Source organism: Gossypium hirsutum, chromosome A12 (genome assembly GCF_007990345.1).
Source record: "Gossypium hirsutum isolate 1008001.06 chromosome A12, Gossypium_hirsutum_v2.1, whole genome shotgun sequence".
Classification (NCBI taxonomy): domain Eukaryota; kingdom Viridiplantae; phylum Streptophyta; class Magnoliopsida; order Malvales; family Malvaceae; genus Gossypium; species Gossypium hirsutum.
Genome location: NC_053435.1, coordinates 77,653,672 through 77,797,850, shown reverse-complemented (window position 1 = coordinate 77,797,850; position 144,179 = coordinate 77,653,672). Strand labels below are relative to the sequence as shown.

General features: G+C 32.6%; 6 protein-coding genes, 1 long non-coding RNA gene, 3 other non-coding genes and 1 pseudogene across 12 annotated transcripts; 6 read left to right on the top strand and 5 right to left on the bottom strand.

The window, feature by feature from the left end:
- The first annotated feature begins 28,135 nt into the window (after positions 1-28,135).
- LOC121211895 (small nucleolar RNA R71) lies at positions 28,136-28,242 on the top strand. Its single transcript, XR_005907112.1, has one exon. It is a non-coding gene; the product is annotated as a small nucleolar RNA R71 (small nucleolar RNA).
- Positions 28,243-36,473: 8,231 nt separating this feature from the next.
- On the top strand, positions 36,474-36,580 carry LOC121211674 (small nucleolar RNA R71). Its single transcript, XR_005906893.1, has one exon. It is a non-coding gene; the product is annotated as a small nucleolar RNA R71 (small nucleolar RNA).
- Positions 36,581-51,111: 14,531 nt separating this feature from the next.
- LOC107934049 (uncharacterized) lies at positions 51,112-51,907 on the top strand. The gene has a single exon (XM_016866389.2). The coding sequence runs from the start codon at positions 51,235-51,237 to the stop codon at positions 51,715-51,717; it is 483 nt and encodes a 160-aa protein (XP_016721878.1). The 5' UTR covers positions 51,112-51,234; the 3' UTR covers positions 51,718-51,907.
- Positions 51,908-53,662: 1,755 nt separating this feature from the next.
- Positions 53,663-55,871, bottom strand: LOC107934029 (cyclin-U4-1). Of its 3 annotated transcripts, XM_041082735.1 has the most exons (3): positions 55,394-55,861; positions 54,749-55,042; positions 53,663-54,055 (listed from the first exon to the last, which is right to left on the bottom strand). In XM_041082735.1, exons 1-2 carry the CDS (start codon positions 55,726-55,728, stop codon positions 54,766-54,768), a joined length of 612 nt encoding a protein of 203 aa, XP_040938669.1. In that variant the 5' UTR covers positions 55,729-55,861; the 3' UTR covers positions 53,663-54,055; positions 54,749-54,765. The 3 variants fall into 3 exon arrangements, with proteins under 3 accessions (XP_040938669.1, XP_016721855.1, XP_016721863.1); XM_016866366.2 differs by having other exon boundaries at positions 53,663-55,042; positions 55,394-55,871; XM_016866374.2 differs by lacking the exon at positions 54,749-55,042 and having other exon boundaries at positions 53,663-54,031; positions 55,394-55,865.
- A 4,802-nt stretch (positions 55,872-60,673) lies between these two features.
- On the bottom strand, positions 60,674-63,236 carry LOC107934021 (probable WRKY transcription factor 12). The gene is made up of 4 exons (XM_016866354.2): positions 62,650-63,236; positions 62,498-62,577; positions 61,902-62,063; positions 60,674-60,942 (listed from the first exon to the last, which is right to left on the bottom strand). The coding sequence occupies exons 1-4, from the start codon at positions 62,875-62,877 to the stop codon at positions 60,780-60,782; spliced, it is 633 nt and encodes a 210-aa protein (XP_016721843.1). The 5' UTR covers positions 62,878-63,236; the 3' UTR covers positions 60,674-60,779.
- A 5,985-nt stretch (positions 63,237-69,221) lies between these two features.
- On the bottom strand, positions 69,222-71,833 carry LOC107934011 (uncharacterized). Its single transcript, XM_041082734.1, has 5 exons — positions 71,293-71,833; positions 70,414-70,848; positions 70,206-70,298; positions 69,858-69,997; positions 69,222-69,770 (listed from the first exon to the last, which is right to left on the bottom strand). Exons 1-5 carry the CDS (start codon positions 71,689-71,691, stop codon positions 69,323-69,325), a joined length of 1,515 nt encoding a protein of 504 aa, XP_040938668.1. The 5' UTR covers positions 71,692-71,833; the 3' UTR covers positions 69,222-69,322.
- A 544-nt stretch (positions 71,834-72,377) lies between these two features.
- On the bottom strand, positions 72,378-73,882 carry LOC107934002 (nucleoside diphosphate kinase B). Its single transcript, XM_016866334.2, has 4 exons — positions 73,682-73,882; positions 73,303-73,351; positions 72,829-73,060; positions 72,378-72,720 (listed from the first exon to the last, which is right to left on the bottom strand). Exons 1-4 carry the CDS (start codon positions 73,730-73,732, stop codon positions 72,606-72,608), a joined length of 447 nt encoding a protein of 148 aa, XP_016721823.1. The 5' UTR covers positions 73,733-73,882; the 3' UTR covers positions 72,378-72,605.
- A 9,009-nt stretch (positions 73,883-82,891) lies between these two features.
- LOC107933997 (uncharacterized) lies at positions 82,892-86,040 on the bottom strand. The gene is made up of 6 exons (XR_005906145.1): positions 85,788-86,040; positions 84,761-85,630; positions 84,141-84,185; positions 83,955-84,040; positions 83,327-83,374; positions 82,892-83,255 (listed from the first exon to the last, which is right to left on the bottom strand). It is a non-coding gene; the product is annotated as an uncharacterized lncRNA (long non-coding RNA).
- A 15,854-nt stretch (positions 86,041-101,894) lies between these two features.
- On the top strand, positions 101,895-104,677 carry LOC107921881 (2-oxoglutarate-dependent dioxygenase 21, chloroplastic). Its single transcript, XM_041084165.1, has 3 exons — positions 101,895-102,074; positions 102,438-102,685; positions 103,045-104,677. Exons 1-3 carry the CDS (start codon positions 101,895-101,897, stop codon positions 103,613-103,615), a joined length of 999 nt encoding a protein of 332 aa, XP_040940099.1. The 3' UTR covers positions 103,616-104,677.
- A 4,027-nt stretch (positions 104,678-108,704) lies between these two features.
- On the top strand, positions 108,705-111,785 carry LOC107933973 (uncharacterized). Its single transcript, XR_005906144.1, has 7 exons — positions 108,705-108,909; positions 109,063-109,101; positions 109,203-109,340; positions 109,737-109,876; positions 109,997-110,103; positions 110,749-110,864; positions 111,046-111,785. It is a non-coding gene; the product is annotated as an uncharacterized protein (transcript).
- Positions 111,786-141,220: 29,435 nt separating this feature from the next.
- Positions 141,221-142,935, top strand: LOC107942932 (phospholipase A(1) DAD1, chloroplastic-like; annotated as a pseudogene).
- Positions 142,936-144,179: the final 1,244 nt, after the last annotated feature.

The following is a 144,179-nucleotide window of genomic DNA, read 5'->3' as shown; positions in this document are numbered from 1 at the left end:
TCCTCAATCTTCAATCTACTTCCTTGCTACCTCAGGAAGATAAGACCAATTACTTCAACCTGCCCTCTTGCTACTTCAGAGAGATAAGGCTAGTGGCAAAAATGCTCAATTGACAATACATGGAGATAAGATTCACCATCTTCGATCTGCTCCACTACTGCTTAGGGAGATAAGATCTTCAAACTTCAGTCTGCTTCCTTGCTACCTTATGAAGATAAGACTCAATCTTCAACCTGCTCTCTTGCTACATCAGAGAGATGGTGACTGAAATCTGCTCCATTGCCTATACATGGAGATAAGATTCGCCATCTTCGATCTGCTCCACTACTGCTTAGGGAGATAAGATCTTCAATCTTCAGTCTGCTTTCTTGCTATCTCAGAAAGATAAGACTCATTCTTCAACCTGCTCTCTTGCTACCTCAGAGAGATAAGGCTGGTGGCTTAAATCTGCTTCATTGCCGACACATGGAGATAAGATTCATCATCTTTAATCTACTCCACTGCAACTTCAGGGAGATAAGATCTGACTTCACCAATGTCACTGCACTGTCCTCTAGGGAACATGTCCTGTAGACTCCATTTTATATGCGCATGTTTATGCCAAACAATTAGGATGCTATGATTGTAATGAATCCAAGGCTCTTAACTAAATGTGGTATGAATAATATATGCAGAAATGAGAATGATTCCATTTTAAAAATTAAGGTAATATGCTGTCATTGACGTATTCGCTCAACCATCATCTTGACAAAGTATCCCAAAGAAACAATCATATTCTGCTTAGCAAGCCTGCCCCACTAAAATTCCAACGTCCCTTCCCCTATTCTTTTTGAGACAAAAGCATTGCAACTCATAGTTGAATTTGCCTCTGTTTGATCTACTACCTCACTCTTCGAGTGTTATAGTCAAATGTGCATTTTTTATATTTGCATGGATACAAAATATCATTTCCCCTTACTTGAGAATAATTTCTTTTTATATTGATCATTTTTCAAAATTGTATCACCAATGCCATATCTTGTCCTTTTGTTTCAAAAATCCAAAGAGGCGATTTATTTAAGTATGTCCTTGAGCTTTGGTGCATTTTAAACAATAATCCTATTTCAGATTCCTGCATTATCTAGAAACTCCTAGAGCAATATACGAAACTTCTATTGTGAAAACATTACTAGTTCATTCATCATTATTTTAATGCAACATGCTTGCAATCAAATCGTAATAATAGATAAGAATGGAATTGAATTTAAGCTTAAAGTGAATAAATCATCAAAGAAACAAAAATGACCATTGATTTGAGAATGTATATCCTGAAAAGAAAGACTAATTCAAAAATCGCCAATTTACTGGAAATAAAATGAAGACTAGGTACCCTTGATATCGCAAACTGAGCTTCTCCGTACGACCTTCTTAAAGACCAATTCAAACTTGACATGTGTTTAGAAGATCAGAAGTACTTTGTTAATGCCCTAAGATGCAACATACCCTTTCCTTGTTAATTCAAGTATAGCAAGATCATCAACTTCCCCATTTTAAATCAACATTTAAGCCACCCTTTTCAGGTTTTCAACTCAAATCCCATTTGGTCTCAAGGCGCCCTTTGCGGGTTTTCACCTTGGCCTCTCCTTTTTCTTTCTTTTTTCTTTTTTCATTTTTATTGAGTCTCAAAACACCCTTTGCGGGTTTTCACTTTGGCCCTTTTTATTAGGTCTCAAAGCGCCCTTTGCAGGTTTTCACTTTGGCCTCTTCCTCTTATTAAGTGCAATACTTTTTGACTGAATCCGAATTTACTGGATTAAACAAGTTTTTTTCGTCTATTTCAGCTAGGATTAATGCTCCTCCAGAGAAAGCTTTCTTCACCACATAAGGCCCCTCCCAATTTGGCATTCATTTTCCTTTGAAATCCTTTTGTATAGGAAGAATCTTTTTCAGAACCAAATCTCCCTCATGAAATTCTCGTGGGTGAACCTTTTTGTCATAAGCCCGCATCATTCTTTTTTGATACATCTGACCATGCTGGATAGCCCTTAGCCTCTTTTCCTCAATCAAATTCAACTGATCATATTGAGACTGTATCCATTCTATTTCATCTAACCTGAATTCTGACAAAACTCGAAGAGAAGGTATCTCTATCTCAATGGGTAGAATAGCTTTCATTCCATAAACTAATGAGAAGGGTGTTGCCCCAATAGAAGTTCTGACAGATGTTCGATAAGCAAAAAGAGCAAATGACAACTTCTCATGCCAATCTCTGTAAGTTTCAGTCATTTTCTCCACAATCTTCTTGATATTTTTATTGGCTGCTTCTATTGCCCCATTCATTTTTGGGCGATATGGTGATGAATTATGATGTCTAATCTTAAACTGACTGCAGACCTCTGCTATTGTATTATTGTTCAAATTTAATGCATTATCAGATATGATCCTCTCAGGCATCCCATATCGACATATAATTTCCTTTTTAAAAAATCTACTGACTGTCGATTTAGTTACATTGGCATATGAAGCAGCCTCCACCCACTTGGTAAAATAATCAATGACCATAAAAATGAAACGATACCTATTTGACACCTTCGGTGAGATTGGTCCTATGACATCCATGCCCCACATGGAAAATGGCCATGGGGAAGTCATAACATGTAAAGGCGAGGGAGGTACATGAATCTTATCACCATAAATTTGGCATTTGTGACATCTCTTAGCATAATTGAAATAGTCTCCTTCCATAGTCGACCAATAATATTCAAACCTCATAATTTGTCTGGCCATTGTGAACCCATTAGCGTGTGTTCCACAAACGCCTTCATGAACTTCTTCCAAGATTTTCTTGGCCTCTACAGCATCCACACATCTCAAAAGTACTTGATCCTTTCTTCTTTTATACAGGATCTCCCCATCTAAGACATAATCATAAGTGAGCCTTCTTAACGTTCTTTTGTTATTCTTCATGGCTTGATCTGGATATTCACAATTTCTTATGTATCGCAATATATCCTGATACCAAGAATGATCATCTCTCTCTTCTTCCTTTATATTATAAAAATAAGTCGAGGCCTCACAAATACTCATCCGAATGGGTTTCATATCTTCTTATCTGCTTACTTTGATTATGGAAGCCAAAGTAGCCAAAGCATCTGCCATCTGGTTTTCATCGCGCGAGAGATAATTGAAGGTAATATCATCAAACTCTTCAACTAACCCCATCATTAACCTTCTGTAATTGATTAATTTGGAATCTCTTGTCTCCCATTCACCTCGAAGTTGGTAAATTACTAGCGTAGAATCTCCATATACTTCCAGTAACATGATCTTGCGCTCTATAGCTGCTCGGAGCCCCATAATACATGCTTTATACTCTACCATATTATTCATGCAATCAAAATCCAATTTACATGTGAATGGATAATGATCTTCACCAGGGGATACCAAAACTGCTCCAATTCTATTACCCATAGCGTTTGAGGCTTCGTCAAAATTTAATTTCCAAGAGTGATCTTTTGTAATATCTTCTTCAGTAACTGCCACATACACTATCTCTTCATTGGGAAAATTAAAATTGAAGGGCTCATAATCTTTTAAAGTACGACTGGCCAAAAAATCTGCTATTGTACTCCTTTTCACGACTTTTTGACTCACGTAGATTATGTCAAATTCAGAAAGCAGAATCTGCCACCTAGTCATCCTCCCATTCAAGACATTTCACTCCATCATATACTTTAGAGGATCCATCTTTGAGATTAACCAAGTCGTATGGTACAACATGTATTGCCTTAACCTCCGAGCTGTCCAGACCAAAGCACAACACAATTTTTCAATTGGCGAATATCTCAATTCACATTCAGTGAATTTCTTACTGAGGTAATATATCGCCCTTTCTTTTCTTCCTGATTCATCATGTTGACCAAGCACACATCCCATAAAATTACCAAACACGGTTAAATACAGTATCAACGGCCTATCTGAGCTTGGAGGTGATAACACTGGAGGACTCGACAAATATTTTTTAACTTTAGCAAAAGCTCTCTGGCATTCATCATCTCATTCTCCCGGATTATGTTTTTTAAGAAGACGAAATATGGGGTCACATTTCTCTGTTAATTGAGAAATAAACCAAGCAAAAAATTTAATCTTCCCAGGAAGCCTCGAACTTCTTTTTGAGTGCGTGGTGGAGACAACTCTTGTATAGCTCAGACTTTGTCTGAATCAATCTCAATTCCTCTCTCACTGACTACAAAGCCCACTAGCTTTCCGGATCTAGCCTCAAAAGTACACTTGGTTGGATTAAGCTTTAACTGAAATTTTTTCAATCTCATGAACAACTTTCTCAACACTTGGATGTGTTCCTTTTTAGTTCGAGATTTGGCTATCATATCATCAACATAAACTTCAATCTCCTTGTGCATCATATCATGGAATAAGGTCACCATGGCCCTTTGATATGTCGCTCCAGTATTCTTTAGTCCGAACGGCATCACTTTATAACAGAATGTGCCCTATAAAGTTATGAAAGTAGTCTTTCCCATATCCTCTAGATGCATCTTGATCTCATTATACCCCGAGAAGCCATCCATGAAGGAAAATAACGAGTAACCAGTCGTATTGTCCATTAGCGTATCAATGTGAGACAAGGGGAAATTGTCCTTTGGGCTAGCCTTATTTAGATCTCTATAATCTGTACACATTCGTACCTTTCCGTCTTTCTTAGGAATAGGCACAACGTTGGCTACCCATTCTGAGTATTTGATCACCTGAAGGAATCCAGCATCGAATTGCTTTTTGACTTCCTCCTTTATCTTTAAGACAATATCTGGCCTTATTCTTCGAAGTTTCTGCTGTACTGGTTTGCAATCTTCTTTTGTGGGAAGGCAATGTACTATAATATCGGTGCTTAACCCGGGCATATCCTGGTATAACCATGTAAAAACACCTTTGAATTCCTGAAGCAACCCAACAAGGTCTCGCTTTGTTTCTTTAGTTATGCATGTTCCAATTTTTACAACTTCTCATCTTGTAGAGTCACCATGTCCACTACTTCTTTATGAGGTAAAATTTGATTTTCCTCTTCTTCTACTATCCTTAACAAGTCCGGAGATAAATCACAATCTTTGTCATCTTTAAAGTCCTAAGGTCCCTCTAAACACATGTCTTAATCAAATAGTGATTCTGAGTTAATAATAGCGTCACTCATGATATTAATATCCAGGGACCTATTATAGGTACAAAAAATATACAAAGAATAAATGAATTTGATAATTATTGTCTTGTATGGTATGTTTATGAATGAAATAAAAGAATAATTAAAGAAAGAATCAGGATAATCATTTAAATGGAAAGAATAACATAATTGCTTGTGAAAAGAATAAGAGAATGTTTGCTCAAAATGATAGCAAAAAATGTACTTCATTGAAATAATGATGTTTAAACATGAGCCTATTTCATAAAGAAATCTTTATTGCCTCTAGGCTTAAAACAATAAGTTTTTTTTGAACATTACTCTGAGTAAGCTCTAGAAACTACAGGAAGGTCTTCTGCAGTCCAATTGTCTAGAACATTCCGAGGCTCATATGGACGAATATCTGACGAAATCCCCTCTTTAATTGTCTCTTCAAATATGGCATTGATGTACACACTTCCACATACTTCTTCCCTGCTTTCTTTCTCTGTCCTCCATTGTTCAGGATAAATAATCCCTCCTAATAAAAAAGTCCTAGAAATGTGAGGGATTATAATGGGCTCCTACTTAATTTCTCCACCACTCACACGTGCTCTTCTTCTTTCCTACATTCTTTCCAATTCCCTTTTTCCTTTGTCTTGCATCTGGCTTGAACCCCAAACCAAAGCGATCATGCTTGTCCTTCAACATCGGAACCTCAATTCTTTCCTGGAGACATCTCCTAAGTCCCTTTCTTGGTAAAGCTCCACGTCCTACCATCAATTGTAAACCCATCATTGTAATTTTAGACATTTTCGGCTCCAGAATTCTACTCCCCTCAGTGATGAATGTTGCATTCACAAACTTCAAAGATCGAAAAGAACACTCAATAGCTTCATCGTCTGTCTTTAAATACGATGCATCACTGCTTACAATAATGTCCTCTTCAGCGTTTATTGTTACCAACCGTTCTTCTGATACTAGCTTTAACTTTTGATGTAATGATGAAGGCACTACCCCCGCTGAATGTATCCAAGGTCTCCCTAGCAAGTAGTTGTAAGAGGGCTTTGTGACAGCCCTAAATTGACCCTAGTCGGGAAGTGGTTTCGGGACCGCTAAACCGAGTCACCGAAGTATTTGAATGTGATAATTATTGTCTAGAGTATGTGAATATGAATGTGTGAAAGTTTTAAGCTTCGATTTAGTCGATTGCATGTGAATTTTGTTAATAGGACTTATGTGTGACACTTTTGAAATGTGATAGGTTAATCTATAAGGACCTATTAAAGCATGTAGTGAAAATAATGGTTTTGCATGTCAAATACTCCTTTTTTTATACATAGTGGCCGGCCATGATGGAGCATATATTAGAATATGTGGTAAATTTCCATGAAGTGGTCATTATTTTATGTAAAAGAAAGGAAATAATAAAAGAAAAAAAAGAATGAAAATGTGATGAAAACAAAAGAAGAAATCAGTTCTTCTTGGCCGAATGAAGAGATGAAGAAATAAGGGGAACTTGCCAAAAGAAATTCGGCATTCTTCTTTAGCTAGTAAGAGGTAAGTTTTGAATTGTTGATTTAGTTTTATGATAGGTTAAGTTAGTAATTGGATGCACTCTTAGTAATGTTAAGAAAGTTGGAGCTTTTATGGTGGTTTGGGCATCATGCCGTGAATCTAAGTGTTAACATTGGAGGTCATTTTCATGTTGTATGGGATAAAAGGGGGATGATAGTATGGAATGAAGATTTTTGAATAAGTAGGTTAGTAGCACTTGGTACATTCGGTTACATTGAGTCTAATTAGAATGTTAATTTCTTTCTCTATGATTATTTTCCTTGTATGTTAAAGGGGTCCTTTGATGGGGCCGAATGAATTATGAAAGTCATAATAAAAAAATGTATGAAGTTAAGGTGCGAATTTTAGTTCGGGTGATAGGGATAATTCGGTTGAAATGTTGAGTATGGGAGTTGTCATTTTAGGTTAAGATCAAAAGAATGGTTAATAGGCATTAAAAGGTTAAATGTATGAAATTTGATGTATAATAACTTATAGGTAATTACATAAGTAAGGTTAAATTTAATTTGGTATATTCGGCCATATAGGTGCATATGTTTGTGATAATATTTTTTGTTAACTCTCGATAATCGATTGAAGGAGTAATATTGGCTTATAAGGTTTAGTTGATTCATGATGTTGTATATTAGAATTAAAAATACTTGAGACTAGGTTACCTTAATAGTGATAATACATTCGGCCTTGAAGCATTAATCGAATATTGGTTAAGGTTTTGATATTTTGAACAAGGATAGTTGTGAAATGGAGTGAAAACCATTAAATTATACACATAAGTATCCAGCAAGAAAATTAAACTACTAAATGTGTTTATTCTAGATCAAGACATCAAAGGGGGAGAATCAAACAAAGGCAAAGCAAAGATAATCGAGTAGTCGATTGGGAATCATTTCATCCAATATAAGGTAAGTCTTTAAGCACTCCTGTGAGGTTGATTAGCTTGTATATAAATAATATTAGTGAATCATAAAAGGGATTCCTTTCGTTAGGAGTTCTCTTGGAATAATTTTCCTATTTATTAATATGACCATATGTGCTATTTAAATTAAGTAAATTTCCTTATCAAAATGAGTTAACATGTGGCACTATGTGTGCGGAATTAAGTAGCACTATGTGTGCCGATTTGGGTGTTGAAGTATAAGAGAAAATCCAATGCACTGAGTGTGCGGTGTGCTATGGCACTATGTGTGCGAGTGTGACGAGCACTATGTGTGCAAATTCGATTAATAATATAAAATGAGCGTGAAAGAACGAAGTGGTAGAACTAGTAACTAAAGTATCGAACTTGAGGCATGTACTGAGTAGATACAAATTTATCTAGTGCATCAAAATTCCATGCTTTGAGGGATCGGGTCTAAATCAATTGGGTTGTTTTGGTGTGTGATTTGATTGTAGGAATTGGCATGAGATTGAATCGAAATTCTAAGAAATGATAGCGTAGCTCGGTATAGTTGGAGTAACTGATTTTTTTGCATTATTTGCTTCTCTTATGATCTCTTATAATTATACGGTATGTAATGCTTATGACTTACTGAGTTATATACTCATTGGTGTGTTTATTTGTCACTTATTTAGGTTCCTTTGATCCATTTTTGTGTGCTCGGGATCACCGTCGAAGTCATCGCACCAGCTTGCAACTTTTTTGTATCTTCTTCTTAGTTGGTCTAAGAGAACATTTCGGCATGTATAGGCTATTATGTTTTGTTTGAACTTTGGTATGTATACTTTTAGCCATGCGAAAATGGCGTAAATGTTAAGTTGAATTGGGTCTTATGATACTTAGTTATAAGTAACGGTTAAAGTCTATTTAATTATTATGCCTTTTGTCATGGCTAATCATTTCCGGTGTTACACTCATGATATGGTTATTGAGTAGTAAGGAAATGCTTGGTAATGATTAGCCTTGGGTATGGCTAGTCATGATCATACTTGGTGATATGCATGCTAAATTACTCTAATAGAAAAAAATTTTACTCTAATAATAGAGGCAGACAGCAGTAGTGTTGTGAAATTGAAAAATCACTAAAAATACTAGAAATGGAATTAAATAATGGATAAATTATACAATCGAAGCTCGATGAGTCTATTTTTACATGGAAGAAGTAAAACAAGTATATGAGCTATAATGTATGAGATATTTAAAATCTTGTGAAACAGGACCAGAATGATTTCTGGATCCCCTGTCCCGAAATTAGAAATTCACCATAAATTCTACAAAGATAATTAGAAGTCATACTTTATATATACAGATTCCATATTGAGTCTACTTTTATTAGGGACAAACGGCATAGTCATTGAATCTCTGTACAGAGAGATATCTGGTTCGTAATACACAGAGGTCAGAGTAGTAGAAACCCTAAAATAGGGGAGAATTTAACTAATAAACTGCACTAATTGGCTGGACCAAAAAATTCTAGAAAACAATTTGTAGATGGAAACATGAGTCTAGTTTCAGGAAAATTTTACGGAACTGGTTTTCGAGTTTTGTAACTCGAGATATGATTTTTAAGGTGGCAGTGACGCAGTTGGCCAGCTTGTCTGGAAATGGTAAAATGAACTGTATAAATAAATGAGTTAAGTTCGTTCACACTTCGTGTCCGACTCCGGAAACGGTCTCGGGTACGGGGTGTTACAGGGCTTAATATCCATTACAAAGAAATCTACCTCATATGTAGTTGGGCCAATCAACAAAGGTATTTCTATCCTCCCCATGACTCTCCTCTCTGTGCCATCAAATACCCGCATTATATTCTGACATCCTTTCATGTGTGAGCTATCCACAGGTAACCTGTTTAGTGTGGACAAAGGCAGTACATTCAGTGCCGACCCATTATCTACCAGAACCCCTAGCAATGTGTACCCTTTACATCTGGTGGTTATATGCAAGGCTTTGGTAGACCCCATACCTCCTGGTGGTATCTCATCATTATTGAAAAAGATGAAGTTGTTTGTACTTATGTTATTAACCATCCAATCCAACTTGTTGACAGAAATATCATTGCTCACATACATCTCGTTTAGCACCTTCATCAATGCACTTCGATGTACCTCTGAGCTTAGGAGTAAAGCTAATATAGATATGTGGGTTGGTTGTTTATGCAACTGTTCCACCACATTGTACTCACTATGTTTCAGAAATATAATGAATTCTTTAGCTTCTTCTTCTTTCACTGGTTCATTAACAGGTACCCCATATTCGACCGTTTTTCCCTTCTTTTGTTCAACCGTCACATCTTTTCCTTTTACAAATTCTGTTCGGGCATTTGTCAAATCATATCGTCTTTTACTGTGCGTGTGAGAACCTACATTTTAATCCTCCTTTAACGGGCTGACTGAACTCTCCATTCCCGGGACTGTCGCATTACAATCACAATTCCAATGGACCCTTTTTTTATCCTTGTAAGAGAAAACCGCTGGCTTCTGAATTATGATTTTCAGTCTCATCTGAATTCCTGCTTCATTCTTAGGACGTGAAATAATAACCACAGGATAATTAACTTTCGTGACACTCGACGTGGATTTTGACATGCATATATACTCCTCTTCCTTAACCTCTTCATAAAATTCTACTTCCTTGTTGTCCATCAAGCCCTGGATAATAGCTCTGAACTCTTCACATTCCTGAATTTCATGTCCCTCTTCATAGTGGTACTCACAATAATTCTCTATTTCATCACCACTTTCTTCTGAATTCATCATAACTAACTCGTTTTTTACCATCTCCTTCCAGACCCACTTTAAAGGAGTTCTTACTTCCGTAATATCCATCTTGATTCTTTTTCTCATACTTCTATCTATTACGTTTACCCCACTATTAGTATGATTAGGTAACAGATTTTCTGCACTAGGCGCATTATCGAACTTCATAATGCCCATCTGAATAAATCTCTCAACCAGCTTCTTAAAAGTAGTACAATTTTCTATCGAATGTCCTACGATCCCTGCATGATACTCACATTGAGCATTAGCATCGTACCATTTAGGGAACGGAGGCTATAATGGATTTAGATAAAACGGTGCCACCACATGTGCATCGAACAAACTTTGATATAACTCTTTATACGTCATGGGGATTGGTGTAAATTAAAGCTTCTCATTGTTTTGCCTTGCTCCAGATTCCTGCCTTGATCAATCCTGACCAGCAGTTATCGCCTTTGGTTGACTTACAGTAACAGACTTTGAATACCCCATGTTTGCATTGTTCACCTCATTTTCCTTTTTCCGTGGCGCAGACCTTTTAGAACTTTCTCCTGCATCTATCCTTCCATTTATTATGGCATTCTCAATCATTTCTCCTGTCATGACCACATCTGCAAAACTCCTTGTGGCACTTCCTAACATGTGAGTTATGAACGGAGCTGTAATATCCTGATTTTGGGCCTAGTCGGAATGGTGGTTTTGAGACCACAAATCCAAGATAGAAATAATTATTTTATAATTATTTTGAGGTCTATGATATGATTGCTTGATTGTGTAAAAATTTCGTGAAGAAATTCTATGTATAAAGTGCTTAATTTGAAGTTAGGGACTAAATTGAATAAATTACAAAACTTGTGTTCTAGAAGCATTTTGCATAATTTTGAATTAGATTATTAATTAGAGGTCCTTAAAGAGTAATTTGACCAATTTCTAAAAAAATCTGGACAAAAATGGGCTTGGAAGGGTAAAAATTTAAAGAATAGTAAAAAGGGCATTTTGGTCATTTAGGGGTAAAATGAATTAAAAGACAAATTTTAAAACCCAAATGTGTCCATCTTCAACCCCATGGCCGATTATAGCAAGGAGAAACCATGGCTAGGGTTTTTCAAGCTTCCAAGCTTGATTGTAAGTCCGTTCTAGCCTCGTTTTTAATGTTTTTTACGTTTTTGGAGTTCCGGTAACTTGATTTAGCTTATACTAGCAATAATTGAACCTAGGGTTCATAATTGGAAAAATACCCATAGGTGAAATTTGTGTATTTTTGTGTTTTATGATAGAATGTGAGGTTTTAAATTATGTTAGACAACTTGTGCTACTCGGTTTTAAGTGAAAACGAGTAAAAGGGCTTAATTAGTAAAAATACCTAATAGTCATAAGTACATGTTAGAGTGAGAATTTGATGTTGCTATAGAAGGGAAAAACGATAAGCATGTCATAAAACATAAGAAAATAGGCTGAAGTTTAATTTACGAGCTTTGGAGAAAAAGTGTAAATATGCAAAAGTTTAAGGGCAAAATTGTAATTTTGCCAAAATATGATTTTGGGTCAATTTGAATAATGTGAGTCCTAATTAGACTATATTTTAAATGATAGAGCAAGGAAAATTGAAATTTGGGCTAAAATGGGGAAAATACCAAGTTGTGGACGAAATGGTAAAAGTAGCCATTTTCGCATACGAGGTAAGTTCATATGTAAATGTTGGTAACATATTTATTATTTTAAATGTTTTAATGTTATTTAAATGATATGATAATTATTATGAAATATTATACTTGTGATAATTGTTTGATAATATGTCAAATTATGTGATATACTTGGAAAATGTGAAATACTATCGAGTATCGGTATCGGCATTCCGTAGAAGATGGTTGAGACACATGATTGGGAAAAAGGTCCCGTTGAACCTTAGGAATGGATTAGGATACAAGTGACATGTCACTGGGATATTTGGGCATCCGAGCTCGTTGAGTTGAGTCCGAGTTTGTGAGATGTAACTAGGCATCCGAGCTCGTTGAGTTGAGTCCGAGTTCACTTATGGATACGAACACCTGAGCTCGTTGAGTTGAGTCCGAGTTCGCTTATGGGCGGGTTACATGGTAGCTTGGCTACATATGTGGCACTTATGTGCAAACTTTCCATGTATCCGAATTATATTCCGATGTGTTCAACGGGCAAAGTTCTACTCAAATGGAGGAATACTCGAGATGAAAGGGACATTTTGGTAAGTGTTGTGAAATGGATACTTTGAACAGGTATCTACTTAACCCTCGGGTTGAAAACTCAATATAACAACAATATAGTAAGATGATAAATGATAATATGATATGAATGTCTTGGTGATGATTATGCAAATGATGTTTTATGTTTGCTTATATGGTTATGTTACTTGCTATTTGCATGTGAACTTGCTAAGAATTTATGCTTACTCCCTCCTTTTCGTTCCTTGTAGTTTTGACAAGTCAGCTCAGAAATCGGGAACGGTCGGAGGCTCGCTCAGACTATCCGTATACCATCTTGGCATAATGGCTTGTATATTTTGGGTATTGCATGTATAGCATTATAATCATTTTGTATATATGGTCTTATGATATGGTTATTGAGTGGTATGGAAATTCTTGATAATGATTAGCCATTGGAATGGCTAATCATGATCATATTTGGAGTTATGTATGTCAAATTGCTAGCTAATCCATGGAAACCATGAAATAGATAAAATTTACCATAAAATAGATTCAGACAGCAGTAGTGATGTGAATTTGAAAAATCACTAAAAATATTAGAAATGGAATTAAATGATGAATAAGTTATTTAATCGAATCTTGATGAGTCTATTTTCATATGAAAGAAACAGAACAGGTATATGAGTTATATTTTGTGAGATATTTAAGTTTTGGTGGAATAGGGTCAGAGTGATCTCTGTATCCCCTATTCTGACTTTAAAAATTCACTATAAATTGTAAAAAAAACAATTACGGGTTTTATTTTAAATGTATGAAATCTTTATTGAGTCTAGTTTTATAAGAAATAAATGACATAGTCATTGAAACTCTGTACAGGGAGATATCTAATTCGTAATACACAGGGGTCAGAGTAGTCAAACCCTGAAATAGGGGAGCCTTTAACTAATAAACTGTACTAATTTGCCAGACCAAAAATTATAGAAAAAAATTAGTAGATAGATATATGAGTCTAGTTTCAAGAAAAATTTACAGAATTGGATTTTGAGTTTCAAAACTCAAGATATGAATTTTTAAGCGACTATAATGCAGATTGCCAGCTTGTCTGGAAGTTTTAAAAATAAATTATTTGAGCTGTTAAATTGATGAATTAAGTTTAGTAACACCTCAAGCTTGACTCTGGCGACAGCCTCGGGCGTGAGGGCGTTATAGGAGCTTTTAAGGTATTAATAAAGAGCATTGTAGTTTTCTTCCCCAAGAGTGGCGGCTGAACTTGGATGGCCATTTCCCTCCATCTCTATGCATATTGCTTGAAACTTTCATTTGGTTTCTTCTCTATATTCTGCAGAGTAATTCTATCAGGAGTCATATCTGTTACATGATTTTACTGCTTCATGAACGTCTGTGCTAGATCTCTCCAGGAACTAATTCTGTTTTGACTCAACTGATTGTACTATTTAGCAACTACTCCCACCAAACTGTCTTGGAAGCAATGAATCAACAATTGATCATTATTAACATACCCAGTCATTCTTCTACAAAACATGGTAATATGAGCTTCAGGATAGCTCGTTCCATTGTACTTCTCGAATTCTGGCATCTTGAACTTATATGGAAGTACTAAATCTGGGACCAAACTTATCTCTTTTGCATCAATTCCAGGATGTCTATCAATGCCTTCCATTGCCCTGACCTTTTCCTCAACCATTTACACCGTTCCTCTAATTGTTTTTGTGATTCTGCCCTTGCTTTTTCTTCTTTTGCAACTTTATCCAAATCAGGAACCATTAGATTATTCGAGTTGTTACCAGGATTAAAACTTGAACTAGCTTGGAAATTCATTGGTATTGACACTCTAGCTTGAAATTGCTGAGGCCTGATCGTAACAGACGATTTTTGCAAATTGATCTCAGTTGTATCTGAACATGTGTTGGAATGAAGCCAGGAGGATATTAAGGGTCTTCATTATTTTCCCCAACATTATCCATAGAACCTTTTCCCTTATCCATTCTTCCCATCAGGAATTGAGGCAACTGACTCATCATCTCTCTTTGGGACTTCATCATTTCATCTTTCATCTCTTGCTGAATCTTAGCTAGCTACTCTCACATCTGTGACTGCATTTGTTCTTGCATATCCCTTTGCATTTGCTCTAAATTTTCAAGTCTTTTGTCCCTTGACTTGGTTTTTTTCCTTGTACCGTAAGGATGCATATTTGGTGTGTTTTTGTTAGTTTCCAGATTACTGAAATAATTTTTAATTAATTAGAATCTTGTTATGGCCTTTAATGCATATGATGTAAGGTAATGCAAATGCATGAATGTAAAGGAGGCATCAATTCTAATCTAATTCCATTTAGAAAACTTTACTAGAAAACAAAATTCTTTACATAAAACTGAGTTACAAGTAAGACTTCGCCCTAATGCTCAGAGCTTTAATTTTCCTAAGCAACGAGGCTAGCTCCTACCCCGTATCTGATTCCAACTCATACTTCACACTTAATATTTCTGCTTGTACCGCCAGCTACCTCCTGAATTTGCGTTATAGCTTCTCCCATGATGTAATCCCTACTTCTAACTTGGTTTTGAGAGTGATGAAGCTGACCTTTCCATTGTTCCTCATTTGCCTCCAAGAACTCAATCCTCATTTCACAATTTTGTAATGTTGTCTCTAATTCTTCTATTCTCCCTTTCATCTCTTCGATCTTGCTTAAGCTTGCTCTCAACTCTATCACAGAATTGCGATTCCGGTATAGACCTAGAGATCTCTTAAGTTCCGCTACTCTAGCCCTTAATTCGTCTTATTCATTTTTACTCTCTGACAGACTTTTCTCCAAGGCCTCATTTTGCTTCAACCTCCTGAAATCTCTTTTCCCATTGATCAACCTTAGTCTTTTCTTCTCGAATTTCCTGACGCCATTGTTCCAAAGTTTTTCCTAATCCCGCAGTCCTCATTGATAAGCGTAGCTTCTTTTAATCTATTTTCAAACCTTCCAAATCCTCCTTAACTTCATTCTTCCTTTTCCGAAACTTTTCTGCCTCTGACTTTTGAACCTCCACATCTAATCTCAGATGTATCTTTTCTTCTTCCAACCGCTCGATCCTTTTCCCAAGCTCAGAACTCTTCTTCTCAAAGTATTGCTTTATAATTTCTAACTCTGACGGGGCAACTTATAACTGTTCCTCCATTGGTCTGGTGCCTTCTAAACTTGATCTAAGAATATTATCATTGACCCTTTTCCTAAACCATCCATTGTACTCAGGTGTTGTCATAGAACCAACAGCCAACCTCTTCATCCAACGAGTTTGCTTCCAAGCATCAGACATTTCCTGAACCTTCTTCTTATAATGGTCACCCTTATATGGGAATTTGCATTAAGCAAGTCCGTAAGTCGTGGGTATAAACTGCCTCGATTTATACTGCTTTAATGCAAGCAAAGGAGTATATCCAGTGGCTCCCCAAATTCCTGACAATGGTACCCAATCAAAGTTCCCACATCGATGCAGGATCTCATCAGGAACCATCCAAAAATTTCTCTACTCTATATCCTCCTCTTTGAGATTTTGAAGAATTTCCATCTATTTCTCCTCTAAAATATCGTCTCTCTTTTACATAGCTACCTCCTCCTTTAATGGGGAATAACTTTCAGAGAAGACCCGGTAAGAAACATTGTTCACTTTCCAAAAATGCCCATGAAACCACACCATCAACAGCTGTGCATATCTAATAAATCGACCTTCGCCTGTTCTCCGACACATGCTCAAGGATCTGAACATCTCAGCCAGTATTGTTGGTACAAGTGTGATTCCCTTCTCAAGACGATCGAATAAATAAGTGACTGCCTCATCCACATGCCTTAAAGCCTTAGGAAAAATCACCAATCCATAGATACTTAATGTGAAGATATCGACCCTTTTCCTTTCATCCGGATGTGTTAAAACCAAATCTCTCAAATTCTCCCAAGGAATACATTTACTGTCCTCCTTTTGTTGAATTCGAGCAGTGATCCAAGGCTCACTCATCCCCGAAATATTCATCAATCTCTTCGCAAAAGTTGGACCATTCAAAACTTTAGCATAAGCTTTTCTGACTTGAACTTTTGGACACCTCAGCAAGGTAGTGTATTCCTCCACGGTAGGCATCAAGTCTACTTCTCTAAAAGTGAAACAATTGTAGGTAGAATTCCAAAATTGAGCCATAACTCGGAACAAATGCTTGTCCACCTTAATATCGAGCAAGTAAGGTATATCACCATGGCTCTGATAGAACAATTGTTTGGTTCCCTCATCCCATCGAGCCAATATATCTCTCAACTCTTGCAACTTATTCTGTGTCACATTGATGCGAGTGAAGTTCTGCAACTCTGATGTATATCCTTCTGCCAGGCTATCCCCTTTCTATGATTGTAACTTCTCTGACCATGCATGGGCACCACATTATCCTCAACTTTATCAAGAAATTCATTCTCCATGTTAAATCTTCTAACTTAGTAATCGAATACGAATCAAAACCTCATTTAGTATGCAATGTTATGCAAAACACAATAAAAAAAACATAGTAAGTCAGTATTAGATATAAATAATAAAATACAAGCAAAAAAAAGATAATCAAACACATATATGGGCAATTATTAAGGCTTAACACAACTCTACCTAAGGATAGCTCTTAAGGTTCACTATATGTGGCTCAGTTCTAAAGAAAGAGTACCTGAACTAGCAGATTCCTCAATCCTCACCCATTATAGGCTCATATGAATCGAGTTCGGTTCAGGGGAATACATTTCCCTACAACCATACGAAGATGAAAATCTCACGAAATCATAGGTACGGATGTATCCTGAAAGCAATCCACTAGCCCATGTGAGGTGAAAACCTCACGAAAGTATAGTTTCTTACTCCCACTTAACAAGTATAACCACAGCAGTCATGCAATGCAATGCAATATTATTCTACAAGACCCAAACCACAATAATCATACAAACAAATGCAATCAAAAGAATCATGATTTTCAAAACAAATTTTCAATTCTTTGACAAAAGGATAACAAATAATCAATTTTATGGCTTGACTCTCTTGTTCAGTCCCTAGTGGAGTCGCCAAGCTGTCGAAACTATTTTTTTTTAAATAATGGAAATCAACTTTTAAAACGAAAATGTGGAGTCGCTACCAATCTTTTTGTTTAGGTGTGATTGGATCACCTAATAAAAAATTTTGTTCCATTTAAATCAGTTTTGGTCTACGTAAAATTAAAAAAATAGGTTCGAGAGCCGATTACGTATAAGGAAGGATTAACACCCCCACTACTCCCAAAAATTGGTACCAGATTGATTAGGTGCTGTCCTTATGTCTAAGATTTTTAAGGAAAAATATTTTGAAATATGGTTCCTTTTAAAACATTTAAGTGGTTCAAATTGGTCATCAAAACTCTCTCATTTCGAAGGTATACAGCACCACACCTAGCACGATAGGGCACGATCCTTTATACCTTTGAAAACACGATTGATTTTTGACTTCCAAAAGCTTATACATTGAAAATTACAAAATGGTGTCCAATTATTTAGTCCAACGAAGAATCGAAACTCAGCACGGTAGGGCACGATTCTTCGAATTTCTAAATATTGAGCATTGCCTTCTTTGAAAAAAAAAATTTAATGAACCATTATAAACTAGCTCAAAATGTCTTAGTTTTACTTGTAATATAATGAAATAAATTGATTTTAAAGGGTTTGAAATTATAATGCAACATTTTGTAAACCAAAAGAAAAAATAATAAACATGGGATAATATACGTGCATAAAATACAATAGTTGGTGAACGAAAATAACATAGCCTTACTTAACCAATTAACCAAACAAACAATTAACCCAAAATATAACCAAATTCACAAGCATGGGTGAACAACAATTAATTTAATAACACATAAAAAACGAGTAAATATGGTGTAGCAAATATACATGAAATAATATAAAGACAATTAACACATGAGATATCAAACAATATAAAACCAATATGATACAAAAATAATTTCTAAAATTGATAGATTAACGAGCTAATAACATATGCTAGAACTTGAAATAATTTATAAGAAAAATAAAGAATATATATAATTTTTTTAAAATTTAATGTTGCAAAAAGAAAACATTTAAATCAAATAATATGCCAAATGTTTTAAAAAAATATATATTTATAAAAAATTTGACAATATGCACACAATGATGGAGAATTTAAATAATACACAAAATATGAAATAGTAAAAAAATACATAATAAATTAATAAAATATGATCTTAGAAAACCAATTATGTACACAATAGATTTGAAAGACATATATATATAAACAAATTTAGAAACAGTTATATGTAAGAATAACATGGAATTAATAGTTCATATAAGATTAAATTAATATATAAATTATATATGTACAAATATATATAAAAGCATTAAAACAAAATATTATATATATAGTTAAAAATAATACGATATAAAAATAAACTTCAAAGTAATGATTTTATAAAATAAAGTAAAGTTATCAAAATGGTTTAACATACATATAAAAAAAACTAAATGGACTTTCAAAATCATAATGAATAGAAGACTCAATTAAAATAATATAGGTACAAGTATATAAAAAAAACTGAATCAAATACTATACAAAATGTTAAAATTATATGATATAAAAAAGAACTTCAACATAATTATACAAATAAGCACAAAAGAAAAAAAAGTTAAATTAAATCAACACATATATACAAATATTAAATGAATTTTAAAATAATAAGTCATACAAATAAAAAACTTAATTAAAATTGAATTAAAATAGAAGAGATAATTCACAAATAAAATTGGTCATTGAGGTTAAAATTAGGACTAGCGCGCCACGCATGCAAATGCACAGGGACTAAAACTGGAAATAATCCAAGCCCCAAAACGTTGTATTGAGGCGCGGATCAATTTGCAAATACGCACAAATAACAGAACCAAATTTAAAAACAAAATAAAGCAAACAGAGTGCAATTGAATGCCCGTGCGAAGAGGAAGGACCTAGCGCAAAATTATCCCTCCCCGCTAAAAACACGCAGATCCTGGGGGCAAAGAATTGGATCGCATCGGGCAAGCCTACACGGCGTCATTTTAAGACTACCGAATCAAGCCTTAAATGACGCCACTTCATTTTGCTAATTAAAAGAGAAAAACAAACCTAAAACAAATCTAAGCATCGCAGCAAAACAAATGGGGGGAAGAAAAGGGAAAACCCTAGATGTTTACCCCTTTTCGATCTGCCATTCAACCACCACCATTCCACCATTATAATCGGTGGATGATAGCAGGCGATGAAATCATTCCATTCCCCCATTCTAAACCTTGCCTCAAAAGGTCAGATTTTAGCCTCGAGAACCTATCTCAAGTTTCAATTTCAACAAAGAAGATACGGCCTCCAATGGCTCATTTGAAGGTAAGTTTTTTTTTTTACCTTTCTTATGCAGAAACCCACATGAAAAATAAAAAATATGGACCAAATTTAGGGAAAGCAAGTATGAGGCATTCGAAATCACCTTTTAATAATTTCTGGTTTCTTTTTACTCAATATGCCTAACCTTTTCAGAGTACAAATGATGGAATTTTATAGCCAGATTTACAAAATAAATAAAAAATAAAAATCAAATTTTCCTTTTATCATTTGGCTGTGTATTTTTTTGGTTGTTTCTCGTGTATTCTGTTGCAGGCGTGGCTGTACGGAGGAGAAGACCCTTGTGAGGTGGAAGCCAAGCGTGGGAAATTGCTCGTGGGAGCCCGACCCTTTGGTGCTGCTCTAGCACATTCCCGAAACTTCCTTTGAAATCGGACGACTAGGGGCGAAGTCCATTGTTGCGGCGCTAATCAGTAGACTAGGGTTTCCCCTTCTGAAACTAGCCTTTGGGTTATTTAGGCCACTAGGCCAGTTTTGCATTTGGGCCTTTGGGTTCATTGGGTTAGGATTATTAGGCCATTCAAGCTAGGTTTATTGGATTAGGGATTAATTTGGTATTTAATTTTAATATTTGGGTTTGGTTTGGTTTTGGCCCAAAAATTTTGTAAATAGACACTGGACTGTTAAATTTGTATCCTTTATTTGGTTTTTTAACTTATTGATCGCGTGGTTTCGTGATAGGATTTAAATATTTATAATTAATCGTTCTTGAAACTAACTATTATCGCGATGTAGGCAAGTTTACCTATCGAACAGTAGTAAAGTTTTAGCAAGACCGGATTGTCGAACCCAAAAGAACTAAAAGTGCTAGTAATGATTGTCTTTTTATTATCTAGCTTAGTAATAAAGAGGTTTTGTTTTTAACTAACTAATTATCTAAACTAAGAACTCATAGAAAAGAGAATTAGGGAATTGCTTTTGGGAAAATAGATTAAATTAAGACAATACCTAAGGAAAAATCCACCTAGACTGTACTTGTTATTTTGGCTCCGAATCAGATGATTTATTCATTTAACTTGTCCCGTAGAGATCCCTAAGCTATGTTATTATCCCTATTCAAGACTAATGATGTCTAATCCCTAGATTGAATAATTGAGACCTTTCTCTAATTAACACCCTAGGGTTGCATTAACTCGATCTATGGATCCCCTTATTAGGTTTCACCCTAATCCGACAAAATCTTGTCACCCTATGTCTAGGCGTGCAATCAACTCCGCTTAATTATGACAAATGTACTCTTAAACAGGGTCTATTCCTCCTCTGAATAAGAGCTTATCTTGAATCAGAATCCTGGGATATCAAAACAAGAATTAAGAACACATAATTAACAACAAGTTAAATATATATCATACAATTCAGAAAATAATAACAAGATTCGTCTTAGGTTTCATTCCCCTTAGGTATTTAGGGGATTTAGTTCATAAATAAATAAGAAAACATCTCAGAATAATACAGAATACAAAATATAAAGAAAACCCAAAACTCCTAAAGAGGAAATTAAGGAGAGATCTTCAGTCTTGATGATGAATTCGGCTCTTGAGATGGATCAATCAGCTTCCTTGGAGAAATTCCTTACTCCCTATTCTGTGTGTCTTCCTTTCTTCCTCCTATAGGGTGTATTTATAGGCTTTGGAATGCCTAAGAGCCCTCAAAATTAGCCTTTTTCCAAAATGGACTTAACTTGGGCTCGGCAGGGACACGTCCGTGTATGATTACTTCAGCCCGTACTCGAGCCTACCAAACTGACACGGCCTTGTGGTCTGCTCGTGTGAGGAGATCCAGGCCGTGTTGATTTCGTACTTTGGCCCATTTTTTCCGTTTTTTACCCGTTTCTCGTTCCTTTCGCTCTCCTATGCTCTCCTAAGTATAAAACATGAATGATCGCATGGTTTCGTGATAGGTTTTAAATATTTATAATTACTCGTTCTCGAACTAACTATTATCATGATGTAGGCAAGTGTACCTATTGAACAGTAGTATAGTTTTAGCAAGACCGGATGTCGAACCCAAAGGAACTAAAAGTACTAGTAATGACTGTCTTTTTATTATCTAGCCTAAGAATAAAGAGGTTTTTGTTTTAACTAACTAATTATCTAAACTAAGAACGCACAGAGAAAAGAATTGGGGAATTACTTTTGGGAAAAATCGATTAACTTAAGACAATACCTAAGGAAAAATCCACCTAGACTTTACTTGTTATTCTGGCTCCAAATCGAACGATTTATTCATTCAACTTGTTCCGTAGAGATCCCTAAGTTATGTTATTATCCCTATTCAAGACTAATAACATCTAATCCCTAGATTGAATAACCAAGACTTTTCTTAAATTAACACTCCAGGGTTGCATTAACTCGATCTATGGATCCTTTTATTAGGTTTCACCCTAATCTGGTAAAATCTTGTCACCGTATGTCTAGGCGCGCAATTAACTCCGCTTAATTGTGACAAATGTACTCTTAGACAAGGTCTATTCCTCCTCTGAATAAGAGCTTATCTTGAATCAGTATCCTGAGATATCAAAACTAGAATTAAGAACACATAATTAAGAACAAGTTAAATATTTATCATACGATTCAGAAAATAATAACAATATTCGTCTTAGGTTTCATTCCCCTTAGGTATTTAGGGGTCTTAGTTCATAACTAAATAAGAAAACATCTCAGAATAATAAAGAATACAAAACATAAAGAAAACCCAAAACTCCTGAAGGGGAATTAATGAGAGATCTTCAGTCTTGATGATGAATCCGGCTTCTAAGATGAATCAATCGGCTTCCTTGGAGTAATTCCTTACCCCCTATTCTCCGTCTCCCTTTTCCTCCTCCTCTAGGGTGTATTTATAGGCTTTGGAATGCCTAAAAGCCCTCAAATTGGCCTTTTCTGAATTAGACTCAATTTGGGCTCGGCAGGGACACGTCCGTGGCACACGCCCGTGTTCGATTACTTCAGGCCATGTTCGAGCCTACCAAATTGACACGGCCCTGTGGTCTGCCCGTGTGAGGAGGTCCAGGCCGTGTTAATTTCGTACTTTGGCCCATTTTCTTCATTTTTGGCCCGTTTCTCGTTCCTTTCCCTCTCCTATGCTCTCCTAAGTATAAAATATGAAATTAAAGCATTAGGAGCATCGAATTCACCAATTCTAATGAGAAATCATCCATAAAATGAATTAAACATGGGGTAAAAATATGTATAATTTACGGTTTATCAAATACTCCCACACTTAAGCATTTGGTTGTCCTCAAGCAAAATTCTTAACTCATAATCAAAATAAATTCTTTTCAACTTATAATTTCTATCGATAATATCTCACATTAATCCATAAGTAATCATACATTGAGAATTCAACTAAAAGAACATAAAAGTTCCAAACATTCCAAGTTGAGCATTTTATTCATGCAAACATAGGTGTCTCCCCTCATCTAAGTAATTACCTTTGATTCAGAATATCACAGAGTTTTACATCCTCACTAAAGATTCACTCAAATCACTCGAGGTGTTTAAGGATAATAAATGAAGCACTCAATAGTCAATAATGAAAAGTCATTAATATAAGCTTGCATGAAAATCAAATCTCCACCACTATAAATTAAGATGATACATCAATCAAAAGGTCTTTAGAGGGTTGTAATGAAGCTTGGTTAGGGGGCGTGGTCACAAGCTGAAAGAAAGGGTTAGAATCGAGATTGAATTGAAAAATTACCTAACTAGAAAAAGAGTTAATCTTCACTTGTGTACAATAGAGCTTCTTCTCAGAATATGAAATTACAGATATGTATACATAGTTTTTTTTTTAAGAACAAGTTAAATAATCAAACAAGACATAGCTAAGCAATTTCTTCAACTCAAATCTCGACAAAAATAGGAATCAAATTAATTTAGGGGATTTCAACAATAATGGGTTAAGGGTTAATATTGAGGTTAATACAAGGAATGGCTTGTTAGGCTCAAGGGGGTTTACTAGAGGTTAATCGTGGAGGTAGGCTTTTCATGGCATGAGTGGGTTAATCCTAAGTGCCTTAATCATTTTGACATATCAAATCAAATGGTGTGGTCTCGACATGCATAATCAAACAAGTTCTAGAATAACAGTTCAATACTGACGCACTCAAAGCAATAATAAAAGAGAGCATGAAAGAATTACTAGATGCTCAAAAGGCTCAAAAATCTTACAAAAATTATGGCTTTTTTATGTTTAGACTCATGAATTCCAATTCAAAGTAATACCTAGACTTGGGGAAACAACCTATAATTTTAAATTCTTAAAAATTAACTTATCATGCTTGATTCTCTAATGTCTTAAAGTTTAAATAATCATGCACAAATCCCTATATTTTAATTCAAGATATATCAATCAAAATATTAAATTAATTAAAATTTATCCTAAATATGATACGAAAGCTTTTCAAGAGAATAAGGTAATCATTTAGGGATTTTTCTGATAATGAAATAAATATTCCCCCCACACTTAAGACGTACATTGCCCTTAATATACAACGATAGATATTAAAGTATAAAAATAAGATAGGAAGAGAAGTGAAACTTCCTGCATGATGAATTCCTCGAACTAGAGTTTTGGAGAGTAATTAGTTCGAGAGTGGAGGAGGATACTCCGGCGGTCATATAGGTTCATTAGTCCATATGTCTTGCGCCAAAAGAATATTATATCTAGTGGTAGCTATGGTCGTGGTCAATCAGGACATGGCAGTCGTGGAGAACCTTTCCCGGTGGAGTTTTAGTTCCTATGTAACGATAAGCTTAAGAGCTCTATATAACTGTGATAAAATCAGGAACTTTTTAGGGGATATTAGGAAGAATAATTACTCAAAAAGAAATAATCGAAATTAATAATTAAAAATAAAATTTCTAAAATCTAATAAAAATAAAAAGTAGTTTCAATAAAAATTAAAAGCATAAAATAATAAATAAATATTTTTAAACATCTTCATCGCTGGAAGGTTCGCGAGGTGGGACTGGCGATGAGATGTGAAGGTGTTGACAAATCTGCTATAGAGTAACATCAATGTTGTCAAATCATTGAAAACACTACTGCTCGAATCGAGTGAGGCACTCAGAGATGTTAGCATATGAAGCCGCCGCATAAACTGGACGAGAGGGTGATGGTTGCTGAGTCGGTGGGTCCTCGTACTGTGGAGGGACATCATCAGGAATATCCTCGTAGGCCTCCTCCTCGGTAGATTGGGCAAGACAATACTGGGGAGGGTAGGTTCCTCGACACCTCTCGATCATCCTCATGCTAAGCATGCTCGAAATGCCTTGTGGAGACATCTGGCTGATCAGGGTGAGGGATGATTCTTGGGCCGCAGTGTTGAGGAGCCCGAAGTGTCGCGCCAGTCGAGTCACGTAGGGGCCAATGGAGATGACCCCCTTCCTATGCCGCTCTGTCTGGTGCTGAATCGCGAGGGCGACGAAATAGGCAAGGTCGATAACGTGCCCATACAACATGCGCCATAAGAAGTAGGCGTCGTGGGTGTTGACGACGCCAGTGCTCTCTCGCCTCCCTATAATCGTGTGAGCTAAAATAGCGTGTAAGTACCTTAGGGATGGTGGGAGAACTGATGCCTTGGAGCGGTTAGCATTGTAGGAGGCCGCGCCAAGGGCCAAAATGTACCAGCAATTCGAGGGGGAGAAATGTATGTGGTGACTGAGAGCATGCAGTTCATTCTCCTCCTTAAACTCCTCCGTATATAAGCTTAATGCAGCACTAAACTCTGGGACGCTTAGCTGGCGAATTAATTTTCCTAGGCGGCATTGAATCGTGCCGGGATCATCGTAGTTCGTCATTACGGTTTGAAGATGGAAAGTTGAGCATAGTTCCATCGTGAGCTCAAGGTATGTTGGCTCAAATCGAATCAGCCAACTGAACTTATTCTACAGCAACCCAGTCGATGCAAAGACCCACAATTAAAGGTCGGGCCAGAAGCATCTGGAATGGGGCCTTCGGGTGAACTGTAGGAGAGGGTGACGAATTTTCGCGGTTAGACCCACGAAAGAAGACGCTCCCTTCATATTCTTTAAAGCAGGTACGGTGGTTTTCTTTCCTCGTAAAGGCGACATTAAAAAGCCTATAATATAAAGAATAATAATAATAGGTAAACGAATTCGAAAAAGTAAAAGGCATGAATTTTGAACTAACTATTTCAGCCAAGACTAATAATATGAAGCAAACTCAACCATAATAACAATGAGAATGAGAATAGAAATGTAATGGGTATGAGGTTTTCCTAATCTTAATTTAACATGGAATATATGATAACTAACCTAGGAATGCAAATTTAATGATAGAAATTGGCATGGTAATAGCATAAGAATAAGCATAGTAATGTCATGGGTATGAGGTGTTCCTAATAACTTGATTTAACATGAAATGTATGATAACTAACCTAAGAATGCAAATTAAATGATAGAAAAATGAACAATAGCTCAAAAGATATGAAGATTATATTGTTAATAAGCATTAGAAATAAGTAAAATAGAAGTGAAAGGAATAAACAAACGCTAAGGGAAATAGATTGAGCGTCAAAAATGAAGTGGGAAGCGGTGCACTGGCGTGGCAGGGAGGCCGTGTTGAGTTGCAGCGGCTAGGGTTAGGGTTTTTGAATGGGGAAGAAAGTGAATAGAGTAGGGTATTTATAGATTTTGGGTCACACGGCCAAGGCACACGCCCGTGTTCCCCAATTTCAGCTCGTGTGATTCGCGAATTTCAAATTTAGGCGCATCTGACATTTAGTACACGCCCGTGTTCCTCGGGCGTGTGTGTGCACACAGCCATGTCACATGGTCGTGTCTGGCGTTATTCATTTCTTCCACGCCTGTGTGGGAAAGCCCCATGCCCATGGCAATCTAACAGGTTCGACCACGGGTGTTAGACACGGGCCCCTAAATCAGTAATGCATTATTAACATCTAAACTCCCAATTAAGCAAGCAATCGTAAAACTTCCTAGATCTTTTAGTTTGTTCGGTAGCATATTTTTCAGAATAGCTGAGAACACTGCGTTTAGCTCCACATGCGACGCCTCGTCCAACTTTCACTTATTTGCTAAAAGCTCTTTTAAGAATTTCATTGCGTTTGGCATCTGTGATAGAACTTCAATAAATGGTAAGTTAATATGTAATTTTTTTAAGAGTTTAAGGAATTTACCAAATTGTTCATCTGAGCGATCTTTCCTTGTTACGTTGGGGTATGGTACTTGAGGTTTATATTCAACATTTACTAATTTGTTTGTATTTTAATCTACCTCACATTGACCTTTGCTTACCACAGTTTCTTGTCGCGGTTCTGGTTCAGGCTCCACAAATCCTTCTTCATCTTGAACATTAATCACGTTGAGCTGTTCCCTTGGGTTGGGTTCAGTATTACTTGGCAAACTACCTTGTGGTCATTCAGAGAGTAGTTTGGAAAGCTGGCCTATCTGAGTTTCGAGCCCTTGGATCGACGCTTGTTGATTTTTAAGTGATGTCTCGGTGTTCTGAAAATGGGTTTCTAACACTGATATAAACTTGGAGAGTATCTCTTCAAGATTTGGCTTTTTTTCCTATTGGTAGGGTGGTTGCTGAAGACCTGGAGGATGTTGTGGTCTTTGATTTCCTTGGCCTCCCCACGAAAAATTGGGATGGTTCCTCCAACCTGCATTGTAAATGTTACTAAATGGATTGTTTTGAGGTCGAGGATTATTACCCATGTAGTTTAGTTGCTCGTTATCCACGTTATGGCCATAAGGTTGGTATTCCGAGTGGCTTGTTCCACCGCTACTTGCTTTGTACTGCATTACTGGATGAACCTGTGAAGAACTAAGAAAACCATCAATCTTTTTATTCAAGAGTTCTACCTGATTTGATAGCATAGTGACCGAATTGACATTATAAACACCGGTTGTTTTTGTTAGCTTTGTCCTCATGACTTGCCACTGATAGTTATTCAGTAACATCTCCTCAACAAACTCATAAGCATCTTCAGGTGTTTTATTGTTGATGGTTCCACCAGCAGTTGCATCAACCATTTGCCGAGTCGAAGGATTCTGACCATTGTGGAATGTTTGAACTAAAGCGGTAACCCATAGTGAGGGTACCTTCTCAGTAAGTCCTTGTATCTCTCCCATGCATCGTAGAGGGTTTCTAAATCCATCTGTACAAAAGAAAAGATATCATTACGTAATTTAACCGTTTTAGCTGGCAGAAAATATTTTAGTAAGAATTTTTCGGTCATTTGTTCTCAAGTAATTAACCCTCATAGTAACGAGTTCAACCACTGTTTAACTTTGTTCCTTATTGAAAAAAAGGAATAACCGAAGACGAATGGCATCTTCAGAAACGCCATTGATTTTAAATGTATCGCAAAATTCCAGAAAGTTTGTTGAGTGAGCGTTGGGATCTTCATCCTACAAACCATCAAACTGAACAAATTGTTGTATCATTTGAATAGTGTTAGGTTTTAATTCAAAAGTATTTGCAGGTACAGCAGGTCTAACTATGCTAGATTCAGTTCCTGTTAAAGAAGGTTTAGCATAATTATACATAGTGCGTGGAGTAGGATTTTGATTAGCCGCAATTGCAGGAGGTAGCTGATTGTCTTGGTTTTCTGCCATCCCTTCGATTAGAGGTTCAATATCGTCTTCTTGCTCGTTCTCTATGCATCGTAAGCTTCACCTTATTTCTCTTTGATTTCTGTGAACTGTACGATCGATTTCTTCGTCAAAAAGTAATGGTCCTGACGGGTTTCTTCTAGTCATAAACTATAAAAACCTACCAAGAAAAAGTAAGTTAATAAAGAATAATAATAATAAAAGTAAATTAAGTCACAAGAAAAATAAATGGCTAAAGTAATAAAAATTGAGCGTTCTTAATATTTCAGTTCCCCGGCAACGGCACCAAAAACTTGATCGCGTGGTTTCGTGATAGGTTTTAAATATTTATAATTACTCATTCTCGAACTAACTATTATCATGATGTAGGCAAGTGTACCTATTGAACAGTAGTATAGTTTGAGCAAGACCGGATTGTCGAACCCAAAGGAACTAAAAGTACTAGTAATGACCGTCTTTTTATTATCTAGCCTAAGAATAAAGAGGTTTTTGTTTTAACTAACTAATTATCTAAACTAAGAACGCACAGAGAAAAAATTTGGGGAATTGCTTTTGGGAAAAATAAATTGACTTAAGACAATACCTAAGGAAAAATCCACCTAGACTTTACTTGTTATTCTGGCTCCGAATCGAACGATTTATTCATTCAACTTGTTCCGTAGAGATCCCTAAGTTATGTTATTATCCCTATTCAAGACTAATAACATCTAATCCCTAGATTGAATAACCGAGACTTTTCTCTAATTAACACTCAAGGGTTGCATTAACTCGATCTATGGATCCTTTTATTAGGTTTCACCCTAATCCGGTAAAATATTGTCACCCTATGTCTAGGCGCGTAATTAACTCTGCTTAATTGTGACAAATGTACTCTTAGACAAGGTCTATTCCTCCTCTAAATAAGATCTTGTCTTGAATTAGTATCCTGAGATACCAAAACAAGAATTAAGAACACATAATTAAGAACAAGTTAAATATTTATCATACGATTCAGAAAATAGTAACAAGATTCGTCTTAGGTTTCATTCCCCTTAGGTATTTAGGGGTTTTAGTTATAACTAAATAAGAAACCATCTCAGAATAATAAAGAGTACAAAACATAAAGAAAACCCAAAACTCCTGAAGGGAAATTGAGGAGAGATCTTCAGTCTTGATGATGAATCCGGCTTCTAAGATGAATCAATCGGCTTCCTTGGAGTAATTCCTTACCCCCTATTCTCCGTCTCCCTTTTCCTCCTCCTCTAGGGTGTATTTATAGGCTTTGGAATGCCTAAAAGCCCTCAAAACTGGCCTTTTCCGAATGAGACTCAACTTGGGCTCGACAGGGACACACCCGTGGCACACGCCCGTGTTCGATTACTTCAGGCTATGTTCGAGCCTGCTAAATTGATACGGCCGTGTGGTCTGCCCGTGTGAGGAGGTCCAGGCCATGTTGATTTCGTACTTTGGCCCATTTTCTCTGTTTTTGGCCCGTTTCTTGTTCCTTTCGCTCTTCTATGCTCTCCTAAGTATAAAACATGAAATTAAAGCATTAGGAGCATCGAATTCACCAATTCTAATGAGAAATCATCCATTAAATGCACTAAACATGGGATAAAAATATGTATAATTTACTGTTTATCAATGAAATTAAAGCAGTAGGAGCATCGAATTCACCAATTCTAATGGGAAATCATCCATAAAATGTGTTAAACATGGTGTAAAAATATGTATAAATTACGGTTTATTAAATACCCCTACACTTAAGCATTTGGTTGTCCTTAAGCAAAATTTTCAACTCATACTCAAAATAAATTCTTCTCAACTTATAATTTCTATCGATAATATCTCAAAATAATCCATAGGTAATCATATATTGAGAATTCAACTAAAAGAACATAAAAGTTTCAAACATTCCAAGTTGAGTATTTAATCATGCAAACATAGGTGTCTCCCCTCATCTAAGTAATTACAATTAATTCAAACTCCAAGTTGAGTATTAATCATGCAAACATAGGTGTCTCCCCTCATCTAAGTAATTACAATTAATTCAAAATATCACAGAGTTTCACATCCTCACTACATATTCACTCAACTCACTCGAGGTGTTTAAGGATAATAAATGAAGCACTCAATAGTCAATAATGAAAAGTCATTACTATAGGCTTGCATGAAAATCAAATCTCCACCACTATAAATTAAGATGATACATCAATCAAAAGGTCTTTAGAGGGTTGTAATGAGGCTTGGTTAGGGGGTGTGGTCACAAGCTGAAAGAAAGGGTTAGAATCGAGATTGAATTGAAAAATTGCCTAACTAGAAAAAGGGTTAATCGTCACTTGCGTACAACAGGGCTTCTTCTCAGAATATGGAATTACTAATGTGTATACATTTTTTTTAAGAATAAGTTAAATAACATAGACTAACTATTAAGAAAAAGACATAGCTAAGCAATTTCTTCAACTCAAATCTCAACAAAAATAGGGATTAATTTAGGGGATTTCAACAATAATTGGTTAAGGGTTAATATTAAGGGTAATACAAGAAATGGCTTGTTAGGCTCAAGAGGGTTACTAGGGGTTAATTGTGGAGGTAGGCTTTTCATGGCATGAGTGGGTTAATCCTAAGTGTCTTAATCATTTTGACATATCAAATCAAATTGTGTGGCCTTGACATGCATAATTAAGCAAGTTCTAGAATAACAGTTCGATATTGACGCACTCAAAGCAATAATAAAAGTGAGTACAAAAGAATTAATAGATGCTTAAAAGGCTCAAAAATCTCACAAAAATTATGGTTTTTTTTATGTTTAAAACTAGTGAATTCCAATTCAAAGTAATACCTAAACTTTGGGGAAACAACCTAAGATTTTAAATTCTTCAAAATCAACTTATCATGCTTGATTCTTTAATGTCTTAAAGTTTAAACAATCAATGCATAAATCCCTAAGTTTCAATTCAAGATATATCAATCAAAATCATAAATCAATCAAAATTTATCCTAAATACGATATGAGAGCTTTCCAAGAGAATAAGGCAGTCATTTAGGGATTTTTCTGATAATGAAATAAATATCCCCCCACACTTAAGATGTACATTGCCCTCAATGTACAATGATAGATGTTAGAATATAAAAATAAGATAGGGAGAGAAGTGAAACTTCCTGTATGATGAATTCCTCGAACTGGAGTTTTAGAGAGTAATCGATGCGAGAGTAGAAGAGGATACTCCTGCGGTGGTAGAGGTTCATTAGTCCATAAGTCCTGCACCAAAAGAATATTATATCTAGTGGTAGCTATGATCGTTTTCGATCAGGACATGGCAGTCGTAGAGAACCTTTCCCAGTGGAGTTTTTAGTTCCTATGCGATGATGAGCTTAAGAGCTCTATATAACTGTGATAAGATCAGAAACTTTTTAGGGGATATTAGGAAGAATAATTACTCATAAAGAAATAACCGAAATTGATAATTAAAAATAAAATTCTAAAATCTAATAAAAATAAAAAGTATTTTTAATAAAAATTAAAAATATAAAATAATAAATAAATATTTTTAAACATCTTCATCGCTGGATGGTTCACGAGGTGGGACTGGCGATGAGATGTGGAGGTGCTGACAAATTTGCTATAGAGTAGCATCAATGTTGTCAAATCGTTGAAAACACTACTGCTCAAATCGAGTGAGGCACTTAGAGATGTCAGCATATAAAGCCGCCGCATGAACTGGACGAGAGGGTGGTAGTGGCTGGGATGGTGGGTCCTCGTGCTGCGGAGGGACATCATCAGGAATGTCCTCGTAGGCTTCCTCCTCGGTAGATTGGGTAAGATGATATTGAGGACGGTAGGTTCCTCGATGCCTCTCGATCATCTTCATGCTAAGCATGCTCGAGATGCCTTGTGGAGACATTTGGCCAATGAGGGTCAAGGATGATTCTTGGGCCGCGGTGTCGAGGAGCCTGAAATGTTGACCTAACCGAGTCACGTAGAGGCCAATGGAGTTGACCCCCTTCCTATGCCACTCCGTATGGTTTTGAATTACGAGGGCGATAAAATAGTTAAGGTCGATGTCGTGCCCGTGCGACATACACCATAAAAAGTAGGCGTCGTGAGTGTTGACGACGCCAGTGCTCTCTCGCCTTCCTATAATCGTGTGAGCTAAAATGGCGTGTAGGTACCTCAGGAAAGGTGGGATAACTGATGCCTTGGAGCGGCTAGGATTGTAGGAGGCCGCGTCAGGGGCCAAAGTGTGCTAGTACTTTGAGAGAGAGAAGTGTCTGTGTCGAGTGAGAGCATGTAGTTCATTCTCCTCATTGAACTCCTCCGTATATAAGCCCAGTGTAGCACCGAACTCTGGAATGCTTAGCTGGCGGATTAATCCGCTTAGGCGAAATTGGACCGTGTTGGGATCATTGTATTTCATCATTACGGTCTAAAGATGGAACGTTGAGCATAGTTCCATCGTGAGCTCGAGGTATGTTGGCTCGATGATCCCAAAAAAAGCTCCCAAGGGTCGGTGGTTAGGAGGGCCTGAATTGCATCGGCCAACTGAACTTGTTCTACGGTAGCCCAGTCGATGCAGTGGCTCATAATTAAAGGCCGGGCTTGAAATATTTGGAAAATTACTTCCTGAGGCCCACAGGGGAACTGTAGGAGAGGGTGACGAATTTTCACGGTTGGACCCGCAGAAGATGACACTCACATCTGTTCCTTCGAAGCAGGTACGGCGATTTTCTTTCATCGTGAAGATGACATGGTACCTACAATCAAAACCATTAATTCATCTTGAGGAATTATCAAAGTAAAATAAAGACAAATTATATATAACAATCATAATTTCAGCAACTACTAAGACTAACAAGTTAATCAAAGCAATCAATTGTATAGCGTGAAAATGGCAACGAATTTCATGGAATGCAACATGTGTGACGGATGAAAAATGTTAACACTGAAGGCATGAGTATGTCTATTGTTCTAATCATTAATATTTACTTCTAACTAATCAAATAAAGTAGAGAAATCATATAAAGAGTAAGAATTTGCACATGAAAAAGATGATAGCTTATTCTATGAATAAAATGTTAGTGATAGAATGATGAAAATAATCATGAAAAATGCATAGTTCTATGATAACTAACATGAAAAATGAGTGCAATTAAAGGGAAAAAAGTAAACAAACGCTAGACAAGGGAGAATGAGCAGCAAAAATGGAGTTGGATGCTGCGTACGGGCGTGGCGGGGATGTCGTGTGGACTTGCAGCGACTAGGGTTAGGGTTTCTGGGTGGGGAAGACAATGAATAGTACAGGGTTTTTCTATAGATTTTAGGGCACACGGCCAGGTAACACGCACGTGTTCCCTAATTTCAGCTAGTGTGATTCGCGAATTTTGAATTTGGGCGCGTCTGACATTTAGTGCACGCCCGTGTTCCTTGGACGAGTGGGTACACACGGCCGTGTTGAACGATCGTATCTAGCCTCGTTCGCTTCTCCCACGCCCGTGTATGCAAGGTCCACGCCCGTGTTAATTTAACAGGTTTGACCACGGGTACTAGACACAGGCGTGTCGCACGCCCGTACTATTTAAACAACTTAACCCACGGTTCTTCCACACGGGCATGTCGCACGCCCGTGTTGTTTTGGAAGGTTCGACCACGGCCATGTCGAACGGCCGTGGCATTTTATTGTAGCCCGTGTTGGGGAAATCTTTTGCCCTGTTTTCACACGGCCCTAAGCACGCTCGTGTGCTTAGCTGTGTCTTTATGGAAAAACCTGTATTCAAGATCTCTATTAGTAAATTAGGTGTTAAATACTAAAATTTAAAGAAATTAATATTGTTAGTACTCGGGTTGCCTCCCGAGAAGCGCTTATTTATAGTCTAAGCTCGACTTACCTCTCCATGGAATGGTCATGGTGGTTCGAGGAGTTTATACTCCTCATTCCTGCTATCAATCTCATCAAAATAAGGTTTTAAACGGGTGTTGTTTACCTTAAAAGTGTCGAACTTGGGGTGACTTACCTTGACTGTACCGAATGGAAAAATACTAAGTACCATAAAAGGGATTTCTTCATCCGGTCTGGCAGTGACAATGTGAGGTATGGAAAGGTATCGAGCTCATTCTGGCGTAGTTTTGGTTTATCGTGTGTTCTTGATTTATGTGTTCACCATTCATCTAGCTCCTCTGTTTGTAGTCTTCGTTCTTCATGAGTAGGTCCTCTACTATTGCTTGAGAATGACTCATGTGCTTCCTTCAGACTCATTTTCTGCAAAGTAGGTTGTATCATATTGTCAATTTTAGTAGAATGGGTTAAACGATCACCTTTAATTTCTGATGTGTTGCCAGAATTGCGAGCTTGAAGGATGATTGTTTCGTCTCCCACCAGGAGTGTCAGTTCACATGTGCCAACATCAATGATCGTTTTAGCAGTTGCTAAAAAGGGCCTTCCTAGAATTAAATGAGTGTTGCTATCCCCCTCTATGTATAGAATAATTAAGTCAACAGGAAATATAAATTTATCGATTTTAACTAGCACATCTTCAATAATACCCCTAGGGAATCTTATACTTTTATCTGCTAATTGAATGCTCATCCTAGTCTGTTTGGGTTTCCCTAGACCTAGTTACTTAAACATTTTGTAAGGCATGACGTTGATACTAGCCCCTAAATCAGCTAATGCATTATTAACATCTAAACTACCAATTAAGCAAGGAATCGTAAAACTCCCGGTATCTTTTAGTTTGTTGGGTAGTTTTTTCTGGAGAATAGTTAAGCAAACTATGTTTAGCTCCACATGTGACGCCTCGTCTAGCTTCCGCTTATTTGCTAAAAGTTCCTTTAAAAATTTCATTGTGTTTGGCATATGCGATAGAGCTTCAATAAACAGTAAGTTAATATGTAATTTTTTTAGGAGTTTAAGGAATTTGCCAAATTTTTCATCTGAGCGGTCTTTCCTTGTCAAGTTGGGGTATGGCACACGAGGTTTATATTCGACAATCACTGGTTTGTTTTTATTATAATCTACCTCACCTTTACCTTTGCTTACCACCGTTTCTTGCCTCGGTTCTAGCTCAGGCTCAACAAATCCTTCTTCATTTTGAACATTAATCGTGTTGAGCTGTTCCCTTGGACTAGGTTCAGTATTACTTGGCAAGCTACCTTGTGGTCGTTCGAAGATTAGTTTAGAAAGCTGGCCTATCTGAGTTTCTAGCCCTTGGATTGACGCTTGTTAATTTTTAAGTGTCGTTTCGGTGTTCTGAAAACGGGTTTTTGATACTGAAATAACCTTTGTAAGCATCTCTTCAAGGTTTGGCTTCTTTTCCTGTTGATAGGGTGGCTGTTGGTAGCCCAGAGGTGGTCGCTGATTTCCTTGGCCTCCCATGAGAAATTTGGGTGGTTCCTCCAACCTGCATTATAAGTGTTACTATATAGATTTTTTTGAGGTCGAGGATTATTACCCATATAATTTAATTACTCATTATCCATGTTGTGGCCATAAGGTTGGTATTCTAAATGGCTTGTTCCACCTCCACTTTCTTCGCATTGCATTACTGGGTGAACTTGTGAAGAACTAAGAAAACCATCAATTTCTTATTCAAGAGTTCTACCTGATTAAATAGCATGGTGACCGAATCGACGTTATAAACACCGGCTATTTTCGTTGGCTTTGTCCTCATGACTTTCCACTGATAGTTATTCAATTACATCTCCTCTATCATCTAATAAGCATCTTCAGTTGTTTTATTATTAATGGTTCCGCTAACAGCTACGTCAACCATTTGCAGAGTTGAAGGATTCAGGCTATTATGGAATGTTTGAACCTGAAGCCAAAGTGGTAACCCATGGTGAGGGCACCTTCTCAAAAGGTCCTTGTATCTCTCCCATGCATCGTAAAGTGTTTCTAAATCCATCTGCACAAAAGAAGAGATATCATTACGTAGTTTAGCCGTTTTAGTCGGCGAAAAATATTTTAGTAAAAATTTTCCGGTATTTGTTCCCAAGTAGTAATTGACCCTCGTGGTAACGAGTTCAACCACTGTTTAGCTTTATTCCTCAATGAGAAAGGGAATAACCGAAGACGAATGGCATCGTCAGAAACGCCATTAATTTAAATGTATCGCATAGTTCCAAAAAGTTTGCTAAGTGAGCGTTGGGATCTTCATCCTGCAAACCATCAAACTGAACAAACGGTCGTATCATTTGAATTGTGTTAGGTTTCAGTTCAAAAGTATTTGCAGCTACAGTAGGTCTAACTATGCTTGATTCAGTTCCTGTTAAAGAAGGTTTAGCATAATCATACATAGTACGTGGAGCACGATTTTGATTAGCCGCAATTGCAGGAGGTAGCTGATTGTCTTGGTTTTCAGCCATCTCTTCGGTCGGGGGTTGAGAATCATCTTCTTGCTCGTTCTTTATGTATCTTAGGCTTTGCCTTATTTCTCTTTGGTTTTTGTGAACTGTACGATCGATTTCTTCGTCAAAAAGTAGTGGTCCTGACAGGTTTCTTCTAGTCATAAACTATAAGAACCTACCAAGAGAAAGAAAACGTAAATTAATGAATAATAATAAAAAATTAAATTCAATTAATTTGCAAGAAGAATAAATGGCTAAAGTAATAAAAATTGAGCGTTCCTAATATCATAATTCCCCGGCAACGGTGCCAAAAACTTGATCGCGTGATTTCGTGATAGGTTTTAAATATTTATAATTAATCATTCTTGAAACTAACTATTATCGCAATGTAGGCAAGTGTACCTATCGAACAGTAGTATAGTTTTAGCAAGACCAAATTATCGAACCCAAAGGAACTAAAAGTATGAGTAATGACTATCTTTTTATTATCTAGCCTAGGAATAAAAAGGTTTTGTTTTTAACTAACTAATTATCTAAACTAAGAACTCACAGAGAATAGGATTGGGGAATTTCTTTTGGGAAAATCGATTGAATTAAGACAATACATAAAGAAAAATCCACCTAAACTGTACTTTTTATTCTGGCTCCGAATTGGATGATTTATTCATTTAACTTGTTCCGTAGAGATCCCTAAGTTATGTTATTATCCTTATTCAAGACTAATAACGTCTAATCCCTAGATTGAATAATTAAGACCTTTCTCTAATTAACACCCTAGGGTTGCATTAACTCGATCTATGGATCCCCTTTTTAGGTTTCACCCTAATCCGGCAAAATCTTGTCACCCTATGTCTAGAGCGTAATCAATTCCGCTTAATTATCACAGATGTACTCTTAGACAGGGTCTATTCCTCCTTTGAATAAGAGCTTGTCTTGAATCAGTATCTGGGGATATCAAAACAAGAATTAAGAGCACATAATTAAGAACAAGTTAAATATTTATCATACGATTCAGAAAATAATAACAAGATTCGTCTTAGGTTTCATTCCCCTTAGGTATTTAGGGGTTTTAGTTCATAACTAAATAAGAAAACATCTCAGAATAATAAAGAATACAAAACATAAAGAAAACCCAAAACTCCTGAAGGGGAATTGAGGAGAGATCTTCAGTCTTGATGATGAATCTGGCTTCTGAGATGAATCAATCGGCTTCCTTGGAGTAATTCCTTACCCCCTATTCTCTGTCTCCCTTTTCCTCCTCCTCTAAGTGTATTTATAGGCTTTGGAATGCCTAAAAGCCCTCAAAATTGGCCTTTTCTGAATTGGACTCAACTTGGCTCGGCAAGGACACGCCCGTGGCACACGCCAATGTTCGATTACTTCAGGCCGTGTTCGAGCCTACCAAATTGACACGGCCGTGTGTTCTGCCCGTGTGAGGAGGTCCAGGCCGTGTTGATTTCATACTTTGGCCCATTTTCTCCGTTTTTAGCCCGTTTCTCGTTCCTTTCGCTCTCCTATGCTCTCCTAAGTATAAAACATGAAATTAAAGCATTAGGAGCATCGAATTCACGAATTCTAATGGGAAATCATCCATAAAATGCATTAAACATTGGGTAAAAATATGTATAAATTACGATTTATCACTTATTTTTCTGGTTTATTGCGGGCCGAGCAAATTGGGTCTGCCACACTTATTTATTTTATTTTATTTTTTACTTATTATCCTAATATCATCATTTTATTCTTACTTACATGGTCATTTTATTTTATTTTGCTATCACCGTTCCATGTGTCATATTACAACAAACTATCCGTTTTTTCTAAATGCACATCGTTTTAAAGGATATGTTCATTTTACATAACGCCTAGGAAATAATTAAAACCAAGGCAATGTTCATTGTTTTTGGAATTCGGAAAGCTGTGCTCCTAATTTACGGAGTATGGCCTCTTCCTAAAACTGAAATAATCAAATATCCTTTTTAAAATAACAAAAAGTAAGATTTAGGTAGTGATCAAATGGCGGTTATTCTGGTTTTCGAGAATTTGAGGTATCGTGTCTTAACTCACGGGGTATGGTCTTTTTTCTCGATTAACTTGAAATAATGTCTTTTCTATTTAATTTAATTTAGTCAAGTAATATCTTAATAACATTATGCAAAGAGGGATCGTGTTCTAAATTCTCTTCAAATTTTCAATCCTCGACACTAAGACATCAAGTAATCAATTAGGTACTGATTTTGGGCATTATAAGGGTGTTAATCCTTTCACGTACGTAACCAACTCCCAAACCCATTTTTTGAATTTGTAAGACCAAATATTACCGTTTTAATAAAATCTATCAAGTCTTGAGGTGATCTAATCACAACTAATTAAAAAGGATTGGTCTCTATTTTTTTCATTTTTTTTAAATCAAAGTCAATTTAAAAAAAAAGTTCCGACAGCTTGGCGACTCCGCTGGGAACAAAATAAGAATGTCAAGCCGTGAGTTGATTTCTTTTGGTCTTTTGTTGAAAATTGATAATTCGGTTAAAATTGACAATCCCTTCTTGTATTTCATCCTTTATGTTATTTTTATGGTAAATAATGCCTTTGTTATAGCGGGTTACACAATGATTTAGTATGTAGGTTTTATTGGCTCGAGTTTCTATTGGTATGTTTTTACACATTGCATGGCATAATCGTTCCATTTTTCCATTCTTAAGTGAGAGTGAGAAGTTATTCCTTTGTGAGGTCTTCACCTCCATATAGAATAGAGGATCACTTTCGGGATACATCCGTATCTATGTCTTCGTGAGGTCTTCACCTTCGTATAGCCATAGGGAAATGTATTCCCCTAAACTAAACTCAGTCTGTATGAGCCTATAAAAGGTGAGGATTGAGGAATCTGTTGGTCCAGGTACCTTTACTTTAGAACCAAACCGCATATAATGAGCCCTAAAGAACCTACCCTAGGTAGAACCATGTCAAACCTTAGTGGTCACCCGAATAGATGTTCTATTTACTTCTTGCTTTGTATTCTAGCTTTGTATGAAATGTATTGATTTGTTTTGTTTTGTTTTGTTTTGTTTTGGTTGTGATTGCATTGCATTTTCATTATAGAAAAGGGTGTTGATTCGTGTTTAGTTGCTAAATAGAGAGCTTGTCATGGAAAAGAGATTTTTTGATAAAGTGGAGGACAATGTATCCGTACGAAAATGGTCCGATAAAACACAAAAAGAGAAAGGTGACAGCCTAAAGGAATGGTACATATCAGAATTATGGGATTTCATACACATTAGTGTAACTCAGAATAACCTTCAAGAGTTGAAAGAAATATGAGACTAATGGGGTGACGAAAGCAAACAGTTATTTTACTGTGAATATGGTGATTTGCCTTATTTACTCGATGTCAAAGTGGATAAGCACTTATTCTGAGTTCTTACCCAGTATTGAAATCCTGCCTATAGCTGCTTCACTTTTGGGAAGGTAGACTTGATGCCCACTGTAGAAAAGTATACAACTTTGCTCTGTTACCTGAGGATCCAATTTGACAAAACTTATTCTAGAGCCACCAACGTCCTGACTTTCTTAAAGAGGTTAATGAGCATAACTGGGATGAGCAAGCAATGGATCACAACCTAAATTAAACAAAAGGGAGATAGTAAATGCGTCACTTGGAAAAGTTTGCGGGATTAGATTTTGGCACATCCAAATATGAGAAAAAAGGTCGACGTCTTTACCTTGAGTATTTACGGGCTAGTCATCTTCTCCAAAGCACTAGGGCACACAGATGATACAATTTTAGATCTATTTGATCGGCTTGACAAAAAGGACATGCCTGTCTCAACAAGTTTGGCTGAAACTTTCAGATCTTTAAGTGCATGCCAGAAAGCGAGTGAAGGAATATTTATCAAGTGTGCACAACTCTTGCTAGCCTGGTTTCATAGCCATTTTTAGAAGATAGAAAATGTAACACCCCGTACCCGAGACCGTTGCCGGAGTCAGACACGAGGGGTTAACAGACTTAATTCCCTTATTTTTTTACAGTCCATTTTAAAAATTTCCAGACTAGCTGGCTAACTGCGTCATTGTCACCTTAAAAATCATATCTTGAGTTCCAAAACTCGAAAATCAGTTTCGTAAATTTTTCCTGAAACTAGACTCATATATTCATCTACAAGTTTTTTTCTAGAATTTTTGGTTGGGCCAATTAGTACAGTTTATTAGTTAAAGTCTCCCCTGTTACAGGGTTCGACTGCTCTGACCTTCATGCATTACGACTTATATATCTCCCTGTACATATAGGGCATGACTTCTAATTATCTCGGGTTAATTTATAGTGAATTTCCAAAGTCGGATCAGGGGATCTAGAAATCGTTCTGGCCCTGTTCCATGAAAACTTAAATATCTCTTAAAATACAACTCATATGACCGTTTCGTTTCTTCCATATGAAATTAGATTCATCAAGGTTCGATTACATAATTTATTCACTATTTAATTCCATTCTTACTATTTTTAGTGATTTTTCAAATCCACACCACTGCTGCTATCAGCATCTGTTTTTAAGGTAAACCTTACCTATTTCATGGTTTTCCATGAATCAACTAGAGTTTGTCATACATAGCATCAAAATAATCATAATTAACCATTCCCAATGGCTAATCGTTACCAAACATTTCCATACCTCTCAATGAACAACATACAAGACGATTATAATGCTATGCTCAAAGTGTATATAAGCCATTTTCGCATGGCTATCCAAATTTATATAAAACCAAAGGGTACATGACCAACAACAAAAAGGGTAGTCCTATACATGCCATTTCAGAGTTCAATCAAAAGTGTACCAAGGGGGCTTTGATAGTGTGGACGACTTCGACTTCGACAATCCCGAGTCCGATAGCTGACGAACCAAAATCTATAAAACAGAGAATCAAAGAAACGGAATAAGCATTTAATGCTTAGTAAGTTTTGAGCAATGAAATTAGGCACAACTGAAGTATAGCACTCATATAACTAAACGGATAATCTCATATACACATATTTTCAAAAATCAGTCCTATTTCACATTTCCAACCCTTATATTCATACATAAGGGATCAACTTAACCAAAGGCCGGAAGCTCATTAATCGACTGAGAGAATAATATTTAAACGGAATCACTACTCAAATGCATATACGAAACGTACCTCATCGTTGGGATTTTACGAGCGTATTAATTTGAAATTTACAACAAGATCGCTCATTCCCAAACCAAGTACCTTCGGAGTTTAGCCGGATATAGCTACTAGCTCAAATGCCTTCGGGACTTAGCCCGGTTATAGAACTCGCACAAATGCCTTCGGGACTTAGCCCGGTTATAGTAACTCGCACAAATGCCTTCGGGACTTAGCCCGAATATAGTAACTCGCACAAATGCCTTCGGGCTTAGCCCGGAATTAGTCACTAGCACAAATGCCTTCGGGACTTAGCCCGGTTATCAATCCGAATATCCATGCACATATCAATAAATCATGACACATCAATATTTCATTTTCATAACTAGAATTCAAACACAATTCACTTATCAAGCATTATCATTTTCGGCTCAATAGCTACATACAAAGGGCATGATTTTGATTTGCTTATAACATAATCTAATCGAATCATAATCTAAGTTTCATTACTCGAAAACTTACCTCGGATGTTGTCGAATGATTTCGACGGCTATTCGATCACTTTTTCCTTTCCCTTATCCAACTTTGGTCCTCTAAGCTCTTGAGCTAATTCAAACAAATTTAACTTATTAAAGTCTCATTGTGCTAGCTTATGGCCGAATATGACAATGAATTTGATAGGTCATATGGCCACCTTTAGCTCAAATACAAAATGGTCATACGCATTTTTAATCACATTAAGCAATTTAATACCATTAATCTAACATTTCCTCATGTGCAACTTTATGACCGAATACACATATCATTAACTCAATATCAATTAACTAAGCACTTAAACAAATTCTCTTTAACTATACACACATTCGGCAATGACAAAGACAATTTAGCAAACCTTAAATTCAACTTATAACAATATATATATTCAATACATTTAACATCACTTCAACATAATTTTTACATCATGGCCGAATGTTCCTTTGAACCATTTACCCTTACAAGGCATAAATTTCACCATCAAAACTAACAAGCTTATAATCCCATGACCGAAACCTCTAACAACACCAATTAAAAATACTTCATGGGTTTGAGGTAAAACCAAGAAAGAAACTCATAAATATCGAGATATAAGCACTAACATTGTTCATCTAGATTTAGCATGAAACAACATCCATCACCCTTATAATTACCATAGCCGAAAACCTTACTCATTCCAAAATCCAAATCTCAACTTGGGTCACAAAAATAACTTGATATCTCATCAACACAACATCAACACCAAGCAAGAATGATACATCCATGGCCGAGTGTCATCTCCATCACATAGCAAGATTTAGACCATGGGCTAGGTAGAACTCAAGCTAACAACTAAAACATGCATGCATCTCATGGAACATCATCAAACATACCTTAGTCTAGCAAACCACCATAGCCGATTTCCTCAAAGCTCTTTTTCCTTTTTTTCTTTCTTCTATTCGGCCAAGAACAACATGAGAGCTTTTTTTTTCTTTCTTATTTTTCATCATCATTTACCTTCCCATTATTATTTTATTGCCCATACTCCTTATTTTATTTTTCCTAACATAAAGCATTAACCCAACATGCTCATGACATGTTTTTTAGCCATAACATTTTGTCCACCCTCATGCTCATGGCCAGCCACTACTAATTAGGGGGGAAAATTGACATGCAAGTCCACCCTTTGATTACATGCACTAATAGATCCTTATAGATTAACCTATCACATTTCAAAAGTGTCACACATAAGTCCTATTGACTAAATTCACATGCAATTTACTAAATCGAAGCTTAAAACTTTCACACATTCATATTCACATATTTTGGACAATAAATATCATATTCAAATAATTTGGTGACTCGGTTTAGCGGTCCCGAAACCGCTTTTCGACTAGGGTCACTTTAGGGCTGTCACAGAAAATGTCTCTTATCGAGTATTCTCCAAGAACTACTCTCCATTAAAAGAATTCGTGGCTACCCCTAGGCGAGATAACATTTCTGAAGAAAAGTGGATGGCAATTCTCTAGAGTCTCCAAGACGAAGACGTTGAATGGAGGGCTCCTTAGATGATCACTGAAGAAATTTTATACCGATGTGGAGATTTTGACTGGGTCCCTCTACTCGGGATATGGAGAGCTGTTGGATATGCCCTTCTACTTGTATTGGGACAGTATAGGTCGATGCAGTTTATATCAACAATGCAAGGTTTAGCTCAATGCGAGTTTGTATACAAAGGTGATAATCACAAAAAGAAGGTTCGTGAAATATTGAACGCTTAGAACCAAACTCGCAAAATGAAGAAATTTTCCGCAAATCCCCTAATCACCCTGGAATATGATTGGTGTGAGGTAAAAGAGACAATAACTATGTCCTTTCATCAAGTCAAGAAAACACTCGACCGATAGAAGAACACTTGTAAATGATCTCGTCTGAATTAGAGATCGTAAAGCTAGACTTTGAAAAGAAGAGTTTGGAGCTAGGGAAGAGGATAGAAAAGTTAGAAGAGGAAAATATTCAACTAGATTTAGACGTCGATGTCCAAAAGTTAGAAGCCGAGAAAATGAGAAAAGGAAAAAATGAGGCTGAGGAAGACTTCGACAGTTTAAAAACAGATTATAAGAAACTGCGTCTATCAATGAGGACTGCTGGGTTGAGTAAAACATCGAAACAATGGTGGCTAAAAATCTAAGAAGAAAATATTAGAGCAAATCAGTGGGAAAAGAAATTCCAAGATGCTCGAGTCTGAGAAAATGCTCTAAAAAGGGATTTGTTAGAAAGCCAAAATAAAAAGGTTGGATTGAGAACCCGGGTAGTAGAATTAGAAAGGTCACTGCATCCATATCGTAATCGCAACTCTGTGATTGAGTTGAAAGCAAGCTGACTAAGATTGAAGAGTTGAAGGGAAAGATAGAAGAGCTCGAGGCCGCACTGTAAAATTGTGAACTTTGAATCGAGCTTCTTGAAACGAACAATGAACATTGGAAAGAACAAATCCAACACTCTCAAGGTCAGATCAGGGATAGAGATCACATCATGGGTGAAGTTGTAACTTAAGTACGAGAAGTAGCTGACCATTTGCAAACCCTAGCGATTCAAGCTGACATGCTGAGCTTGAGATATGAATCAGAATTAGATCGGGGCCAAAAATTGGCTTGGCTTCTTAGGAAAATCAAAGCTTTGAGTGTTAGGGAAAGGCTGTATATATGAATGTATCCGTTTTATGTAAATAAATATGCTTTCTAGCAAAGTTATTCTAATATAATTGAATCAAAATCAATACCTCTTTTTGCATTCATTCATTTATCAGTATTAGATTTCATCATATGCATTAAATTTCATAAAAAGGGCCCTAATTAATCAAAATTATAATAGTTACCCTGGAAACCAATAATAGTCTACCAATCGAATATCGTTATGGTACCCGCGGTAAAACTAAAACCAAATTATTGTAAAAAATACAATGGGACTAGTTGTTCTAAAGCCCATATCACAATGTTCTGTCGAAGAATGATGGGATACGTCAATAATGACCAATTGTTAATCCATTGCTTCTAGGATAGTTTGATTGGGTCAGCTTCCAAATGGTACAATCAACTAAGTCATGCCAAAATCAATTCATAGAAAGACTTGGAACAGGTTTTCATGAAACAATACAGTAATGTGACCGATATGACACCCGATAAAATTACACTACAAAATATGGAGAAGAAGCAAAGTGAAAACTTTAAACAATATGCTCAAAGATGGAGAAAGGTGACAACACAAGTTCAGCCACCTTTTCTGGAGAAGGAGACAACAACGCTTTTCATAAATACTTTGAAAGCTCCATTCATTAACCATATGTTGGGTAGTGCTACCAAGAGCTTCTCAGATATAGTAGTGTCCGAAGAAATGATTGAGAATACAGTAAGGAGTGAGAAAATAGACGCAGGGGAAAACGCTAAAAGGTCAACCCTAAGAAAGAAAGAAAATGAAGCAAACATTGTAAGTGTGTATAATAAAAGTTATTCAAAACCAGTCACTAAGACTATGACAACTAGCCATGAAGTCCTTTCGAGACAAGAATCTAACTTAAGGCCAAACGCGAAAAAACTCTAATTCTCACCTATCCCGTTGTTATATAGAGAGTTATATCAGAATTTTTTTGATGCACATATGATATTTCCATTTTACTTAAAACTTATGCAACCTCTATTTCCAAAATGGTATGATGCGAATGCTCAATGCTAGTGCCACGCAGGAATAACAAGACACTCAATTGAGAATTACACTGTATTTAAAAAGTTGACTGAGAAGTTCATCAAAATGGAGATTGTAATATTCGATGATCCATCGGGACCTAATGTGGCAGGAAATCCGTTACATAGTCATTTTGACCAAGGAGTAAACGCGATAATTGAGAGTGGAGGAAAGAGGACCAAAACTGATGTTGCGAAAGTGAAATCCCCACTTAAATGGGTTTGGCAAAAACTGATAGACGTGGGATTAATCATTCAAAATTTAGAAGAGATGCCCAAAGGAGTAAGGAGCTACTGTGAGTTCCACGCTAAAGAAGGTCATGAGATCTAGGAGTCACTGAATCCATAGCTCTAATGCAAAGTCTGATGGATAACAAAGAGTTGGAATTTTTTGAAGATATCAAAGGCTCAGAAGAAGAAGATGTTTGCGCTTAGAGGAAGGATTGATGGAGAAAGTCTACAAGGTTAACCACCTAATGGTGATTATTTCACGACCAAGAAGTAATGAAGTGAGAACACAAGCTGTGTCAAGAGTCCGTGGCTTTTCCCTACAAGGATAGCAAAAGGGTTTCATGGAATTATAATTGCAACGTGATGATCTCAGAAGAGAAAAACTCGGTTGGCACTTCAAAAGAGGACCAGGATATTGGATTCTTCACGTGAAGTGAGAGGTGCTATGACCCTCAAGTGTAAGAACCGAGCCCTTTAAAGGAAAAACCCTGGTAGTTGAGCATAAGAAAGAAAAGACGGTTAAACTTGAATCACTTGTTAATGAGCCAGTAACTGAGAACGAGGCTAAAAAATTCTTGAAATTCTTGAAGCATAACGAGTATAGTGTTGTAGAACAGCTACACAAACAACCAGCTTGCATATCAGTATTAGCCTTGCTCTTGAGCTTAGAGACGCATCGTAGCGCGTTGATGAATGTGTTAAATGAAACTTATATCACTGATAATATCTCTGTAAACAAGCTAGATAGTTTGGTTAACAATCTGGGTGCCGACAATTTCATCTTTTTTAATTATAAAGAAATACCTCTAGGGGGTATAGGATCCACGAAAGCTCTACACATTACTACCCGCTGCAAAAGATATACATTACCAGGAGTGTTAACCAACAATGGATCTGTACTGAACGTCTTGCCTCTATCCACTCTGAATAGGCTGCTAAAGGATAGCTCGCACATGAAAATATGCCCAAAATATAGTGAGAGCATTCGATGGTACAAAAAGGAAAGTGATGGAGAGGATTAAAATACCTCTCTTAATTGGTCCAAACACATATGAGGTAGACTTTTTGGTAATGGATATCAAACCCTCTTATAACTGCTTGCTGGGTAAGCCTTAGATTCATTCAGCTGGGGGAATGCTGTCGTCATTACACTAAAAACTAAAGTTGGTAACGAAGGTTCGACTGGTAACAATAAACGCTAAAGATGATATCATTGCATCCGTAACTAGTGACGTACCATACATAGGAGTAGATTAGGAGGCAATAGAATGTTCCTTTCGATCACTGGAATTTGTTAATGCAACTTTCATTGTCGAAGGAAACAAGATCCCAGTGTGAAAAATATCCAAAACCACAAAAATGGGTTTGTAGTTGATGGTCGGGAAAGGAGCATTGCTTGGAAGAAGACTCGGGAAATACCTTCAAGGAAGAGTCAATGCACCAATACTGATGGACAAACAAGACCGCTTTGGCTTAGAGTACAAGCCAGATGCGATACAGAAGAAAAAGTAATTGGAAAATAAGCAAGAAAAAAGAAGAAGAAGATAAAAAAGTCCTAATAGCCCAACCTATCTGCTAAACCTAATACCTAATAACCCAAAGCCCAATAGTCCAACTATCCTAAACTAACAGAAACTTTAATTCCACCCTAAGATATTTGGACACTGCTCTTTCGCCACTTTAGCAGACACGTTGCCCGAGGTCCCTTCCCTTCATTTCACCGAAATGGCAAGGTGCGACTCCTATCATCGTCGTTGACCTCTGCCACCATCACCTGCAAGACAACAGAGAGACAATAGTAAAAGGAACAGAGAAAAGACAAAACTAAATAATAATATCATGTATTTTATTTCGGCTATAAAGACCGAAAACGATTTGTAACAGAGGTGTTTTTTTTTTTGAAATAGAAGAACAAAAATAAAAACATAAAAGGTAGTCCATTTTATCTTCTATTTTTTTTAAAAATAGCGTAATAAATAAGAAATAAAAGTTTTGTTATCGATCGTCCCGTCCATTCATTGTTGTCGGAGAGCTCCTCTAACCCCAGATGCTTCCGAACCTGTTAGGGTTTTCTCCGAAGCTTCGACGAAAAGGGACGCGTGAGGTGTGAAAAGTCAAACATCTTTTTCTTTTTTCTCTTTTAGAAGGCTTAGCCTTCGGATCTAGCTTTGGAGATTCAAAGGTACTAAAAAAAAGGGCATTTTTTTTAACTTCTGCCACCAAAGGCGACGGTCGCCGTCGTTGATGATTGGTGGCCATGGCGAAGCGTCAACAGCCCTATGGCTGGATATGAAGGGCTTTAGAGAGAAACAGAAAGATGTGAGAATTTAAAAAAAAATAAAGTCTAAAATGTTCATTTTTATTTTTATTTTTACTTAAATAGGGTCATCAAGACGGTGTCTTTTCATCCAGGCCCTAAACGCCCTAGAACGATGTCGTTTTGAGGGCCGACTCGACGACCCAATCTGGATCCCCAGGGATCCGCGTGTTTTCGTGGGAAGGGTCTAATTGTCACCCTAGTCCTTCTGCCTTTGAGCTTTTTGCAATGTGGTCCTAATTTCGCTTTTTTTTCTTTTTTTAGATTATACCTTTTTATTTTAATTCTCTTCCAATTTAGTCCTTATACCATTGACCCCTCGGGGAATTACACGTGTACTGTTTTGGATTAATTGTCCTCGGAGTCCTTAAACTTTTCCATCGCATTTTAATTCAGCCTTTTTATCTTTTTTTTAATTTTAGACATTAGATTTTATTGGACCTTCAATTTAGTCCTTTATTTCACATTTCTTTAATTATTTTGCAATTTATAACTTTATTTCCGTTTAAATTTCAATTTAATCCCTCACTTAATTAATTTTGCCTCTTTATTTTCTATGTCATTTATTTTAACACCTAAAATTTATGTCACTTACGTTTCCTTTTATTTATACGTTTTATTTTTATTTTATCCCTATTATTATTGTTATCATTATTTTATTTATTTATTATTATTATGATAATAATTATGATATGATTATTGCTATTATTGTTATAAGATATTCGTATTACTATTATAGTTGCATTATTATCATTATTTATCAACATGGCATTTTTTTATATACTTATTTATTTTATTTTTTATTTTTTATCCTAATATCATCCTTTTATTCTTACTTACATGGTCATTTTATTTTATTTTGCTATCACCATTCCATGTGTCATATTACAACATACTATCCGTTTTTTTCTCAATGCACATCGTTTTAAGGGTTAGTTCATTTTACATAATGCCTAGGAAATAATTAAAACCAAGGCAATGTTCATTGTTTTTGGAATTCGGAGAGTAGTGCTCCTAACTTACGGAGTATGGCCTCTTCCTAAAACTGAATAATCAAATATCCTTTTTAAAACAAAGAAAAGCAAAGCGATCAAATGGCGATTATTCTAGTTTTCGAGAATTTGAGGTATCGTGTCTTAACTCACGGGGCATGGTCTTTCTTCTCAATTAACTTAAAATAAGGCCTTTTCCATTTAATTTAATTTAGTCAAGTAATATCTTAATAAAGAATCGTGTTCTAAATTCTCTTAAAATTTTCAATCATCGACACTAAGACATCAAGTAATCAATTAGGTATACCGATTTTGGGTGTTATAAGGGTGTTAATCTTTCCTCGTACTTAACCAACTCCCGAACCCATTTTCTAAATTTGTAATATCAAAGATTACTGTTTTAATAAAATCTAACGAGTCTTGAGGTGATCCAATCATACCTAAATAAAAAGGATTGGTGGCGATTCTATTTTTGTTGTTTTTAAAATAAAAGTCGATTTAAAAAAAAACATTTCGACATTATGTATAGTGACATGAAAAAAATTGTTGAAATAGTATTAAATAATTGGAAATGAACTATAAATGATATGGTGAGAAAGATTCATAAAATAATTTCTCTACTTTGTCGGAGGTGAAGAAGGGATGAGAGGTTTTAATTTAGATAACTCATGTATTAATATAAAGTTAGTATTAATTATGAGAGAAATTGTATAATTAATCTAAAAAGGCTTATAGAAATATCATTGTTGTAAATAAAGGAATATTTTAAAAGATAACTATCACATCCTATAATAGTCTTATAAGGTTTATTAAGAGCCGAATGAGAAGGTTCACTCATGCCCGTGAGACCTAGGTTGAATCTTGAGTACTTTATAGGACAAACTATCCTTAAAACTAATATCCAACACCCCCAAGGTTTTGTTCATTCCTAATAGATCCATACTTTTTGAAAAAAAAAAGTTTGAAATTTTGAAAAGAAATATTATTAAACTCTTGAAAATTTTAATTAAAATCTCAAAACAAGCTGTGGGGATTGGCTTTGTTTCAAGGACTGGATGGGGCAAGTACTTTGGGCGAGCACTGGCAAGCAGGAAATTGTGACGAAAGCAGCTTGATATTTCATTTATTGAAATAGTTCCTTAATCCAAAAAGTCAAGAGTGGAGGATGAAAGCTTATGCTGGGGGAGAACCTTCCCCTTTTTTCTCCCATATATAAAACCTTTCCTCCGTGTTGACTGACCCATTCAATCCCATCGTGGCCGCTATATATACACAACTATCTTCTCCCTTGTCGTTCCCATCACTTTACTACAAAAATGTTAAACCGGTACTTAAGCACAGGCAAGAGCTGGTACAAGCATTTCCAGTACGAGGACGGCAGAGACAAGCCTGGCGATGTCCGTAACATTATGTTAGTAGTTGCTACCCTCATAGCTTCCGTTACTTTCCAAGCTGGTGTCAACCCTCCTGGCGGTGTATGGCAAGATAACGACAACGGACACCATGCCGGCAGAGCCATTTATGCATCTCAGTCAGCAGCTTACTATGTTTTCTTGATTTACAATACCTTCGCTCTCTCTGCTTCCATACTTGTCATCATGTATCTCACTCATAGATTCCCTTTCCATTTTGAAATTATTATTGCCACCGTTTCCATGATCGTCACTTACGGTTCGGCGATTTTCGCCATTACTCCCGACGAATCGGTCAGGTTCCCGTACGTCATAGCGGCAGCTTCCGTGCCTTTTTTACGGCGGTGTTTGATTCAGCTCTTCAACATCGTCTTCAAAAAGGAGTAACTATTGTACATCAGATCGTATGTAAGAGGCATATGTTGTTACAGAACATAATCTTTAACATTGGGTTGCCTAAGTTTTGTTTAGTCAGTGGCTGTAACATTATTCCAGCTTAGCTATCTGTCTTTTTCTTTGGGTTTTGTTTAAAGTATTGGTAAAAGGGTGTTAAGTGAGAACTAACCTCCTTTTGGTATTATTAAACTTTCAACCTAATCCCCCACATGGATTAGTTTTAACTTTAATTTCTTTCATCAGACCATAACTAAACCAAAAGTAGTACCCAATTACCCTAGGTGGCTTCAATTAATTGCTAATGTCTCCTTTTGACAAATAGTTATATCAAAATTAGGTTTGATATATGGACCAATAGTATGTCAAGGAATAGTAAAATTACCTCAAATAATCTTATGTCAAGGAACTTTGCATCAACTATGACTTGATTGAGTTTGGACTTGCAACACACTACAACCTTTAAGAATGTAAAGATGAACCCCAAGCAATCCAAAGGAATCTTGCTTTCATCCACCCTAACCACGAAATTTGCGTCATACAAACTTTATTCCAAAGAAATAGGTTTTTAGCTCCAAGCCCTCCTTCAGCCTTGGAATGACATATCCAGTCCAAACTCACTTTTGCTTCCTTTGCTGAACCTTCCAAAGAAAATGTTTTACTTTCTTAATAACCTTGGTAGGAAGAAACATAACCCTACACCGAGAATTTTGAATACTAAGGATAACCAACTGCAAAAGTTGAAGTCTGGCAGCAAACAAAAGACTGTTAAAGTTGTGATTTTCTCTACTAGCCCTTATGGACCAAAAAATATTATAAAAGAAGTCAAAGAACATTACTAATGGCAGCAATAGACTCAGTTGTTCCCTTTGTAAAAACCAACAAATCATCAGCAAAACACAGATGTGTTAGTTAAAGCTTTCGACATCTAGATAATACTGAAAAACTTTGTGCTCCCAGGGTAGTACATTCATTATAATAAGGAAAAGGTAAAGAAATAAAGAGACCTTGCCTAATACCCTTTTCCCTAGAAAAATCTTCTATCAAACCACCGTTAATAGTTACTAAATCCACTGACAGTACACATCGAAAAACCCCAACACCTTTAAAACTTGAAAAATAAAGTCCCAATTAACAGTTAAAAGCCTTCCTAATATCCACCTTAATAGCTTCTCTCGAAGATAAATGTTTCCTCTCTTAACCATTAATGCAAGAAGTACATTATCAACTAAATTCTACTCTCCATAAATGCACTTTAGTTTACATTTATGATAAAAGGCAGACAGACTTTCATTCCATTGGTAATTATCTTTATAATGCACTATAAAGAGTTGAATAGTAAGAAATAAGTCTAAAATCAGTACCTTGAGAAGCACAGTAGAATTGAAAGATCCCAGCAGATTTCTAATATCAAAAAATATATATTGCACTAAAACTTGGCATTATAGCCATCACTCCCTGGAGCTTTATTCCATTCATTGAGAGTAATGCTAGAAACCTGATTTCATGCATGGTAAGCTTATGACACAAAAGTGAAGGAGACCCATTTTTAATATTAGATATGGGCAAATGCTGTGGTCTTGCTCTAAACCAGTTGGGCTAAGTTATGCGGTTGCTGAGGTAAGGCCCCAATATTATTAGGGTGAACGACTATGGGCTAGTTAGGCTAACTAACATGAAAATGGGTATGTTTTGGTTCCATGATCCACATTTCAGCCAACCTTACCCCAAACCAATTGAGAAAAATCTTGCAACTTTTACATGTTGATCCATCTATAAATTTCTTTTGGAACTTTAACAAATAGCATTCAGTTTCAAAGTTATATAAATACATCATCATATCATTAAATTATTATTATTTATACAATATTAAAGAATAGGGAATAATAATAACACGATTTAAATTTGTGTCAAACAAGTATAAGTATACGATCATTGCTCCATTCAAACGAAGATATTATTAAAATATTTTAAACTTATCTTTTGACAGTCACATGAAACTTTTGTCATATCTAACAATGACAGACAAATATTTGGCAGCCTAATAGCTCAACCTGTAGTGTACGGCCAATACAAAACATTATTAGCAGCTGCCACACTTCTTTTGTATATATATAATATATATATTTGAATCTATCTTGTAAGCTAATATTTGCAGGACCATCATAGTTGTTGCAGCTGGTTGCACATGTTCCTTGTCTCATGTCCCTTCCAAAATGAATAAATGACAAGTGCCAAATACACCACATTGTCATCCTCTACCCAGTATTTGTAGCCACACCAATACAGCACTGTCCCTACCCCAATGCTGTCCAGTCATGCACAATGCCACCTTCCAATAAAGGTTTTTTACGAGAATCTTAGCTTGGTTGAAGATATTAAAAGCAACATCTCAATATTAAAAGTTAAATTATATTTTATTTTTTATATTAAAAAGTTGAGTAAATTAATGATACACGTAACATATCATGTGTACTTAATTTATGCTGACATATAAGAACAAATTTTTAATAATATAAATAGATAAATTTTTAACAAAATAATTAATTTATTTTTTCATCTAATATACAGAGATTAATATAACATAAAAAAACAAGTACTTCCATATTAGTTTTATCCCAAAAGTAGCAGTTAACATGAATGAAAAAGGAAACTTCCATATGAGAATCCAAGTCCAAGATGTTAGAGTTGATAAAGTAGTATAATGAGATTATTATAAGATGTAATTTACAGCTATATAGGAATTTCCTCAGCACTAAAAAGAAAAAAAAAATGATGAAGCAAAAGAAATTGGAGAAATTGATTGATAATGACACTTTTTGATATATATCCCAGACAGACTGTAAAGAAGAAACTCCCATCTGTACATTACATAAACAATTTGAGATCCACAAACCCAAAAAAGGAAACCACAATACAAACAAAATGAAAAAAGAAGAGAAAGAAAGAGAGGCCAACATGTGGGTTTTTAGTGCGCAGGTGATGCATAAATTGCTTATAACAAAGTCACTATCTCTACATCTACCTCTACAAAGGCTGTCCTTAAACAGCTAATTGTTGTTGATTTTGATGAGAGGATTCTTCTTCATTGAAACATAAGTGGACTTTTAATGACCTATCAAGACTTAATGATGATTCTGCAATACTTGGTGGTGGTTGCAACATGATCTCTCTTTGTAGGTAAGTGAAGTAAGTGTAAAAAGTATTGGGGGCTACATTTAAATGAAAACCCAACCCAAATAAAAAATCCATTTCAAGGTAATTCATTTCTATTGTGCTGATTCCTCCCACTTTTGCATAGTAAGCATTGTTATAATATCTGAAATATCAATTTTTTTTCCAAATCAGTAAACACAGTAAATAAATAAGTTGAAAGAATAATTAAACAATGACATGTGACATACCATATTTTACTTTATGCTAAAGTGGATAAAATATTTTAGAAGAAAAATTAATTTACTTTTTCATCTAATATACAAACACTAATTTTCTCGTTTTTTGAATAAATAAAATAAAACTCTTAATATTGTTATACCTTTAACATATCACAATGAAAACCAGGATTCACCTGCCTGCACTTAGTTTGAATTTCTGGGAATTTTAATGGATTTACAGTTCCAATAAAAGCAAACCAAAAAACTTAAGGAAAACTCAAAATCGAAGAACTTACATATCATCCATGAACTTGGCAGCAACCATGACACTTGTAATAAGCAGGCGATGAACATTGAATGAATTGATGGGCAAAGTGGGTTTTTTTTTAGCAAACCGATCAAGGTAAATGTATGCAACGATAAAACAGGAAGGGCTACAATTTGCATACTTATAAATCCTGTCCAAATAACTTTGAATTGAGATAGTTGGTCGAGTTAGACCATGAAAGACTGAAACTTTCTGAGGCTGGAACCGGCAGTTTACATCGTTGGACTCAGCTACTTTTTGGAGAAGACAAGACAAGTATGTTATGAGATTTGGCATCAGACTTGGGTTCTCTAACTCTGCCATAGCTGAAAATTTTGGACCAAAAGGATTGAATGTTAGAAAACAGGAGAGTGGTCGTTAAAGGGTAGGTATTTTAAATGAAAAGGGTAGCCTTAGGAATTTTATAATTAAGACATGGATGTCCCCATCCTCCATTTGGTGGAGGGTTTCTAAGGTCCTTGGTGTTTTGGGGTTATAATGATTGTAATAATCAAAATTTCAAAAACTCAACTTGTACAAGAGGGAACAAAAATTAAAAGTTATACCGTTAAAATAGTCACTTCTATTTGACTCAGGTTACATTTTAGTCACGTTATTGTGTTATAATATTTTAAGTAATGTTAACGATGTAACGGTAAATTGATGTGACACTTTAAATAATCATTTCAAATGAAAATTTTAGCTTGTCGAATTGTCATTTAGAAAATTTTTGAATAGTTCAATAACCATTTTGTAATTTTTTAAAATTGAATGACTAAAATGTAAATTTAATCATAATTTAGTGATCTTAGGTGTAATTTACATTTTTTTTCAGTAATTAATTTGTAGCTATACCCCATCATGTGAGTACATGTGGGAAATAAATTGTTTTTGATTGTCCTTTTTAAAAAAAATTAAGATCCTTTGCATATCTTGTAGAAAACTACATAAATTGATAGCTAACATGCATTTTTATTTTGTTTGGTCCATAAAGCTACATATGCTACTTTTCTTTTCTTTTTTTTAGGTTAAAGATTCCAATGTTTTGGGCTGTATTTAAGTTATGTTTGGCAACTAGACTTAAATTAGGGATCTTGCATTTATTTTTGTCTTTAAAATTCAACCACATATAATAACATTTAACATGAACAAGACCCATTGCCATGTAATCAGTCAAAATCATGTTTCCATGGATTTTGCATTGAGTACACTTAGTTTTTCGCTACACTTAGTTTTTCGCTGAATATAAAATTATTGAGTATTTTCGTGAGTCTTCTCTTTAAGGAGTTTAATTTCTCTATTTATATGATAAGGTTCTTGGATGTGGCGTCGTAGGTAAATCTCTATGTACATAAACACATACCCTATTTTAAGATTAACATATGTTCTTTAAGTATGAATTCGCTTGCATGATGATGCATGCCCACCATGTGTGAGCTCATATAAACGAACTATGCAAGCTATCACTACTCAAATAAAAAGGATCGGATCGATTCTAGTCAGTGATGACAAAAGAAAATGATATGATATCCAATTTGCCCCCAAAATCTTCTGAAATAGCAGTACAAATACGTACATTTCTAACTTCATCCTAGGTACAAGCATGCCCCACTAATATTATTACATTCATTTTAACAGTCAATAAGACAGTGCCAAGCTGGAAGCATGTTATGGTTAGAAGAAAATCATGTCTGGTTAAGTAAACTCCCACTTTCTAGAGCTTTTAATTCATACAATTGGACTAACAGTAATAAAAAAAAAGGGTGTCTTGTGGTCTTGTCTTTTTAAAAAAAACCCATGTGCTTTCCATGTGAGACCTTTTTTCCCCTTTATTCTCCATATACATATTTGCGACCCACACATATAATTGGTACCACAAAACAACATAAATCTAATCTTCATATTCTTGGTTAAATTATATTATTAATGTATGTAGTTTGCAAAAGTTATAAATTTAGCTGAATTTTATTTGTTATATTTTTAAAATTTTAAAATTTCAATCCTCACCAAATTGTTACTGTTAATTTATTAAGTTATGTTATTTTTAAAATCTGACGTGCTAAATACATTATCATATGTGTAATAACATGTCAACTTGTTATTTTCATATAACACTCACTAAAAGTCTAGTTAATAGATTAATAACTATTATTTGTGTCAAGACTAAAATTTTAAAATTTTAAAAATATAGAGATATAGAATTATCCAATTGGATAATATATACCAAATCTACAAATTGTATGCGTAGTACAGAATATGGTGCTCATGGATCAGGTCCGGCCTAAACATGATATTAACATACTTTATACTTGTTCAAGCTCGACCCAACTTGAAATATGGGCTTAAAATTTTACCCAAACCCATTTATATTTGCAAAACACTAATCCAAACCCATTTTAGGCCCACCCATATAATTTTTAGTTTTTTTAAATATGTATATTATATTATTTTAATATTTAATAATTTTATAGATTTTTTATTTATTGAAAATTTTTATATAGTCATCTTAATATTATTTTAATGTTTGTATTATATATTTAGTATATGTTTATTTTTCTAATGTGTTTTAAATTACATAATTTAAAATATTATAAACTTAAAAACGGGTCGAACCAGACTCGGGCTTTGAATGTTCAAGCCTGAGCCTGAGCCTGACCCATATTTTAAACTGATCTAATTTTTTTTACCAAAACCCATTTTTTGAGCCTAATACTTTTTTCCAAATCCTCCCAAATTTTAGACGAATAACCCGCATCATGAACAAGTCTAGTACAGAAGTAGTATTTGAGTTTAAACAAACAGATTTAACTTCTAGTGTTTAGATCAAAATTATAAATTTGAAAATTTGAAAAGGTGAAGGGAGTAAAATTGATTGGACTAATGGCATAATATAATATTTATTATAATAAAAATAGAAAGAGAAATAAGGTGAGACCCCATGTTATCGGATCGTCCTTAATGCATGGCACGACAATGGGTGTGCTGTAATGTGACCTTTTCTTTCTTTCTTTCGTTCACACTGAAAGATTTTAATAAATATGGGCATAGATGAGAAGCCGAAGTGTATATTATCCATAAAAAATGGATATGGGTGTTGCACATGCTATAGGCCTATAGGGTCTGGCCTGGGGGTTTAAGGAATCTCTTAAAAAAGGAATATTATTATCACCGACGGCTTGTATTTGTGTTTCTGTTGTTTCTTCTATGGCAAATTTGGTTACGTCTCATTAATTAAGCAAAGAAAAAGATGAATAATTTTATTTAAGATTAAAAAATATATTTAAAAACCCTAAAAACTTTTTTTTAAGCAGTTTGTTTTTTCTCTTTTGTTTTACTTAGCGGCGGTGTTAGCTTTTGGGTTGGTTATCGCCCGCCTTTTTCCTCACCCATCAACCCTTTTTTTTCTTCTTCTTCTCATTCACTACACACGTTTTTTCTTTTTTCAGTTTGCATATCTATTTTTTGAGTATCTTTGTTATCTTCATAAGTTGCGATGGACAGATGACGGTGCCTGTTGTCCACTAAAACTCTACCGACCAGCAGTAATTTTTCTTGGAAAGTGGGTGACTTTTCATCAACTTTTTAATTTGTTTCTGGTTTGAGCATATTTCAGAATAATAAATGATTTCACATGTCAATTTGGACCCGTGTCGTCTTAAGTTTTATACCTTTTTTTGTTTGTTTTTCTATTCTTTAAAAGTTTTTAGTTTTAGAAGTTTGTCTGTTCTTGTAACACATTTTTTAGTCTTGCTTATGTATGTAATTTTAGTTTTACAAGTGATTTTAGCGATGATTTTGTTAACATCCTCTCTAGTTTGGTGAATGCTCGATTCTTTCGTCGATTTTTGCTCGCCGCTTTGGACCATCCGGAGCTAATTTTATTATCATATTAAGTGCTTGCAATCACTCCAGATATATTGTGCTTGAGTTGTGACAAAGTCAATTGTCAATGTATTATAATGTTTTATTGAAATTGAGGTTAAAGCTTTTGTTGTGTTGATAGAGTTTGTCCTTCACCATCTACGACTAATATTTGCTATTTTTTCCTCTTTAAATTGTATGATACCATTCATTGAATGAATTAATAAATTTACTTTTCAAAAAAAATACTTATTTCATTAATGATGTGATTAATTAAGGGTACTGACTTGTCGGCTTGAAAAGGAAGGATGGAGCAAAGCAATGAGAGAATAGTCATTGTAAAAGAGAAAGCACAACTAGTTATTGACCGTTAATAATAAGTAAACCATACTTAAAAATAAAAATTTTTAATTAAAATGTAGCCTCATAATTATTGATTTTTGTTAACATTAATTTCATCATAAGTTCTTATCATATCTGTTAATTTTGATATAATATCTAGAACTACCTATAGCCCTCTTCCTAACCCTTAAATTAGAGGATAATACGCTTCAGTGTACTCAAACTCATGTTCTCTTATACTGATAATATTACCTATACTAATTGAAATAAAACTCATCCGACAATTATAAAATTCTAATTTACTTGTGATGTGCTCCAATGATTTCCCATCAACTGTTTAGTGTACCTTGCCAAGCATATCCATTTACAAAGTCCTGAGATTCAAATGTTTCACCTTTGAATTTGGGCCTAATAGCCCATTTAAAAAAATCCATAGTGCAAGAAAATTAAAACAACCTATCTACCCTAACCCAAAAAAAAATTATTTAATAGCTTTACAAGCATAAATTCAGTAAAAGTATTGTAAAAACTTTTATATTAAGAATTGAATTGTTTTTTAAATCAAAAAATGGTAAGTTAGATTATATATGTTAAATCTAAGAGCAAATCAATTCTTCTGCTATAACTTTCATCTATTTTTACTTTTAAAAAACTGATCCATCTATATCAAAATAAAATACATGTAATATGTCACGTGTAACATACATGATTATTCCATCAGCTATATCAATTTTTAGCATTAAAAAAAGATGAAAAGTCTAACATATATAAACTAATTTATCATTATTTGAATAAAAATGTTTACCTCCTAATACAAAAACATTTTCTACCTTAATTTCCATTAACATACATTCAATTCTCTTCATTTGTTTACGCATATAGATGGGTGGATAAGTACGAAAGCAATATTTACAACTACGAAGTGCATTATACCATATATCGAGAATATATATATATATACACACGTCAAGGAGAGATATACTAAAATATTATAGACCAAAGGATCTACTCTTGTCTTCGAGTGGATTAATAATAAAAGACACAATGTCCATGTAAGCTACGGATGTCCTTAAATGATCACTATTTGGATAAAGCTGTAGGAAGATAATATTACAACATTTACATATGTTCATTATATTTACTATTTGGGTTTTTTTGAAAACATTCCAAATTTAGAAAGATGTAAAACATTCATGCTCAGATGAATTAGAATCATCACTGGGAGTGTGGTTATGTCTACCTTCGTAAGTTGTTATCACCATTCGACAATCCTCCGACAGTCGCTCCACTCTCTTCTTCACTCTACAATTATTGTGCGTACAACGATAATAACTTCTGCCCACCAACTCAAACAAGAAACCTAATGTAAGAGATTCATAATATGGAATAGATTCTAATGAAAGATTATATATATAAGAAAAGATTATATGGAAGTGAGATTCTATATAATCCTTATCCCTTCCTAATTCAAGAATAAAAAATCAAGAGGAAAAATTTTATTTGTTATTCTCCTATTGGAAAGAGATAAGGATGACATGGAATTATAGTTTCATACAATTCATTCTCCACGAAAGAGTAGGTAGTTATCACCGTTCAATAGTGATTGCATGAATCAATTATGGGGTTATATTCTTATTTTGATGACACATTTTTTGGGGTTAAAGTATGAAAGTATCAAATTAATTTTTTTATTATTAAATGGATCAATTTAGTTTCTGTATTATTAAAAAGAATAAAATAAATCTCTAAATTATAATAAAGTCTAAATTAGCCCATTTATTATAATTTTTTTAATACAATAAATGTTAATTCTATTCTTATTTAATTCTTTTTAATAATACTGGAGGTAGGTATAATAGATTTACATTCACCCATTTTCTAGCATCTTCAAATCTACTTGAAGATGCATCTAAACAGTACTGTTTAATTCTAGCCCTAGAATATCTATGATTCATTTAATTGAAGTAATAACATAAAATCATCTCACTATTCTATTTCCACACTAAAAACTTGTGTAAATTTACAAGTTGTAAGATGTTTATAGGAGAACGATGCATAAACTCTCTAAACCTGCAATATAATGGTTATTAAAGAAACCCTCCATTCATGCATTTTGGTGTATAACCAAGGTTACTTAAACTAGATTAATAAATAGGGAGGTGCAGTAAACGAGGGTTACTAACCAAGGTTACTTAAACTAGATTAATAAATAGGGAGGTGCAGTGAACGAGGGTTACCCCATGCTGCCATGCACAGTGACAAGGAAATTAAGAAGAAGAAAAAAAAGAAAGTACCTAGGATGAAGGCTATTTTTCACAACCTTCTGCCCATATTTTCTCCACTTATAACCATCGTCTAGCACATCAACATCGCTTCTGGTTTGGAAGCAAAACCTTGGTTCTCTAAGCTTTCTCCTTACCTTCAATTTGCTCTTTTCCGAGGCTGAGCTCCTCCACCTGCCAAGGTTCCAAACCTACTTAACATTTTTCTGTGAAAAAATCCCAGTAATGTAACTACAAAAGTAAGATCTATATGGACTGACATGCATGCGGACTCGGGTATCAATGCATATCAAGACTTTTCTCAGACCAAACACTAACTTCTCCATGCCCACTAATATATATATATATGCCTCTGCTGTACGAAAAGTACTCCATTAGCAAGCTGGAGTCACCCTCTTCCATGTAAGGGCTTATTTATCTCCCATAGATTCTGGAAAAATATCTACTTTTCTCAGACCAATTAATATGCAAACATGTGTATAAGGGCAGATCAGATTTCCTTGGATTCTTAGGTCTTGAAAAGAACCTATAGACAAGCGTGCATATCTATCTATGTTTTGGTGGGAATTTCTATCAGTAAGTACTTAAAGAGATAAAAGAATACAGACCATGAGTTGTTTCCATCATTAGCTTTACTAGGACAGTTGTTCTCATCGTTTGCAGCTTTGGGATCTTCAGTATTTACTACCTGAAAAAAACATACAAAGATAAGCAAAACCCCCAGTTGCTTCATCATTTGCATCGTTAAAACCTAACTTACCTGGTTGTTGTTATGCGTGGTGAAGCCCATGGCAGTGGAATTGGTGGTGGTGGTGGTAGTATTAAGAGGCTGAGATATTTGATGATGATGAGAAGAGTGTGCAAGAGCCAATAAACTCAAAACCTGGTTTTCTTCAAACTGTACAAACCCCATTTCGTTGATAGGTTGTGGAGTTGAGAAAGAAACTTGTAGCTCATAATTATGGACTCCTCCCCGTTCTCCTTCCATTTCTCTTTTGAAACCCCCAAACAAAATACCGGAAGCTCTCCTTCAAATCCTTCTTCTCCTTTTTCACTTTACACACACATATATATATGAATAGTTGCAGCTTGGTAGGTCCTAATAGTGTTCATGGATATGTGCTCCACACATTCCACCAGACGGGGGCGCAGTATATATATTGAGGTCAACCAGTAAACGGTGTAAGATGGAATACTTTGTCCTGCAAATTATTCCCTTCTCATCTTGTTGAGCGTGCACAAGACTTCCACTGCAATTGCTCTTTCTCTCTCTCTCTCTCTTGCATGCACAGTATGATCAAATTGTTCTAAAGGAAAAAAAATCAAATAGTAGACTAGGAGACTCTTTAAGTCTTATTTACCGGTAAATATATATATAGTTTTTTTTAAATGATGTAATTTTGTTATTGATAAAAGTATCATGTAGGCTTAAGTATTAAGAGTCCGATTATATTTTGCATCATTTATTAAAAAAATAAGTAAATTAGTCACTGTAAATTAAATCAACTAGTAAATTGATTATTTCTGTAAAAATTTCATCCATTTGTATTGTTAAAAATTAGTATGACATAGCTGACAAAATAATCAAACAATGACATATTGCGTGTCATGTGTATTTCATGTTGGCATACATAAACTAGTTTTTAACGGTAGAAATGGCTTGAATTTTTAATAGAAAGATTAGTTTGCTCTTTTATCAAACACCCAGTGACTAATTTATCCATTTTTAATAGAATGAGCAAAATATAATTTAACTTTCTGTACTTTTATGAGTTTTATTTATCAAGTAGCTGCAGAATAATTATGAAATTCTTTAACTTGAGCAAAGTGTAGGAGAGATGCAGGCTGAAGGGAACATATATCATTTCTACTATTGACTATAATTTAGGCTTTTATTTGTACATTTTTGTCTCAAAATTAAAATGTCGTAAATCTTATAATAAATATTTTTAAAAATAAAATCATTCAATTGATCCCCAAATCCTCATTCACAATATATATCTTTAATCTTTATCATGGAATATTTCTAAGAAATAAATAAACTGGTTATCATATTTTAACTATATATGTAAATTCAACAAAATTATCTTTGAAAAGTTTATAGTTTATGAAAATTAATCTTTTCATGAATGTTTCTAGTTTAATATTATTTATAATTTTTTTGTAACACGTAAATCATGTCATCAATAATGACTAATTAATTAGTTTTTTTATATACAATCTTTTTTTAACAATCTCATTATAGGTTCTGATTATATCTGCTCCTTTTAACATAATGCCTAGAATTACCCATAGCCCCTCTCCAACCCATAAATAGGAGGATATTACGCTTCAGTGCACTCAAATTCACGTCTTCCTGTATGGATAATAATGTCCATATGAATCGAGCTAAGACTCAATTAGCTATACAAATTTGATTATTAGCCTCCATACTTAAATCAGGAAAAATATGCATTTAAGCATACTTAAACACACATCTTCCTTATTATTGTAATAATAATTGTATCAATTGCGATAAAATTCGATTCACCTAATTAATTAATTTAGTGTCCACCAATACCTGAAGTTAACAATATTAAAACAAATTAAATTAGTGATATATGGTTAATGTGCCTTGATTATGTTTTCCTAATCACTCAAAGTATGATTTATTCATTTTTTCAAGCAAAGGTCATTTGCTGTTAGATATATAATAGATATTGTTTAGGTTGCCATAGTAATAGGGGAAAAAAGCAATACAACAAGCTTTTTTTTTCAAAGAAAGTTGAGTAGAAAAATCTACACTAGCATTATTTTTTTCGTATGTGTCAAATGGAGATATAACCAACACAAATATATTTAATCATTCATTTTCTGAAAAGAAGTAATATTATAGGGAGAAGTGAGTCATGAAACCGTCAATAAGAGTTGATTGAGTGCGTAGTATGACACATTGCACGCTATTGGACAGTCCATGAATGATCCTCCGCAAAAAACGATCTAAAAGTAACTCTTCTTGTGGAACAGTCTCTCCGTGAACCCTATCTGAGTCAACCTATAAGTAGTGAACTACGCACCTCTCACTGGGACCATTCTAAAGACGAGAATGTCATAACAAGACCATATAATACAATCCTTAAAGACAACTAACCTGCAACACATTATGATCACTTGACCAATTCGTACAACCATACAAGATATTATACTATCAACTATATGACACTACACGATAAACTAGTAACCCCTTATATTAACTTGAGTGCATGAGCGACCAACGATCTGCTTTTTGCCCTGGCAACCCCTACATAGCAATCCTAGAAGACTCTTGTTCTCCTTCTCCTAATACATACACTCCTCTCCACCATTTTTTCCTCCTAATTAATAACCCATATCACCAACAATCATAGATCTCAAAAAAAATATTATTCATGGATAGTAAAATAAATATAAAAAAGACTTAGAATTTCAAAAAAGAAATTTAAAAAAAAAAAGTCATGGAGGCAATGAGTGGTGGGGTACGTCAAAACTTCCATCCATGTCAAAAGAAATGTCCCAAATTGCAGTTGAAAGATGGAAAACGATGGAGCCTTTCAAATCAGCTTCCAATATTACCAAAATACGAAAACAAAAACAAAAAAAACATGTCCACTCGGACACCACACCACACCCCTCCTTCACCCTGCCCAAACATAAAAAACTATCATCACCCTTTTCCACTCACTTTCACCACTTGTTACTTCACCCACAGTCCCTTAATTTCCTTTCACTTTCTACCCTTGAAAACACCCTCTCAACTCCCTCCACAACACCAACAATCAACTACTCCATAAACAGTAGCTTCATTTAGATCTTGTCCTAAAAGTTTCAACTGCCATTTACCACTAACCCCAGTCCATTTTTCTTCATTATTGTAAAAGCGTCTGATCATTTTCTTACATCAACATGGAATGTCTACTTAAATTTCACCCAAATTTATTCCCTTTTTCTCACAATATTATGAAAATAGGCATATTCCCCCAAAAGCTAAGCTGAGATTTAATATTCTTTTCAGACTTCATTTCAGGGTTTTGGCTAAAAAAGCAAAAAAGAAGAGAAAAATTAGGATACTGTGAAGTGAAATACAAGTATAAGGAATCATGGAGAATATTATATGCGGCTATTGCAGTTGGTCGGTTCAAACCATATCTTTTATGTTCCCTGTTCTTTCTCCTAGGAAGATATGGCTATTGGAACATTGTTAAAAAGAGGATCTGCCTCTGAATTATCTTCATTTTATCCTTCCATCACCTTTCCAATTAATTTACTCATTAAATCGTGGTCCAGATCATACTTAAAATATATAAATTAAATTGTAAATATATCTATATTTATACCACATAGACAAATGTGATTTTACGTGTTAAAAATTTGACAATGGCAATAAATTTAAGAAGCGCTTTTTCCATAGTACACATATGTTTATAATTTAATCCATATATTTTAAATACACTAGTATTTAGATTAAAATATGGAGTCAGCCCCTTTACTTTGAAAAAAAATTGATATTTAGTTCTTATACTTAAAAAGTTTAAAAAAAAATCTTAATCTAATCATTAAAATTATAAATATTTTCTATCAAAATTTATTAATTTAACATGTTGATCAAACTACTAACTTTGATAGAAAATCCAAATAGAAACTTAGATCAGAATTAACCCTAGTACATTTTAAAGGGTTTAGTTTAGAAAATGGTGTTAAAAGGTGAAAATGGAGTAACTAAAAAGGAGGCATATACCCTGTTGCTTAGTCATATCATGCTTCAGCCAGTTAGCTACTGTGAACCAATTGTACTACCATTTAGTGACTGCAAACCCTTGTTGGAGGATAATGTTGTACATTGGTTATTTTAACTTCTTTTTCCATCCAATTTAAATAGATAAAGCTATTAAAAGTGCAAAGTGGCTTAAGATCAATAGTTTATGACAAATTAAAAAGGGAATAATCTGTTAAAACATTTTTGCTTAAGCAAAACTATGACTGTTGATGACGTTTTCCCACTGATTATTGCATTTTAAATTATGCTTAGAATATTAAAGAGTAAATTGATTTTTTTATTAAAATTTTTATTTATTTTTACTGGTAAAAATGGATGGCGAGGACGAAGTCAAAAGTTTATCTTTAGGGGATCAAAATTAATTTATAGAATTTTAAATGGGTTAAACTGAAAATTTTTCATTGTTGAGGTGAACTTGTATTTTTTTTATATAGCCAACTTATAATTTAAAAACTTCAAGGAACTAAAATAATAATTTATTATTTTTTGGGAGGGGGCAAGCGGCTTTCCTAGAATGAAATTTTTAAATATTCATAGCTCCTCTCCAAGGAGAATAATAAACTTTAGCATACCCGAATCCACAACCTTTTATACTGACAATAATATCAATATCAATCAAGTTAAGACTTAATCTTACCAAAAACAGTCAGACAAACAGAAGAGCAGTTTCTTACAGTGTTAAAACAACAAAAGACAAGGAAAGAAAAGTGAGTGGAAGAAAGGCAAAGGCACAAAAAGCTTACAACACACTGTGAAACCCCAACCAGAAAACAGACCATGCGAAGCCATAAACTTCAGCCAAAGCCTGAAACTATATAATTTCTTGTTTTGCAAACAACAACTTGCAGATAGTCTCTCTCTGAATTAATCAAACAGTTGGAAATTGTTCCAAGTTTTCATTTCTAAGATAACAACACATGTCCAACATTACACTCTTTGATAGTTACATCAAAATTAGATAAGACTAATTGAAAAGGACTTGAGCAAGACACAATGAATTAGAGATAAAAAGGATATCTCTATGCCATTGTCGACTTCCAAAGTAAACATTTTGTCTCTACTTACAAACTTTCATTAAAAAGACGCCAAAATCTAAATTAAATATTTTTCTGTGTACAAATTACTATTGTGTTAATGGTTAAATATTTTTTGGGGTTTGAACTTAACGATTATTTTCATATTGGGATCTGAACATTATTTGTCCAAGTTAATCCTTTAACTTGACAATTGTTCACGCACTAAGGTCCAATTTTTTTTTGTCCAAGTTAGTTCCTGAACTTAGCAATTGTTCCTACGTTAGGGTTTGAATTTTTTTTAGTTCAAATTAGTCCTTGAACTTGATAATTGTTCCCATATTGGGGCATGAACTTAGTTAGTTTTTGATATTTCATTGAAAATCTTAAAGTTCAAGCTCTAATATAAGAACAACGGTCAAGTTCGTGGACTAAATTGGACAAAAAAAATTCAAGCTCAATATTGGAGTTGTTGCCTAATTCAGATCTCCAAATAACGATTTAACTCAATTCATAATTTTAAAGGTTGTTTAAGTACAATTTTATCATTTTTGGAGACAAATGCCATTGATCATCCTTGTTATATATAATCACAATTAAAACCTTGAGTATCCTCTATATTTTAAGTTAAAGCAAATTTTTCAACAAAGGAGAAAAGATTGGAAAAAAGAAAAAGGCAAAGGAACCGACATGTAAATGATTTCAACATTGAAGATTCAAAAGTGTAATGAAAGGATTAGAAATTGAAGCAATAAGAGAGGAAGTAGCTAAAGGCAATATGTATGCTGAATTCCATGCAATAATCATAGCATTTCAATCAAATATTCTAAAGTCTTCCAATCATGATGGGTTGATATTTGGTGGATCCCTTTTATGTCTCCTTTTCCTTCTTCAATTTGGTTTGTTTTTATAAAATGGGTTTTGAATTTTGAACCCCCTTTGTTACTTATACAGGTAAAACTTAACAATCTTCACCTACTTTATTTTCTGTTTAAGTGTTTGTTTAAGGTTTATCGATTGAGTCTTAGTTTAATTATTATGAATATTGATGTTAATATAAGAGTATGTGGATTCGAGTGCGCTGAAACGCGTTATCCTCCTATTTATGGGTTAGCGAGGAGTTATGGATAGTTTAGGCATTGTGTCAAAAAAAATTGATATAATTAGAACCTATAATAAGATTGTTTAAAAAAATATTTATTTAAGGTTTTTATTAACATTTCATGGCCCATTTTAACATTTCAATCTATTATCTAGCGGTGGCCCATTAGGTAAAAAGTAAAATATATGGGGCTTATTGGGTCATGCAAGTTTCTAGCCCATTAGATATATTTTTGTTCAAAACATGGATCAAAATTTTAACATTTTTCGAGTCATTTTGAGTTTGCCTATCAATCAATTCGAATCATTTCAGGTTCAGGTCATTTTAAGTTACGTATTCAACTAGAATAATTTTTTAGTTTGGATAATTTTAATTGACAGGCCTGGTGCAACATTAAACATCTTAAGGAATGTGATCCATCAAGATGACAAAGCTTCTAGCATTATCTCATTTTTTTCAAACATGTAGCTTGCAATACATATAACCATCTGCTGTTGAGAAGTTAGCATTACAAAAAGTAATAAATTTACAAAGAAACTGGATGAGACCACCGTCTCTTGACCTCTGATTTCCATCTAACTTCCTTCAACTTCCCATCAATGCCGTAATCTCGCTCCATAACAAGGTTGATTCCCTCATCTGAGTACCATCCGACTCCGATAGTAAGAGTGCCATCGTTACTTACATCCACATAACTTGTAACACCGCCAGGTAGCCAAAGAACCGTAACATCCTGCATGTCTAGCACCTCTTCTTCTCTAAAGTACACTGAACTCTCCGGCAAGCTCCTCTTCTTTATGGTTTCGGTGCAAAGGTACACGTACGGGGTACCATTGCTTTCCGCAGCTACTGTCTCATCACCATATATAGGAGTGGCACTAACTTCAAACACCTTCCATGGCCCTACAAGCTCTGATGGTTGGGTTCTTTTCCGTTGAGAAAATGGCTTCAAATCAAACTCCGGATCACTCACACTACATATAATATCATGAAATAAGTTTCATTGCAAATATCATGCAAAAGAATTATCGAACATGTAAATACGGATTGAAACAGAATACCTTTCAAGTTGAATTTTTGCGGGACTCACCCACTCTTCTTCATAGGTAGCAACTCTCATTATCAGTACATCGGAACCCCCATTACCAAACTCTATCGTATGAACGATACGGAGTCTTTTGTGACAACCTTTGACCAAACACTGCACAACAGAACAGGCTTGAATGAACGTAGACACAATTCAGTTTACAGACAAATAAATATTAGATGTCTTTCAGTTAATCAATTTACAGAACAAGCTTGAATAACGTATGCCGGTTGTTGCCATTAAAATTTCATGACAGCAAAAATATTATGATGTCAATTTGCCGTAAATGCTTAAAGAAAACAACACGCCATGCAAAACTTACTTGTTCAAATTTAAAAGTTGGAGAAAGGTAATAATTAGAGTCATCAACTTCACCAACAGGAATATCGAGCGGCCCCCTGGAATACGATCCATCCTGCGAGTTATCGATTAGAACAACAAGTAAAAGATGCCAGTAATCAACAAAAACAATGTAAACAAGTCAAATACATCATTTTCTTAACATGAAGGTTGCTCATTTCGTTCCATACCTCAAAGAAAACGAGACCGGGTTCAATCCCCATGACATCTTCTTCCATAACATCACTAGTTGTCAAGTCAAAAGACCCAAATCTAGGCAAAACATGATTCATTGTACCGTCATTGCCTTTCGGAGGTAAAGTTGGTTTCTCAACCCCGGACACTTCCTTGTTTCCAACTCTGACACCGACATGTTCTGGAACTTCACCGTGTGGATTCAAAGTCACCCAATTTATCTTCCTATGGATTTCAGATGTCTTTCCAGTAGGAGGTAGAACCGCCTCAACACGAGTAAGCATGTAGCAGTCATATAGGTACTCATTCCTGCTCCCGACTTCAATCGGCTCCATTTCAGCAGTTATAGGTGAAAATACAGCTCCAACCCCTTTCCATATCCCACTCACACTACTAGCAAATGTGTTCCATGCTGGTTTTATTACAGGTTCCTAAAACAAGACATAAGAATCAAAGAAACAAACAACTAAATCAAATAAATTCATTTTTACTGAACATTTAGAAACCATTTCCCCCATTCTAAGAGCTATCAAATCTCAAGTTCTTTAGAAAACATGAATCTAGTATGTTTGTGTATATATATTCCTATGGAACCCAAGAAAACTACCAAAAAATAAAAAACTCTTCTTTTTTTTATTATATCAAGAAAATTGTAAACTTGAAAATTTACAAAGCAACTAAAAGAAAAGTGAAGAACTTCCATAAATGAACCTCAAAACAAGCTGAAATTTTGAAACAAAATCCAGTAGCATAACACCAAATACTGTAATTGTACCCTTTTCCAGTTAGTTTATGGCTCAAATTAATATCCAAAAAAAATTCATAACAAATAATCCCAAATAGACATAAATATAAAGAGCAATTAATAAAAATACCTGAGTTTGTAGAACAGTTTCAACTTCCATTAACATAGAACCAGAGACTAAAACTCGACCAATCTTGTTCTTTCTGCCTTTAACCACTTTCTTACCTTTCTTCCTCCTCCTCTGTTTTGTATTTCCTTTGTCATTCTCTTTCTCAGCTTTGGCCATGTCGTTGTCAATGCTCCAAACATTCTCTTTCTTTCCCTCTACTGTCACCTTCCCCTTCGGGGTTGTCTTGTTATGACTGTCGCTGGGTCGATTCTGGCTTTGGGATATTACAAATCTTTCAGGAAACTTCGAAGCAAGAGACAGGGAGGAGGAGGAGGAGAAGAACAGGTTTTGAGAATATGGTCGGTGAAAGTGGAAACCTAAATAAGAATTCTTGCAGAGGTGGAGACATGGTGATTGCATATTCTGGGGATGGATAAATTTGTTCGGACTGATTACACAGGCTAGGAATAGCAGCAGTTAGAGTGGTAGTTTAAGGGCCTGTTGCATTAGCCCAATTCTCATATTCATCCATGTCTAGGACATTCTTTCAAAACACAAATTTTACATAATAATAAATTTAACCCTCAATATTTATATTTTTTATCAATTTAGTCTTTACTTTTAATAAAAATGTCAACTTATCAATTTAGTCTTTACTTTTAATAAAAATGTCAACTACAACTAAAACAATTTTTAAACGACAATCAACTATTTATTTTACGAATCATATCAATAAAACATTTAGAAAACCATAAAATAAACTTGAATTACTATTCGAACTACCATGATTAAAAATTTAACTTTCATTTTAACTCTTTAAAAGCTAAATTTATCATTTTGCATTCTTCAAGTCTTGTTTTGCCATTCATGATACTTGTGTTCCAAATGCCATACCATGCCCAATAAAATTGTGAGGCCACCAGGAAGCTTCCTTTCTATCTCAAAGTTATATTAACTCTTGTTTTTTGTGTAGCCTTTTCAATCTATATAGCTTTATAGTTTATACAGAAGTGAGCCAGAAGATAAAACCCTTTTACATATACATATATGTGTATGTATAATGATAGCAATTGAATGGCATTGTAAAAGCAAAGCAAACATATATATGTCAAACACACAAAATAGCTTTGATTATTCAAACACTGTTCACCTCCACTGTGGCGTTGTAATAGGAGCTTTCAACACAACTCCAACTTAACCTATACACCCAAAATGCTACAAAGCTTTCACCACTTCAAACTATAATAGTAACATAAATATCAAAGGGCTGGCAACAACAACAACAAACAACCGGGACAGAGCCATGACGGTCAACAGCTTCTACCAAATGATTTCTACTCGTAGATCCAAGGGTGAAGGCTGCTCTGCCAGTTAACAGGGCATTCAGGGAACCAAAGGGCGATTTCCTTCCTTGCACTCTCGACGGAATCACTCCCATGGATCACATTCCTGCAGAAACGAATCCATTTCATCACATGGAAAAGTGTTAGCTCCACTGTCAATAACATGCAAGTATCCTAACAATTGAAAGTAAAGAAAGGGAGACACCAAATACACCTCCCAATGTCAATTGCAAAGTCACCACGGATTGTTCCCGGAGCGGATTCAGCTGGGTTTGTGGCTCCGATAATCTTGCGACCTGTGGTAACAACATTCTTACCTTCCCAAATCATAGCAACGACCGGACCGGAGATAATGTACTCTACGAGCCCATTAAAGAAGGGCTTTGCAGACAGGTCAGCATAGTGCTTCTCGGCAAAAGATCGATCCACACTGATGAGCTTCAACCCTAAATTAGGCACATCCAATGTCAGATAAGCTGCATACCACTCAAAACTGTAGACCTCAAAGTACCTAGAGTCAATTCCAAAAATCCAAAGAAACAAACACTTGATAATATAAAACACAGGCAAAAGCAGAGGAATTTAGGAAAAAATATCATGGAGGTACGAGACAGATTGCTCTTTTATCTAAGATACAGGAACTAATTTGCTATTTGTTAAGGAAAGGGGGCAAAATGATAGATCTTACCTTTCAAATAGAAGCCTTTCTTCTCAAATCTGCCAATGATTTCACCAACCTGAAAAGAAATACATGAACCTCAATAAACACCCAAAAAAGATATCATTTTTAACCCACAATCGAACATGCAAAAGAACCAAAATAAGACTAAGATAATACTTTGTAAGTGAAGCTAAGTTGAAAACCAAAAACAGCATGTTGCTTTTGTTTACTAGATCTACTAAATCTTAGCTAAAGCAACTGAAAACCGAAAATCAGTTAATTGTCCTTAAAAGTGAAACACGACCCAAAGGTTGTTTTTTTAATTTTTCTTTTTTGTAGCAGTGAAGTTAGAATCAAAGAATCAAAAGGGGGGGAGGGAAAAGAAAGAGTGAAGTAGAAGCAATACCAGGCCTCTTTGGACCCCATCAGGCTTGATCATGATGAATGTTTGCTCCATCTTCTCTTCTTTTCTAGTCTGTCTGCTCTGCTCTGTCTCGGCGCTTGTCGAAATAAGAGAACAAATGTCCTTATATACTATATAAAATACAGCACTGCCCCAACCCAAACCCTAGTTTCAAAAGGATGTACGTACGGTTCGTCAAGCCTTGAAATAGTTTATATATATATATATCAAATTTATATTTAAATAATTTTAATTTAGTGTAATTATAATTATAATAATTGAATTATGATTTATATATGAAATTTTTATTTTAATTTAATTTTATGAATTTTAAAAAATTAATACATATAATATTAAATAAATATAATTTTTGTGTATACAATATGTCAAAGTAAAATAGTAATAATTTGATAATATTATCGTTGTGTTATAAAAATTGAATAAAATAAAAGTTTACAGAGATTTAATATTATACATCGGATCATAATTTATATATATATACACACATATATTGCTTTTACTTTATTAAATGGTTTGTGGGTGAAAATTAAAAATTGGCTCCAATAAGCATGTTTTTTCAAGAAAAAAAAACTAAGTGTTTTTATTTTAATTTAAAATAATAAAAAATTCATAAATATTTTTATAGTCATTTATAATCAATCATTTCTATAATTTTTTTATTATTCGTCCAAATTTTACATATTATAAAGAGATTGTTATAACCAATAACAACATACTATTATAGGAAAAAAATCGTTGTAAACTTATCATAGAATTTATATAGTAAACTTCCATCAAATAAAGAAAGTAAGAACCAAAGAAAAAAAGTAAGAACCAAAGAAAAAACGTTAAAAGACGTATAAAATGTGCATGCATTATTGTTTTTATACATTTTTTATTTTACATTCTTTTACATGGTTAATTATCAAGTTCTTAAATATAATAAGTTTAATGAATTAATGAGTTATCAAATTAATTTAAATAATTTATCACGAGTTACTAAATTTAACTAATCAACTTATAAGTTTATGATGTTCCAAATTGATAGTAAAATATTTAATTAGGGAACTTAACGGATTGATATATTTAATTCTATTCATTTAATAATTTTTTTCACATTAAATTTTACCATTTTATTGAAATAATATTTTAATTAAAATAAATTTTATTTAATTATATCATTTAATAAATGATAAATAATAGGTATGCTTATATAAAATAGTTATAATTTTACTTAAAAAATTAAATCATATGTTATTATAGAGAACTAATTTAATAAATAAAATATTTCATAATTATAAATATTATTATTACAAGTGAAAATCTGTTATAATTATTAAAATAAAACATAAAAAAAACAAAAAAAAATCTTTTTTATAATGGGTGTTATAATATAGAAGACTGATTAGATTTATATTCTTTGATTTTTTCATCAAGTATATATATTCATCAAGCATATATATATATATATATATATTACATGATACTCCTCTTTGAATGTATCGCTTGAAATGATTTATATTGCAAAAATGCCTTTGAATAAAAACAATGTAATTGAATTAACAAGATATGCTGCTACATAAATAGATTTCTTTTTTATAAGCTAACAGACCCTATTCTATTTTGTAGGAGGTATAAGGTTAAGTAGGACGGCATATTTTTACCTCTTAATTTATAATTTACCATCTTCTTATCATTTTTTTTAATACAATACTTAAAATTATCAGTAATCCCACTCGAATCTATAAATAAAAAGATAATGCATTTTAATGTACTCAAAATTACATCTTACATTAACAATAATACTCTTATCAATTAAACTACTTTAAAACATTTTCATGAAAATCTAAGTCATAGAAACACTTTCGGTTGACCTAACTATAGAATCTAAAGATACAATGACAAGCCAATTACCAGTTGTAAAAAGGGACATCAAATTAGGATGTTGAAAACTTTTATGGATGATGTTAACGGCAGGTAGGTAATTAGGTACTGATATAATCAAACTTGGAGGGATTTCATTCCTGTTCCAATATTTATATAGTCCAAGGAATATGTGGGGCAATAAAAAGAAAATATTTTAAAACTATCTATATTAAGAGTCAAATTGTATTTTATTCTCTTTACTTAAAAAAATAGATAATTAGTTCCTATACTAATTTTTTTGAATAAAATTTCATTCATTTTTACTCTTAAAAATTGGTGTGACTAATAGATTAACCAAATAATTATATGTAGCATGCTACTTGTACTTCATTCTAACATATAGGGACCAATTTTTAATAGTAGAAGTGGATGGTTTTTATTAGAAAAATTAATTTATTTTTTGATCTAACGAACAGTGATTAATTTACTTTTTTTTAATAAAGGGAGTAAAATGTAATTGACTTTTAGAACAAGAGCCTTGTACTTTTACCTATTTTGAACAATAAAAGCTTTCTTAACAGGCATGGATTTCACAAGGTACCAACTCACTGTAAACACTCATACAACCACATTTAACTTAAGACATTTACCAGAGACACCCTTGTATTGCAGAGGATTATTCATCATTCTTCATATAGGGTTGATCTCGAAGTGGAGTGAGATGAGAGAGAAAACGAAGCATTTCAAGTCCTGCAGTAAATGAAATGGCAAAAAATACCAGAGGACAGATCAATATTGATTAGCAGAAAGCAGTAGAAGCAATAAACTCGTAGCTTGTTAAATTCTAGCACAATGGAAGGTACTAAATGAATAAGAACCAAGATTTGTGTATCAATGTGAGTGCAAGCACAACGAATCCGACTTGCTACTAAAGACTACATTTTTAAAGCTCTTCCACCTCTAGGAAGAAAGTCAGGTCAGATTTCAAGCATCTAATGTCACAACCTGACCCAGACATGTCGAGTTGTATCATGCATGATACCTAATCCAGATTTGTTCTCTTTAGGTACCCAAAGATTTTTGTCACCCAAAGAGCACTTTCATATCCACTTGTTAAGGGTAATTTTCATGTGTGTGATATTTTGGGTTTGAATATAGGGAGGCATATTTAAGGGTCACAAAACCTTTGAAGGACTTGTGGGTACCGAAAGATGACAATTCCGGATAAGGAAAAACAGCACAACGGGTTGGGTGGTGACATCTAATGTTCTTTTAAACTGAGGGTATGTTTGGTTCACTGTAATAGAATAGGATTGTAATTGAATAGAGATGTAATCAGTAATTCAATTGTTTTGTTGAATGGAATGGAACAGAGTTGTAATAAAATTCTTTTGTTTGATTGAATGGAATAGATGTTGTAATAGTATAAGAAAAAAGACTTAAATGACAAAGTATCATTAACAGAATTTTTGTAGGTAGATGATTGTTGTTATTGAATTTAAATAAGATTATTGTTAAATATATTTTAATAAAAAAAAAAAAAAAAAATTTAATCATATTTTAACATAATTATTATTAAATATAATTTAATAATAATTTTAATAAATATTAGTATTAGGAATATTTCAATGCCTAATATATTTGCTTCAATCTAGCCTCTCGCCTCTTCAATTACAAAGAGGTAACAATCGCCAATATAAAAATGAGTTTAACATATGGTATTATAATCCTCTAATAACATTTTATTTTAATAGTCAATTTTAATGGAAGGCAGATTTTTTATATTTTATCTTATCCTTTAAAATAATATGATAACAACAATTAATTATAAGGTATACTCTTTAATACATTAATTATTTATGGCAATCTTTTGGTGAAATAAAAACCTTCAAAATTTACATAAAAATTAACATTAGTTCTTTTCATATGTGAAATAAAAAATCAAAACTCATAGTCCTTTGTTATTCAAAAACCATAGTCCTTGATTTGATGTTATTAAAAAATTCATAACTCTTTATGTTATTCAAAAACATGAAGAAAACTCGACATAAATATAAAAGGAGATGAGATCCATAATCCTTTTGTCTCAAAAGCCATTCCTCATTTTATGTTATTCAAAAACTCATAATTTTTTATGTTATTCTCGCATAAGAAATAGAAAATTCTCTCCATAGCATTGACTTCTCTTAGAAAGTCAAACTCATATCTGATCTTGACAACACAAAGGATAAATAATTAACGACATACAGAAAAAATAAGAAATCCAACTTCAAGTGGAACATTACTCTCAATTTACATCATCTGAAATATACGTAAAAGAAGGATAGATGTGTTTTGTAAGAAACATCAATGTGAATACAAATGCCTATTTTTCCATTTCCTTGGTAACAAAAAACAGATCAAATTTGATATCATTCTTTTGAATGTAGAGATCCAATTTCGTCTGGCCCAACAAAAAATAAACAAATAAAAGGTCCATTAATATCAAAGTCCATTTTCAAATATAATAGCCCAAATGCAAAAAAACCCTAAAAGCCCAATAGCCCAAAACTTAAACAAAAAGAAAATCTTAATCCCCTAAGACTTCACCAATCGTCGCTGCTCCTTTCCACATCAGCAGGCACGTCACCCAAGGCCTGCCCCTGCCATCGTTCCACTGAAATGGCAAAGACTCGGCTCCCAATTGTCATTGACCACCACCACCACTTGCAAGAGGAAAAAAAACATAGAAGCAAAAAATAGAAAAGCAAAAAAATAAACGATAAAATATTGTAATCAATTTGGCTATAAAAGCCATAACAAACACATGTATTTTTTCCAACAAGCAATCGAATAGAAAAAAAAAAGAGGAAATCGAAAATACAAAAAAAAGGAACAAAGTTCAAAAGAAAAAGCTTTTTTATTTGTTTTTATTTCGAAGCAAAAATAAAAAAGAAACAAGCAAATATTTTTTTACCTTTTAAATGCCGTCGCAAGTCCCTTTCCCCCGACTCGAGAAACCTTAGAACCCTTAGGGTTCCGTCGAGGGCCTCATTAGAAAGGGAAAAAACCGAAAGGTTTCTTTTCCTTCAACCAAACATCGGTTAATTTTTTGGGAATTTAAACCCCAAATATACATTTCACTCGAAAAGAGGATCAAAAGAGGCCATTTTGGAGAACCCAAGCCATGGGAGGCTATGATCTCCGTCGCCAATGACCAGTGGCCACGGCGGAGACCCACTGTCCCATGGCTGGACATATGGGTGGCTTGAGAGAAAAAATAAAAGGAAAGAAAAATATTTTTAAGCAGGTTTGAAATGAATTTTTTTTAATAAATTTTACTTTATATAGGCTCCCAAAATGACGTCGTTTTGGACTTAGCTTTAGAAGTCCCAAAACGACGTCGTTTTGATCTTGACCAGACAACCCGATCCAGACCCTTTGGGATCTACGTGTTTTCGTGGGAAGGATCTAATTTTCGCCCTAGTCTTTCCGCCTTTGAGCCTTTTGCAATGTGGTCCTAATTTCGCTTTTTTTTTTAGAAATTATACCATTTAATTTAGATTCATTTTCAGTTTGGTCCTCAGATTGCTGACCCTCTGGGGAGTGACGCATGTATTGGGTTAGATTAATTGCCCTCTTAGTCCCTAAACTTTTATATTCCATTTTAATTTAATCCTTTATATTCTATTTCCTTATAATTTAAGCGCTAAATTTTGTTATAGTTTCAATTTAGTGCTTTATTTTTCTTTTTTCTTATTTATTTCGCAATTCATGCTTTAAGTTCTACTTAAATTTCAATTTAATCCCTCATTTATTTAATTTTGCCTCTTTATTTATTATTTCTTTTATTTTAACTCTTTATTTATTATTTCTTTTATTTTAACACTCGAAATTTATGTTATTTATATTTTCCTTTTGTTATGATGCATTTTTGTTTGTTATTATTATTTATTATTTATATTAGTATTATAGAAATATGTAACACTCCTAACCCGTATCCGTCACTGGAATAGGGTTACGAGGCATTACCTGACTTATACGCTAGCATTTATACAAAACCGAGTTATAAATTTTCTTTCCAAATCAAAACTTTTGAAATTTCACCATAAAGTCCCTAATATGGGCCTACGGGGCCCATTACATGCTTTAGAAATAATTTGGATCTAAACCAGTAACTTTGGAAAACTTTGAAAATTTTTTCTTGAAGTTAGGGGCACATGCCCCTGTGGCCAGCCCGTGGGCAATTCTGACTTGCAATTTCTTAAGCATCACATGCCCCTAATATGGACCTACGGGGCCCATTACATGCTTTAGAAATAATTTGGAACTAAACCAGTAACTTTGGAAAACTTCGAAAATTTTTTCTTGAAGTTAGGGGCACATGCCCCTGTGGCCAGCCCGTAGGCAATTCTGACTTGCAATTTCTTAAGCATCAAAGGGGTACATGCCCATGTAGCTAGGCCATCTGGTAAACTGATTTTTCACCATTTTTAAGCCATTTTCACATGATTTTGACACACGACCATGCTTAAAACCCGTGACCTTCACACGACCAAGACACACGGTCGTGTCTTTTGCCTGTGTACTATCCTGACTTTATATTTAAGGATACAGGGGGCACACGGTCTATCAACATGCCCATATGCAAGCCGTGTGTCTCATACGGTCTGATCACACGCCCGTATGACATGCCGTGTGGACTCAAAATGAACCTTATAGTTCAAATTTACCAACCCTGCACACCTTGAATAACAAGTAATTTAAAATACAATCTTTCGACCAGTCCAAAACATGATTAAACATATCTAATACACACTAAAACCAATAGTATAACGATTTAACTCATGTATTTTCAATAACTATTTAACATAGAATTTCCAAACATTATACTTAAATACCATCCAAATCAATTCAAAATAAACTATATAAGTGACTATTTTATAAACATAAATTTTGCTTATATAGATTAACCTTTATCATCCTTACACTAGTAATATTCATACTAAAAATAACATTAAGATAACCTAGGTACATGCCATTCCTCAAGATAAGATACATCACCAAGTATTTGAGTTCGAGAGTTGGCTTGGATGCTGAGACGTTATTTACTTTGTACATAACCTATGCACGAAAACAAACCGTACGCTGAGTATACACTCAGTGGTATTTCTATAAGCCAATACTTAATTTATGCATTTATACTTAAACCATAGAATCCAATAAATAAACACATCATGAACATTCAATTAATTGTCTTCATTTCATAATAACATTTATCATCAGAATCACAACCAGTAAGATATTCAATTCAGTTAGTATCATTCAGTCTTCAGTGTAGTAATTTACCCCTATTAACATAACTCGGACCTGGACGGATACACGGATTCAACCCACACACCAGGATAGTATACAGTGTTTCATCGGCCGAAGCCGGAATACAGCATAACAGTAATAGTAACAGTAACAATAGCAGTAACGGTACACAGAGTACCTTATCGGAACGAATTCGGAACAGTAACAGTAGTTGACACTTATAGTGCCTTATCGACACAAAGTCAGAAATATCCTTGAACACTTCCAATCCTATGGCATGCCAACTATATCCGACTTAACCCGATACTGTTAATAGGATTTTCGTATAACAGTTATTACATTTCAAATTTAACGATACTCACCTTTAACTTACTTACCATACATAGTAAAGTAATACATACAACATTTAATTTAAAAGCTTAGTTAATAGAAATACAAACTGTGGTTCTCGAGTTTATTCGTTATTTTCGCTCACTTCCTCTTTTCCCTTCTTTGATGATGTTTCCGGTGCTACGTTAGCTATAGAAAAATTAACATTTAAAATCATCAATACATATCATTTAATAACACACTATTATATTTTCCATGTAACTTTTACAAAAATTTCAATTTAGTCCTTAAGCCATAGCTAATTCTTTTTCTTCAAAAACCAATCTCATATTTTCATTCTAACCCATCTTTAACAAGTTTTAACATTTAACTTCCTTCATAAAACACTAATTCTACAATTCAATCAATTTAGTCCCTACTATAACAAAACTTTTATCTTTTTTTTACAATTCAATCCTTCTCCCACTTCTAACTTGAATTTCTATCATTTTATCTCATAATTCATCTATTTGTTCAATTTAGTTAACATCTAAAAATTCACTAACTTTCTAAATTTCAACATAATTCAAGTAGGGCTTTATTCTAAGATTCCAAAAACATTAAAATTACAAGAAAATGGACTAAATTGACTTATCAAATAAGCTTCAAACTTTAAAACACTAATTTTTCCTTTTCTTTTTCTTTCCTTTCTTTTTCGTTTTCATTCCCTCTTCCCTTTTTCTATTTTGTTTCTTTTATTTACTTTTAATTATTATATTATATTATTATTATATTTTAGTAATTATTATTATTATTATTTACAGTAAAATATATTTATACTACACATGTATGTATTATGCTTTATACACATGTAATTAATTTTTACCACACATTTGTCACTTAAGCTTTATTTACTAATTTAGTCCTTCGACTTTTCTTTAATCTATAATTAAACTTTTACACTATATTCAATCTAGTCCTTTCACTAAATTAGCTTTAATTCAAGCTAATTCACTTAGCCAAAGTCTAATTAACTACACTACTAGCTTCGTAAATATTTCTAATAAATATTTATAAATTCATTTTACAGAAATGATGACCCCAAAATTTAATTTTCTAATACCAATAAATTTTAGGTCGTTACAAAATAACCATGATATGATTATTGCTATTATCACTATGAGTTGATGTTCTTATTACTATTATAATTGTATTAATATTATTTACTAACATAACATTTTTATTTTGTCTTTTTATTTATTTATTTATTTCTCATTCTAATATCATCATTTCATTTTTTTACCCACTATTATTTTACTTTATTTTGCTAATCTCCATGCCATGTATCATGTTAAAATATATTTATCCATTTTTATATTATGCCCAAATGAATTAAGTGTATATCACTTTAAATGTTACATTCGTTTTACCTAACACATGGGAAGTATTTAAAACCAAGGCAATGTTCATTATTTTTGGGATTCGATGAATTGTGCTCCTAACTTATGTAGTATGACTTCTTCCTAAAACCAAAGTAATCGAATATCCTTTTTAAAATTAAAAAAAATAAGATTTAGATAATGATCGAATGGTGATTATTCTGGTTTTCGAGGGTTTAAAGCATCGCGTCCTAACTTACGAGGCATGATTTTTTCTTCTCGATTAACTCAAAATAAGGCATTTTCCGTAAAATTTAATTTAGTTAAGCGATGTTTTAATCAAATAACAACATGCAAAGAGGAATAGTATTTTAAATTCTTTTCGAATTTCCAATTTTTGATATTAAAACATTAAGTAATCAACTAGGTACTAATTTTGGGCTTTATAAGAGTGCTAATCCTTCGTTATACGTAATCGACTCCCAAGCCCATTTTCTTAGACTTTGTAGGCAAAAAATTATCATTTTGGTAAATATAACCTTTTATTAAAATGATTAAATTTCGAGGTGACCCGATCACACCAAATAAAAAGGATCAATGGCGACTCCATTCTCGATTTAAAATAAAAGTCGATTTCTAAAAAGGTTTCGACGCTAAATGTATAGTGCAAATGCTTGCAAGTTACGGATGTCGGTCATCATAAGATCCTGGATTCTCAGATGTTACACCTGCCATAAACTTGAATGGTCAAAATCACATAGACATATGACGCTTTAAAATCATTTTCAAGGGGACTTACCTTAACAACAACATCTATCTTATCACCTCTTAATCTTGCTTGATGAACCTAATTCAGATACGAACATATGTTAAGGTATATCCATTCGATTCTTATAAGCATTATCCTATTTCTAGAGCCCGAGAACCTCGCAAAACTGTTAAACTTTATGGTAGCATTAAAACAACAAATGTGCCATATCCTGCTATATGTTGGCAAGCATGAAGCTTATTTAATGAAAACGTTTAGCCTTCAAAGATTTTATATGTTTAAATACATAAACCTATACCCTTCCTAGCATGCTCATATAAAAATTTAAGCTAGGTAAAGAAATGAAAAAGTAATACATGTGCGATTGATGCAAAACTGAGAGGATTTACATCAAAATTCTAAAAAAATTCACCGATGCTTTGACAAAACTCCTCTAAAACAAGCTGAACAACATCAAATGTCTTAACATATATAGAAAACAACATGAAACAAAGAAGCACCTTTCTATCAAATTATGACACCCTCCCCTTATAAAATTCTTTAATGAAGTAATTGAATAACTCATACTATACAAAAGAACCTATCCAAAGCCAATTTAATGCGTTCGGGTCATGACCAATGTTAGATTATAAAACAGAGAGAAAGATAATCCACAAACCTTAAAAATTGAAATCATCAACGAGCTCAAAGCATTCCAGCAAAGGATCCTCAGGAAGAAACCTACAATACGGCTGGTAGGTTACCCTACACACACAAGTTGCAAAATCAATACAAATATCTACTGAACACAAAAAAAAAAAAAAATCAACCATACAAATAAACAATCAACAAAAATAAAATTCACCTCTAATACAAAAAGATAACCTTATATCCAGCCTTGATAAAATACCTGCAAATAATCATTTTTTACATAAGCAATATGCATGTTTAAATGTTAAAATGTTTGGAAATCAACTAGTAGAACTTCCAGATTGCTTACCTGCAAAATAAAAGCAAAATGACATATAATTCCAAAATAAGCAACAGGCCAATTGCGAAATTTTTACAAATTAAGAAACATATAAGGAAAATTCAATGGGAAACAAGAAATAAATCCTGAAACAAGTCAAATTTTTTCCAGAAATCTTGAGTTTTTTTAAATCTAGAAAAAATAACATTGTCGGATTAATTAAAACTTGGGGGAAACAAAAAGAAAAAAACCTGATAAAATAAAAAGTTTTTTATTTCTACAAATTTTTTGGTTCATCTAAAAACACGTTGGCAGAGTAATAGTTAGGGGAAAACAAGGTTAAAAAAAAAAACAAATTTATATTTTAAATCTTCAAATTTCTTTGTTAATTTGAGAAAAAAATCATACCCAAATTAAGCCAAATTTGGGGAAACAAAAAATCCTCAAAAAAAAAAAGTAAATCTTTTGAAGAGATATGAAGATAAAGAACAAATAATATGAAAAATTTAATATACCTTTAATCGGGATAAACAATCTGAAGCTAGTGAGCTTATGCAAATCATTGATTTCAACCCATGTTTCAATTTGGGGAAATAATTGGGGAAAGTAAGAGAGGACATTTTGGTCCAGCCATGGTTTCATTTTCATTCCATTTTGAATGGAATTGCAATTCTTAACCCATATGGCAGAATGACTATTACAGGCCTTCCCATAATACAGTTGATTTTCATTACGGGCCGATTCGCCAACACCTCTAACCAAAAAAGGTAATAAATTGGGCTTACTGAATAGACAAGTAAAACTTATGGGATTACATCCAAACAAACATGATGTGAGGTCTTAGGGTTGTAAGAATAATAGATTCATGACTTTTTCATTGAACCAACAAGGACCCTAACTAATTTTGTAGTTAATTTTCAGATGCATGAGGAAAATGGAGCAAAAATAAACTTCCGTCTTGCTTTAATGCTTTCAGCATTGCAATTTAAATGCAAACACGAGATCAAAGTATCAAAGCAGAAAACAACATTAACAAAAATCAGTTAGAAAGGAGCATGCATCACCAAAAACGAAATCATCTTTGTTTCACATTGCAAGGCAGTGAACATGAGAGGGAATAAACAAGCAAGTAGAAGTAGGAAACTAAAGCTATCTTCTCACGATTAATGACACAATGTAAAATAGCAGATTGACAATGTATGTTAACCTACTTGAGCCAGATAACAAAATATGCGAAGACCTTCGGGATCCTTACTGCTCTGAACATTAACGAGTGACCCCATCTTTGAAGTAGTGAAAGAGATATGCTCATTCCCCATCACAACCTCAAGCTCAAGCTCCCGCCGTCCAGCATGGTCAGGCTCTGCCAAGTTGTTATCATCTTCCTTCATTATCCACCAAAACCAACAGATTTTAATTAAATCAGAAACCATAAACTGAATTTTTTTGAAAAACTTAAATCCCAATTGATCATTACAAACAAAAATTACTATTAATCACACAAGTAACCAATCATCAACTAAAAAAATTAAATCTTTTAACCTTTCACAGAGGAAGTAAATGCCGTTAAGTTATCAAGAAGCAGCAAACCTAGCTGAAAAAAAAAATAAGCAATTCGAAAAGCTTAAAGTAATATAGAAAGGAAAAATGATTACAAAAACTGCAGACATAATAGACCCTAAGCCCTAAATTAAACAGAATATTAAGCAAACAATAGAAACAATCTAACAGTCCAATGCAAAATAGGACTACTTTCATTTTGTGCATCTGTAAAACCTAGGCAAAATTTAAGTCCAGAAAGAAAACTAAAAAAAAAAAAAAGCAAAGGCAACACAAAGGAAAAGAAAATGGTTAAAAAAAGAAAGAAAGAGAACTTTGTTGGAAAATATGGACATCACATATACAATATATAATATATAACAAGGGTAATTACATGTTATAAATATGTGTAGATACTCTAATAATTAAGTTCTAATCAAATTTTAATTAATGATGGCCTAATTAGGAATTAGGGCTAATATGGTAAAGTTATAAATATTAGAGTTATGGTCCCCTAAATTACATACAAGATATTTTTTCTAATATCCCATCCTTAGAAAAAAGAGAGCAAATATTCTCTGAATTTCTTATGTGCTAATTTGGAAGATCAAATCCCCAAGATCTAGAAAAACTTCAATGAATTCATGGATTCAGCTACGCTTCCGTATCTAGTTTTATTCTTGATTTATTCTTGATGATTTGACATGACAAATCTTGATTTACAATACTAATTTTATATTAGATATTATTTACGGTTCTAATAAGTGGTATTAAAGCCTCGTCATGTTGAATCATTGAGAATGAATTTATTTTCTATTATTTTTGATTGATTCATTTTTTAGATTTTATAGATATGATATTTCAATTATATATAATGTTGAATCTTTGAAATTCTAGATAATTTTTTTAGGTTTTGATTAATTACGATTCAATCTTTTTAGAGTTATTTTTAATTTGATTTTCATTCAATGTTGAATTTTTGGATTAATATGAAATTATCATGGCTTTTCACTTTCGGTCAGAAAACTTAAACTATATAGGTGTTGGTTTTAAAGGGAAAATTTGTTAAAAAAAAGTTTTGAATCTCGAAGGAATCAAGGTAAGTTTTAATGGAATTGAAGTCTAACAATTGAATTTAAAATATGAATTTATTATTAATGTTTCAGCAGTATTACTTTGGGTTTCTTTTTTTAATGTGATACATGTGTATATATATATATAAAGGTTTTGCTTGTGTTATATATTCTTTGTAATAAAACAAACGAGAATCAAATTTCGTTTTGAAGTGCATTGAATGCAGGTTGTTGTTGTTTTTCTTTAGTCAATTATTATATATTTTAAAGAAATTGCATGCATGTATATTTTGAGTATTCATACAGCTTCAGATATTATTTGCTGATTCTCTAAATTCAATTATGCTTTAATCTTCTTTCATTGTTAATCGATAATGAGGAATTAAGTGAACTTATTATTCTAGAATTTCCAAAACTAAGAATCTGTGCATTCTTGATTTCATGAAAGTTGGTTTGACTGTTATTCTTCAATTGCAATAATATGTGTTCAACTATTAGAATCAATTTTTAATTTTGATTATCTATGGTAATATCTTTGAAATGTATGTTTCAAATATTAGGAATAATAGATTTGGGTTTTTTTTTATTGTTATATGGTGGCTATGAATTTTCATAAGTAGTTGCGCATATGAAAGCTTTTATACAATATGAGATTCTTTTTATATTTGGTAGTTATGGATTTTTTTAAGTATTTGTGCGTATAAAGAAGTTTTATGATAATGTCTTTAGTCATGAATATAAATTTGAGTTTACATGAAATATGTAAGGCAAACTAGCATTATTTTCTATTTTATAATTGTGTGTATATATATTATATGCCTATCAATGATTTTGAGGATTAATGCATGATTGTAGTTTGTGTGAATATGTGTTTATAACCATTATTCAATAGGATATCTTGTATAGTTTAATTGATGAAATTAAGTTTTGATGGATATAGTTGAAGTTGTTAATTTTTTATTTTATTTTATTGCTATAGTTATATATTCAATTTTATGGGTGCTTTGGTGCAAATTCATGTCAACTATATACATATTTAAATAATTTAGTTTTAAGTTTGGTTCTATAATATTAGGTTTTGGCATCTTATGGTTCCAAATATTTAGTTAAATTATGTTGATATGGTCTACAATATGAACTATGAGATATGCCAACTATTATGATTTTGTTTTTAAGATTTATTGTGTAACGCCCGCACGCCCGAAATCGTCGCCAGAGTCGAGTTTGAGGTGTTACTAAACTTAATTCATTGATTAAACAGCTCAAACAATTTATTTTAAAAATTTTCAAACAAGCTGACTAACTGCATCATAGTCGCTTAAAAATTTATATCTCGAGTTCCGAAACTCGAAATTAAGATCCATAAGTTTTTCCTGAAACTAGACTCATATATCTATCTACTAATTTTTTTCTAGAATTTTTGGTCAGGCCAATTAGTACAGTTTATTAGTTAAAGTCTCCCCTGTTTCAGGGTTCAACTGCTCTGACCCCTGTGTATTACAAATCAGATATCTCCCTTTACAGAGTTTCAATGATTATGCTGTTTGTTTCTCTTAAAACTAGACTAAATAAGGAATCTGTACATATAAAGTATGACTTATAATTATTTTTTTACAATTTATGGTAAATTTTTAAATTCAGAATAGGGGATTCAGAGACCACTCTGACCCTATTCCACAAAAACTTAAATATCTCATAAAATATAACTCATATACCTATTTCGTTCCATCCATATGAAAATAGACTTATTAAGCTTCGATTTCATAACTTATTTATCATTTAATTCCATTTCTACTATTTTTAATGAATTTTCAAATTCACGTCACTACTACTGTCTGATTCTATTTTGTGGGCAATTTTATCTTTTCAAGGATTTTCATGATTTAGTTAAGACATAAAGCATACATGTTATCATATATAAACTTGATTAGCCATTCCAATAGCTAATCATTTACATACCCTTTTCTTAGCAAACCATAACCATATCATATGATCATTTATACAAAGTGAGTATATTGCTATACATGCCACTCTCAAAATATACAAGCCATTTTACCAATTTGGGTCTTCGGATAGTGTGAACGAGCCTTCGACCAATCCCGATTCTCAAGCCAGCTTGTCGGAACTACAATGAATGAAAAGGAGGGAGTAAGCATAAATGCTTAGTAAGTTCACATGCAAATAATAAGTAACATGATTATGCAATCCAACATAAACATCATTAAAACACTCATAACATAAGAATACTTACTATCTTACCACAATTTTGTCTCACCAAGTTCTCAACCAAGGATTAAACTCATACCTGTCCATTTTCACTTCTTCAACACATTCATCATCGAATCACTTTCGTTTTAAATATTCTCCATATTCTCTTAGGATTCTCCCGTTGAACACATCGGAATATAATTTCGGATACGCGGATAGTGTGCATGTAAGTGCTGTACTCATAACTGAACAAGCTCAATGGCTTTTGAAATCTATGTAGTCAAGCTACCATGTAACCCGCCCATAAACGAACTCGGACTCAACTCAACGAGCTCGGGCGTTCGCATCCATAAGTGAACTTGGACTCAACTCAACGAGCTCGGATGCCTAGTTACATCTCACGAACTCGGACTCAACTCAACGAGTTCAAAACTCAACCATCCTAGTGACATGTCACTTGTACCCTAATCTATTCCCAAGGTTCAAACGGGATTCTTCTCAATTACACATTTTAATCGTCTTCTTCGAAATATAGAAACCGATAATTGCTAGCATCTCATACATATCAAGTTGTTCACACAATTTGCATATTACCAAATACTAATTCACAAAGCATAATATTTCATGATAATAAGTATAATATCATAAAAATATCATTAAATCACTTAAAATAAAAATTATGTTACCTTATTTACACATGAACTTACCTCGATACAAAATATTAGCAATCGAGCCTATTCCTCGTAAACTTTGTTTTTCCCTCGATCACGACTTGAATCTTGTTTCTCTTGATATATAATACCAAATTAATTTATTTAATACATACATTCATCAAAAAAGCCCCTAGTACGAACTTTGGCAAAATTACCATTTTACCCCTAAACTTTCATATATTTGCACTTTTGCCCCAAGGCTCGTAAATTAAACCTCATCCTATTTTCTTATGTTTTATGACATGTTGATCATTTTTCCCTTCTATGGAAACATCAAATTCACACTCTAACATGTACTTATGAATTATTAGGTATTTTTATCGATTAAGCCCTTTTACTCGTTTTCACTTAAAACCGAGTAGCACAAGTTGTCTAACATAATTTAAAACCTCTTATTCTATCATAAAACACCAAAATACACAAATTTCACCTATGGGTATTTTTCCAAATATGAACCCTAGGTTGAATTATTGCTAGCATAAGCTAAATCGAGCTATCGGGATTCCGAAAACATAAAAATCATTAAAAACGGGGCTTGAAATCACTTACTATGAAGCTTGGAAGTTGAAGAAACCCTAGCTATGGAGAGAGGTAAGGTTTGGCCAAGGCTTGATGAAGATGAACACATTTTGGCCTTAATTTCCCTTTTAATTAATTTTAATTACAAAATGACTAAAATACCCTTAATACCTTTCTTTGAAAATTTTCATATACAAGCCCATTTTTGTCCAAAATTTTAGAAATTGGTCAAATTGCTATTTAAGACCTCCTCATTAATATTCCAAAGCAATTTCATACTAAAACTTCTAGAATACAAGTTTTGCAAATTATTCGATTTAGTCCCTAATATCAACTTAAGCACTTTATGCATAGAATTTCATCACGAAATTTTCACACAATCATGCAATCATATCATAAACCTCAAAATAATTATAAAATAATTATTTTTATCTCAAATTTGTGGTCACGAAACCACTATTCCGATTAGGCCCTAATTCGGGATATTACATATTGGCTTAAAAATATTTTTCAAGTATTCATGTGAATATCTATTTAATCATAAATACAACTTTGGATTTACATGGTAAATTCAATGTAAGTTTTTCTATTTGATTATGAATACATGTATATGCATGAATTGCTTTAGTGTTTTTGTCCATGCCAAAATTATGAATACATGTACTTGTTAATTATTTGACTTTAACCCACTACATTATTTTAGTTTGGTTTTGATATATATGATTTTGGAACAACAAAAAAAAAATAGTCAAAGATTAAGGTTTTCGGTTTTTTATTGCATTATTGAGACAACATTATTTTGGATTATTTCGGAGTCTATAAAGCAATAAAAATAATAGTTTTGACATTTGAATATTGGGTAAATTTTAAATTTAAATATCAGTATGTTTATTTATATATATTAAAATAACTTAATTGAAGCAATAAGTCACTAAAGTGATTTTTTTATATAAATTATTTTGTTTTAAAATATAAAAGGTTGTGTGCATGTAACTTAAGTTATGTTAATATTGACCGGCCCAAATGAAGGTTTGCAATATTACATGTGCAACTATGATAATAAACATGTGACAATTATTTTGTTTTACATGTGAGTAAGAAATTGACCCAAAGGAAGATTTATGGTTCGACATATTCTTATTGTTAATGTTTGATTATTACACAAATATATCACTTACAAGTTAATATTTTGTCCAAAGATAAAATATTAATGGAGTGTCTGATATCTTGAGATGATGTTTACCTTTATTTAAATTATTTTAGTTTAAATTTGAAGTCTTATGTGAGGTTTATGGTTTATGATTTATTCAACTATTATTATATTTGCCAACATCATTGTATGTTGTTTTGGGATAAATATATATACATATATATATTATTATATTTTAATTTGATTGAAATATGAAATTAAGAGAAATATTTTGAAATAAATAAATTCAGATTTTGGCTTTAGGTTTTAATTAAGTATGTCTAATGTTTTAAATATATTAGTTGAAATAAAATGCAGCCAAAATGACCTCTTTTGTGTAGATTAGTTTATTTAAAATATCAAGATGATTATTTATTTTTGTGATTCATGTGTTTATTAATTGACCCAAAGGTAAGTTAATATTTGACAGAATTTCAACATCTATGGTGATAAATGTGTGACAATTATAAGGTCCTTTATGTTAGTAATATGCGAATTACTTCTGAATAAATTTTTAAAATCATATTATAGAACCATAGCATTTCGTGATTCATTGGTACATCGACTTTGATTCTCTATTAACCAATAATTTGGGACCATTAACATGGTTAAAGCCAAACCCATTTGAAGTTCAGATGCAACTGGGTACTCTTTCTACTACTATGTTACTAAATACAGAAATATTTTCAAAACAAAAATGTTTTTTCGATATAAAACACTCATGGCGATAAAACGATTTGATGCCCCTTATGCTGAATCGATGACCTATGTATAAAGGGAGAAGAATTCTTTGAATTTGAAGAAAAAAAAGAAACAACTTTGCTGACAAATTACAATTATACATTATACAATTCTAAGTACAATTAGAAATTCCAAATTATATGTAAATTTTTTGATATAATTTATTGTCAAAGTTTGATTGCTACAACAAGAGTACCACTTACTGTTAATATTACTATCCAAAGACTTGATATTAATGTTGTGTTTGGTATCTTGAGATGGGATTAGACATTATCCTGAATTTATTGTTTACTTATGAATATTAATGTGAGCTTCTTTTTTTTGTTCTATATTAAGCTAATTCATCTTCTAATGCCACAATAGCTGCTAATATAAATTCTTTACAATACTTAATAGGACTAATTTCAATGAATGAAAAAGACACTTACTTATAGGGCTTGGCTGTATGAACATAGACATTGCACTAAGGGAAGAACAACCCGCACCTCTCATTACGGAAAACACCCCTTATGTTAAAATGGATTTTGAGAGGTGGGATTGTTCAAATTGCATGAGTTTAATGATCATGAAGCACAACATTTGAAAAGCCTTTAGGGGCACAGAATCCGAAAATATTACTTAGGCCAAGATTTTCTTAACGAAATTGAGTAACATTTTACTAAAAATGATAAGGTTGAAATGACATCATTTTTGACTTCTTTGATGTTTATAAAGTTTAAGAGTTAAGGAAATTCTGAGCGATCTAAGGGCTATGAGTTTTATAATCCCACAATTAGGAATATTTTTAAGACGAGAATTGCAACATTTTGAGAATATTGAACTTGGAGGGAGAAATAAGGTTAGAGACATTGCTTTTAAGGAGGAATTGAATTCTAACTCAATTCCTTCTATAACTTTTGATGATGTTTTGTAACACCCTAAGCCCGTATCTGTCACCGAAACAAGGTTATTGAGCATTACCAGACTTATAACTCAATCAATCAAACATTTCATGTACATTTCTCAATCAATTCAAAAACCATTAATAAACATTCATATAGTCTCTAATACGAACCCTTAGGGCTTAAAATAATCATTAAAATTAGTTCGGGGCTAAACTAGGTACTCAATAACTTTTTCGAAAAACATATAAAATTTTCAAAGAAACAGGGGACACACGCCCTGTGGCTATGTAACACCCCTTACCCGAGACCATGGTCGGAGTCGAGCATGAGGCGTTACTTGACTTAACTTAAAAGTTCGGGGCATAAAAATTTACTTTCAAATTTAATTTCATCATTCATAATAAAGCTGTCCTCCTGTACAGCAGTCACTAAAATAATTATAATTCAAGCTACAAAACTCAAAATTTAGATCCGTAAATTTTCCATAAAACTAGACTCATATATCTATTCATCATAAATTTTTCAGAATTTTTTCTTTAGCCAATTAGTACAGTTTATTAGTTGAAGTCTCCCCTGTTTCACTAATCGACTATCCTAACCACTCATCACTAAAATTTAATTATCTCTTATTAAAGGCTTCATATGGTGATTAAACTTATTTCTACTGAAAATAGACTCATTAAGGAGTCTATACATATAAATTATAACTCAAAATTCCTTCTGTACAATTTTTAATGAATTTCTAAAGTCAGAACAGGGGACTTCAAAAACATTCTTGCCCTGTTTCACTAAAATTCAAATATCTAAAAGTATATAATTCTTTTGCTTACTCCACTTCTTTTATATGAAAGTAGACTCTTTCAGTTTTAATTTCATATCTCACTCAACTTCTAATTCTATTTCCACTATTTTTGGTGATTTTTAAAAGTTACATCAATGCTGCTGTCCAAGAACTGCTCCTATTGCAATTTTTAAAAAAAATTCAATATAACCCCTTTATAATTGTCTAACCTTCCCTGCAAATTTCAAATCACAACCAATTCCAGTATTTCATCTACTTCATTTAAATACTAATGAAGTTCAACCAATCAACCATTTCAAACTAAAAACATGTATATATTTCGATATCTAACGCAACCATAACATTCAAATTTACTTTTCACTTCAATTCCCTATACATGCCATATAAATCCAAAAAGTTGCTTAACATAAACTACCGGAGTATATCTGGATAGTGTGATTCTTGATGTAGATCCGATCCTCCGAATGTATAAATACGTTAATCTACAAAAACAATAAACACACACATGTAAGCTTATAGAAAAGCTTAGTAAGTTCATAGGCATAAAACATAAATCTTACCAAACACTTGTACACTTATACAATATACACCATTACTAAATTTACCTGTCAACCACAATCTTTGGTGAGTTCCTTGGTATAAACTCACTACTACTTATTCTTTTACCATAATTCCTTTGGGCCCATTTGTCACTTACCATCCTTGATCAAAATTAAGGAACGGTTACGGAAAATTGAGTACTTCACTTTCACTTTGACATATGACCTCTTATCACTTGTCCTTGATCAGATAAGTGTAGCTAGGCTACCACTTATCACTTTGCCACTTGATCAGATAAGTGTAGCTGAAGTTACCACTTATCACTTTATCACTTGATCAGATAAGTGTAGCCACTTATCACTTTGTCTCTTTATCAGATAAGTGTAACCACTTATCACTTTGTTTCTTGATCAGATAAGTGTAACCACTTATCACTTTGTTTCTTGATCAGATAAGTGTAGCCACTTATCACTTTGTTTCTTGATCAGAAGTACTCAAATCCGGTGTTCCACTTAATTTGATCATTTATTCGATTTTCACATTTTTATTTTATTCTCATTTCAACAATAAATACATTTCATCATACATTGTATAATTCATGAAATTAACATTTAATCATTAAATTTCAGCCATATGAACTTACCTGGATCGATTTGCAGAATTTGTAAAAGTTCAGGGACTAATCGGCTACTTTTTCTTTTCCTCGACTTGTTTCAGGTTCTCGATCTAAAATGCAAATTTATTCATTCATCAGCATTTAATTCAATTCTAATTCATTTCACAATTTATGCCCTTTAATTTTCGAAGTTACACTTTTACCCCAAACTTTACAGTTTTTACAATTTGATCCTTACTCAATTAACCCTCAATTGATCTAATTTTTCTCAATTAACACCTTTTTCCAACTATTTTAGACTACTACATAGCCTTTCATACTCAAAACCGCAACACCAAACCTTAATTACCAACTTTTTCACAATTAGGTCCCTAAAATCAATTTCTATCAAAATTACTTAATAAAATCATCATATAACAAAATTAAAGCTTCAATTTCATGTTTATTCATCATAAAAATCCAACACTAATCAATGGTAACTTTCAAAATCAGCCATGGAATCAAAAACTAATGAAATAATTAGTTGGACCTAATTGTAAAAGTATCAAAATCACAAAAATTAGAAGAAATAATCAAGAATTAAACTTACATGATTCAAAAATATGAAAAACCAGCTTATTCCAGACCTCCTATGGCGTTTTTGCTGATAAATTGTGAAGAGATCTCTAGATTTTTCACTTTTGTCTTTGTTTTAAATGTTTAATTTGTTAAGTTTCCAATTTTGCCCCTGTTTCTCCTTACATTCTGCTGATTTTTCTTACCCAACCGTCCAGCCCATATAATTTGGGTCTAATAGCCTTTTAAATCCCTCCACTTTAGTCACTTAAGCTATTTAATCACAATTTAACAAATTTTACACTATTCCCAATTTAGTCCTTTTTAGTTAATTAACTATCCAAACGTTAAAATTTTCTAACGAAACTTTAATACCAACTCAATGACACTCTATAAATATTTCTAAAAATATTTATGGCTCGGTTTAAAATCTTCGAGGTCTCGATACCTCGTTTTTTTTTATTTTAATTATTTTAATATTTATTCCTAGTACACTATTCACTATTTCAAAAATTTTCCTAACTTCACATTTAACTTATACTTACTAAATTTATAATATTTTCTACTCGTTTGTCAGATTTAGTGATCTCGAATCACCATTCCGACACCACTAAAAATTCAGGCTATTACAGGCTAGGTCATGTGGACAATTTAATTTTCGAATTTTAGGTGCAGAGGACACATGACCAAACCACACGCCTGTGCGCATGGCTGTGTGTCACACACGGCTGAGACACACGCCCGTGTGGACGAAAAATAGGCCATTTTCAGGCCACTTTTCTCACCCAATTGGTCTTTCACCTACACAACATCCAAGCACATATACAAGCCAATTTATAACTCTCAAATAAATGCCAATACCAAGTTTTATGCATGATATGTCATGAAATTTATTCAAACACTCAAATTGCTCATTTTATCACATACTTGTTTAAACATATTTATACTTAATATACTAATTCAACAAGTTCAAGCATACAAGCAATTGTCAAGTCTCATATATACATTCATCAAAGATTCTATCAAACATGCGACTAGATAGATCACTAAAATGACCAATTCATTTAAACAAACATTACTTTCAATGTAGTATAAGATGTCAACAAGGTATTTACAATTATATGCATTTACAAAAACTAGTACCCTAGAGCTCACTACACAAAAAGGACACTATCATTGAATTTGCACCCTAGGTACATGCCAAACACAAAAAGAAAATGTCACCAACATTGAGTACGTGATTCCTTTAGAATGCCGAGTCCAATCTTACTATTTATCTAACCTGCAACATGTAAATCAATTTATCATTAATAGGTTCCATTTATTAACTAAACACAATTTCAATCTCCATTAATATGAAATTCTAACATAGTCAAATACGATTTCGATTCTCTCAATAATTCAAGTACTTTATCATAAATCGATTAACAACGTGGCTCCCAGCGCCTAGCGATAAACCGCAGAAAAGGTTGCGCCCAGTGCTAGTCAGATTAACCAACACTAAAAAATGTGAGCCCAGCTCTAGTTGGATAGACCAACAATATTTACACCCAGTGCTAGTCGGATTAACCGAAGATAATTATAGTAAGCCCAGCTCTAGTTGGATAAACCAAGGGTGATTGCACCCAGTGCTAGTCAGATAAACCGGCGGTTGTGTGCCCAGCACTAGTCAGACAAGCTGACAAAGATTGCGCCCAGCACTATTGTCGATTATATCGACAATTGTACGGTAATTTACTTCCATAATTTCCTCATTTATTTTCTTATCATTAATTCCATAATATGCATACATTTTATATCAAGAGTTAATTTAACATTAATCAATTTAAAAAAATATTAGAAGTAAAATTAAGTTCGAGTCCACGAACTTACCTTAACAAAATAGTCGTAACAGTGAGGCCGATAGCTACTTCGTTACCTTTATTTTTCCACGATTCGCGTCTAATTGATTCGTTCCTTAACCAAAGTTCATAATTTCATTCAATTAATGCTATTTCATTAATTTAATAATTATATTTATACATTCACACCATTCTACTATATATTATAAAATTATCCCAACGTTTAATCACTTGTTCAATTTGATCCTCAATACTAAACATAGAATTTAACCACATTAAATCATTAACATCTACATGTAACTTACAAGAATTCCAACTAAATATAATCCATCTAAAACAATCCATCACCTTTACAAAAATTTAACCATTTAACTATGTCACTTTGAATTTATGACTTTCAAGTCCTTAGAAGTTATTACTCACAAATCACCATACAATTTGCCCACTTTAGTCTACAAAACTTTGTATTTCTCATCCATGAAAACTTCCATCACTTTTATTCTTCCACAAAATTTCAAGATGGGCAACCTAATTCATAACATTAAAACACTAAAAATATTATTTTTATGTCAAAACAACCACGTGTCACTTACCAATTTAGGCCTGCATTAAACCCCCCATGTTGAACATTCTTCCCCTTTTCTTCTCCAAATTTTCGGCAACAAGAGCAGAAAATTTTTTCACTTTCTCTTTCTGTCTTCTTTGTACCTACCCTCTCATTTATCTATTATTATTATCACTTTATTTCTTTTCTTTTATTTATTTCTCTTACAATAATAGTTATCCTATTATCCATAGTAATGATATCACCTATATACATATATTAGTCTCATATACATCCACTAACTCCATTTGACTAAAATCAAAATGGACTATTTACTTAAATAGTCCTTGTAACTATTTCTTTCTTATATTTAATTTAGTCTCTACTATTTAAATTATCAATTTAATATTCAATTACTTCTAAATAAATTCCTAAAATTTTAATATTAATATATATTTTTTTAAAAACTTGACACACACAAAGGCGGGGTCCCGGAAGTATATTTCCCGACACCCTTGACTCTCAGGTCGTTACATGTTTAGGTTCTCATACCTATCATTGATTAAGAAGTGAATCCAAAACCTCAATAAGACAATGTTGAACAACTCCTTATTCAAAATGAGGTAATTGTTCCAGAAGAAGAAACTCAACAACCTCAAGAACGAATGTTATTAAAAAGGTCCATTAGAGAAAGGGTTATAATGGCTTTAGTGGAATATTTTGACCTTAAGTTGCATCAGATGAATATTAAGTTAATGGTTTCTCAATGGTAACATTGATCGTACATTTATATAGTGCAACTAGAAAACTTTGTGTTTGATGATGCAAAGTTAATGATTTGCAAATTAAATAACTTCATCTATGGACTTAAGCATACTTCCCGTCAATAGTATTACAAATTTTACCAAATGATTATCTCATTCAGTTTAGAGATTAATTTTGTCGATAATTGTATATACCATAAGTTTAGTGAGAGTAAGGTTCTATATTTGGTTTTATATGTTAATGACATACTGCTTGTCAATAATAAGTATAGTCTTAATCAATGCCCTGAGAATGATTTTGAGATTACAAAAATGCATAAGATTTTTTACATTTTAGCAGTGGGAAGTCTAATGTATGTTCAAGTTTGTATACATTGGAATATTGTGTACAATGTTGAGATGTTAGGCAGATATTTTAAGCAACCCTGGTTTGGACCATTGGATAGCATCCAAGAGGGTTTAAAGGTATTTTCAGAAAACAAAAAATTACATGCTCACATATCTGAGATCTAATCAGTTAGAGATTATCAAGTATATAGACTCCGATTTGATGGAATATGGATACGAGTTTTAGTCACTAAGGTGCAAATTGTAAAAACAAATTGCAGTCTTTTATTCCAATAGCAACAGGAGCACATTAAAGTCAAAACACATAGACTTTAAGTTTTTGGTTGTTAAAGTAAAAATTCAGAGTGGTTAGGGGCCTATAAAGCATGTTAGGCCAAACTCCATGATTACAGATCCGCTTACTAAGGGACTACACCTAAGATTTTTCATGAGCACATTGCTCATATGGGTGTAATATCATTTAAGGATATTTGGTTTTAGTGGGAGTTCGTACTTTTAAATGCTTTTATGTTATAGACACATTTTTAATTATTTTAGTTTACGAATATTAAGTTTATTTTCTGTAGAAATAAAATTTATTTGGTTTATTCACACTCTGATTTTGGTAAGATTTGATCTCACTAAGGTTTGAGGAGGACCAGCTGGAAATAGACATGTTTAGATCATATTGCATGTAATTTTTATGCTAGACATCCATACTTGATCTATGTCATCATTTGGTTGTGTTAATATACGTGATCATGGTTGGATTTAGTTACGATATATGTAACGAAAGTCGCATTGGTTCTATGTTAACATAATTAATAAACGAGATTATTCGAATTACCTTTTGAATATGATAGTAAAATTTTGAGCTCATAAAGATATATAATGACATGTAATTATAGAGTAATTAGTATATATATATGGTTTAAGTGAGAGATTGTTGGAAAATATGGACATCACATATATAATAAGAATAATTACATATTATTATTTACTATCATGATAAATTAGTCCAAATTAAAAGTTATCTAATTTAGTTAAAGTTTTATTAGGTTTTAGTTATTAAATAAAATGTGTCAAATATGTATAGATACTCTAATAATTAAATTCTAATTTTATATTAGATATTATTTACAATTCTAACAAACCTCACTCTCGGTGATGCGGCGGCATTCCTTGAGAACCACTGGGGTGAGGAAAAGCTCCTTGCGGATCATAGTGTCGTTTTTTAGTTGGAATTATTAGCATAACAGAGCTTACCTTCTGGCTTGAATTCCAACTCAAAAACTCGTGGCCGAATTTTCCTTTGTGCCCCACGTAGTAACGGAGGTAAAGTTCTCCGCCGTCCTCGGCCGCCATTGTTTCCCACAGATTCTCGACCAAACAGTAGAGTAACGAACTCCTATCGAAGGGAAAATGGATGGGTATTGCCAAAATTACAAGTCTTGGGTATGGGCATGATTGATCCGAGCCACCCAGTTCACAGGACGATCTGTGGTGAATCATGGGTATGGGCAAGAGTGGGTTCATTCATGGCCTCACTCAAAATTGAAGCCCGTAGAGAAAGAAAGAGAAATTGGACAATAAGGATAAGCCTTAACCCAGCAGCAACTGAGAATTATGGTTCTAGACTAGTCTACCTGTTCTTTACTCTGTTTTTCCATCCAATTTATGGTAAGCTCCTGCTGACTGCTGACTCAACAACTATACAATTAACCTGACCTGGTATTCTGTCTTTTCAGCCACCATCTCTTCCATCAACACACTCCTCAATTTGCATAGCGAACAGATGTGAGTTCTCCACTGGCTTTCCCCAAATCAGAGGCATGAAATTTGAACGAAATACATCACCTGGTCTGCATGCACAAGTACTGCCCAATAAAAAGCCCTCCTTTTAAGCCAAAACCTGTGGGCAGTTAAAGACTTAAGTCTTGTCGGCTTTGACATTGGCTAAAGTCCAAACTGATCCTGAGATTTGCGCACCAATTGTAGTAAACAAATTCATGTAGTAAAAATATACTGTTTTTTAGTAGAAACATGGAGTAAAGTCCGTCGGAGTGTGGGTTATGTTGTATTCAACAAACAAAAATGACCTGAGACCACCGACTTGCTTGCGGCTCTTCACTCCTAGGCCAATTTTTTCCAGTTGAATTCGTAGAGAAGAAACAGAGGGTTAGTGATGTAATTTCATCATCATCTTCATATTCAAACAAGGTAGACGCAGCAGCATAGAATTGATACAAATTCAATGTTAACTACATCAGTATATCATACCAGAATAAGTTAAAAAATATATAAATATTTTAATTCTTCCACTAGTTTCCACATGAACAAATGCCTCATGTCTGACGTTTATAAATATGGTGATATACTAAAAACTTCTTCAAGCTCCATAATTGCGTGTGTGGGTGTCACAGCCCCCAAATGTACAGCGACTTTGTTTTCGGTACCCATTCAGGTTTAACATCATAGCGTTTTCGCGTGGGTCCCGCGTTCACCTTTGTCCTTTTCACGCCCTCATGCTTAAAGTTCTTCTGTGGCTTCTCTTGCTATATTCTTCTTTCCTGCGCATTTATGAACACGCAACATATAATGTTTAAGATCACAGCTCCATATCAATATTCATTGCAACTGTACATAACCTGATAGTTACGTCTAGCATATAAATAGGAAGAACAGGCTGCTAAAACTGATCATTCGCTATTTACTAGCAAAGATATTTCAAAGTATGGAAGGAGAGGGAGAATGCTCGGATAACCTATTTACTAGTGTAATGACACTTACCAAGATGAGGGTACCTCATGTGCCTCAACGCTATGTTCTTCCTCCATCGCAACGTCCGAACCTTACACTTGACCTCACCACAACCCTTCCCATTATAGACCTTTCCACCTTACACCATGCTTCTCAAAGGTCTCTAACACTTGATACTATACAAGGCGCCTGTAAGGAACTTGGGTTCTTTCAGGTATCATTCAGGGTTAGCAAGTTTAGTTTACTGTAGCCCCAAGTCTACATTAGTGTAACTGTATTTTTTTCAGCATATATTAGATAGATGTTATGAATGTTATTTTGTGTGTTTATCGGTTTAGCATTCCAACTGAATCACACAATATGTATGTGGGTGTATGAGTTTAAATTGAAAATTTACAGTTATACCATATATGTTCTACTTGACACCCCAGACAACAAAGCACAACATATATATGGGGGATGCTTGCTTACTGAAAAAGCTTCAATACAATTTATATTACATATAATAGCAAGACATCATAATTCATGCATGCTAATATAATATTGTCCACATAAAAGCACGCACATTTTTTTTTAGGTGGTTAACCATTGCATCCCTCTCCCCGTCATCCATGACGCCCTTGCTGCTGCAACAGAGTTTTTCAACTTGTCTCTCGAGGAGAAAATGTCTCTATTATCAGATAATGTGCATAACCCCGTAAGGTATGGTACTAGTTTGAATCATGCAAGCGATAAAGTTCACTATTGGAGAGACTTCATCAAGCATTACTCCCACCCTATTTCTGATTGGATCCATCTATGGCCTTCAAATCCTCCAAGTTACAAGTAAGCAAGCCATCATTATCTTGGATCTCTTAAATTATTTGTTAGAAGCAATTACCTTCCATCTTAAGGGCAAAATTGGAAACAACACAAGAGGAGCAATTCTGATTGGTACTTCATAAGCATAAGTCTTAAATGTGGCTAAAATTGGCAGCTTCTAGGTCTAAGAACTATAATGCATGCCTTCCAAATCTTCCAGAAGGAAGAAACAACAAAAGAGGAAATAGAAAAGACAAATTATAGCTTCTCCTTTTGTCTTTTTTCTTTTCTGTTGAAGCAACACATGGTTTCCGTTTTTTATGCATTTCCAATCATTCTCAAACTATTGTGATGCATTGACTTTAAACTATTTTTTCCCTAAGGGATAAAATGGGAAACTACGCAAAGGCAGTACAAGTGCTACACAAGCAACTGATGGAAGCCATCTTAGAAACTTTAGGATTGAACTTTGGCAACTTACAGAAGGAAATTGAAGAAGGCAATCAACTAATGGCCATTAATTGCTATCCAGCTTGTCCTGAACCAGACCTCACATTAGGTATGCCACCACACTCAGATTACGGAACGCTAACTGTCCTGCTTCAGAGTGGCCCAGGGCTACAGCTACAGGACAACAAGAAGAAATGGCTCTCTGTTCCATTTGTTGAAGGCGCCTTACTAGTCCAATTGGGAGATCAAATAGAAGTGATGAGCAATGGACAGTACAAGAGTGTTGTTCATCAAGTGACTCTAAGCGCGGAGAACAAGCGGTTGTCCATAGCAAGTCTTCACAGTCTACCTATAAACAAGAAAATAGGACCAGCACCAGAGCTTGTGGATGAGCAACATCCTGTCTCCTACAACGAGTTCAGTTTCAGAGATTTTCTTGATTACATCTCAAGCAACGACATTGCAGACAAAAGATTCATTGATTCAATTAAGAAGTCTGTATGAAGGAAAAGCAACAGAGTTTGTGCTCATACATTAGACTTTTTAAAAGGCAAAACGCCTACAAATGCTTTTAGCTTTAATCAAATATGTTATCGGGTATTTATGCATATGGTTAGGAGAACATAATACCATTAAGAATAAACTAGCAAAGTGTTTGTGTCCCCACCTCCCTCAACTTGAGTGGCAGAAATCTTTATGTCAAAGCAATAAATTATCCAGGTTTTTGCATCAATATTGGAGTCAGCAGTCACACACGAGCCAATCAACAAACAAATATTTTATATAAAGTACTCGAATAGGCTCTTCCATTCCAAGCACAATAGTAGAAAGGTAAGAATGATTCAGTTCTTTTTCGGTATTTGTGTTGCCTCCTGAATTCTAAACACTTGGTAAGTAATAACACGACTCAATTGCAACCTTCAAAGCTTTGCTTGGTAGGAAGGATAGAAACTGAGTATGGATGCAAAAACTTTGAATCTAATGGTTAGATCCCATAACTTCTTTCATCGGATTAAACACTTTTTCTGTTCTTACCCTTCTCTATCCTTTTTTCACCAAGCAAAAGCCCAAGGCATTCTAACAACGCTGTCCAGATATAAATGTAATTAATAATTTTAGTGCTTAGCATATCAAATCATCTCATTTACACTTGGATTTATTTCACAGCATTTTTAGCAATCATTGTTCAATAATCTATCCTAATCTAAAATTGAAGTTCAATTGCCACTCTTATCTTAGTCCCAAAATTTAAAAAAAAAAAAACCCTAATATTTCTATCTCCAATTTTCATCATATTCAGTTTTTTTTTTCTCCATTGATTGGAATCCAATCAGCTCGTTTACTTAATTACTTTCTGAATCCATCTCCACTATTCCTTTTCCACAAACTCCTAATTAAGGATATAATCGCATAATGTGAAGCACAAACGAGCCTAAAACAAACACTAGGGAGATTGGATTTTTCTCATGTTAATCCAAATTTTACCACAACTTAACAAATTAATCTGAATCACTTACAAAACATGTTGAATCACTCAAAAAAAAAATTGAGGTCTAAAATTCAAATCACTTACTCATACATCAAACGCGCTCAAAATCACCCCCATTTTCCCCCTTATGATTCCGGCGAAGCTCTCTGTTTACTCCGTTTCCTCCTTAGTCCGTACAGTCGGAGGAAAAATAACATTTTTTTTAACAGCTGTTTTCTAAGCTCATACGTTTTTTTTTAAATTGATATTATTATTTTACGTTCCATGGATTTCATAACACGATGAGACGTGTTATCGGTCAAGTACTTGAGTACGTGTGTAAACACGTTAGTCATCGAAAATAGCTGGTTTAGATTTGGTGTGGGGCCCAGCACAGAATTTCGCTCATAAATAAAGCGCCACGTGTCGAATGATGATGTGGCATGATCCACGTTGAGGAAAATGAGGAGATCAATATTTGATTTTTTTTTCCAGATAAATTTCTCGTAATTATGAAAAACTGGCTTACAATTAACATGACGTAACATTTACGTGTCATTTCCGTCAGCTTCCTTTCTGAAATTTGCTTCCGTGGCTCCCAACTTTTACAATTTTGCATCTACATCCTTTTTTCAAACGAGGGGGCCAATGCCAATAATAAAAATTATTAACTTATTCCCTTTTTTTTTTAAAGTATAGTTTGCAAAGTTGTCTCACTTTATTCATCAATAAAATGTAAAATTATTTATATAGTGATGAATTAGAAATTTTGATTTATTTAAATGAATTGAAATTTTGTTAATTGAATTAGCCAAACAAAAAAAAAACCAAAATAATTTCGATTAATTCAGTCAATTTTCAATTAATCAAATAAAATTACTCCAAAATCCAAAATATTTTATAGAGACATTACATTTCAGGCTGATAAAGAAAAATATATACAAATTTACATAAATTAAGTTACACTCAAAGCACCATTTTGTTGTTATCCTAATTGAGGGACAAAAAATTAATGGCATTGACCCTTTTTCATAGCGTTATTAGTATATGCAAATTAATAACGCTGTTAACAACCATTATTAAGATAATGACATGATTTTTTTGGTTGATTTCTCATAGTAAAAATTCATTTCATTACTTTAAAACCAAATGTTATCAATTTTGACCTGTAGATGTACTAGGTTAGGTCTAATTAAATCAAAAGGATTAAATACAAAATTTTTATATAATAAAGGCACTAAAACCTTAATTAGATCAATATTTTTTACATTAACATTAACCAACCCAACTTGGCACATCATATGCTAACTTCAGCAGCATCATGACTTGCTCATAAATTTCACTTGTAAGTTGATGGTAGAAGTGATAGTATAGTGCCTGCGGGGTTGAACTCATCAATCAGGATTTACCTTCTAGTCAAGTGGTAGTATTTTTATTTACGAATATTGTATAAGGGTTTGAGTTTCAATCTTACCAAAGTTAAAATATTAAAACATTTTGGGTGAATTAGATACCACGACAAATTTCGAGAATTTATTAAGTCTCTTTATGAAGTTGGGAGACAAAATCTGATATAACCAGATATACTATGGGCACAAAACAAGACCCGAGAAGAAGATAACACCTTCGTGATTCAAGAACAGCTCCCTTCAATAGAATTATTTTTAGTAAAAAGATAAAATAAAATGGGATTATTACATTAAAGCATAATTTAGCATCATTGATTGAAAAAACTCTTAAAAAATGATTCATTCCTCGTTAGCAACCTTCAAATTCTTTAAACCTTGTAATAAAAATGGATTAGTTTAACCAGAGAACGCCCTTCACAGTCTTTTAGTTGCTTCCACTGTAAAAAAATAAGGAGGAGATAAAGGTTTTTGGTTACCTGGTTTCTCAAGTCCAGTTAGCATAGAAGATGATGAATCATGTTCTATAGAGCTGGCCTGAGTGACACAGGGAAATTAGCAGCAAATAAATTTGTCTCAGAAAATAAAGCAATAAATTGCAATGATTGAAACTAAAAGGAAAAAAACTTTTTTACACGATTCCTACCCATTTAGATTAGAGGATACTACGTATTTAAGCATGCTTGAAACCATGTCCCGATCATGATCATTTATTAGTTCATCCATGCAAGAGATCCAGTGCAATTCAGACAAAGCACAAAAAAGTGAAAAACAAAACCTTAAAAGGGAAACATGCAACGAAAGAAATCCCACATTCATCCCAAATTCAGACAGCCCTTTTAAGTTGATAGAGGGTTTCACTTCTGGTAAAAGTGCATAATGAACGAGTATTTATACATATAGTATGTGAAGAGGAAGAAATGCCAGCTTGTTTATTAGTCAATGCTAATATTGTTGTGTTTCCATGTCACCAATTCAACGTAATGAATCTAAAATGTCTAGTATCGGACAGCTTTGAAACGACAAAGATGTTGGATGTTTTCGACAGTAATATGAAGCTGTCAAGTTGCAGTGTGTGATCAAAACCACAAGGTTGGGAAAAGAAAAACAGAGATTTCGGTAACACGGTAATCAAAGGAAATCACATGGCTAGCTGGGAGAAGGAAAAGTGATGAAGATTAAAGGAAGAGCACATGGTCCATGTGTCTGCCCACCCCTGGTTTTATGTCCCACTTGTTCTTTAAGGCGTCTTAATGGCTGACGTTAGTCCATAAAAAGGTGATAGTGGGAGGAATTCTCATTCATGTTCCAACTTTAAATATTTGATTAATCATCATAATGTTACATCATCATGCTGCTAAACCTTAACCAACCCTCACGTTTCTACACATGATGTTTATGTCATCAAATTCATATTGCAAGCTTGAAATATACTCCCCACACAACCAACTTGACCCTGCCTGGGATGTTTTAAGAACCCCAAAATTCATGCCCTAAAATCAACAATTTGGTCCAAGGCCTCACCCAAATAAAACCGCGCCACTCGAACCTAGACCTCTAACAAATTTATAAGCTCAGGTCTAGTCTGTATTATAGATGTTAAACTCGAGCTCGACAGTATTAAATTTTTTATTTTTATATAATTTTTAAAAAATATATATAATACATAAAAAAATATTAAAAATATTAAAATAACACTAAGATAGGTGCAGCTTAACAAGCAAATGCCTCTAAGATAGTAGTAAAATTAACAATACAACAATAGTTATACAATATTTAAATAATAACAACAAAATAGTGGCAATATAATAATGAAATGACAGCAAAACAGTGGGAAAACAATAGCAAAACAATAATGTTTTAGCCAAAAATTTACGTGAGGCCTGACCCGTTTTCTAAACGAGCCTTATTTTTTGCCCAAGCCCATTTTTTGAATCTATATTTTTATTTAGACCTTCCTACTTTTTAAGCAAGTCTTTACGCCGGACTGAATGGCTCAACCCATATACAGTACCTACTTCTATTGCCTTTATATCACATGTACCAAGATATGAATAGCACTAGAAAAAAAAACATGTATAGCAAGAATTAGAACATATCCGGTTGGCTTGCCATTCTGCATGCAGAAACAATTTTAGTGAGCAACAAGATGGAAAACCCGTTGATAGGAACCAATTACGACATAGAGGTAAGTTTTTGTCTATGATTCATAAGCACCACCGGATTGACTTTGTGAGTAAACAGCGTTATACTTTGACTCCTAAATGCCAATATTTGTAGTAATCATTCTCATTTTGTTATCAACAAATATACAGAGTCTAAAAATACCTAGTATAATTACTCATTAATATATGATGATGCAAATAAAAGTTTTTCAATGTTCAATCAATGACATCGTGCATGAATAGGGAAATATATTCTATAAAAATCACATAAAAACCTCGAGAACATGGAATATATATTTAGTATATCTGTTAGTAATGTCAAAAGTTTATATATTCTTCTATACTAAAATCTCTAGTAAATAAAAGTTTAAGCATATAGTTACTACTTTTCTGAGAAGTCGAGATTAAGTTACGGAAAATAAAATGCAGTTTCACTATGAGTCATCATTTTAAATCAAAACGCTGCCGTTTAGGGCAAAACACTCTTTTTACGACCTATCCATCACTGTGCCCCCAATTTAAATGTACCACATAACTTAATTGCATACTGAACAAAAAGTTGGTTATTTTAAACCTCAAATAATAACCCCCCCCCCCAAAAAAAAAAGAGGGAAAAAAATGGCGGAGGAAGAAGAAGTGAAGATGGAAGTGGAGGCGGTGCAATCTGTTTATGGTGATGATTGCGTCATCATTGAATCGTATCCGCCGTACCTTCACCTCCACATCAAGCCTCGCACTGCCGATGTTTCTTCCCAGCAGGTAATAATCGATGAATAACAACATAATGGTTCGTAAAATTAGGGATTTAATTTCCGATTTCTTCATTATTTAATTTAAATACAAAGAAAGGATCAAATTTTTGAGATAGATATTGGATTTAATTCAATCCTTTTCTTTATTATTCCTTTGCAGTTTGTGGAAGCAGCTATTGGAATTCGAGCTAGCTCCCAGGTATTTTTGGAACTAGGAATATGATTAACTATATTAGAGAAATTTTGATTTGAAGTTATATTTTCCGGATTCTTGTTACTAACTTTCTGTTTTGATGGCAGTATCCTAAGGAGCCTCCTCTTGTTTATCTTATAGATTCCAAGGGTCTTGATGAACAAAGGCAAACACTTCTTTTAAGTAACATAAGAGACAAAGCCTGTGAGCTCCCTTCTTGTTTTATGCTTGTAGCACTTTGTGAGGTAACCACAGTATTGTAATGTGGATTTTTAATTTTAATTTTATTGTTGTTTTCAAAATGTCTGAGAAATTCGAATGAGGTATATTGGTGACTAGAGCATGGGAAAATTTTAGTTGGTATATATCAAGACTTCATAAACCTTTTAATTATGAATTATTTTTTTATAGCTATAATGATTTGCTAATTTTGTACTTCGTATCAAGCTTCCGAGTGGTACAAGTCTTAACCAGATTATGCACTTCTGCCTTTTGTAGAATAGTTATAGGAACAACTAGACTGGTGAAATGGATAATTGTGGTTTTGTGAATTTTTCTAACTTGGAAATTTAAATGGCTATCTTTATAGTTTATTGGGTTGTGGAATTTTTGCCAAAATTTGATTCAAAACATATTTCTAGGAAGCGGTTGAGAGGCTTTCCGCAATGAACCACCCTGATGGCGATTGTCCATTGTGTTCATATCCTTTGGTGTCAGAAGATGACCAGGCAGAAAGGTTGCCTTTTATGAAGTTGATGTCTTGTTTTCATTGTTTTCATAGGTAGAGTACACTTTCTACTTCTATAATTTTTACTCATTTCTAACATTATGTTTAGGTTCGTGTTCCTGCTTTATTTTCATTGTTCTTTTATGTTTTCATGTTTATTTTCCTATATTCCAGTGAATGCATTATTAGATGGTGGAATTGGCTTCAAATTGAGAACAAGAATAATGCTAAGAATGTCTCTAGTGCAACTTTACATTTAAGGAACGGAGGAGATCAACAAGGTATGTTTAAGTCACTGTGCAAATTAGAAAACCGTCTTTGATCTAAATTTTCTGCATGTTTTTGAGTGTTGTACAAGTTCCATTTGTTGAAGAATTGTGAACATGCAGTGGCAGATCTGTATATACTGTTATCATATTTGGATCGTTTGCTCAACAGCAAAACATGCCTAAATACTTAAAATTAAAATGGATCAGGATATTATCTCCACTATGGTTGAACGAAATTACTTTGCTCAAGGAAGAAAGATAGTCTGGTGATTAAATTCAAAAGATTTATGTTTGTTAGGATAATTTCCAACTTCTCTTGCAATGACCGTTATTTCGTTTCTATGTTTTGATTTTCAGAAATGATTTTCCCTTCCTATATGAATGTAAGACAGGTTTATATCAAATAATGTGTTAAAAATGATAATCTTTCTTACTTATTTACTTATTCAAAGATAAAATGAAATGCAGTTACTTTGTGAATTTGTTAGGGCACTAAGTTGTACATTTGTTTTGTGGTGAGGTGCAAATGAACACTAACCATAATTGAAGTAAATATACTGCTAAAGGTTCCATGTTATTTATCACACTTTTTGGTTCTAATCTAAGATCTTTCATATATTAATTTTCTTTATGATTTGCTTGAACTCCTATTTTTAGATAGGAATGGAGCTGTAGAAGAAAGCATGGGGAATTGTCCTGTTTGTCGTAAAGTTTTCCATGCCAAGGATTTTGAACATGTGCTTGACCTGGTTGGCTCTCATTCTTCTCAACTGGTATGTCATCTGATCTTTAATAGATTCTGTGAAAGCTTACATCCATCTTGTATTGTCTTTGATACTTGATCCAGTGGAAATTCATGCATGTGCTTGATTTTATACTTCCATGTTTAATCAATTAATTTTAATTTTATTGGAAGTTTAATGAATCTGACATCTCATTTTGCTTGGGTTTCAGAATGCGGAGAAAACCGAAATTAACGTTGATGAAATTCTTCTTCATTCAGACTTAGAGAATATGAGGCAGAAATTCTAGGCTATATCAAAACTACAGCAGGAAAACTGTGGGTTGATTGGATCAAAGTCAGAGCAAGTGGTGTTGCCTAGCATAAATCCTCAGAATACGTTCGCATTGTCTGAGCAGACATCGGCCAAGGAAACAACTGGGCAATCACAAAATGGTGCAGCAGCAAATTCTAGTAGTTCGTCGACTAGGCCTTCCACCAGTAAGCACTGGAACTCGGGCACGAGGAGGCAAAGAGCACCAAATTCTCGAAAACATGTAAAACAATGGGTTAGAAAAGACATTGGTGGTGGTGCAGATTAAAGCCGATTTTCGTCTACGAGTTGATAAAAGACTTGCGCGTTTGTTCATGTTTGTATGAAGTAACAATTTTAGCATGAGGCGAAGAAAGAAAGAAATTAGACAAATGCAAACAAGAGTTATTGAGTCCAAGTCAAGGTTGTACTTTTTGAGACAGTGCAACCCACAAAGCTTAAACCATGTTTGAAAAAGGTTAGAGCCCAATATTGTTGAAACCAAATTTGAGACAGGGTGTTCCAAGAAACAGGTGTAATCTGGGTCAGGTCTAAGTCCAGTGGATTATTTATGTGGTTGACCCACTCTCTATTAAGAGCTTAGGTCATAATTAATTGATTCGGTTCGTTATTTTAAATTAAAAATCTATATCTATTTCATCATAGGAGTAAAATAATTACTATAGAGGAATTGTCTCTTCTACTCGAGAAATAAGTAAATTAATCTTAAATCAAATAGTAAATTGGTAATTTTTGTTAAAATTTTATATATTTTTACTGTTAAAAACTGATGTGGTTGACGAAATAATTAGATATTTACATTTGGCATGCCACGTGTATATCATGCTAAGCCAATTTGCTCTTTATCTAGCATATATAGACTAATTTATTTATTTATGGAGTAAATGAAACAAAATACAATCTAATTCAAAGTACTTAACAATACTTTTACCTAACAGCTTGTAAAATCAAAGTAATTACCTAACAGCTTATAAAATCAAAGTAATTGTTATGCTGAGTTGAGTTGATGAACCCATTTTTTCTTTATTTATATTCATAAGGAGATAAAAAAACGGACATAAAAGCAGTTCAACAATGCTATAAAACAATGCTGAAAAACATCATTTTTTTTATGGTGGCAACTCAGCCAAAATAGATATTAAAAAAATCACTTTTATTTCTAAATTTCCAAATTACATTTCATCCCCAATCTTCACAAACATTATATGTTTAAATCCTTTAAAATATATAATGTGGGCTCAAAAACATCAATCTAGTCCTTCAAATTAAGCTGCAAAAGTAATTAATGACTTTGAGAAAGTAGGAAAGGCAGAAGCATCTAGGATATGAGCGCAACATCAAGTTCATACTCACAAGCGTGACTACCGCTCACTTCTAATAAAAAAAATTAACAGATTTCAGTCATCATCTTCGCTTTTTTTTAAATAAAAAAAATTGCTTAAGCAATAAAGGGTTTTGTACTTTTGTTTGATCCACGTGTTTTTTGGTGGTAATAAACTCTGTTAACTTTCTTACCACTGCAGTTTTTCTTTTTCAACAATATCAGGCCACACACACGGGGCTGATTCATTTTTTCACATTTATACCCGAAAAATTAGGGTAAAAAAAAAACATAATACAGGTGTTTTTTTCCCTATAGTTAGAAAAATAAGATGATTCGGGAGAGAGAAAAAAAAAGTTTCCTGCTAGCCGTGTTTTCAGTTAACATTTCAAACTATAAAAATGTATTTTCTTTTAATTAGATATTAATGATTTTATCCTTGAGTCTCGGGTTCGATTCTTCTCTTATTTATATTCGTATTTTTTTATTTCACGCTTTTTTAAAATCTTTTCATTAATAAATATATTATTTTTAAGTTTTTTAAATTCATTTTTTAATTAATAATTATTTTATTTATATAAATAAAATAATAAATATGTAGTTATATATTTTTTTATATTAATCATTATGTTAAATATATTTTATTTTTAACTAATTTGTTTGATATATTTTTTTATGTATATATTTTTATATATTAAATATTTATTTTCTCCACTTATATTTTGAGTATAGTGATTTTTAATATTATAAAATTAAATAATTATTTCAAATATTATTATTATTTTTATATGTAAAATATTTCAAATATTATTGTTTTTTCATCTACATTGTGGGTACGGGTAAATTCTAATATTATAAAAATCAAAATTAATTTTTATTATATATATAAATAAAAGAGTTATAAATTTAAAATATGAATTAAAATACTTGAAAATAATATATTTATTAATAAAAATATTAATTTAAAATTTTAAAAAAATTAAAACAACATGAAATAGAAAATAGAAATGTGAGTAAGAGAAGAATCAAACTCAAGACTCAAGAACGGCACCACTAATATTAAATCATCTAACCAAAGGAGCTGATATATTGAAAAAAAAATGCATTAAGTAAGAAAGTGTTTTCCGACGTTTCAACTGAAAATGCTTCATAATGTTTCTCTCTCCAAAATCAATCTACTTTCCTAAATTTGAGAAATATGTTCTAAAACCAACATTATTTTCTAATCTAGACCAATTTGTTTTCCATTATTATTTTTAACTAAAGCATTCATGTAAATCTAAAATATTATGGAACAAAAGTTAGGAGGAAATTTGTTCATATTTGGTTATAGATGAAAGCATGGATGAAAAATAATAGTAAATTAAATTAAAGCGAAAAGTAAAACATTGCTTTATTGACTTAAATTTTGGTTTTGAACACAAAGAAGCTAGCAATGCAAAATTCTTTCACTAAGAAATGCACTTCTAATATTCCCACTAGGCTGGAAACGGCAACATTCATGTGAAAAACCCCTATTCGATTTGCATAATTTTATTATTTTTTAAAAAAAAATATATTTTTAATCTCTCTTAATTTCGATTTTGAGTAAATTAGTCTCTTTAAAAATATTAAAGCAGTCGATTGAGTTTTAGCTTAATTGACATAAGTATTATTGCCAATGCAAGAGGACATGGATTCGAGTGCGCTGAAACGCATTATCCTCCTATTTATGGGTCAGGAAGAGACTAAAGGTAGTTCTAAGCATTATGTCAAAAAGAACAGATATAACCAGAATTTATAATAAGATTCAATTTGATCTTCATTTACCAAAGACGTCTTTTTATTTATTTAATTTTTTTTAATCTTTTACTTGTATACTTGCATTGGCTCATGCATGTGTCACGAGCTGCGGATCAAAACTTGTGACGAATGCACACAAATCATCCCGTGGAGGTTAACTGATCAAATGGGGTTTATTTAATCCACTTGAGCTGGCCTAATTCGTGGAATACATGAAAAAATCCATCTACTTGTAGCCTTGGTGGCCCAGTGAAACACGATTAGAGTTACCAGAGCAATTATTGTAAATCCTAAGGAATAAAGATGTATAGAGTTAAATTTCTTAGGACTCTAATTTTGTAGATAGACACTAATTTCAGTCATTGATGTAATTTAATTTGTACCGATGGATCTGAGATAGCTCAACTATAAATAGAGGTCATCCCTTCATTTGTAATCATCTCATTGTACTTCACATATTCATGAGTTAAAGAATATATTTGAAGGCATTTACTCAAACACCTTATGTGCATTGCTTTTTTTTATAGTTTTTCAATTCTTTCGTTGCTCTTTCGCTTTGAGTTGCTTCCGTTATATTTCATTGCTTTAGAGAATTTTCGTCAGAATTCGCATGTTTCAAGAGTTAGGCTAACTTAGATGAAAGCCAAAAAAAAAAAATCGCACGATTTATTAAACTAAAATTCTAGCTCTATGAAATATGCAAGGAGGAATTGCTAATTGATTGATATGATAATTAATATTTTTTCCACGTTTAATTAATTTATCCAAAACTTTGATCATTTATAAAGTCGCATGACTATGAGTTATGTTCTTGGGGTGCTACACTCTGTTTTTGAATTTAAGGGATAAATTTTGGCAACATAAAAAAAAATTCCTCCTTAATAGTTTAGGAAAAATCATTTTATGAACCTTAAACTCTAAACACTGACACTAAATTCTAAACTCCAAACCCTAAACATTGAACATTGATCTCAAATCCCAAATTTTGAACTTCAAACCTTAAATCACAAATCTTAAACCATGAACTTGAACTTAGACCATGAACCCAAACCTTAAACCTCAAATCCTAAATATTGAATCTCAAACTTCAAACCTTGAACTCGAACCCCAAGTTCAAGGTTTAGGGTTCAATTATGGGGCTTAAACTTTAGTGTTAGGGATTCATGGTTTGGGATTCAAGTTCAAGGTTTAATGTTCAGTGTTTGATTTTGAGGTTCAAAGTTTAGTGTTTATGGTCTATAGTTTGAGGTTTGGGGTTTGAGATTTAAAGTTTAAGGTTTAGGGTTCAAGGTCAATGTTTAGGTTTGGGTTCGGGTTCTAAGGTCCAAGGTTTGGGTTCTTGGTTTAAGATTCAGGGTTAAAAATTTACCAAAATTATGTGTTAATGACATGAACAAATTATTGAAATGTCATTAAATAATCGAAAAGAGACCATGGATAATGTGGTGAGAAGGATCCATAAAATAATTTCTCATAGTTTAGAATTTTTAAAAATAAAGTAATTTTTTGAGACGTATTTGTCTCTTCTTTTTCCCATTGGAAATTTTAACGAAGAAAGATATATTAGAAGCAATGACGAAATAATATATATTGAGAGATCAAGATAAAAAAAATAGTGAGGGATCTTAATATGAAGGGTCTAAATTTAAAATTTTAGGGGTTTAATTGAAAATTTTAAACTTTAAGAGACTCAATGAGAAATTCCAAAAAAATTGAGAGATTTAATTAATTTTTTTTATAAATAGTATAGATATAATGAAGATGAAACATGATGATGAGTGTTAGAAATAGTTTCTTCCTCATTCTTTTCCTTGGTCAAAAGATACCATCAATATTTATTAAAATATAACGGTTAATAATTCAATCATTGTTGTTATTAGTATTTTTGTCCAACTTTATTTACTTTTAAATATATTTATTGATTTATTTCTAAAATTAAAATTATTATGTAAATATATTATATCAAATATTATAAATATTTATTTTTAATTTTTTTTATATATAGATTAAATATAAAATTATTTTACAGCTTTAAAACTTGTACTCAGTATTTATCCTTTAATAGGTTTACAGAATGTGGAGGATTAGTTATTGAATTTATTCTAATAAATACCTTGAGAAATAAAAAATTTATTTTATATATTATTTTCAAATTAAAATATACAGAGAAATTTAAATTATATTTAAAAAAACCTAATTAAATTAAATTAAATTATTTTAATGTCATGAAAATTGAGGAACTTGGCAACATCATATCTTTTAGACAAATCATACGAATTGGGGTCCAATTATGTTATTTTAAAGGACCATCTTGTCAAACTTTTAATTAATCTATGTACTCAATATAATTATTTATTAATTTCAAACTTTTATATTCTCAACAATAAAAAAATATTTAAACATAAAAGCTGTAGTGCACAAATTAACTTTCTACACCCACACACAAATATATATATATATATATATAACGGTCTAGAAAGTTAATTTATCATTTGATATTTAAGTTTGATTTCAAAGTTTAATTCGATACCTATATTAAAAGATATTATGTTGTCTAATGAATATTTAATACGTATGCTTTAGTTAAAAAAAATATAGATACTTAATTGGGACAAAACAAATAAATCAAGTACCATATTGAATATTGAAACTAAACTTATATACTTAATTGAGAAAAAAACTTCAAGCATCGATTTGAAAAAAAATATTCAAGTACTATATTGAACATCGAAGCCAAATTCAGGTATTAACTTAAACATTAAAATCAAACTCAGATACTAAATATAATATTAACCTGAAATACAAATAAAGACATTAACGAAATTTGCCAAAGAGACATTGGCAAAATAAAGGTCAATGGTTTGAACATGTTTGTTATGGATGAACTTTTGTTTTGTGTTGTGTTTTTTAATGGTTAGATTTTACTCTATAGTTTCTTGAACTTATATTTTTTTATTCTATGCAATTTTCATGTCTATTTTATAGTTTATGTTTTGAGTTTGTAATTGTTTCTCTCAATAATGTAGTATCAAATATTTGAAGTACGTTCTCTGCCTTATTGTTACACCTAACTGTAGATTTTTAAAAAAATTTGATATATTGTAGCTTATTATAATTATTGGAAAAGGAAATGGAAAAAAGTAGATTTTTCTTCCTCTGATTTTTTGACATCATAGCTCATAATGACCCAATGATTCAAGCCCTAACAAAAATCAAGCAAAGTGAACATTTAATGCACAAAATATTCAAGTTTGGGGGAAAAGGGTTGTTGTCAAGAGCTTGAAAATGGGGCAAATTTGGACTGGATTTTTGTCCCCTCGGCTTGCTTATGATGGAGACGAGGGAGGGTGGTCCCCGAGATTCAACCCTAACACATTGTTGGTTAACAACATAAGATATCAGCATCCACCCACCCAAAAATCCTTTGTCCACATCAATTATTTCGATTTTGATTTAAGTGTCAAATGTGAATTTGAATCTATCTTAGATTACTTTTTATATATATATATATCAAATATTAAAAAACTAAACAATGTCATTAAAATTTAGAAAGGTTATTCCTTTTTTTTTAATTAGTCACAAGGACAAAGGCAGAGAATAAGAAGTGATCTTACCCCTCAAAAATAGTCAATTGAATTCGACCATCAATTAATATAATGATAAAATTGTACTTTGATACCTTAAAAAATTTTAGGCATAATGTCAAAGTTAGCCCTCAATGTTTACATCTTTTGTCAATTTCACCCTTCTTTTTTTAACTAAATTTGAACCTCGTCCTTTCAAAAAGAGTTAAATAGTTTTTTTTAATAGAAATGCAGATCAAATTTTTTTAACGATATTCATGTGGTAACTTGCGTGGCAGCCCACCGAAGGCAAAGGGAAGGGGGCAAGTTTGGGCCTTAGCCCTCAAAATGGAAAATTATTACTTTAGTCCTCCCCAAAATTTATAAAATCTTAAGTTAATATATGGTAAAATTATAGTTTCCCCCAAAAATGCTAGGATTTTTATTTAGTCATTTTGAAAACCGTAAAGATATAAGCCAATAAAATGTGAATTGCAGCTCTCATAAAAATAAATAATTTAATCTCGCCCCCCTTAATTTTTTTTTTGTTTCACCCCTGCAGTACAGTCCATGTATACTTCATGCTGACATGAAATTATTTATTTTATATGATATGTCAACAAATAATTTAGAAATTATAAAAATTTTAAAAATAAGAAAGTTCAAAGAAATTGAAAAAGTTCCTAAAAATTCAAAAAAATTAGCAAGAGTGCATGTGGATTGCCATGCAGTCTACCATGATTAAAACTTTAGCGTTTTAATCAGTATTTCCATTAAAAAACAACAATTCAACTCTTTTTGAAAAGTTGATGGTCAAATTTGACTCTTTCTTAAAAGGTCAAGACCAAATTTAGCTAAAAAAGGCCCAAATTGACAAAATATATAAAAATTGAGGGCTAAATTTGATGTTATGACAAAAAATTATGATTCATTTCAAGCCCCTCTTAAGGAATTTTTTGGCATCTCCCCTTACTAGTTTGGTCTAATCCATTCACACAATAGTTGACATTTAAAGTCCAAACTAATGGCAAAGCTAACGAAAGAAATTGAATGATAAAATATTGATATCTTGAGGACTAATTAAGAAATTAAGTCATAACTTAAGATCTTGTAATGCAATTTAACCCTACTTATAAAATAAAATCTAACATTCAAGCTAAGAGCAATGCACCAAAAAAGAACAATTTCCATAATTTTAGTGCACCAAAGATGGCTTCTTCAAAATTAGTTTCTCAAAACACACACTTTTGCCTAAGGAACTATTAAGATATTTCAATCACCAAGTAATGTATATACACGTGTCATCTCTCTATTGATTATCCTAATCCAATGTGTTGCTCTTAGACCGAACATACTTAGTTGAATCGAAATTTGGTTGGATCCTTAACTAAATCTTTTTCAGACATATTATTGCCTTGTTTAGAATTTAGAACTTTCGAGAAAAGTTTTTTAAAATTAAATGTGATACCAATTTCCCATTTTAACTAAAATTTCAACTCTTTTACCATTGCAGTCACAATTGTAATTCTAAACAATATTATTTAAATCTAATCATATCGATTGAGAGAGAGATTAGACTAATTAACTTGCGAATCGCTCAAAACTGGTTAAATCAGACTAAAAACCCGGTTGAACTGACTTTCTCTTTTTTTATATATATAAATTTTTTAATTAAATTAGATGAATCGGTTGGACCTATCAAATTGAAAATCAATGCTTTGACTACAGTCTAATTATGAAAGCCTTAATTGTAAATACAATTTTTATTTGATACACTAACCATTTATAGTTCTATATTTGGTAAAAGCATCATGGAGGCCCGTTTATTAGGAATCGATTTGCATTTTGCCTCCTCTACTTAAAAAATAGATAAATTAATCCATGAACATTATATCAAAGAGCAAACTAATCTTTCTGTAAAAAATTTTATTCATTTTTACTGTTAAAAATCAATTCATATACATCAACATGAGATACATGTGGTGTCTCACTGTCTAGATATTCCTTCAGTGATGTCTATTTTAACTGTATGAATGGATGAAATTTTTAACAGAAAAGACTAACTTGCTCTTTAGTCAACGTATAGAGATTAATTTACCCATTTTATAGTAGATGAGAGAAAATATAATCTGACTCCTAGTACAATAACATTCATGATACCTTTACCTTCTATATTCACTACTATAAACAAAATTATATGAAACCAGAATAAATATCAAACAAAAACCCAAAAACAATTTACATACAAAGTAACTATATTGAATTTAGTCAATTGAGTCTTAGCTTGATTGGCATTGACATTATTGTCGGTGCAGGAGGAAGTGGGTTTTATTCTCCTATTTAAAGGTTGGGGAGAGGCTATAAATAGTTCTAGACATTGTATCATAAAAAATATATAATAATAATCTATAGCGAGATTAATGTTAATATATATATTGAATTTAATTGGTAGCTTATAAGCTAATAGGCATAGGTGGTTGAATATTTTAACAAGGAAATAAATTTCCATCAAGCAATCAAAATCGAGATGTATTTAGTATTCCAATTCGAATAAGTATTAGCTGATTAACAAATAGGAAAAATATTTTACTTACGAAATAAGTCACTATTTTATTGGACCATGACACTATTTTATTGGACCATGTTTTAGAATTTTAATGTAATTAATTCGTTAAATCTTATTATAGTTAAAATATTATAGATATTTTTGTACTACGAGTTAAATTTGTATTTTATTCTTCTATTTAAAAAATAGATAAATTAATCTTTATATATTTAATCAAAGACTAAACCGGTATTTCTATTTAAAATTCTATTCATTTCTGCAGTTAAAAATTGATTCTTGTACATCAATATGAGGTACACGTGACATGCCACATGCCACTGCCTAGTTATTCCATCAATCACAATAAATTTTAATAATACAAATAGATAAAATTTTTAATAAAAATATCAATTTACTCTTAATCTAATATAGAATTGATTTACCTACTTTTACCACCTTATTACATGTGTCTTGCCCTTGTCCATTTTATTGTACTCTGTACTTTCATGTAATAATTTTATATCTGCCTTGAAACAGAGTTAACATACCTAAATACTAAACAAGCATTCTGGTACCCAGTCATCTAAATTTTATTGTACTGTGTTCTTTCATGTAATAATAATTACCTAATCTAAATTTCTAAAGTTCATATGTACGTGAGAACGTCGTTAATATGTGGATAACGTGCACCGCGTTTAATTGTATCAATGTTCATATCTAGAATTTATTTTAATCACCCTCCCTACTATATACCTTTTTTTGTAATTATTTAATAGTATTACTGTAATTTTTCTAAGTCATTAGTACATAATTTTAATTATTTTTTTTCCTTAAACTCTAATTCTTAAATCTTAAACTCTGAACTTTAAATTTTGAACTTCAAATCTTAATCTTAAACCCAGAATTTTAAATTTTAAATTCTAAACTCAAACTTGAACCCTAAACTCAAATTTCGAGAGTTCAAGTCTAGGGTTCAAGATAAAAAAATTATCAAAATTATATGTCAATAAAATAGAAAAAATTATTAAAATATCATTAAATAATTAAAAGTAAACCATGAATGATGTGACAGAAAAGATTCACAAAATAATATTGATATCTATTATTGTTATTTTGTAAGACAAAACTGATTATTTTAATGCCATGTATCTGACTATCCTAACAAAAAATACGTCCTTTCTCAAATCGTTACTTTATTTATTTATTTATTTATTAACTATTTTAGCTATAAAATATTTAGTTATTTCGTGTAGGACAACTTGACGTAATCTAGATTTGGTGCTTTCATTTTTTTTGTCAAAGGATTTTTTTTTATTGTTTGAGATTTTCTAATATCTAGTAAATATATTGAATTTAATCGAGTATAGTGATAGTTAGAAATTTTGTTTAAAAGAAGTCGTAATAAAATATATAAAATTTCCGAGGAACAAAGTTAAATATTGCAATTCTACCATTTAATTACCTACTTATTAAATCATTTATTCAATAATAATTAATTTATATTTAATTTCTTACCTATCGAATATTAATTTTGATTCAGTTAACCGATTCTGTCTCGTTTCCATTGCTTTAGTTATTTGTAATAATAAATGGTTGATAGGATGATGTTATGAAATGAGATGGGGGTTAGCTTGGAGGGTCCCAAAATCAATCCAATGGTCCACCTTCAATCAAGGATACTTTGACTCTCAGCCGAAATGGAGCTCCCACAACACGACAAATCCCACTTTCCGACTGTATGGTTCCCTGACCAGACACGAATGGGTTCGGCTCCCCTCCCTCAGCTCGGCTTCATCGGCTTAGGTTAAAAGAAAAATAAAAAGCAGCATCAAAGATCTCTTTGTAGCCACGAGCATTGCCGAGACAAAACGAGGTACCAAAACATACATCTTTCATAAATCATGATATTTGTTGCTTTACGATATTTGATTCGAAAAAACATGACAAAAAAAATGTTACAGTGTTTTTTTTTTTAAATTTTAACATATTAATCTCATGTTTCAAAAATGCATGTGCCTCTTATCACACGTTTCAATTCTCTAAATTCTACCTTATTTATTTTACATTATATCTGCTTTTAACTGTGTTTTTCTTTCCTCTTTAGTTTAATCTTGTGTTAGTTATCATATAAATCATCGAAAATATCACTGTTGTCAACCTTAGGGTATATATAGGTAACAATTTGAACACGTGATGAAGTTGAAATTTTCCTCTTTAAGGGGAGTTCATGGTTGTGCTACGAAATGTGCAAATCAATTTATTGTGAATTTTGGAACATGTCGCATCTTTAATTGTGTTTTTGACCAAACATTTTGCGTGTCCAATTAGTTCAGAGTTAGAACATAATTTAAGTTCCGTGATAATTCAGTGGGTTTATTAACTAAAATGAGCATATTTAAGATCAAAGTTCGATTCGAAGGTTCACCTATGTGATAGTTAGTGTATGCGTTTGTGAGTTTCAACTTACATTATATCAAATAAAAAAACTTAGATGATTCGTGTATTTATTTAGTGTGTGTGAGATAGTTAGTTTGAAATTGCTAGGCATATTTTGACTCATTTATTTTCTTATATCTTATAAAAGATTTCGAGTAATAACTTAATAGATTATGTGTGATGAAGATATTCGTTCAAGTACTGATATTTGTCAAGAGTCTTAATATGATCTACTTACCGTATTTAAAGAGATTGATTTTGTTTTATTGAAGAGTTATTTCATGCATTGTCAAGCACATAATTGGGAGAAATTCAAAGGATTTTATTTTATCATATTAGCAGGAGAATCGCAAGTCTAATACTATTTATATATTGAAGACTTAATTATCGATTTATGTACGAATTGAGCTTAAATCATATATTATATTGTTAATTCAGTGTGGGGTTACTCTTTAAGTAAGGCACTATAGATATAGAAAAAGGTTTCGAACTAAATAACTAATTATTGTTTCATTGTCTTTCTTTACAGTTTCAGTTGTATTTTTAATTACAACTCACAGTAAAAATGACATCTTACTTGTGAAAAAAACTTTTCATCATATACTACTAAGTTTAAATTATTTAGTACTAAATTGAAAAAAAGTTTTTCTAGGTTTAGTTCATACTTTCATTTATGATAAAGATTTATATCTGATAAACTCAATTTTATAAATCGTTGGTAAATCAATGACACATCATTAAAATTTCATTAAGAGTACAATAATATAGTGTGGCATTCATATTATTTTATCTCTTTATTGGTTAAAATATGTCATTAATCCCTATACTTCTATAGAATTTAAAATTTAGTCTTTATACTTCAAAAGTTAAAGATACGGTCGTCTTAACTTTTCAATCCTAGTCTAATTATTATCGTTATTGGTAGTATTTTCTAAAATTTGTCAACTTAATATGTTTATTTTCCATCAATCATATAACACGTCAGATGGGGGCAACTTAATCAACATGTCAATTTGACAAATTTTGACAAAAATAAACTTACAATTTTTGATGGATAGATTGATATTTTTAAATCAAAACAGTTGGAAGACTTAATTTCTAACTTTTTAAGTATAGGGACTAACAACATAATTTAACCCTCTTTCTTTTTCCTCCTTTTTTCAAGTGGATATTAATTAAACACTTGTAGGTGATAAAACCATATATACATATATATATGTATATTACAAAGTCTTAGGTCCAAAGTGATGTAAAGGCTTAATTTATTACCAATTAATATATTTAATGTGATGACATATGAAAATTGTGTTATTTTTACCTCTATTTTTTATTTTATAAATAAAATATAATTTTAAAATTACAATACATTATGTGAATAATATCCAATAATTTACAAAATTAATAAAAATTTAGCAATTTTTAATGGATCAAAATTTAATTTTATAAAATATTAAAATATTAAAATAATATTATTTCTAAGATATATTATTAATAGATTTAAAATAATTAATTTTATTATTAGTTAAAATTAAAACCAAATTTTAAATAATAATAATTAAAACCAAATCTGATTTGACACATATTATCATCATTAACGATTTTTTTTAAATCAACAGTTATATATAAATTACTAATGAATAAATTTTTGCAAAATTAAAATGATAATTTTAAAAATAAATAAATAAGAATAACCAATAGGATAGAGATTTATATATTTCGCGAATGGATAAATTATTTTTTAAATCCATCCATGTTTTGTTATATTACTTAAAGGTGCTCGACATTCTTAAATTAAAATTTAAACCTTTTAAAAATTAAGAAATTTCTTTACAAAATTAAGCCCGTCATTATTTATTTATTTAAAATCACCTTTCAATCGAAAATCAAAATTACTTTTATTACAATATTAGCAGAAATTTTCATATATATTATAATTTAAGAAAAATAAATAATACCCATTATATCATAAAGGAATGCTGTCTCCCACTTTAGAATTGGTAGATGCAAAGTGTCATGCAGCCTGTCTGTCTTGGAAACACCATTTTCTTTTATGATGCTTTAAATGCTTTCTTCATAAAACCTCCAAACAATCTTTCCCCACTTCACTTCAAACATTTAATATATAAAGTTTCTTGTAGACTTATCAACGTCTCATTCTTTTCAATTTAATTAATTTTACAATATAGTCCCTCACCTTTAAATTTTCGTTTTTCAGTAACGGAGAATTCAGTCTGCAGTCCACGTAATTAAGGATGTGCTACTTTTAGGTAAAATTGATTTAATTGATCGAATCAAATTAATTTGGTTAATCGGCCGGTTAACTGAATTAATTAGGTCAAAGGTCGATTAATAATTTTTTGAAAGTTCGGTTAACAGTTAATTAAATGAAAATTTATATTTTTTATATGCATTTTACATATATTAAATTCAATTAATTAGATTAATTTTTTATATGTTTTATATTTATTTTAACAAAAAAAAACATATAAATAGATTAACAGTTAAGGGTTTTATATGTTAATTTTTTTTAAAAAATTCGGTTCAATTAACCATTAAGGGTTTAAAAAGTTTAGTTAATTCGATTAATGTTAGTTCAGGTTGATTAACCGATTGAACACTCCTACACATAATGTTTAAATTGATGGAAAGCTTCAAAGGTGTGTGAGAAAAATGTAACACCCCTAACCCGTATCCATCGCCGAAACCGGGTTACAGAGCATTACCGAAATTTACAGATCAAACAAACAGAAATTTCAAGCATTTCATATCATATAATATTCATATCAGAAACCAATCAATTTCATACATTCTGTCCCTTATTCGAGCCCTCGAGGCCAAAAATACACGTTAGAAATAAGTTGAGACTAATTCAGAAACTCGTAAAAATTTTCAAAGCTGGAGATTCCACACGGCCGTGTACCCTTTCAAAATGGTCTCACACACCCGTGTGCTAGTCGTGTGTCTCACATGGCCGAGTCACACGCCCGTGTGTCTGGCCGTGTGGACCCAAAATGTGTCTTAAACCACAAGTTTACCACAAGCTTGGACATTAATCAACTAAAAAAGCCATTCGTTTAATCAATTCAAAACACGATCAAACACATTCAAAACATGTCAAAACAATCATCCTAGGTGTCTAACCAATGTACCCTCATTTGTATCTTATTTAGATCATCAAAACATATCATCAAAGCATCATTCAAATCCAAAATATAAACTTACCAAATTCAATCCATTTTGCCTAGTTCATAAGCACTTAAACACTAACTTAAATTCACATGCACATATCTAGATTTGGTTCAACTTATCATGCTATAATATGGCTTCAAAAACAAATACATGTTTATATATATATACCAAACCAATATTAAACTTATAACATTATTTTCAATCAATCTACAAAATAATATTATTTAGACACCCTAGGTACATGCTGACACAAAATATAGACATTACCACATTTGAGTTCGGGATTGTTGTTGGATGCTAAATTGGCGATCAAAAGTTAAGTATCTAACCTGCGCATGGAAAACAAAACCGTACGCTGAGCAAAATTCAGTGGTATTTTTATAATTCGAATAATTAAAGATAAGATAATATAATATGCACATATTAATTATAAGCACAATTGAATATTTAAAACCACATTTATTCATTCAATGGCATTAGCCATGCAATACTCAATTCATGAATACCTCATTATATACCATACTAAATTTTCATCACTTGCTATATAATAGTTTTCCATAATTTGTTCCGTATATCATTTAAACTATGGCACTATCCATTCCATATTCAATTCGTGACTATATAACTCATGTATTCCATGTATTTACAACATATTTCACATTCTATTTTTCAGTTCATTATATCAATTTCATTTCTCATACCATGCCATTTTAATATCAATTATAAAACTTTATTATTTATTTACCCCTATTAATACGACTCGGATTCGGACAGATACACGGAGCCAACCAATACACCAATTTGGCACTTGGTGCCTTACCGGATAAATCCAAAGAAATAACTGCGCCCAGCGCTATATAAATTTGACACTTAGTGTCTCATCGGTTAAACCGAAGCAAATTGGCACCCAGTGCCTCATCGACTTGAAGTCCAAGAAATCCCTGAACTCTTCCAATCCTATGGCATGCCATTTCTATCCGACTCAGCCCGATACAATTAATAGGGTTATATATTACTTTTCAAATATAACCAATATCCAATATCAAATTTTTATAACATTATTACATATATACATATGAATTCAATTCAATTAATATAAATTCAATAAATTCATCACATACTGAATCAATCTATTTCAATTGTAAAACACAATAGTTCTCACCTCCAATACTTACCATATATAAGAAATCAAAATGCAATAATTTTACAATTTAGTTCAGATTATAGAAATACAAACTAGGAATTCTGAGCTATTCGACATCGACTTTATCTTTCCCCTTTTTAGTCGAGGATTCTAGTATAACGTTAGCTATGAAATTAAAACAATTAAAATTCACCAATATAACACAATTCAATTTTTATATTAAATATTTTAATTTTGACTCAATATTTTCCTAAATTTCAATTTAGTCCCTAAACCGAGACTAATTTTTATTCTTCACAATTAATCTTATATTTTTACACAAAATTCAATTTAAACTAAATTTAACTCCTTATTTTCACTTAAACCCCTAAATTTTGAATTTTTCACAATATAGTCTCTATTACTCAAAATTTACAATTTATTCTACAATTTAATCCTTTTTCACTTCTAGGTTAAAAATCTATCAATTTAATTCCAAATACTAAAATTATTCAACATTAACAACATTTAAAAACTCAATAATTACTAAAATTTCGACATGGGTTGGGTAGTACTTAACACCAGAATTCTAAAAATATAAAAATTATAATAAAAAGAAATTAAATTAACTAACCAATTGAACTTAAAAAGTTATTGAAAATTTTTGAAGCTCTTAGGTCGTGCGTCTGCTTCTTTCCTTCTTTCTCTTTCTCTTTTTCTTTCTTTCTTTTCTTTCTTATTTTGATTTTACTTTTGTGTTTCTTTATTTCTTTTACTTATTTACCTATTGGTTTTATTATTATAACATAATATATATACTTAATATTTAAGAAAACTTTACTTATTATAATATATATAATAAATTTACAAATATCTTAGGTTGTCCCACTAAAGAAACAATGGAAAAATTCCTTCTTTAGTCTCTTTAATTATTCTTTAATCTATAATTCAATTTTCACCCTATATGCAATTTAGTCTTCATACCTAATTACTTTTAATTCATGCAAATTTACTTAACCAAAATTTAATTAACTACACAACTAGCTTAGTAAATATTTATTAAAAATATTTACGAGTCCGATTTACAGGAACGGAGTCTCGAGAATGTACTTTTTTTTCCAATTTGGTCCTTTTTAATTAATTAACAATCGAAACATTAAAATTTTTCAGCGAAACTTTAATACCACCTTAATGACACTCTGTAAATATTTATAGAAAATATTTACAGCTCGGTTTATAAAAACAAGGTTCCGATACCTCATTTTCTAAAACCACTTGAACTTAATAAATCACTTATATAATATAAATTATCAAATCAAAAACTTTTTTTAAAATCATATTTGACTTGTAAATATTAAATAATAATATTTACGAACTTGTCGGATTTGGTGGCCCTGAAACCACTGTTTTCGACACCACAAAAAAACGGGCTGTTATAACTCTTCCTCCTTACGAAAATTTCGTCCTCGAAATTTCTTACCTGAACTTAACTAAGTAGCTCTAATGTTCGCCTATCATCACTTTATCATTAGTAGTATAACTACCGAGAAATTCCCAGTAATCGTCTGTCGAAACAATACATAGAAACCTGGATTATCAAACTCTAACTGATGCTTCTGACGTGGTTGCATCTGTAACTTTCAACTAATATTTGTTCCCCTTTTTCTAGGAAAGCATCAAGCAATATCATTTTACACAAGTCCGAACAATCGGGACGATTTTAACCCATAATAACATTTCTCAATTTGAACTGACCTGATAGATATATTTCTGTATCAAGTCTTCTAGAATCTGAATTTCTCATTCTGACTGTCCGTTTATTAACCCATGAATGCACAAAATTTATTTCCGAACTTGAGGATAGACTCAAATGCGTATAACTCAATTAACTTTTCAATGAATAACTCACTCTGATTAAAACAACTGAGTCAATTTTATCTTTCAGATAATAACATTTTAGAACAATCCATTATTCTTGTTGTCAAGACAACCTAGACATACAATCTATCTGATACCCTCAGAATATTGATCAAAGATCCTTAAAAACTGCATTAACTTAAACAAAACATAACATCCTGTTTTAACTTGTTGACATTAATCAAGATTACCTGAGGAATGAAAACCAATATACAAGTTTGAGCTCAATCTTCCACCGTCTACTCTTTTGCCGATGTCAACCGTTTAACAAAAGCTAGAAAGGGATTATATATAATAAATCTATTTCAATTATTAACATTGAAGCTTTGAACTATACTGAAGCCATAACCATCAAATATATTAAAAACCATAGTGATATAATAGGATCGACGTTTCAACCATATAGATAGAACAATACCTCAACATCAATAGTGCACTCCAAAATAGAATAGGAAAACTGAAAGTAGTTTCAATAACAACCAGTGTAGTAATACAACTTCTACAATCTGAGATCCATATCACCAAGCTCCCATGATTGGACCGGAATTTATAACATTAATAAATGTAATTACCTCCGGCTAATGAATATCTTTTATAGATGAACCATGTTTGATAGATAAGATTAGACCATAAGAATGATAAGAAAACCGAGGTCATGAAATCCAAGATGTGAAGCTATACTGAATTTCCGAGAATAAAAACCATATTGAATGATAAAGAGATCAATGATATCCTAAAGAAAGTCCAAAAGAAGAATATCGCTCATACGTACTAGAAACAATTGTGATAGAGACAATATAAATTGCATATATGTAATTCAGAGCATCAACTAGTAGAAATAGAAAATAGCATCATATGAGTTGTAACGACCCAAAATTTATGGGTATCAGAAAAGTGTATTTTCGGGTCTCCATTTTCGTGAAACGGAGAGGTTAGTTGTATGGTTAATTAGGTTTTGGTTAGGTGAATTAGCTTGAGTTAAGATTAATTAGGTGAAGGATTAAATTGAATAAAAGGTGAAAGTTTAATTATAGAATAGAGAAAAGTAAAGGGACTAAATTAGTAAATAAACCATATGTAACACTTGTATAGTAAAAAGTAAATACAAGTGTATGGTAATTGTAAAATATATGTGTAATAAATATATACATAAATGTATACATACATTTGTAATACATATATGTATTTACTTATTATTTAAGTAATAATTATTATAATATAATATAATAATATAATAATATAATAATATAATAACATAAAATAAAAGAAATAAAACATGAAATAAATAAATAAAGAAACAAAACAAAAAGAATGAAGAGAAACAAAATAGCAAACGAAACAAGGGAAAATGGGAAAGAAAAAGAAAGAAGGAAAATTAGGGTTTTTGAGGTTCAAAGCTTAATTAGTAAGTCAATTTAGTCCCTTTTCTTGAAATTTTTATGTTTTTGGAATCCTAGAACAAAATACTACTTGATTTAAGTTGAAAATTTGAAAGTTAGCGAATTTCAAATTAGAAGTGAAAAGGGATTTAATTGTAAAATAAATCATAAGTTTTAAGTAATAAGGATTAAATTAAGAGAATTTTGAAATTAGGGATTTATGGTGAAATTAGAGAGTTAAATTTAGTTTTAAGTGTTAATTTAATGAAAATAAGGAATAAATTTTGAAGGAAATAAAGTTAGTTTTGATTAAGGATTAAATTGGAATTTAGGTAAAAGTTGAGTATAAATTGAAATATTCAATGTGAAATTGTATTATATTGATGATTTTAAATTGCTTTAATTCTGTAGCTAACGATGAGCCGAAGACCTCGACTAGAAAAGGAAAAGGCAAAGTCAACGAGGATTAGTTCGAAAACTACTGTTTGTATTCCTATAATCCAAATTTATTAATTTTAAATTGTTTTACTTTAAATTAATGATTATGGTAAGCAATTTAGGTGAGTGTTGTTTGTTATTATTTTGATATTGAATTGAGGTTATATGAATGCGTGTGATTGATGAAATATTGATTGTTGTTGAAATGTGAAAATATTGAATATTGGTTGTATTTGAAAAGTGAATTGAAAACCCTATTAACTGTATCTGGCTGAGTCAGATATAGTTGGCATGCTATAGGATTGGAAGAGTTCAGGAATACTTCGACTACGAGTCGATGAGACACTTGGTGTCAGATTATTACTTCGGATAAATTCGATGAGGTACTGGGTACCAATTTATTTCGACATGGCCGATGAGACATTGGGTGTCAATCTATTACTTCGAATTATCTGATGAGACACTGGGTGATATACTAGTGTGTTTTGATTGGATCCGTGTATCCGCCAAAGTCCAAATCCTATTAATAGGGGTAAATAAATGAATTGGCAATAAGATTGATGTTGGATGTGAATTTGAAATTTGACATTGAATTGAATTGTGTAAATGAAATGCACGAACCAAGGGTTCATGAAAAGAGAATTGCTATTACTAAATGTTATGTGAATCAAAGTGAGAAAATATATTTGAATTAGCTATTGATGAATTGAATTATTGATTGATTAATGTTTACACATGCTTTAAAGTGTATGCTTTATAATATTATTTTTCCAAAGTATTTGGATTATAGAAATACAACTGAGTTTTATACTCAACGTACGGTTTGTCTCTGTGCGCAGGTTAGGTTAAAGTCAGATCGTTGAATCAGCATCCAAAGCCGATCCCGAACTCAAAAGAAGCATGGTGAAGTTTTCTTTTTCTTTTTTTTTTATTTGGGTAGATGGCATGTACCTAAGATGTTGTGTTTGTCATTTTGAGAAATGTTTGTAAAATAATATTGTAATATGATAATGATTAGTTATATATATAAAAAATGTTAAAGTTATTAAATGATAAGTTTTAGTAGTAAATTTGTATGAAATTAGAATTGGTTTGAATGAGTTTTAATTGGATTGATTTGGTTAGTATATGTGAAATATCTATAAGAGTACATTGGTTAGGTACTTAGAATGATTAATTAAACATGTTTTAAATATATTTGAACATGTTTTGGATTGGTTGAATGTTTGGTTTTTGTGTTGCTTGAGGTTCAACATTTGCAGGGTTGGTAAACTTGATGTAAAAGGCTCATTTTGAGTCCACATGACCTAACACACGGGCATGTGACTAGACCGTGTGAGACACAAGGCTTACACATGGGCGTGTAGTTAAGCCATGTGTCCCCTGCATCTTAAAAATTTAAAATAGAATGCTCAAGTATTACCACACGTGCAGAGACAGAGGCGTGTGTTTCAGCTGTGTTAGGCACATGGCCAAGCACATGGGCGTGTGACTTGGTCGTATGAGGTAAGTCAGGGAGTTACACGGGTTAAGATAGGGCCTAAAGCATGAACGTGTTTAGGGTCACACAAGCATGTGAGCCTTGTACTTAGAAAAAATTTTGAAGTTTCACAAAAAATTTCTGAACTTTCGATTAAGTCCCGATTAGTTTCTAACATGTGATTTGGGCCTTGAGGGCTCAATAAAGGGACATTATGATTTAATAATGATGTGTAAACTATATTATTATAATTATTCGTATTTACTCAGAAATGTTCGGTAATGCTCCAAAACCCTATTCCAACGACGGGTATGGGTTAAGGGGTGTTACATGAGTCTTATCATCAAGTCTTCTATTGAACATAATAGATTAGAAAACCAAAGAAAGATAGAGCAATGCTGATTATGAATCAACCAAATTAACAATAATTCCGTCTAACATTATAATTAGCCAGCCTTTCTATATGATAAGAATTACATATGAAAATGAATAGTTACATATATTTCTGAGAATAAAATAACATATAGAATACCCAGAGGTGATCGCTGTAAAATACTAAACTATAACAGTTGCATTTAGATATCTTTGCAATTTCAACACTATCCCACTGACTACTATAGTCATCAATGATCCCACATTATCTCAATCACTAATGAAATCAATTCAGAAGAAATTTTTGGTTAATCGTTCGTTAAATAACATACTTAAAAAAGTCAATTACTCGTGAATAACTTTTTCCTTAATAGCAACATGGCGTATCTCGAATAATCTTCAGAAAAATCTGATATCTCTTTTAGAACTCTCTTTACTTGCTAACTCATCCTCGGCTCTGGCCGCATTATTATTCATTCAGCTATTGAACTCTTCAGTTTCACACTTGTAAGCTTAATGAATATAAATATTGTAAATTTTGTTGTATAAGACTGTACAGGTGAGGGGGTGAAGGCCGTAAAGCCTCAAAATTTGACTCTCATATATACACACGTATAACATAACATTTATCATCAACATAATCATTATAACCATTCGACATTTTTAATTATAAAACAAAAGAAAATATATCAGCATCCAAATCCCAACTCAATTCGACTCAATTATGGCATATACCTCTAGACTCAATTCCGAGCTCAATTTAGTCCGAGTATTGGCTAAACTTGCAAAGCTCTAATACCACTAAATGTAACACTCCTAACCCGTATCCATCTCCGAAACTGGGTTACAGAACATTACCGAAATTTACAAATCAAATAGAAAAAAATTTCAAGCATTTAATGTCATATAATATTCAGATAAGAAACCAATCAATTTCATACATACTATCCCTTATTTGAGCCTTCGAGGCCCAAAATACGCGTTAAAAATAAGTTGGGACTCAGAAAAATTTTCAAAGCTTCAGGGTTAACACGACAGTGTACCTTTTCAAAATGGTCTCGCACGCTTGTATGCTAACCGCGTGTCTCACACAGTCGAGTTACATGCCCGTGTGTTTGGACGTGTGGACCTAAAATGTGCCTTAAACCATAAGTTTACCATTCCCTACAAGCTTGGACATTAATCAACTAAAAAAAACCATTCGTTTAACCAATTCAAAACACGATCAAACACATTCAAAACATGTCAAAATAATCATCCTAGGTGTCTAACCAATGTACCTTTATTGGTACCTCATTTATATCATCAAAGCATCATTCAAATCCAAATTATAAACTTAACAAATTCAATCCATTTTGCCTAGCACTTAAACACTAACTTAAATTCACATGCACATATCTAGATTTGGTTCAACTTATTATGTCATAATATGGCTTCAAAAACAAATACATGTTTATATATACACCAAACCAATATTAAACTTACAACCTTATTTACAATCAATCCACAAAATAACTATTATTTAGACACCCTAGGTACATGCCTACACAAAAGATAAACATCACCACATTTGAGTTCAAGATTGTTGTTGGATGTTGAATTGGCAATCAAAAGTTAAGTATCTAACCTGCGCACGGAAAACAAAATCGTACGCGGAGTAAAACTTAGTGGTATTTCTATAATCTGAATAATTAAAGATAAGATAATATAATATGCACATATTAATTATAAGCACAATTGAATATTTAAAACTACATTTATTCATACAATGGCATTAGCCATGCAATACTCAATTCATGAATACATCATTATATACCATACTCAATTTTCATCACTTGCTATATAATAGCTTTCCATAATTTGTTCCACAGAACATTTAAACAATGACACTATCCATTCCATATTCAATTCATGAGTATATAACTCATGTATTCCATGTATTTTCAACATATTTCACATTCTATTTTCAATTCACTATATCAATTCCATTTCTCATACCATGCCGTTTCAATATCAATTATAAAACTTTATTATTTATTTACCATTATTAACATGACTCGGACTCGGACGGATACACAAATCTAACCAACACACCAGTTTGGCACCCAGTGCCTCATCGAATAAATCCGAAGTAATAACTGCACCCAGCGCTATATAAATTTGACACCTAGTGTCTCATCGATTAAACCGAAACAAATTGGCACCCAGTGCCTCATCTACTCGAAGTCGAAGAAATTCCTAAACTCTTCCAATCCTATGGCATGCCATCTATATCTGACTCAGCCCGATACAGTTAATAGGGTTACATATTATTTTTCAAATATAACCAATATCCAATATCAAATTTTCATATAATCACATTATCACATATATACATATGAATTCAATTCAATTAATATAAATTCAATAAATTCATCACATACCGAATCAATCCATTTCAATTATAAAACACAATAGTTCTCACCTCCAATACTTACCATATACAAGAAATCAAAATGCAATAATTTTACAATTTAGTTTGGATTATAAAAATACAAATTAGGAATTCCGAGCTATTCGACGTCGACTTTATCTTTTTATTTTTTAGTCGAGGATTCCGGTACAACATTAGCTATGGAATTAAAACAAATAAAATTCATCAATAAAACACAATTCAATTTCATATTGAATATTTCAATTTTGACTCAATATTTGCCTAAATTTCAATTTAGTCCCTAAACCGAGAAAATTTTTTATTCTTCACAATTAATCTTATATTTTTATACAAATTTCACTTCAATCTAAATTTAACTCCATATTTTCACTTAAACCCCTAAATTTTGAATTTTTTACAATTTAGTCCGTATTACTCAAAATTTACAATTTATTCTACAATTTAATCCTTTTTGACTTCTAGCTTAAGAATCTATCAAATTAATCCCTAATACTAAAAGTTATTTAACATTAAGAACATTTACAAACTCAATAATTGCTAAAATTTCGACATGGGTTAGGTAGTACTTCAAACCAGGATTCCAAAAACATAAATATTACAATAAAAAGGGACTAAATTAACTAACCAGTCGAATTTGAAAATTTTTGAAGCCCTTAGGCTGTGCGTCTGCTACTTTCCTTCTTTCTCTTTTTTCTTTCTTTCATTTCCTTCTTATTTTGATTTTACTTTTGTCTTTCTTTATTTCTTTTACTTATTTACCTGTTGGTTTTATTATTATCATATAATGTATATATACTTAATACTTAAGAAAACTTTAATTATTATAAATATATATAATAAATTTACAAATATCTTACCAAATGTCGTCTCACTAAAGAAATAATGGTAACTTTTAATTATTCTTTAATCTTTAATTTAACTTTCGTCCCATATGCAATTTAGTCTTTATACCTAATTACTTTAATTCATGCAAATTTACTTAATCGAAATCTAATTAATTACACAACTAGCTTATTAAATATTTATTAAAAATATTTACTAGTTCGATTTACGAGAACGGAGTTTCGAGAATGTACTTTTTTTCAATTTGGTTCTTTTTAATTAATTAACTATCGAAACGTTAAAAATATTTCAACGAAACTTCAATACCACCTTAATGAATCTCTGTAAATATTCTCTATTTATAAAAACAAGGTTTTAATATCTCATTTTCTAAAACCACTTGAACTTAATAAATCACTTCTATAATATAAATTATCAAGTCAAAAATCTTTCTTTTTTAAGTCACTTAATAAATTCTCTATTTAATATTTACGAGCTTACTCGTCAGATTTGGTGGCCCTGAAACCACTATTTCTGACACCATTGAAAAATGGGTTGTTACAGAAAAAACATTAAGTGATTGCTGATTGTTTTCTTTAGTGGAAAGAGAAATTTTTAACAAAATTATTTTAATTAGAATGATTAAATTGAGAACAAAAATTTTAGAGTGACCAAAATAAGACAAATTCTATTTTAGAGTGACTATGGATGTAGTTTAACCTAGAGCTATTTGCATCAAATATTCTCAAACTATGACCCTCATTCTAAATTAATCCTTAAATTTTAAAACATTCTAATTATATCCTCAAACTATCGATGTTATATTAATAAGGTCTTTCCATTACTTAAATCATTAATTTAACCGTTAAATGAGATGTCAAATCTTATGTGACATAATTCAAAATAAAAAAATTTAAAGAAAAACGAATATTGTAAAAATATTGGTTTTGAGGTTTTCGAAACTTTTATTGGAAAACTATCGTTTACTTTATTTTTGACTTTTCATTTTAAAATAATGCAGCAACATTTTAGTTTTATTTAAAAGTTTCATTTTACTTTTATTTAAAAGTTTCATTTTAAATTATGTCACTTAAGACTTTACGCATAATTTAATAGTTAAATTAAGGGTTTCAATAATGAAAGGACTTGATTGATATGTAATTAAAATATTTTGAGGTTTGAAAACCAATTATTACGAGGATCATAGTTTGGAGTGTGGGATGCAATTAATTACTTTTATATATTAATTTATCGAAATTTGGATATGGCATTTTACAAATTTTTTTAAAAAATTGATTTAATTTATATATATAAATTATTAAATTATTAATTATGAGATCAATAATTTAATAGCAAAGACAATATTACCTAATTCAACTAACTTCTACAATTTTCATACAATATAAAAGTTAAATTTTAACAAATTAAAGCCAAATGTTCACTTTCCTAATTTATTGTAAAATACCAATATAAAAAGGAGATGACTTTATAAAAATGTCTAATTTTTGGAACTTGTGGTTCTGGAAATCTCAATTTTATAAATGCAATATACCAATAATTTATGTTTTTATAACCACAATTAATCCAATTCTTTTTTTATATTTTAATTATAATTATTTTTTAACAATCTTATTATATTTATTTTTTTTATATAATATTTAGAACTTTCTATGAAAAGTAATACGCTATAATGCATTCGAACCTACGTTATTCTATATTAAATTAAAGATGTATTTAGTATTACTTTTAAGAAATACTTTTGGAACAAATTACTTTAGAGAAAAATTACTTCTCCTAAGTCATAAAGTGACTCAAAAAGCATTTTTTTTGATAATTTGAAAACTTTGACTTTTTCCCCCAAAATGGCAATTACTAAACTAAGCCTGAGACTCAATCTGACTTACTTAAATATGTAAGAAATAAGTTTTGGCCAAAAGAAATTTAAAAATATAAATAAATAAATTGTATTCCAAGGAGCAGGTCCAGATGCCAGACTGATATATGTCTCTTTTGAATCTATTAGGAATCGGGAAGTAAAAATAGTGTTCCTGAAACGACAGTTTATTGTCGAATTTTATATATCCCTTTTTGATAATTACAACTTTACCCAATCTATTATTATTATTATTAAAATTAATTTATATTTTACTTATAAATTTTACTAACAAATGTTTTAAATTAATATATTATTTATAGTATAAATTTTGAAATAAACTTAATAATTAATAGTTTCTTATCATTTCTGTTAACTGAATCTTAACTTGATTGATATTAATATTATTATCGATATAAGAAAATGTGAATTTAAATACACTGAAACACTCTTATTTATGAGTAATTTTAAGCTTTATGTCGAGCACTTTGAAACAATAGAAAATATATCTTTTAAAAGATGGGCAAGTGTGTAGATATTTATTGCTTATTATATATATAATTTTTTTTTAAATAAAGTAGATGATATGAGCATAAATGTGTTCCCATGTGTCTGCTATAAGCTATCGATGGGCAATATTGGTAGCTTAAAAAATAAATTTAATATTAAATAATTAAAATTATATTTGTGGTATCCAAATGAAGGGAAATTAGAAGCCCACGTAGTAGCATGTGTTAATTGCAGAGATATACTAAAAGATAAATAAAAAGTGCACCCTTGTCCCTCTAAGCAAATGCACTTTTAGCTGTGTCTATTTAATGTTTTCTTTTTTCTCTCTTAAAATATTTAGCAATATATTGAATTTGATATGAATTTATTATATCCGTTAAAGGTGAAGTCAGAAAATTTTTATAGACTTAAATTAAGTAATTTATAGGAATAAATTAAAATTTTATTATTTTTGAAAGGGTTAAAGTGTAAAATTTACATTTTATGCAACTCTGATATTAGTGACAACAAGTGTTGGGTGTAGTGTAAAGCACATTGCATACTCTCAAAAGAAGAAAGTAAGTTCAAACCTTGGAGACGCCATTGTTGAGAGAGTAGTCACAAAACCCCGAAAAGATTAGTATTCATGGACTGTAAAACTTAAAACTGACATTAATGATATCTTAAATATCAAAAAAGGGAATAATAACTTATTCGACCCTTCAACTTTGTTAAAAAAAACCATTTTAATACTCCATTTGATTTTTTGCCTCTTTAATTTTTTGAATTTACGCTATTTGTCAAATCATCCCAAAATAGATGGAAAAGTTAACTTCTGTTAACTTTGCTAACGGGACATACACGTGGACTACCATGTGGATGTCACATAAACAATTAATTAATTTTAATTTTTTTAAAAATGAAAGAAATATAAAAAATCATTTAAAAAAGTATAAAAATTATAAAAATATTTATAAAAGATTAATTAATTTCTAATGTGGTATACACGTGGACTGCCACGTTAGCAAACTTAACAAATATTAACTTTAGGGGCGAAGTCAGAACAATTTTTTAGGGGGCGAATGAAATTTTAATTTTTTTATAGTCTATATCTTTATAATTAAAGGATTAAATCAAATTTTTTATAATTTTAGGGGCCAAAGTATAATTTTACATTTAGTAATTTAAAATTTTTAAAAAAAAAATTAAAGGGACTAAATGGATATTCTTCATTTTAGGGGGGCCAGGCCCCTGCTAGCCCCCTAGATTCGCCTCTGATTAACTTTTTCATTTATTTTGAAGTGATTTGACAAACAATACAAATTTAAAGGCTAAAAAAGATAAATAAAAATAAAAATATAAAATAACTTTTTTTATATAAAATTAAAGAGTAAAATAAATTATTATACTTAACAAATATAAATTATCCAACTAAATAAATCAAAATGCACGTAAACAACTCCATTAAAAACAAATTATGTATTGAAATGTCATATATTTTTTATTTACCAATACAGATGAATATTATTTATTAATAAAATACTTAGATAATAATAATAATTTTTGAATAAAAATATTTAGAACTACTTATAATCTTTCTCTGACCCTTAAAACGTATCAACGCACTTAAATTTATGTCCTTTTGTATAAGCAATAATGTTTTAAACTAAGACTTTAGAAAATATGCATGAGAATCACACAGGTTAATGGTGTTAGAGTAAATTAATTGTAGGTCCACAATATTTCACCCCAACTTGTTGCCTACAAATTGAGATTGTTTTCACGTTTTATCATATGCAAATACCTGAAATAGGAGGATTAATTTGGTGGTAATATTTTTGGCACCATGCCTTGCCTTGTTTTAATTAAGTTCGTTATTAATAATAAATAGGACTTGACCTCACCTTATAGCCAATGAAAGGGATTCTATTGCACTGGACCCACCTATTTTCAATTACCTGTTATCCACGTGTGGACAATTACTAGGCATATGCAACAGTTCTTTTAGGATTAATGTAATTTTTAATGTTAAGGACGAGTTTAGTAATTAATCTTTTCGTTTTTTGTAGGTTCATTAAGGGGTACATGTTGACCACGCTGGCCATTTAATTTATGAATTTGATAATTTTTTTAATTTGGTCCTTAAATTTGTTAGCTCATATTATTTTGGAATTCAGTAATTTTTTTCAATTTAATCCATAAATTCAGATTCCTTTAAGATATGATGATTTGGCATTTTAAAATTATAGCACATTATCGCTTAAAATTTTTTAAAAAAATTAGAGTGTCATGTCATTATATCTCAATAGAATCCAAGTTTAGGGGTCAAATTGAGAAAAACTATCAAGTTTTATGACTAATGTGGACAAATAAAAGCTTATGGACGAAGTTAGGAAAAAGTCGTTAAGTTTAGTGAATAGATGTTGCTTCACCCCTTGCACGGGCGAAAGTAGGGGATAGGCAAGTGCCTTTGCTCCCCTTAAATGAAAAATTATGCCTTTTAACTCTTGAAGTTTTATAAAATTTTAAGTAAATACATAGTAAAATTGGTGAAGTTTTATATCATTAAATCTCTACAGAATCTAAGTTTGAAGACTAAAACGAACCTAATTATTAAGTTCAAGGGCCAAATATAATATTAGCCCATTCTTTTACCGGTTTTGTTTAATGAATGAAAATTGGTGTGCGACTCAGAAAGGTTGAGTCAGATTTGAACTTTGAGCCGGCTTGAAAGGAGAACAAGACATGAAAGCATATAACGTCTACTAACCATTTATTTTCATTTTGGGTAATATTTTAATGGGTTCACTTCTATATATTTTTTTGACCATTTCTCTCAAACAATCCCATCTCTCTCTATCTCTATCTCTCGTCATCGAGAAAAAAAAGAAAAAAGAAAAAAGAAAAAAAAGGTACCCTACTTTCTCTTTTAATTGATCTCCATAATTCCTTTCACTCTCTCTTTCTCTTTCCTCCTTTTCCATTGGTTCTCCCTATAAAAATCCCCCATCTCCAGTACTCCATGAATGCAGCTAGCTGAGTACCATCAGCGGCATTTTCACTACCTCATAAATCCCCCCTTTCTCACCTATTTGGTACAAAGATATGAGTCTCTCAATGAAACCAGCAACGCCATGCACATTGCCCACCACAACTAGACCAGCCAAGCATGTTTCTGTCCGTTACTGCACTCTCACTCAAACGGCTGTGAGACCACTCAAAATGTCCTTAGATACTCATCAACCGGCGGTCAAGAGTTGGGAACATTTGCTCGACCCTCTTGATTATGACCCAATGGCTTCATTTTTCACATCTAGAGCCGTTAAGTTGGGCAACAAATGGAAGGAGTATCAAGGGGTTAAAAACTGGGAAGGTTTAGTCGATCCATTAGACGAAAACTTGCGGGGCGAAATACTCCGGTACGGTAGCTTTGTTGAAGCTGCATATAGGTCATTTAACTTCGATTCATCGTCGTCGTCGTACGGAGCTTGCAGGTACCCGAAAAGTACATTATTAGACCGTTCGGGGTTGCACCAAACCGGTTATCGTTTAACTAGACATTTACGTGCCACGTCAGGGATACAATTGCCACATTGGGTTGACATGGCGCCAAACTGGGTGGCAACGAAGTCTAGCTGGATTGGTTACGTGGCAGTCTGTCAGGATAAAGAGGAAATCGCCAGGCTTGGCCGGAGAGACGTGGTGATTGCTTTGAGAGGCACCGCTACTGGTCTTGAATGGCTTGAAAATTTCCGTGCTACTCTTACTCCAGTCCCCAATGCTGACACCAAACCTACACACCACGATGACGGCGACGGTGACGACTCGGAGCCCATGGTGGAAACCGGGTTCCTCAGCCTTTACATGTCGGGAACAGACGAGGTACCGAGCTTACAAGAAATGGTCCGTGAAGAAATCTCACGGTTGCTACAAACGTACGGCGACCAGCCTCTGAGTTTAACCATTACAGGACACAGTCTCGGTGCGGCTCTGGCTACTCTGACCGCTTACGACATAAAAACAACCTTTAAACTTGCTCCGATGGTGACCGTCATGTCGTTCGGAGGTCCACGTGTAGGTAACCGGAGCTTTCGTTGCCAACTAGAGAAACAAGGGACGAAAGTGTTGAGAATAGTGAACTCTGATGATCTTATCACAAAAGTACCGGGGTTCGTACTAGAGGAAGAAGACGCTGACGTGCCGAAAGACCAAAAAGTCTACGTGGCGGGTTTGCCTAGCTGGATCCAAAAACGGGTCGAAGACACACAGTGGGTATACGCGGAGGTAGGAAGAGAGCTTAAACTGCGCAGCAGAAGCTGCCCGTACCTTAAAAATATCAACGTTGCCACATGTCACGACCTCAAAACATACCTCCATTTAGTCAACTATTCATGAAGCTCCACGTGTCCTTCCAGTCCACAGCAGAGAGAAAAAAAATCGCAGTGTAAATCAGAAGCGAAGACAAAAAAATCGGCTAAAGGATACCTTTTTCCCGTACAGAAAGTTCTGTACGGCCTCTAACAAATCCCCGAGTAAAAACTAAAATCGTATATAGTTTTACCTTCGGTTTTGCCGCAAATCGGCACATTCTAATTCTTTTGTATAAAAAAAAAATCCATAATTCGACATCTTACATGCTTATTGTCTTTTTATTGCCTTATTTGCCCGAAAATCACCACACAAGAACATAGAAAAACAATAAAAATCTTATATTATTCCAGTAAAAAAAATATTCATATAGTGGGGATATCACTAAAAAGGCAATTGTTGTTTATTATTATTATTATTGATGAGGAGGATGGGTATCACGTGTCAAGCAAAGTGAATTGACAACAATACCCTTGTTCCTCACCTAACTTATAAGGCACCGACCGGGATAATACTTTCCGCTTTGTTCCAAACTAATCAAACCTACCGTCCACACCCAACACTGTGTCGGTTTTTCTCAACTTACCCTAATACCCTCCATCGCCGTCATAGCTCCCACCGTGAGCTCATCCCTTTGAAAGTCAAGTTCCCGACACCCCAAAAGTCTTGGAGTGGGTGGGTTTTTGTCCAAATTAAGACAAAACAGTTTTCTTTGGTAATACAAATGTCAACGTGAATCATATCCTTGTTCCAGTCTTTGCAAGACCTTAATGAAAAGCCCAATGGAATATTTTCAGTTTTCACAAATATAGATTTCACTTGGCATGAGCTGGCAATAATTTAGAATAAAATCCAATTTTTTGTTTGATTGCAATATCTTTTGGACAATAATAGAAGTACGTAGAGTATAATATAATCATGACAACTTTTTGATATGTTTCTTGTTGAAGACAATATATTAATTATTATAAGATGGAGAGCCAGCCTTTGTTGTAAAAGGTACCTGTATTCGATTTCTTTAAAGAATTATCTTTTTTTTGGTTCCATAAACAGAAAGCACCATCACTAAATAATCAATACCATAACTTTTTGCCTTGATTCTGTCCTCAAATATAATATGTTGAAAACTTTAACGTTCAAATCTTTCGTTTATAAAGTGTGCACTGTACTTTGAAGCTACACCAGCAGAAACATCCATGGCATTTGTCCAGAAAAGAAACATAAACTGTGTTCAATAATGTCAGACAATCCCAGCTGTTTGTTTGGGGCTAGGATACATGACAGTACTGATTTTATGAGCATTCTGTCACAGTAATTATAGTGTGGAACATGCGTTTATATATATATGTATGTAAATGATTTTCAGTTAATAATACTATATATATATACACTGGAAGAGACGAGAGGACAACATGTCTCCACAGGTCATTGTCTCGTAAGAGATAAATGATCAAAACCATATGAATATGTGTTGATGGGAATATAAACCACAAAGCGTGATG

Coding starts and splice junctions, on each gene's coding strand:
- LOC107934049 (XM_016866389.2), top strand. CDS start 51,235: ATGTTAAACCGGTACTTAAGCACAGGCAAGAGCTGGTACAAGCATTTC.
- LOC107934029 (XM_016866366.2), bottom strand. CDS start 55,728: ATGGCAGAGTTAGAGAACCCAAGTCTGATGCCAAATCTCATAACATAC. Junction 55,043..55,393: donor GCCAAGTTCATGGATGATAT/GTAAGTTCTTCG, acceptor TTGATATTTCAG/ATATTATAACAATGCTTACT.
- LOC107934021 (XM_016866354.2), bottom strand. CDS start 62,877: ATGGAAGGAGAACGGGGAGGAGTCCATAATTATGAGCTACAAGTTTCT. Junction 62,578..62,649: donor CCACGCATAACAACAACCAG/GTAAGTTAGGTT, acceptor TGTTTTTTTCAG/GTAGTAAATACTGAAGATCC. Junction 62,064..62,497: donor AATGATGGAAACAACTCATG/GTCTGTATTCTT, acceptor GAACCTTGGCAG/GTGGAGGAGCTCAGCCTCGG.
- LOC107934011 (XM_041082734.1), bottom strand. CDS start 71,691: ATGCAATCACCATGTCTCCACCTCTGCAAGAATTCTTATTTAGGTTTC. Junction 70,849..71,292: donor AAACTGTTCTACAAACTCAG/GTATTTTTATTA, acceptor GTCTTGTTTTAG/GAACCTGTAATAAAACCAGC. Junction 70,299..70,413: donor CCGGTCTCGTTTTCTTTGAG/GTATGGAACGAA, acceptor GATAACTCGCAG/GATGGATCGTATTCCAGGGG.
- LOC107934002 (XM_016866334.2), bottom strand. CDS start 73,732: ATGGAGCAAACATTCATCATGATCAAGCCTGATGGGGTCCAAAGAGGC. Junction 73,352..73,681: donor ATGGGGTCCAAAGAGGCCTG/GTATTGCTTCTA, acceptor ATTTCTTTTCAG/GTTGGTGAAATCATTGGCAG. Junction 72,721..72,828: donor TTTGCAATTGACATTGGGAG/GTGTATTTGGTG, acceptor TCGTTTCTGCAG/GAATGTGATCCATGGGAGTG.
- LOC107921881 (XM_041084165.1), top strand. CDS start 101,895: ATGAGGGTACCTCATGTGCCTCAACGCTATGTTCTTCCTCCATCGCAA. Junction 102,075..102,437: donor AGGAACTTGGGTTCTTTCAG/GTATCATTCAGG, acceptor ATTTTTTTTTAG/GTGGTTAACCATTGCATCCC. Junction 102,686..103,044: donor TCAAATCCTCCAAGTTACAA/GTAAGCAAGCCA, acceptor TTTTTCCCTAAG/GGATAAAATGGGAAACTACG.